Below are 137,761 nucleotides of genomic sequence, written 5' to 3' on the forward strand. Positions count from 1 at the left end.
GGTCAACTACGGATTTGACTAAAAGTTGACCATACATTTCTGTTGACCACCTTGAGCCTAAGTTGGTCGCTCTTGCGGTCTCCAAAGTTGACTTGGAATTGCCAATGAAAGATACTTCTTTTTCAGGGACAAACATCTTAGTTAAAGATCGAGAAAAATACCAATTGAAGTGTAGTAAAGATGAAATTGAGAAAGAACCATCAGACCATAAACCCAACAGAGCTGGATTTCGTAAATAGCGGGGAAAATTAGCTCAACTGTAGAAAGATCTAGGTGGGATTAGAGAAACGAAAAGTGCACCTGTGCAATGCAGTAGTTTCCAATCAATAGGAAAATTACAAAAATGTCCTAGACCTATTGCGTTTGTGCCAATTCGGTCATAAAATTTTCAATTTATCCAATTACGTCGTTCCGACTAATTTCGATCGGAAAACAATGATATGGATGCCGGCGGTGTCACGTAAGACCGCCGACATCGATGCGGATAATTTTTATGATTTTTATTTTTTTAGCACTTTCTGATTTTTTTTAATTTTAATTTTATTCTATTTTTCTTTCTTTCTTTCTTTCCTTCTTTCTTTTTGGACCCCACAAATTTACGTGGCGAACTATTCTGAGTAAGTGTTGCTTGCACGGGGGTCAAAGGTATGGATTCAGCTCTTTAATAGAAAATGTGGGGGTGTACTATGGACCTCTAGATAGTAAGATATGCATCTCACTTTATGAGGGAAGATTGACTTGACTTAAATTATGACTTCAATCATGAAAGAATTTGAGGGATGACCGTATTAAAGGGATGAATTTCTATGGACCTTTAGATAGTAAGATGTGCATCTCAATTTATGAAGGAAGATTGACTTAAATTGTGCCTTCAATCATGGGAGAATTTGAGGGACGACCGTATTAAAGGGATGAATCGGTTCAATCAACCGGGAAAGTCGTAATCCTATATTAGAAAAAGGAACAAAAGTGAGAAAGAAGAAGCCGGTCTTTATGTCATCTTGCAAGCATCTACAGCCCCACTCCAAATAATTATCCGTGCTCCTTGTCGTCACAATCTCACTCGGTCAATTGAGCACCTTTATGTCTGCTAGATGTCGGATAATTTTTAAATCTTCACCAACTTTATTTGGTATAAGATCACATTCTTCAGATGCCACAGCATATTCTCAAATGTTGTTGGGACAACTAAATTTGGAGGAGTCTATTGGACGTACTTGTCTTTGGGTTTCAATAATTGAAGATGGGACATGATTTTTTTTTTTTTTTTGGGTGGAGTGAAGGGATGTGCATATTAGCAAGATGAGACATTCAGCTGAGCAAAGGCATAAGAAACCCTAGGAACTTCTAGTCTCTCCATCCTTTTTTTTTTTTTTTAATAATTATGAGCACAAAGACTACTACTTAAAGACGTCTGAAGCACGCTGTAAGTTCTACGAATCGAGAAAGTGTAGGCTTTGGAAGTGAAATCCGTCATTGCATAAACAATATTGTTTCGAGGGGTAATGTGCATTGGAAGTTTTAAACCTTGTTACGAAAGGGCAATTGAGTCCTAAAACTTTCAAAAAGTGCAGCGAAGTCCTAAAACTTGTTAAATTGAAGCAATTAAATCCTAAAATTTGTTATATTGGAGCAATCGAATCCTCAAACTTGATAGCATTTTTCGTTTGTCAAGTGACGAAGTTAATGGAAGGACTTTGTTGCACCAACTTAATAAGTTTTACGATTTGTTTGCACTTTTTGAAAGTTTTAGGACTCAATTATACTTTCATGACTAGTTTTAGGACATGATTATACTATTTGAAAGTTTTCGGACTCGATTGCACTTTCGCAACAAGTTTCAGGACTTTTAGTACACTTATCCTTATTTTTACTTTGATCAAAGATGATTTTTCAGAATCTATCCTTGCAGAGAAAAAGAAGCCCGGTTTTATTCGTGTGAATATCGTCATTTTTTAATTTCCAGTGAAAGTGAAAAGAGTGCTCTGTTTTTTCCTGAAATTGTGCTGGGTTCAAGAATAGAAAAAGTCTTCAACGTGAATAAAAGTTAAGACACGAGTTTGGTCATTTTTCAAAGTTAAGAAACAACCTTTCGTGTAATGTCTGCTTGTAATTCTTGCTGTTATGGAAACCAAAGAAACTTTTGTTTTCGAACTTGGAAACATATTTTAGCATAGGACTCTAGTTTTCATTTGGCAAAAGGACACTATAAGTGCCAAAAATTGTGTATGGCATTCACTGTGCCAAAATTTTCCATCGGATCACTTAAGCGCCAAATCGTAGAAATTACTTAAGTACCAACGACGAAAGATTCCCCCCAAGGAATTAATTTTAAAATTCTTAATTTTATGTGGCAATTTTTTTTTTAAAAAAAATCAATCCACATGGACTTCTAAACTTAAAAAAAAGCTATATTTTTTTAAAAAAATTAAGTTAAATTTAAAAAATAAGCTAAAAATTTGAAAAATAAAAAAAAATGCCGGTGATGGTGGAGCGGCGGTGGTGGTCACCAAGCCCGTACCGGTGGCCGGTGACCCTCGCCGACCTCATGTGAGGGTTGCAGGGCTCACCTAGATTGGGTGAGACATGTAGGCTAGATTCTCTAGAGACCCCTACCAATCTCGTCTATTTTTTTAACTTTTAATTTTTTTTATTGCATTCTGGATTCTCCAGCGAGATACGTAGGCTTAGGTTATTAAAAAAAAAAAAAGCCACGTAGGATTTTTGGCCAAGTAGACCGGAGTTGGCAGTCAAATAATCGTTTAAAAAAAATTGATACTTAAGCATCCGAAAAATATTTTTAGCATTAAAGTGAGCGCCGTACATAAATGTTGGCACTTATAGTGTCTTTTTGCCATTTTCATTTTAAATCGATGTTCTCATACTAGAGAAATTCCATTTGAAGCAGGGTGGGCCTCCAATCCAGCCCATGGGCCACATCCTCAGCCCAAGATGAACCCACTCGTAAGCTCATCCTGCATATTGGGTAAAGCCCAAGACGAAGAACTAACCTACAATCTCCAACCACAAGCGTTAAACAAGGAGAACATAAAGCTGAAAAAAAAAAAAAATCAGTGTAATTTTCTTGTTTCCATTTCATTGCCCATAGGATAGAGTAGATTATCAATCTTACCCTCGACTCTCAAGTCCAAGTTGATTAGTTTAAAAGGAAATGTTTAGTCTCCAATGAAACTTTGTGTGAGTTTAGGAGATTATTGCATGGATATTGAGGTTTTGAGCTCCATTGCGTTTCATGCAAAAGATTTACGTGTTTTTCAAGTGTAATCTTCGTAAAAATGTCGTGCTTTATCATAGTTCGTGAGAGTAATGACACCTTTAACATCTTAGACCTGTCGCGACCTAAAAATTAGACTTTTAGGTTAATGGATTATTAGGTTAATTAGATGAATTAACTAACCTAATACGGACTCTCCCAAGCCCTACCAATTCGCAACTTAGGTTTGATTTTTAATTTAGGAGCCGCCACTAATCTTTTTTGGTAGGTAGATTAGATACCTAAATAAAGTACGGGAGAATACTTTATTTTTTGCTAACCGGAGGTTTAAGGTTCGGGGATTTGATTATGTTAATTTTTAATTAACACCCTTTCGATACCAAATTTCATGAAAATGCCTTTTCTTGATTGATGATTTGTGATTTTGATTTCCTTTTTTTTATATTTTCGGATTTTTGAATTGAAACAGATGAATTTGAACAAAATTAAACAAAAATGCCCATAATATACCTTTAAATCCGATTTTCCGATAAATCTTCTCATTCCCGAAGATCCGGGCCGGAGCGAGATTTTATCCGCTACATCCTCGAAGATTCGAGCCGGTATGCGGATAATATATAGAAATACAACGTCCCTTCTCGCCAAAGGGCGGAATACGAATTTCTATATTTAAATCACCATCCCATTCCACGAGATCGTGGCTAAGGCGTGTGATTTAATTTTCCGACGGGACTAGGCACCGGGGAGCATACATTATAGGCAGTTTTGTTTAAAGATATGCAAATATTTATTGAATTTTTTCAAATCCTTAAGAGATTCTGAAATTTTCAAGGAGATAAGCTCCTATCCACAAAAGATTTCATATCTTTTAAAAATTGGAAAGATTATCTTCTGAAATTTTTCAAAGTATATCGGATAATTTCCCGAATTTTAAAGATGCGCTCAATATCTAAAAAAATTAGATTGAATCTTGAGTTATTTGAATATTTTGAAAATATATCAACATTCTACAAGATATGATTGCCTCAAAATCCAGTGTGATCTTATCCCTAAATGCTCTAATTTTCGAATTTTCCAAGGATCATCGGATTATACAGAAATGCTCAAGATAAAGATCATGGTTCGGATCCTTCGAAAATCCGAACCGCAAGATAATTGAAATCCAGAAATATATATCAACCGAAGATAACATGCTCAATATATTCTCAATTTCGAAAAAAAAAAAAGTTAAGTGATTAGATTCACCAAATAAACAAATCAAACAACCAATCTTCAGCACATCAACGGATCAAGCAAAAAGTCGCATATGATCAGAAAATCAAGTGCCAAAAATTAATTTCAGCAAACAAACGACACGAGGGACGGCCAAATCGGACGCTAAACGGCAGCGAACCTCAACCCTAAACAGCGGCTGATTTTAACCATGAATAGTAACAAGTTTCTACATTTAACAGTTGTAGTTTTCGCCATTAAACTGCAGCAAGTTCCAGTACTTAACAACATGCAAAAACATCCTAAACAGCAGGAATTCCTCCCTAAAACAGTAGCCAAAAAGTGCTAAAACAATGGTGATTTCAACATGGAAACAACAATGATTTCAGCAAGAAAATTGCAGCAAAACAGCATGCCAATAAAGCGAATAGCAACATTGAACAGAGGCAAAAACAGCAGCAATTTTGTATCGTTAATGGTAGTAAAAATCAAACATCAAACCATGGCGAATTTAGCATTAAACAGCATTAAACAGCGATGGTTTTTAGTGTGAAACAGCAGCAAAAACAAGATAAAAACATGCTTGAATCAAGGCTGAAAGTATACGAAGATTACCTTAGTTCGCGAGACAAAACTCGGACCAATTCGATGCAAAAACACCTATGGACAGCAGCTTCGATTGCGCCTTGTTCTCCTCTTCTTGCGCTTGCCCTTTCTCAGCCGTGTGTGCCTTTTTTTGGTCTCCCTCAATCTCACGTGAATTTCAATTTTCTGAATCCAAAAGTCCCCCCTAACCCTAGGCATAAATATGTATTTATAGAGAAAACTAGGGCTTTGAGTTGTAGGGTTTAAACCGTCGGATCAAAAGCTCCAATTAGATATCAATCGTTAGATTGAAAATTCTGATCTTGAGGAATCCTATTGGACTTAGACTCTTACAATTTTCGGCCAAATGAATGAGGAGGGAGAAATGGGCTATTTTTCAATGTTTTATGGGCTTGTTTTGTGATTCCGGACTCACCTAGACCTTAACTAATAAAATGGGTAATTAATTAAGGCCTTTTTGCAATTTTAAGATCTCAAACGGGCTGTTTTGAATCCAAAATCATAGTAAAAAAATTCCGCACCCTCCCTAATGACTTTCGGATCGATTTTAACTCGGTCGTCCGTTGGAATCATGCTCAATTGACTCATCTCCGGACTTACCCGACATGACGAAAATTGAATATGCAATGCATGAAAATTTATTTTTTGTGAGAATTATGAATAACTCTCATTTTTATGAATGATTTTCTAAAAATCAAAATTTAGGTGTCAACAAGACCTTGTTTGGTTTGCTGCGAAGTTGGATTACTTGATGAATGAGAATCGAATTCCTGGACTTTTCACGTTTGGAAAGAAACCAAAATTTGAAAATATGGAATTGGAGTACCTAACTCCATATATTATTAGGATTTCAAAAGAACCTAATGCAAGGTCGCCCTATTATAAGCATCTCATCTCTCTCTCAAGTTTGAGGAAATTCATGGAGTCGATGAGCCCCATTGCCGCGGCCGTGGAGGTTGCCGACCTTGCTTCACCATACATCTAAGTTGTGCGGGGTGGGAGACCTCCATCGAAGAGTATCCATGGTCGTGAGTAGAGAGAGAGAGAGAGAGAGAGAGAGAGAGAGAGAGAGAGAGATGCCGGATTAGTCGAGCAGGTGAGGAGGTCAGTATTTTGTCCGGAGATGGAGGCAAGAGGATGAGGGCTTGTGGCGGCAATGTTTGGGCTAGCGCCGGTGACTTGTGCAAAAGCTTTCCCTCCTTCGCACTTTCTTGAAATAAGAATCTACTTACAAGTTCCTTTTCGCAAGAAGCAAAGGAGGCTTTGGGGTATTCTACATTCTAGGGTCGATTGGGCAAATTTAGTCATAATTTTTCTTTTAAATTGATATTAATTTAGTCCATCCGATCATTTTAAATTAAAAATCGTTGATGTGGATGTTGGGCGTTCTACGTGGCACGACCGGCAATAATATGGACTTTTTTAAAAATATTTTTGAATTTTGTTTTTCCCTTTTCGGCCATTGGCCATGGCCGGTGAGGTTGGCCATCCTGGGCTGCGCCTAGGTGAAGGCACGGCCCGGCGAGCCTCGCCTAGCCTTGACGAAGCAAAGAAAAACGATATTGACTCGGTTTTGTGCGGACGGACTGCTCAACACGGATGACCCTTGCCTAGGGTGGAGCGAGGTCCTAAGGCCTCGCCTTCGCCCTCGTCCAAGAGGTGCTTGATGAGGCTGCCTTGGCCTAGCCGAGGGTTGGTCTCCCTAGATCCGGCGAGGGGGGTCTCGTCGGCGCTCGCCCTTGCTCAAGCGCCACTCGGCAAGGCCAACCCTCGCCGACCATGGCTTGTGTCCAGCCGACTATCAGCGAAAAGAAAATGGAAAGGAAAAAAAGTAAGAAAATTTAAAAAATAATAAAAATTATCTATATCGGCGTTGATCATGCTATGTAGGAAAGCCGACGTCCACATCGGTGATTTCTAGCTTAAATGGACGAATACCAATATAAAAGGTTTAGGGTTAAATCGATCAAACTGAAAGGTTTAGGATTAAATTGGTACAAATTCAATAATTTCATAACTTTTTTTGTGCCTTTACGTATGTCATATGGTGCCTCTTGTCGCGACCTAAAAATCAGATTTTTAGGCTAATGGATTATCAGGTTAATTTTGATGACTAACCTAATACGGAATCTCTCAAGCCCTACCAAATCGTAACTTTGGTTAATTAGAATGATTTAGGATTCGGAGTCGCCACTAACCATTTTGGCTAGATTGATTAGAAACCTAAATAAAAATAGCGGGAGGACTATTCTTATTTCTACGAACCGGAGGCTGAGGATTCGGGGACTTGGTTACATTACCTAATTAAAGCTAATGCCCTTTCGGTACCTTAAATTTATGAAAATCCTAGATTTGACAACTTGATTGCGTTCACTTCAAAATTTAGAAGATGGAGTTCTTTTTGGGGTTCGCTTATTTTAGATGCATGGACAATATGAATAAGTGCAATAACATGGGACGCAAGGATTTTACCGAAATGATGTAATGATATGCTCATGCGAAAATGCAATGCAAAAGTGTGATGTACAAATACGTGACATGGCAAGATATGATATACAAACAACTATATGTAGGCGCAAATCATGACATGACAAGTAGCATAGCATACAATGGACAATGACGTGATAAAATGCATGCAAAGAACCATATAAAATAGTTAAAATATGCAATGAATTGCCTAAACGTGCGACGATCACATAACATGTAGAAATTACGCCGAACAATGCAAATTCAAATTTAATTAACCTAAACATGTAATCTAAATTGACTATCCTATGATGCATGATCCTAAAACATGATTTCTACATGACGTGCAATGAGGGCATAATTGCATAAAAGGATATGACGTAGCGACACGTGAAACCGAATCATGCTATATAGCAAACAAATGTGCGAAAACATGCTATATGAAGATGACATGCAAACGTGGATATGCTATAATATGATGACATGCGACATGGTATAATATGACGAGCGAATATAAGATAGTACAAAATATGCAAAAGATATGCATGGAAGAATACGACATATACAACGAAATATATTTTTTGTATTTTTTTTGTGAATGAGATGAGATATGCATGAAATCAAAGATATGCATGGCATTTTCAAAATTTGGAATGCAAAATGCGATACTCGAAAATATGTAATGAATATGCAAGATATGCAGACATGATAATTCGAACCATACATAAGGATTTGCCGAATTTTTTGAGATTTTTTTTATCCTCTTTTAGATGCGATTTTCGACCGGATTAGAAATATCCTGATTCGATTCTCTTGATTTAAATCTTCAAGATAAACTTAATGAGACAAAGTTTTAAAGAAACCTCATCTTCCTAAAGATTTAATCAAACATGGTTTCTAAGAAACCATATCTCACTAAATTTTTTTAGGATTTTTTTTAAAGTTTATCAGGAAATTTAAATCAAACCGGATATCAATCGAGTACGGAATATCAACCCAATTAAATAGTCCAAGATAGTGATCAACATCAAATCAAAACCCTATCCTTTTGCAATTTTTTTCGAAAAAAAGGATATTTATAAATCTAAATTCGGCTTCTTGAAGATAGCAAATCGGATCTAAACGGTAATAGATCAGATTAACTAAATTCCCATCTTTACTAAGTTGGAGGGTCGTATCCGAAAGGCGACGGATAAGTTTATCCAACTTAACATAGATGTTGCCTATTAGGGAATAAAATTCCCTAATTTAGATTTAGATTTTTTTTAATTCTGAAAATATATCCAATGAATCCAATTAAACCCGATTTTCAAAATCCATGATAAAAATTAGGGTTTTGATATGCAAAACTTGCTCCTTGAATTTTTCCCAAAATTTTCAATGTTCATCGTCGAAGAACGGAAAGCAAACAGTAACTAATTCATGCAAAACAACGACAACAACAATCCAAAGACTTACCTTTAAGCTCGCGAGACATTCTATATGTGTTAACAGCGTAAATAACACAAAACATCTTGATTTGGGCCAAAATAGCATGTGGACAATGCAGAAACAGCATTGGTACGGCAGCAAAACAGCAGATAAAGCACTCTAAAACATGCTTAAATTAACCCTAAAAGTGCAAGAGTATTACCTTGAATTGCTCATAAAAATCTGCACGCACAAGCTGCAAATTCGCCTGAAAATCACCTCCAAACAGTGCTGTCTCAAGTGCTGATTTGCAGCAGAATTGACCTCTGGACAGCAGAACAAGTTGGACCAATTTGGAGCAGAAACGGCACTGGGCAGCAACCAAACTCAAGCAACGAATAACAAACAATTAGGTGCCAAATTGCCACACATGAAGACCCTGGACCGCAGCTGAAGAGAAGACCAAACAGCAGTGAGAATAAGTGTGAACAGCGACTGGACTGAGGGTGCAACAGCGGCAATCGAGCAAGCTTCGGACTGAGCGGTGGTAGTTGGAAGCGGATGCAACGTTGAAGCTAGTGTCAAATTGGGCAAAGACGATGTCGGATCCGGATCCAGGTTCAGCAAGGAGTCGTCAACTCATGTCAAGCTTTGTGGACGGTTGAGCTACGGGAGGAATTATGTGTTATTAGAAAACCCAAGTCACTCTCTTTGCTCTCTAATCTTTACGTGAACAAGGAACTCTGACTTTCTGAATGTGTTAAATGCCTGGAAAAACCCCCTTAACCCTAGGCATAGAGATGTATTTATAGAGAAAACTAGGGTTTTGAGTTGTAGGGTTTATTTAAACCGTTAGATCAAAAGCTCCAATTAGATATCGATCGTTAGATCGAAAATTCTGATCTTGAGGAGTCCTATCGGACTTAGACTCTTATAATTTTCGGCCAAATGAATGAAGAGGGCGAAATGGGCTACCTTTCAATGTTTTATGGGCTCGTTTTGTGATTCCAGACTCACTTGGACCTTAACTAATAAAATGGGTAATTAATTAAGGTCTTTTTGCAATTTTAAGAGCTCAAACGGCCGCTTTGAGTATAAAATTATAGTAAAAAATTCTGCACCCTCTCTAGTGACTTTCGAGTCGATTTTAACTCGGTTGTCCGTTGGAATCATGCTCAATTGACTCATCTCCGGCCCTAGCCGACATGACGTACACTTGACCGATGAAAATTAAATATGCAATGCATGAAAATTTATGAGAATTATGAATAACTCTCATTTTATGCTTATATGAATGATTTTTTAAAAATCAAAATTTAGGTGTCAACACCTCCGACCGAAAATGAGTGGGGTTCGATTACTTCCAAAAAAAGTTAGTACCTCCATAATAATCTTGCTATGCCACATTGTTTAATTAAGTCTACACAGATGTATCTATCAAATGATTTTCTAATCTCAGTATTACTCAATACAAAATCAAGATGTTGCCATACAACCGCATCATCGGTGAAGCTATTGACTAGACCGTACCATCTAGAATGTCTAGTTCGTATCCTGAGATTCATGAGATGAATGAATATAACGATGCATGATGAAGACAAGTTCGGCTGCGATGCATGTCCTGAAACTGTGTATGGTGCATGGAAATTTAAATCAATTTGGCAAACGTGCTGCGTAAGCACTTTGATGATGAATGCATGCACGTATGTCGGGGGCTTAACATCGGATAGTAGCGATCACATGGAAGAGAAGCTGGACATGAGGTAGCTGGCGACGACGCAGCATTCAACGATTGCATCGGCCAATGACTTCCACGCAATTTTTCTTTTTAGGGGTGGGCAGTTTTAGAATCGATGCAAGTCTCGTCTGAAATTTATCTTTCGGACCCGATACTTTAATGTTTAGAGCTTGAAACTTACCTTGCATATCCTGAACCCGCAACCTAACATATTATAAGTTTCGTGGTCGGTTTCAGAATTTATTTAGGTTATACTTGCATTCTTAATTGAACGATCGTAGTGAATTATCAGCCGACCACCATTTGTTGCTACAATCCATTGGCCACAACTCATATTTAGACACACGAAGAATATAAAATATTAATTAAGTAAAAGTGTCCATAAGAGATATTGCCGGAAATAAAAGCTAAGATTATTGATTTCAAATTACGCACTCATCATCGATTACTATAGAATACCACAATATCGTACGAAGATATAGAATAAGAAAAACAGAAAGACTCGTTCTAGGTTTTAGAATTTAGAACTTGAAATCTACATGTCCGAATTTGTTCTCTAGTTTTTGAAATCCGAAGCCTACTATGCATACTTTAAAACATGAAATCGGATCAATTCACACCGGTCCAATTCTCCGGTTTGCGATTCTACCTTGCATCCATGCTGATCCATTCTTTTTGGGTAAATTGGACAAATGATTTCCATCTGTTTCATGCTCAGGATCAGGTGCGAAGTTTGCTCATCACCTCGCATGTGCATGCAAGCGTCGTTGGCAAACCGACAAGGTTTTATGCAATTATTTCGTCAGCAAGATTTGACTTTCTCGACCTTCCTCGACCCCACGTCATCTGTCGACTGTCGGCAACATACACGGTTTTAGATATCGTATGCTGTAGCAGTTCTAACGGAGTCGTCCCTGGAGCTTAAACACACCTAGTAAATTAGTGAAACTTCTGTGAAATTACCTTCATCTGAGTGCCCTAATCATAATTTAAAGACTTTCGATCGTCAACGGAAGCTATTAGACTAAGCCAAAGTAATGAGGTGTCTGCTCAAGCATATGAATTGGCCGACACAGCATCCGAGGAACATGTGAAACGAGAGGTCATTTTCTCTGTTGCCGACACAATTCATTGGCCTCTTTACCCCACTCTCTCCCCTCCTCTCAATGAAGTGGAGAAAGGACAGATTAAGATTTTTTTCTCAATTTGGCCAGTGGGATGAATCTAATTATTTCTGTTGTATCCGTATTTGTATTCGAGTTCTTGCACATGCAGCACATGGCGTTGCTCGATGCTCTAGCCATGGAAAATGCATTGAAGGTGGTACTGGATTAAGAATGTCAAGATTAGAAACAACGGAAGTACATAATCCATTTGTGATTTGAGGGTTGGACATGGCATTCAATGATGCTGTCGAGGCAATTAATATTAGAGTTCCCCATCCAGAAAATTTAATCTTGCTTGGTACCTTTATTTGGTCCTCAAGTAATTTATGATGTAGGAATCAAGTACAGCTAGAAATACAAGAATGTACCATTTACAAGATATTATAAAAACTTTCAACGCCGGATTATTCTTGTCATTAAACGACGATCATGCTCATAGTAATGGTCCGATCTAACAATCACGAAAAAGTGCTAACTATAACATCGCTTCACGTATTGAATTAACACAATCGCACACTTGCCAATGATGCCATCAACTCAAAACCGTTCCATCAGCGATAGCCTTGTGAAATCTCAAACTTTTCTTTTCTGACTGTGATCTTCGAACATTTGCAGCCTACAAAAAGTTACATCAGACACCCAATTTTGCTTAGAGAATAATCTCAATCAAATCTTGCCGCGCTTGCCGTGGGGGGCAGGGATAAAGCGAGGCTAAATCAATGATGATATCAACTCACCAAACTAGAAGGATCTATCTTGGAGAGCTTCCATGCCCTTGATGGACGAACCTTAAAGCGTACGATCACATGGTCGAAAGGGATGATGCGTCCGAGCGAAGCAGCTTCTGCTAGCTTCCAATGTCCGCAGTCTCTTTCGACATTCAAGAACCACCTAATTTTTGTGGCCCTTAATGAACAGAGATTTGCCCCCATCGCATGTGTCCCTTCTCTTCCTATCCGTAAAGGGTCTTCGTGGCAAGCTTTTTTGCTCTTTCAATTTCGTCCCCGTCAACTCAGTTCATCATCGACGCGACTGTACATTTTTAATTTTTTTCGCGTAAATGTTCTCTTCAGACAAGATGCCATGATTGTGTGATGAGTGTCTTTTGAAGGGTATTTTTTTTTTCAGAGTACAGTCAATCCTCTAATAACTACAAATGCGTACTCGACATGCATTCATAGGATGACCCACGCGAATTAGATTTTTCCGCAGTTTGTGTAGACATTGATTCGAAATTCATTTCGACACTTCCTACCTTGATTTTTCATTGATAAAAAAAAAAATACTCGGGTAACCCCTTTTCACTCCGTTTTCAAAGTTGAGTACATGTTAAATATGTGTAATCTCAATTTAGGGCCGCGGTCCTGTTATTTCAGGCACATCGTGTAATTGTCGGTATTTATATATCTTTTTTCCGACCTAGGATGGAGAAGACAGCTAAATTTCTACATTGGAAAGAGGCACGAAATATCTTGTCGACGAGTAAAATTAGGTTCATGGGACGAACTTCTTTCTTCCATTAATTATTCGAGGTGCTTGATATATTTTCACATCATGTATTTTGGGAGGTATGTATATCTCCACCCCGTCCTGACCATAAGGAATACGCGAGTTCTTATAATAGGAATTTTACAAGTTGGGAATGAAAATAAATGATGAATCAAAAGAAGAATTAGGTGTGAGAGTTTATTTTAGAAGGTCGGTTCGGGAAAGAGCGAGCAAATGAAAAGTCCATGTATAATTGTATATTGCCCGAAATGACTTAGCATACAAAAAAAAAAAAAAAGCTTGGCTACCTTTTTGTCATGTCGGCAGTTCGTCGGAAAATTGACAGGAATGTAGCCAAACTACATCGGTTGCGTAAAAACTTCAAACTTTAGCATATTAAGTGATCGAAATCGTAATTAGATGATCCGATAGAATGCCTCACTACACTCGAGAGTGATTGCAAATTGCAATTTAGCTAAAAACAAATAGGAATCTAGGGGCAAAAGTTTAGCATTTTTCACCATGCCCACGCTAATGAATTTCAAGAAATCCTACTACACGATCAAAATCGGTCGAAAAATCATCGAACAGCACGGGCTTTTTCCCTAATAAGCACGAAGCATTTATGGCCCAGCTGCTATAGATGGAGGATGTACCCAAGACGAGGCATGTCCTCTCGTAGAAAAACCCTAGAATCCTCTGGCCATACTATAATCCTCCTGTTCCACCAGATCAGCTCTTCCTATTTTGCCTTAAAAGCTACATATAACCATAAAAAATCACATCCAAGATTACCATATTAACACTAATCCCTCTCCTCTTATATCACTTGCTCCTAGAAGCATTTACAGTTGAACGTACCAAACTCACTCTCAAGTCACTCTCAAGGAGAGATGTGAAGAGAGCGCCAATGCAAAGACAAAAGCTCCTCCTCCTATTCCACCTCCTTTGCATAGCACCGACCGCCAATGCCGCCACCGCCGAGATGGCCGCCGCCCGTCGGCTGTTCAGAGAAGCCCCCAAGTTCTACAACTCCCCCGATTGCCCCTCCGTCGCTTCCGCCGACATCTGCTCCCCCGGCGCCATCCATGTAGCCATGACCCTTGACGCTGCCTACCTCCGCGGCTCCATGGCTGCGATCCTCTCCGCCCTCCAGCACTCCTCGTGCCCCGAGAACATCTGCTTCCACTTTGCCGTGGCCGCCTCGGTTGCCGCTGCCGACCGCGGCCGCCTCCACCGCGCCGTCGCCTCCTCCTTCCCTTACCTCCGCTTCGGCGTCTACGCCTTCGACGATGCCGCCGTCACCGGCCTAATCTCCACCTCCGTCCGCTCCGCCCTCGATCGCCCGCTCAACTACGCCCGCAACTACCTTGCGGACCTCCTCCCGCCGTGCGTGCGCAAGGTGGTCTACTTGGACTCCGACCTAGTCCTCGTGGATGACGTGGCGAAGCTCGCCGCCACCCTGCTTGATGGCGACAACATCCTCGCTGCGCCGGAATATTGCAACGCCAACTTCACCTCCTACTTCACTCCCACCTTCTGGGCAAACCCTAGCCTGTCCCTCACGTTTGAAGGAAGGAGAGCCTGCTACTTCAACACCGGGGTCATGGTGATTGACCTAAAGAAATGGCGTGAAGGTGACTACACAACCAAGATTGTGGAGTGGATGGAGCTTCAAAAGAGGATGAGAATATACGAGCTGGGGTCGTTGCCGCCGTTCTTGCTCGTCTTTGCCGGTCGCATTGCCCCGGTTGATCACCGGTGGAACCAACATGGGCTCGGGGGGGACAATTTCAGAGGGCTGTGCCGGGGCTTGCACCCCGGCCCGGTGAGCCTCCTCCACTGGAGCGGGAAGGGCAAGCCGTGGGTTCGGCTTGACGCGAACCGGCCATGCCCGTTGGACGCGTTGTGGGCTCCCTACGATCTGCTCCAGGCGCGGTTCGCGATCGAGTCTTAGGAACGGTACAAAGAGAGGGAGTTCTCTTCTCTTCTTTGTTCCTCCAATGGACCAGTTAGTTTTCTCCTAATCTCGTTCTCTTCTTCGTCCGAATTGTCATTCCTTTTTCTCTATTATTTTCTGAGATTTTCCTCTTTTTTGGCTCACAATTTGGAGAAGCGAAGATCTGAAAGAGCCAGGCAGATCTTGCGCTTCTCTTAATTTGATGAGATGGAGTTTGTATTTGTACATCATATAGAAACTCGAAGATGACCAATACAACATGTGACATGGTAGGTTAAAACTCATGAAGATCGTCTGTCCATTTGTTTCGATAGCTGCTGCCCCCCATGATCTCAATTCCGTAGGTGGGTATCAATTGCCCGAGCCGACATGATATTCCACCTATTTATAAGTGCATCTTTCAAGAAAAATTTGTTTCCTCCTTTGGCTATTACATGAATTGGCAACCCCGTGCTCTTATGGGACAATTCAAAAGCGAAATACTCACCATTCACGCAACTCGAGAAAGAGAAAGAGATCTAAGCCTTTCTTCCATTGTTCGAAGTTTGGATTTGGGTTCTTTACACTTGATTTTTTTTTTTTTATATTGGTCAAATGCGCTGCCGTTTCTAGAAAAATAAGTTTGCTGCCGACTTAATTTCCGTCTTTCCAATGAGATCTCGCCGTAATTTATGGCTCCCTGTCGAACATGTGCAGGGCCGGAGTTTCCTCAATTATGGTGAAGATTTTCCTCAAATAGTATCAATTGCTTATGTTTTTAAAACGAAAGTTATCAACAACGAATTCGATGATTAATGTGCAGTAGCGGTGAATTACATGGCCAGATCATTGAGTTTGTATCAAATAATTACATCGTTGCTACTTGCTAAGTAACATGTGTGAGAAACCAGCGAACCTCTCTAAAAATTCTTATTGAGAATTGCTTTTCTGTTACACCGTTGAAACCTTGAAATATCGAGTTAGGAATCAAATGCCACGAAGAAAGGATGGACTATCGGTCAAACATGTTGTAACATACCATGATAGCTCTAGGTATTATTACCTTGTTAGGCCAATTTGAAATAGTAACGAGCCCCGCTTTCGCGTAGCAAGACTTTAGGACATCTTGTATTGTCAATTTGGCAGTTGATACGCATAAGTCAAGACGCGTCTTGCCTAACTAATTAGCAAAATTCGCCATCAATTTATAGCGTCTCGTTTTCAGGATGTTGGGGCCACACATAACAGATTACATTCTAGGGTGATCGATTCTTTGTTGACGTTGTCTTGCGACGATTGACCAATTTCCTCCTCCAAATTGACGGGATGTGACTTACAAGTGAAATTGTTAGAAGAGCAAGAACGAAAAGGCAAAAAGTGGGAAAAAAAAGGGAAAAAGAAAAAGCAATTGGGTCCAAAGTCTCCGTGGTCACGTAATGGCATCAAAAGTCGAAAATTAGAATGCCATGATCCTTCCTCCTGTTGATTTCCTAGGGTCAAGGAAAGCGGCGTGCCGAGATTGAAGGCTCGACAAAATGATTAGGAGTTCAAAATAAAGTAATTAATCTAGGTCCGACACCTTCTTGCCAAAGCATAAAGCAGAAAAAAGATTGTATATCGATTTTACACTTGGATCATTCTTGGGTTTTCACATCCGGTTGGTAACGATTTGCAAATATCGGCGAAATTAAGCTAATCAAAGCCATTCTTCTTTGGGATTTGATAAGCTGAGTGTAACAATATAACGGTATAATTTCAACTGTAAGTGTTATGAATAATGAAAAATATATAGGAATCATGGCGGAACCTATTTTTGATCTTACGCCTAGCATTCCACCGTTATGCTATTATACTGTTATGTTAGCGGGACCTTTCTCCTTTTAAAGATCATTGCAATACCTCAAAAATGTAAGAAAATAATTTTTGTTTTGTATTAGATTAACTTGATTCATCAGATTAGTATATCATAGAGCCATATATGGAGCTCACATACTTTGCTAGTGTTGATACAGGTGATGCGTGCGTGAGTGAGCGTTCCCGCATCGCTAGGTTTGAGAACGTGACAACTTGCGCTGGGTCATTATATTTGTACCGAGTATACTGGTCGTAGTTTCTTTCGATGGAAATGGGTAAAACCCATGATAAGATGTAGTAGATTTCATTTAGTCATTTTCTTACCATAAGGTCGCCGCCATGGGCAATAGCACCAATTGTCGATATGACCTTTCATTCATCGAATTTCGAGAATCGTCATCGATTAGTTTTCTTTCATTAGGGTTAATTCGCGGATCATCATCGTACAGTCTCGCGGTAAGTGGTCGGCTTTTCATATTCTCTCTTGCGGATGCTGCCTTAAGCCGAAATTAGCTGGGTTAATTAGTGCCCATCTTCACGATCACAAGAAACATATCTTTTCTTCCCAAGAACTGTCCAGTGGCATTAACAACTCGGATCCGGCTCCAGTTAGACGAAAGACCAAAAAGAATACTTGAGCACCGACAATCAAAGCAAGGTTTTACTTAATTAATATTTAATTTACGAGCTCGTTTTCATATTGTATGTAACTAGGAGTCTAGGAATGCAGCTCACGGGAGATTTTTTTTTTGTTTTTTGATACGTCAGAGTCAGAGATTTGCTGGGATCTGATGCTTCTAGTGCCTTGGAAATATCAATCTATGTCCGTTTAAGTTAAAGCTCACGCATGATAAGTCAATCTTGGAGAAATCGAAAGCTTTTAAGGTTAACACAAACTTTGACAAAAAAAAAAAAAAAGGTTAAGACAAACACACTCTCTCTATCTTTTGACCACAAAAAAAAAAAAAAAAAAACCTCACTCTCTCTCCCTCTCCCTCTCTAATTACTATCCGCAATGTATCTCGTGCCTTAGAATATTAGATGTCCCCTTTGGATATATATTAAGGTCAACTTATCAAGAAGATTTCAACAGTGCCGCTAATCTTAGTAGTAACTCTGACCCGAATCATTAATGATAACTGGCCCACCTTCTATACACAATTAATTTGCGGGGAAATTCTAAATAAAGATCCGGAATGCTATCATTTTCTTCAAATTAGAGTCCGAAATTGATCTTGTTTCAAATAAAGTGAAGTGACATAACTTGTTTGAAACAATGGCTAGAAGTGGCCAAGGATCCGGCCTCAAGAGCATTTTTGTCATTCATTTATTTATTTTCCTTTTTCTTTTTTTTCAATATTAATAATAATAAAAGTAAAAAATAATAATAATAATACAGGCGGGCTGCCGCCCCACTGCCTATGGGGGCGTCGTTAAGGCCTATTGGCCCTCACCAAAATAGGTAGAGGGCCACGAGTGCAACGGCAATAGGTGGGAAAACTGCCTGTAGTTTTTTTACTTTTATCTTTTTTAATTTTTAAAAAACATAAAAAGGAAAATAAACAAATAAATAAATAGGACAAAAATGCCCTTGAGCTCATACCCTTTTTGGAGCCTACATGGACACTTCAAGCCTTTATTTGAAACAAGTTATGCCATTTCTAGCCCTTATTTGAAATAATATTCAATTTAGTCCCTTATTTGAGAAAATGAGGGTACTTCAAGCCATTATTTGAATTTTTTTCCTTAATTTGCATACTCGAGCAATAGGATATAAAAATAGTCAATTTTAATATATCATTATACAATTAGAAATCAAATTTTCTTTCAAAATCATTTATTTTGTGAAACCTTTCGCATATATCTTGAAACTAAAAATCCTCCATCATAGGTAGAGAAGAAACCACGAGCGTGTATCCGAATCCAACAGTAAGATCAAGCACAAAAGCCCAGAAGATTTATGCACGTGCTTTCATGTTAAACAGATGATGCCATGAAAAACGAGAGAAGGATACCTGAAGTGTCATAACATTTGTACGGTGCTCACTTGAGTGCCATAATTTTTTTTTTTTTGCTCATTTAAGTGCCACGTCGGAGAAAAATCATTCAATTGTGTGCCATTTCCGGTAAATTGTTGTACATGAATTTTTTATTTAATTTTCTAGTGACACATGCATTTTTTTTTCCATTTTTTGTATTTATTTTGAATTTTTTTTCTTTTGCTCCTTTCTTTGTTTATTTTCCCTTGGTTGGCGAGAGTCACTGGTGACCCTCGTTAGCCACAAAACTCTTGCCCAAGGGTGAGGGCAGTCCTGATGTTGCCGGCTACGGACGAGAGCCTTTGCGGCCCCGCTGGACATGTCGCACCCTCGCCCGAGGTTGGCGGGGCCTCAAAGCCTTCGATTGCCGGTGAAGGCCGCCTTGTCCATGGTTGGCATGACCACAAAGGCTCTTGTTGGTCATGGAAGTGGTGGTCAAGTGAGGGTTTCATGGCTGGCGAGGGTTGCCAATAACCCTCGCTGGCCAAGGTAAAAAAACAAAGCAAAAATCAAAAGAAACATAAAAATCCAACATTAAAAAAATATTTAAAAAATTCCAAAAAAGTGTCCGACAATGCCATGTTAGATTTCTTGGCGTCTGTGTTGGATTTCCGGCAAAGAAAATCACCAATGGCACTCAAGCGATAGATTTTAAAATTTATGGTACTAGAGTGAGCAAAAAAAATTATGACACTCAAGTGAGAGTGAAACTTTGAGACGAGATGAACGAGTTTCAAATTAAGAATTTAAGATTTTTTGTCTTTTAAGAAATTATAAATTAAATAACATAAAATATTATCGATCTGGTCCGAATAGGCGAATTGGTGGTTCCACACTTGGATTCGCGATTGGACCAGTACCCACAGATTTCAATTTATTGGAATCGGGAATTGTACCGTTTCTCTTAGGAACCACCGGTTCCGGGCCAATCCAGTTCCTTTGCACACCTCTTGATTGATGGTTAGGAAGTTGGGAAGACGTGTGAGACTTTCCAACGCGGGGAAATCAGAACGTATTTGATACGTGTTATTGAATTCATGCACACGACAGTGACTGGACGTGATCTTCTCGCATTCTTGGAATTGTCCACCACTGACATCCCGCGAGGACAGGTGCTTCGAACTTCATCTTTATCAATTCCTTCCGAGTCCAGTCTTGTTAGAGGCCTCCACTGATGGGCTTGCCAAGCTCTCTCAAACCAAAACTTAAATAAGTCCAAAGAGCGAAAGGACAGGACGAATGGAAACAAAAAAGAGAGAGAAGGGAAGTAACAATAAGTGCATTGGCTATCTGCATATGAGCAGTAAAATGATTCGATCTGTTATTTGAGACCATGAATCACCTTCAAAATAGATCCAGTGAGGTTGAGCCTCGCCAAAGCCAGGCGAGGCCGACACTGGTTAGATCCCCGCGAGGGTGACCTAGCCTGAGGCCGCTGAGGGTGGCGAGGGCGACCCTCAACAGAATTTTCCTTTGGGTGGTCACCAGCCATGGCTAAAGCCCAGCGACCGGCGGTGGAAGAAGGAAAAAATGAAAAGAAAAAGAAAAGAAAAACATTAATAAAAAATTTCAAAAAAATCATAAGAATATTATAAAAAATTGTCCATGTCGGTAATTGACATCCAAAATTAGTCCTTTAGAATTAATTTGGCAAAACGTGAGAATATTTAGGACTGAATTGGAACAATTAAAATCTTTATGACTGAATTGAGAAAAGTGCCATAGATTTAGGATTTTTTAGACAATTTCTCCACGATGGCTAGCAAACAATCGATCAAACAAATGAAAAATAAAGAGATATTGAGTAGGTTCCCGATCCCGCACTCTGAAACCGGATTGTTTTGTGAAAAATGTTATGTGCTATTTTCAGTAGATTATGTCAAGTAAATTCTTACTAGCCGGGTGGTCTCATACGCATAATTCCATCTCGAGGTCACGACTTTCAGTCCTCAAATCGGTGTGAAAACCAAGATTAGAAATGCTAGGGTTTTAGAACAAAGAATTGCACCGAGTCTACCCTAAACCGGCCTAGCACCGGGCCAACCGAGTTGGTTCTAGCCCATCCTCCAGTTGAATCGGATCTGACGCACGCCCCTACTATCAGGGAAAAAGACGATACATAGGTTTATTTCATCTCGGAATCGAATACCTACAACATCTAGTGAATATTTCCTAGTAAGTTAGAGGTAGGTTGTGTTAGGAAGAGTGGGTGATTGGTTTGAGTTTCACCATGTTGTCATTTCTTCATTGGAGTATTTCTACCTTCTTCTAGGGTTCATGGTTGGAGGAGTTGCTTCATCAGAGCAATCAAAGGAAGCCTTGCCTCACCATACCTAACAGATAAAAAAGGAAAAGACTTAAAGCTTGAAAATGCAAAAGCATAAGGAATACGCACTTTGCTTTGGAAGAAGAGTGGAGTAGTGGGGAGGGCGAGTCCGCGTTAGGCAAAAGGATTCACTTCCACTACACGACAATGCATAAACAAACCCTTATCTTGGAAGAAGCCTTTTCAGACCCATTTCTCGGAAAGCTTCGATACTTTGATTCTGTCGTGATCTGAACGATGAAGTGTTTTGCTGCGGTGTCATTGACCGGATCCTTCAACGATTCGATCGGAGGTAAAACGTGTTTCGCTGCCATTCATTCTTGAATGGAGGAAAAAGCCTTTCTTCCTCGCCACATATGATTGTATCGGAGTAGATCCTCGTATTGTGAGGATACCAATCTCAGCAAAAATAGTCTAAGAAGTCATAGATCTACTGTACAACGGTTAGTTTAGCCATCAACTTTTTAATTGTACCAATTTAATCTTAAAATTTTTAACGATTTGTCGGTTTAGTCTCAAATCTTTTGACTATTAGCCAATGTGATCCTCACGGCCAATTATATAGATGATAGATATATGATTAAATTGGCAAATCTTCAAAATGTTTGGATATAATTTGGCACAATTAAAAGATTTAAGATTAAATTGGTAAATTGTTGAAAGGTTTAGGATTAAATTAGCACGATTGAAAAGTTGAGGACTCGAGTGGCCGTAGTATAATAGGTTTAGGACTTTCTAGAAAAGTATCCCATCAATCTAAAAAAAAAGTTATTTGGAATGTTAAAAGTGATGATATTAGTTGATCATCGACGGCTTTTCTCATGTATTGAAGGAGTAATGGCATTAGACCAATCATCCATGGCCGTTCAGCGGAATATTGCGACTTGCGAATACTCATCTTTTCACGCGACGATTATGTCAATCACAACCAAAGAAGTCGCATATTGAGAGCACAAAAAACTTGACCAATAAGAATATTAGAATCCCTATTTTAGAATATACGTATAAATTATCAAACTTTTCACACATTGTTCGTAAGTCATTTTCGCTCGACGGGGTTGGCCATACTAAGTAGGATTATGTGAAGGATGAACTCATCTCAAATTAATTTTTTTTTTACAGAACCGAAAATATAGGAGTAACTAGGTAAAATCACCAAAGAGGCCTGGACAATTTTGCAATAATTTAAGATTGAGACCGCAGTGTACAATGTACGTGCAACCATTTGTTTTCGTTTGATGCCAAACCGAAAAGCGACAACTTCATAATCCAAGACCCGTGGAGGATGGAAATTTCGGTGAAGTTGCTCGCAAGGTCGGCTTGATTGCTACTTGGGACAATATAATTCCAATCTTCGCATTTTGAAACGAAGAATATTCCTAGGTAGAGTTAGGTCGGCTTTTGGGTTTTTCATTTTATTTACTGTGGACCGCCGACGAATCAATCAGAAAATTCCAATCGATCCAATTTTCACTACAACCATAAGTGATGGGGATTATGAACCACGCGTGACTTATAAGATAATGCAGCAGACGGCAATTAAAACGAAAGATTGAATAAATTGAACCTATTTCAAATACCATAATAAAGAATTGACAAAAAGAAAAAGTTAAATTAATATGTATATGTTATGATTCGGTGCACCATCACAACAAAATAAAGCTTAGCGAGAAAGAGAAAATCGAGACACGAGATCTTGTTATGGGTCATCCTTAACTAGGGCTACGTCCAGCATCCCATACATCTCGTTACATCACTCAATTACAAGCGAAAATGAATATATATAACAGTAGTTATTCATGGATCCAAACTCAAAGTACCAATGAAAAAATATGAGCAGAACCTACGTGCTTTCCTATCGTTAGGGAGTATGAATCACACTCAAATAATATTTAAGGTGTTCGTTTTTCTCATAGGTATATTTGTCGGTTTTTGAGATCGAGAACTTCATTACTTAATTTGTCTTCAAGTTGTCGTTTTTAAATTCAATCGGCACTCATTTATTGGGAGCACAAATAAAATGGAATGTGACAGTATTTTGCAGGCTTTTTTAGGAGCACTAGCAGAGCTGAAGTTGAACCGTTAAAATATTGAGACTGTATCTCGTGGTTGAGATCGTGAAGACAGCAGATGTGCGCATTATTCAAGACATCGGATCAACGTCACTAGTCCTATCCCCAACACCAAAACCAATACCCACCCCTTTAGATTGTTGAGTTTAATTAAGCAACCTAGAGGGGGGAATAAGTTAGAGAAAATTGTTCAAATTTTTTTTAAATATGTTACACTTTTATCAATTCACTTTTAGACCTTTTAATTTTATCAGTTGAGCCTTAAATCTTTTCATATTTTGTTAATTGAGTCTATCCGATAAATTTTGACTACAAATCATTAACGTAAATGCCGGCCATCTTACGTGGCACGAACAACACTGAATTCTTTTTTCATGATCATCACCGTAATATCCCGAAATAGGTTTTGCTGCCGCTGTCACAATATTCGATTGCTCTGACAAAAGTTGTTTGTTCTCTGATGATTTCCAATTCTCCTGCTACGCTATTCCAACTGCGACTACATCAAACGCTCGAACATCCTCGATGGACGTCATCCCAGCATCATCAGTGACTTGATATTCTCATGCTTGATATCTACATTATCATAAGCTGATTATCATAGTCATTTGGTGTTGTTTACAAACAGGCCGTACAAGGACAATTTTGCAATCTTTTCCAATGAGGACACATCATTGATATCACCGCAGTTCTTAAGAGATCATCACGAACATGTGCATTATTATAGTAGATATTATCCTGAGGATAGTTTTGGAATCATCAAATTCATAGGGATGTTTATCCAGCATAGATACGGGACGCGGATATGCTATCTCATGCTATAGTCTCGTCCGTAATCTCCAAGAACGGGATGCTAACATGCGAACATCCAATTTGTGCTGATCCACATTGGATTAATGCTCTCAATCACCCCTTCTCTCTACCCTTACCCCTCGTCAGTCTCTAACTCACCGCCATGGCCTTGGCCGACCTTATATAGTTGTCGGCCTTGCCTCTACCCCGCCACTATCGCCGCCCCCAAGAGAGCTTTCTCTCTATCCAGCTCTCTCTCTCTCTCTCTCCAAGCTCGACGCCAACGTCGACGTCGAGCTTGTGGTAGATTGCGAAGCTCCATGCCTCATCGAGCTTCCACAAGCTATTTGGAGGCCGACACCTCCGGATCTTTGGGCTTGCCCTCCATATCCATATACGGGGATGTCAAAAAAGCCCATGCCAGACGAGCCGGCTAGGTGCGACTCGGCCCGAAAATTCACTTAATTTTCGGGCCTTTTCGGGCGGGGTTTGCTATTTGGGCCGGGTCGGGCCGCCCGATCGCCTGACTTTTTTTAACACCAATATTTTTTTAATTTAATTTAATTTATTTTTTCTTTTCTTTCATTTGATGGGTTTGTTAATTGATTTTAATTCCAAAAAAAGAAGAAAAAAAGAATCGGACTAGAATCCGACCCGATCCGGCCCGGGTCGGGCCTGGTTGAGCTCGGTACCATTTTGTTTCGGGCCAAGCCGAGACTCGGCTCATTGACACCCCTATCCATATAGGTGTTAGCCTTTCAAATTTGAAGGTAGCGGCTCCTCCATGACCGCGAGACTCGATGAGTTTGTGATGGCCAAGGAGGAGCCGTTGAGATCGGCTGTTGAGGGAGAGAGAGAGAGAGAGAGAGAGAGAGAGAGAGAGAGAGAGAGAGAGAGAGAGAGAGCATAATCAAATTAGAGTAAGGGATGTGGGGGAGAAGGTAAAGCAGATACGACCTTAGTTGGCAAGGTTGGCTTGACAAGGAGCTATGTCGAGCTCGAACGCAGTGGTGACGAGCTTGTCGGTGGTGATATCGACGAATGTTATTAATGGATTTAGCTAATTATGGGAGAATTACCAAAAAAATCCTAAACCTATGGAAATTGTGTCAATTCAATCATAATTTTTTTTTTTACCAATTGAGTTCTAAACCTTTTTCAATCTTACCAATTTAGTCCATTTGGCAAGCCGACTTTGGCATGAATAATTTTTAATAATATTTTAATATATATTTAAAATTTTTGGCTTTCATTTTCTAATAATTATTTTCTATTTTTTCCTTTTTCTTTTTGTTAGAATCGGCGGGTCGCCGGTCATTGGACAAGGGCCGCAAGTCCTTGCCGGCCATGGCGAGGGTTGCGGCCCTCACCTGCCTCACCAAGCGAGGGCTCGCGGCCCTCACTCATATGTAGGCGAGGGTCGCAAGCCCTCACCCAATGGTAGGCGGCCTCCTGTTGACCCTAGTCACAAGAAAAGAAAAAAATACAGAAAAATTTTATTGAAAAAATAAAAGGAAAATAATTAATTTCTTTTAGAACTATTAAAATTTTATTAGAAATTATCAACGTCTAAGTGGGCTAGCCAAATGAATTGAATTGACATAATTACAATAGATTTAAAACTTTTTTGATAATTTTCCCACTAATTATAGGTTTTGAAAGTTGTTTTTTTTTTTTGTCGAATCGGTTTTGCAAGAACCTTTTTTTTTTTTTTCGGTCAATGATTTTGCAAATTGCTTTTTTTGGTCGAAATGGTTTTGCATGTTCAAAGGGCGACGATTGTATGCGATTCAAGGATTTAAGTCTAGGCAAAAAAATTTCCCTAAAGGACGGAGACGACAAAAAGAGGGTCAGGTCACAATTACCCACTTTATCAAATCATGACATATTATTTATTGCGGCTTCTTGAAACTTTTTTAAATACCGTTGGCGCATGCTTGATCTGTTCTCAATTTTTGTACGATGCGATAATGCTGGGAGGATAATCGAACCTAAGGAAAAAAAAAATGAAAGTAATGTACCAGGTGACCTGCGCCTATCAAAGAAATTTTCAGTACATTTTCCTCGTACCGTGTCGGGGCCCCCACGAAGTTGCCATGCAATTTCCTCCTGCCAAATCTAATTTTCTGATGCCAAACCACTCCCTTTATCTTCTCCCTCTCGCTCTCTGCAACTTCGCAGCAACTTCATATCCTGCCAGCTTTGCGCCAAACCTTTCCCACAACTGCACGACTCTTCTTTCTTCCAGGGATAAAGAAGAGTCTCCCGTTGGGCCAGCTCGTTCATGGCGAACGGCGGATCGGCACCGTCGCCAAAACCCTTCAAGTGGCTCAACAAGAGCCTCAGGCTAACCTTCCCGCGGCGGAGTTCTCACTCCAAGTCGTCTTCCTCCAACTTGAGCACTCCGTCTTCCCCGACCTCCACCCTCCCGGTTCCGAACCTCGAACGCGCCACCTCCACCGACAGAGAGCACGAGCTCCGGGAGGTGTTCCGCCGCTTCGACGCCGACGGGGACGGCAAAATCTCCGCCCTCGAGCTCCGGGCGTACTTTGCGTCCATTGGCGAGTACATGTCGCACGAGGAGGCCCGGAGCGTAGTGGGCGAGCTCGACACCGACGGCGACTGCCTGATCGACTTCGGCGACTTCCTGAAGCTGATGAAGATGGACAGCGGTGGCGACGACAGCGACCTGCGGCGAGCCTTCGAGATGTTCGAGGACGAGAAGGGGTCGGGGAGCATCACCCCGAAAGGGCTGCAGGCGATGCTGCGCCGTCTAGGGGACGCGAAGTCGTACGAGGAGTGCGAGGACATGATTAGGGTTTACGACATTGATGGGAACGGAGTTCTTGATTTCCAGGAGTTCCATCAGATGATGGCTTAGCTTCGGAGGGAAAGTAACATGATGAAGCGTGGTCTTGTCCTTGAAATGAAAGCAAAAGCATGAAAAGAGAAGAAAAGAGAGAGGAGAGAAGGGAATTGCATGGAATAAGAAGAGCACGAGGAGTCAAATTTAGGTCGCACACATTGCTCGAGTCGGCCAAAGCCTACATGATGTTTATGCTTGCAAGCACTATGTAGAATGTGCTTTTATAAGGCAATATCTACGTATGTCCATGTTTGTCTTTCTGAATTTGTCGCTTTCAAAATTTAATTTTTCGGTTGATCTATCAGTAATATGAGCTGAACCGCTTACCAACATTCATCATCTAATCATTGATTCCTCCCTTGTTTGTTCTGATATTTCGCCAATAAAATCAAAAGGAAATTTAAGCACCGAGAGTAAATAACGTATCTCGACGCTAGCTTTATATATTCAACCTCCCGCTGAATTAAGCACACAAAGTAAAAAGACTCTTGAAACTTGCTTGCTATCTGGTGTGAAATGCGATCCGATCTATATGCCTATCTCTTGCATATATCAACCTGCGTATTGAAGTAGTAGTATCGGATTCATTGTTCCTAAACTTTCGAGAGTATATACACACAACATATATTTATGTTGTTAATTTTTATTATGCATCTAATTGAACCTACTATTTCATAGACTTTGATCCCACTACATTTTTTGAACTGTAAATTATGTCCTAATGTATTTGTAAAAGCCCAACTTACAAAAAAGGTCCACATTATAGCCAATTTCGCGGTTTAGATGCTTAAATTGAAATGCTGCCAACAGTTCTAAATCTCTCTCTCTCTCTCTCTCTCTCTCTCTCTCTCTCTCTCACAGAGGCCAGATTTTAACCCCAACCTAAAGCGTGGAAATATTTATATAAGAAGGCAAATAGGGGCGGAAAAATTTGAACTCGGGATCTCTTGCTCTAACACTATAAATAAATTTATGGGACTGCTGCCAATTATTTTGAAAATTTAAGCTGGTATGTAAATGCGTAATTTTATATTCATATATTCTAGCATCTTCCCCTATTCAGGCGTTACGGTGATGCACGACGTGGTTGACCAAGGGCGAATTCTCTCGGCCAGTATTTCCTACGTACGTAAATAATCAGTGGGCCGAGTTACCAGTCACCAATTGGCACATGGAGAAACGGGGGTACATCCCCGGGAACTGTCTCTTGGTAAACCAGTTTAGCGTTCTTAATAATGTCTACCGTATGGCAAACCGTTTTGAAAGAATTCCTCACGAAAGTAGAAAGGCACCAAAGAGTTCTCAAGGCACCAAAGGGCAAATCAATCTCGCCAGCTGCATTCTCTCCCGTGCCACCTTTACCCAAGGTTTTCTCCGGCAAAACCATGACCTTGCTTGGGAACTTCTTGCCCTGCCCTCGCCAAAAAGATAATGGATAAATGTATTAAAAGTTCTGAGACATTTCAAAAAAAATACAATTGAGTCTTAATTTTTTTTTTTAAAAAAATGCAATAAGTCTTTAAACATATAACGAACTTGCAATTGAGTATCAAAATTTCAGGAAAGGGTAATCAAATCCTAAAATTTATCAAATTTATCCAATCAAATCTTTCCGTTGATTACATTTTTCGAAAATTTTCGGATTTAATTATATATTTTTAAAATTTTTAAAATTTAATTACACCTTCATAATAAATTTTAGGACAAAACTCAATTGCGTTCTGGTTTTAAGTTCGAGGGCTGATATCCCAAAATACAAAGGAAAAAGTTTCTGGACAGCTGGTTCTTGACCAAACAAAGCGAAGATTTCTCCAAAAACCGGGGGTTTCCAACAAATGGCACGCAACATGAGGACAGAGAAACCGACGAAATTGACTGCCATCACATCAAGCCGGCGTGAGAAAATATTGCGTACAGACTTGGGAAAGCTGACGTGGTCCAAAAGACCATTTATTTTCGAGATGTGTTCAATGTGGGATCCACCTCTTCTCCCTGCTCAGCTCTCCCCTTTGCGCTCTTTCGCCCTCTCTCTCCCCTTCTGCCGAAGCTCTGAGGAAGAAGAAGAAGAAGAAGAACTCTAGCTCTATGGCCATGGCGACCGGGGGCCATCTTCTCCGTTCCCCGGCCGCGAAACTCGAACCTAAGGCTCGCGGCCGCCATGGCCAGGGACGGGGAAGTCATCGGTGACGCTGAGTTGTTCGATGGGGTCCACCTCTTCTCTCTGCTCATCTCTCTCCCCTCTGCTCTCTCTCCTCCCGCCGAAGCTCCGTCTGATGAGCAGAGCAAAGAAGCAGCATCATCCCCCGCCCCCACGACAAGTCCCTAATCTACGTCGACGGTGAGACGCTCATACAAGACCGATGTCTTCTCGGTCCCCGACCGCGGAGCTCAAGCCCACGACTCGCAGCTGCCATGGCCATTGACGTCTTCTCTGTCCTGGGCGCGAAGCTTGAGCCCATGGAGCTTGCTGCTGCCATGGCTGTGGAGCTCGAGGTCTGTGGCCATGGCGGCGAGAGGGTCGTCCATGGCCGGCAAAAAGAAGAGACGAAAACAGGGCGGGGAGAGGGAAACGAAGAAGAGAGAAAAATTTTGACAAGTGGGCCACTATGGACACGTGTCGCATAATGAATGGACGTCTGTAAAAATGCCGTGGCACCCGGTCTGTACGTAATATTTTCGCGGGAGGAGAAACCGACAGAAACTGATTGGACCAATACACTACATGCTCCCACTAAAGTCTCTCTGCATGTATTTACTCAACACGTGCGTATATCCATTTGCTTTTTGTACATGGATTAACATTAACAAGCGTGCGTGCGCGCCAAGAGCATTTGTTAAACAAGCGTCTCGAGGCACCCGTTAACATAACCGTTTACTATTTATATTACAAGTTTTGATAAGACAAAAAGAAAAGCGACCTGTTTATGCGCACATAAACAAGATGCACGCGGTAGCAAACATGTACTCCTCGTCAAATAACAAGTTTATTGTGTGACGTTCGAGATCTCATTAATGTCATGTGTTTAATAGGGTCTACGTAAAGAGGGAGGCATTGTCGATGGACTACATCGCAATCCGACAACACAACAGTCATTTGTACGTGAAGCTTTATGTTTGTGCTAGGCATGTTGTCTTATTTTTTGACGTGGTACGTAAGGTTCGTCGGAATTGACCATGTCGTATTATTGTATACCGCAATTATATGGTGATGATCCGTGACGGTTGAATGGTCAGATAAATGCAAAAGTAGAATAGCACGCGCATGAATTAGGCATACTTCCACGGAGAGATTGGTGAAGTCCGTTCGAATGTATGGAAATTACCGTACAATCGGTCATTACTTATTCGGCTTTACCAAAGTCTAGATACAAGAAGACAAACCGGGGCTCATCGCCGTAATTGCTAAATACGAGAATTGATCTCTGGGAGATTAATGTAATCACGGCAAATACCAGAGACCGCAGACCCGGACAATTCTAAAAGGAGGACAAGATTTTCGTCCGTTCTTGATGGAAGAAAATGTTCGATCCCGTCTTTGATGGGTGGATCGCAAGTTGCGAACATCACTCGTATGCCAATTTAACCGACATTAAATACGGGCGATGGTCGTATTTTAAAATCAACCCATCGCATGCATGATCGAAGGAAACTTTCTCCCTCCCTAGAACTGGAAATCGAGCCATCTACACGTGCCTGGACTCAACGGGTACGAGGCTGAGGATGTAGTGTAGCCTTGAGATAGCCGGATCTCTGCGCTCGTGAAGAAGAAGAAAAGTTGATGGAGATAGAAGCTCAGAAGCCCATAAGGCCTAGCCCAAATTATTGGAAAACCAGAGCATGGGAAGATTCAGTCCGTACAATGTCCACCCATATGTCGCTCGCTCTTGATTTACTTGGGCTTTTGCTACTATACTTGGACTTATTTGAAGCTCCAGAGGTCCGTAAGGCCTAGCCCAAAACCTTGCTTTGTAGAGCGCCTTGAAGATATAGCTCGGCCATTTCATTTGGCGTCAGAGCTTTGCTTTCACAAGTTTCCCAAACTCTACTTTCGATCACTTTCCGCTTGCTCTCTCTCCGGTGACATTTGTTGCGCAGAACAAGCGATCGAACAATAAAATAGACAGAACAAGAAAATAAATTGGACACCGGATGTATGTGGTTCGGTCGTAGAGACCTATGTCCACAGGGAGAGCAGCAACGAATTCCATTATAGATTAAGCGATACACGGAGATTACGTAACTACACTCGAGTCACTCAAACACTCTCGGTGTTTCCCAAGCCCCAATTACATTCAAGAACGCACACAGTGTTTAGCCTCCAATTCCTAACGAAAGAATCTCTCAATCTCGTAAGGAATTAACACAAATATAACCTTAAGATTTAATCGGCTTCGACACTTGAATTCTTGATGTAATTCTACGAACAAAACTCATCGAGAAAAAACCCTTTTCAAGCACTCATGTAGTGCTTCAATAACTCTCCTGAATCAACACACACACACACACACACACACACACACACATATATATATATATATATATATATATGCAAAACCGTGTCAACCTTTTGCCGACCCAAACAAGGAGTCAATTCCCTTGTTTTATTTCCTTGCTTCTCTGACACGCAAGTCCAAGTCAACTCCATAGCTGGATATTCAAATCAGCCCCTCTCCATCGTGTAGTAGATTTCCTTTTATATTATTTATTTTCTTTCTTTGGCTGATAACTCTTGCGTGTGTAACTGACTTCCGTATCCCTTTATCTTTTCTCTTCGGTTGATCGAGTCCAAGTCTGCATTGAACTTTTATGTTTCTTGAGCAAAGACACCAACGCACAATCAACTTTAATTCGTAAGTTGATTACGTATATATTTTCCTTCGCTCGATCTCGGATGTCCGCAAAATATTCGATTCGGAATCTTCACAATTTTCGCTTCGGGCTTAAACTCGAGACATATTATAACAACATTGATGAAAGCCGATATATAAAGTTGAAGTGAAGTTTCTCTTTGACTCTCCAGTGAAAGATTTGACAGGAAAGTTCTGGTGATCAGCGAAGTGGACTTGGAATGAAGGTGAAAGTAAAAGTGGGTGTTTCGACCGGGAAAAAGTTTCGAGAGTTCAGTGATGGAAAAGTTTAGTGACCTCAAAAGTGAGGAGGATATGCAATAGGCAAGAGAGATGGTGAGAGCGGGCTGTAAAGGTTTTGCAGGATAATTTGATTCATTCGCTTGTTGGTTCTTGATTTGTTTTGTGTTGAAAGTTTGATTTCAAAGGGAAACATAAGCAAGAAAGTTACTTTAGGAGTTCGAGATCGAGAGGCATCTGTATGGACTCGTCGAACGGCCTCGCCAACAACGATGTCGCTTCGTCATGTCATCGCTTTTCCACAACCTCTTTCTCTCACCCAGTTGAACATCATCCACATGTAACTTTAACTAATAACACACGCATAGAGAGGGAGAATAGATTTAAATTGGGTTTATATATATATATATATATATATATATATATATATATATATATATATATATATATATATATCATTTTTGTCAATTCTATTTATGAAAAAGATGCTAAGGTGTCTCGCCCACTAGAAGGAAACTAATTCGGAGGCAATTAGTGCTAGTAACTAAAAGAATGTGACAGAAAGAAAAGCAACGACATGAGTGAGAGAGAGAGTTGAAAAGAGTATTCATCACTTCTTTCTCTCGTTCAAAATCGTACATGGGACTTTCATCCCACACTCCTAAGTGATAAACTGCGTTCAACAATGTGTTGTACTACTTCAACAAGTCTATGCATAAGATATCCGACATATGATGTCCATATAGCAATATCCACAGTTCCTTTGCATGCTCTGTATTAAAAAAAAAAGACATATTACGTTACAGGTGAGTTTTCGTGGCACCATTACTAAGTCCTCTATGATTTGGGGATTTAACGGGTCTTTTGATAGAGATGAAAACTTGATTTTCGTATGCATTGACATTTTTTTTTTGTCATTCTAGCTATTGACATGTGTAAGGATGAAGAAAATTATAGATAGAATTAGATGTAGGGGTGTGCATGGTCCAGGCCGGTCCGATCCCAAGATGGAATCGGGGACCGGACCATAATCCCGGTCCCCATATTTTCGGGACCAAGGACCGAACCGGGACCGGCGGTCCCGGTCCGGGCCGGTCCCCGTCCGGTCTTAGTCCCGCCCAAAGAGGACCGCTAACTATTAAAAATCTAGTCAACTTAATAAACTATGTCATGGTAACAATATAGCGACTCACTATGACTTTTATGATCAACGAACTTGATCAAAATGTTCGAATTCAATACAAAATCCAGCCATTACATGATAAAAACATCACCAACCGCACTCAAAAAAGCCTGCAGAGAGAAAAGATGACAAAAAATAAGATGGAAAATAAGACTAAAAAGAGAGTCTTGAGGAGGAGAGTGCGACCATGCAAGGTTGGGAAAAAAATGGGCAGTGGACTTTTAGTATTCTGTTTTGTTTTCAATTTTTTTTTTTGCAATTGTATATATTTATATATAAATAAATATATATTATTGGTGGTCCGTCCTGGTCCCAATATAAGAAACCCGATGATCGGACCACCTAGTCACCGGTTCCATTTATTGGGACCGAGGACCAGACCATCCACCTCAAGGACCGGACCAATCCGGCCGGTCCGGTCCAGTTTGCACACCCCTAATTAGATGCACAAGTAAGACAAAATTAAGTAAGACTTTTGAAATGAAAAATTATCTCCCTAAAAACTCAGGGGAATTGCTCAAGCTTATTCCTCCCCTACGTGACCATCTACTGGTGAGGGAGCACTCCACGCATAATTAACGACTTAGGATTCCAGAATTTTGTCTAAATATTGTCAACTAAGAGGGTACGAGGTAGCTAGATAGCTCTAGAATGATTGATTAGGCAAATTTTCATCTTTCCTAGTTACCACCGTGGTCCAAACGCATGCCCATGTCCATTCATCTAGATGCATACCGATGCGCAAGTCCGTTCTTTCCGGCTACTAGTACTGTCGTTTGAGAGCATTCCAGTGGTCACTCGAGTCAAGTCACAAAAATTTTATGCAAAGTACAACGCGGAAGAGAAGACGTTGTCGTTATGTGCTAAAGTCAATTTCGTGGAGCGATAATCACGATCAGCTTCTCCCGTTAAGTACTCATAATTCGAGAGTGATCGACAAGTAATGATGCTCCATCCCTGGAGTCAAAGTCAAGCAATGCACCTTTGCCTGGAAAGCGACTGGCCAGTGCTAGTCGGTCTGTCCCATTGGAGGAAAATTTCTCAAACTTTGACCAAACCGATTTATGGGTCGGGAAATGGCTTAGAAACCGGAAAAATTGTGCCAAAAACCCTAAACCTTTTGCACTTTTATCAATTCAGTTCTAAACTTTTTAATTTTGACAATTATATCCTACATCTTTTCATGTTTCGTCAATTCTGATCGGAAATCGCCGACGTGGATGTTGACCGTCCTATGTGGTACGGTCGACACCGACGTGGACAAACTTTTGGCTAGATCGATTTAATTGAGAAAACGTAAAAAAAGGTTTAAGATTCAATTGACAAAACTAAAAAGGTTTAGGATTGAATTGACAAAAGTATAATATGTTTAAGTCTTTTTGGACAATTTTCCTATACAGCACATGTAAATGTTCTTCACTGGGAAACGAAAATAGACAAGAACAAAGATTGAACGTGAGAGCCCATAGTGTGCGATTTTTAGTTCTTCGTCCAATTTCAAATTCTCTTCTTATGTGCTAGGGAGGCTTTATTGTGTGCGGCGACGGTACGGATGTGGGTGCGGTATCTGTCGCAACCTATTCGATCAAGTCGGTTTCATATCGCAACGTTAATTCAACGGTCACAAGGAACAAAGTGTAGGAAAACAAAAAATATGTGTTGACACCTAAATTTTGGCCATCCTGTTTAGTCATTAACTTTTGCATAAAAAATCAAGAGTTACTTTTAGTTCTCATGAAAAAAAAAAATTTAATTATTCATATTTAATTTTGTCGTTTAGGCGTTGCATTTTGCATTTAATTGAACCGAAAATAGAAACGGACATGGCCCCATACGTTTTGCATATTCATCGGGTTGACGATTGATGGGCTTAGAATTCGATTAATTGGAATAAGCCCATAATTCATTTAGGTGGCTTAAATCAAACGTGGAAGTTGAATTTGCGAAGCCTTGAGTTTGTTGACCAAGATCCGAGGGAATCAGCATAGCCCCACGATATTCGTGCATGACCGTTTACTTGGGGGAGCAAAGCGGGAAAATAAAAAAAATTGATTGAGATGTTTGGGGGATCTTATTCGCACAATCACATGAAAAGAGGAGGAGAATATGCGGTTCCGTTCGAAATCCACGTGAGATAAAAGAGACGAAAAAGAAAAGGGCTAGAGAGAAAAAGAAGAAAGAAGAGAGGATAGGGTCGGGTTTCACACCCAAGCACTCAAGTCCAACGCATGTGTCCTGCAACGTTGGCCTTACTCCAGATTGCCACCGACGCTCGCAATCCGATCCGGTGGTCACGACATTGAGGAAACGAAGCCGGTGTTTGACAGTCGTCAAGAGTTGTAGACCCGATTCGTTGCCCCTTCGCCCGACGATCGCGAAGTCATCATTCCGCTGCGGATCGAATCAAGTTCATCCGCAGTAGAGTCGTTCCCCAAGCTAGCGGCATATTCGAAGCGTCATCTGTGAATCGAGTGCAAAAATCAAATTCCGATAGCGAATTTTTGAATTTAGGTATATCTCTTGATTTGATATTCCGAAGATTATATTGCTCGTTTTTGCTTGATTTAGTGCTTCGATTGCATGTTATTTGAACGATGCCGTATTTTGCACCACAAGTATGTTATCCAATTAGAGCATCTAAAAATTGGCAGCATATCTTTAATTCAGAAATTGTGTGCTCGAAAATGTAAGAATTGCATATCTCGAAGGTTGGTTTGCAAGATTCAAAATTCGGTTGCCTTGATTGGAAGATTTGCATGTTAAATTTAGCAACCAAGAATTTTGAATAAAGTGATTTGATTGAGATATTTCTGAAATCTTGATGATAATCTGGTTAATTCAAGAAAAATCTTTTGAACATATCCAAGATACTCAAGATATCAAAAATCTTTCAAAATGTGATCGATTAGGAAAATCTCCTAATCCGCAACTTGCCACACGAGCAAGGATTTGAATTCAACCATTAACCGTAAGATTACGGATTAAAGATTGGGTTCAAACATTCGCAAAATATTTTCAAAAATCGGTTGAGATATCCACTTGATTTGATTGGCATAACATCTTTAGAATGAATATTCTCTTGCATGATCTTTTAAAATTTTAAAAGATATTGCATTGCATTTTAGATAAAAATTGCATTAAAATCATGTAGATATTCTCACGTTTTATTAATTTTAGAATGAGTGAATTTTGATTTGCATTCTAGGATAGAATCAGCATATTTAAGTAGATTTTCATGTCTAAAATAATTTATCTTTAATATGTTAGGGATTACGCAAACCCGAACCTTAAAATATGAAAGATAATTATCTTTAGCCATATTTTTATTTAGGGTCATTCATTAATCCGAAAATACAAAATTAAAACAAGCTTGCCATGTCATTTGCATGCTAGGTTTAGATCATATAGAATTTGCATGTTTAGGTCTTCAATTAATTCGTAAGTCATGTAGTCAATTTAATTAGACCGTAACATCATTTGTACATTAGTTTCATTTAATTGCACGGTATTTAGGTTAGTCATGTAGTTAAATTAATTTCATATGCATGCTTAGAATTTCCTTGCATTTAATTTAATTCATTTTCATCTTAGATTAAATTCATGCATTGCATATTGGTTAATCTTTATCCCATTAAAAAGCAAAAATTCAAAAGTGAGAACAATTTGTCTTGGCGTATGCTTTCTGGAATTACCTTGACTTCTGGATGTTCAATTAATTGATTGTACAATCGCGTGATAACCTTTGTTAGTGACTTAGGTTAAAATCAATTAATGTTGCTTGACAAAAATTTTTCATGAAATAAAATGGTACCGAAAGGGCATTAGAGTAATCTAGCGTAATCAAGTCTCCGGACTTAGAATCTACGGTTCATAGAAGTAATTTAGTTCTCCCGCTAATTTACTTAGGTTTTTAATCGACCTACCAAAAACGATTAGTGGCGACTCCAATTCAAATATATTTGCATGTTAAGTTGCGATTTTGTATGGACTTGGGAGAGTCCGAATTAGGTTGGTTGAATAATTGACCCGATAATCCATTAGCCTAGAAACCTGATTTTTAGGTCGCGATAGTATGTAGGGACCGTTTCTACGGTTGAATATGCAGGATGGCAAGTGTCAAACCCTCGACCTTAAGGAGAAATGTATAGGTTGAGATCATATGGGTCATTCTGATTTTACGCTATTAAGGTATCACCAATTGTATCACAATGGATTGCCAAGAGACAGTGAGAAAATGGGAAGATAAATACAAAGCGAGAGAGAAATCTCTCTCCTTCTGTGGACGATCACTCTATCTCCTCCTTTCCACCCTCTAATAGATCCATCTGTTCATCCCTAAGCTTGGAGAATCTCGGATTGTGGTCAATAAGAGGTGGTGTCTCCTCCATCAATCTTTCCCCTCCTCCGTCGTGGCCTCGGCAGTCGAGGGAGCGGGAAGGTCGCTCGTCGCGACGATATCGGTTGTGTTGTCATGGCTGAAGGTGACCGGGGTGGAGGAAATGATGGTTGTGCTTGGCAGAGTCAAAAGAGTGGATGGAGAGCCTGCGTGGAGAGTGAGCTACGTTGTTTTTGGATAACAAATAGACACGTTGACGTGCATCCAACCCGTGATGATAGATGATGCAAGAGGTGGCGAGAGCATGCCTCTCCATCCGAAGAGATTTTTGCAAATATCAAAATAAGGGGATGTCAAGAGTCTGTTCGAAAAGGATTACACTGAGTAATCATATAAGGTGATAATCATGCGCGAGTGGGTACTGATTTATGAATCACTCAACATGGCATGTCTCATCTGATGTTGGATTTTTGAGATGCCACAAATACTACCAATCAAAGAATGGACGTCATCATCGATGTTGACTCATATCGCCTAGCAATCGCTCATCCCAGTGATCTCTCCTCATCCTAGTTGGGTCAAGTATGAGTCTCAAACCATGCACCTACTAGAGTGGTTTTGCTATAATATCGTCCATAAAGATCAGGCCTATTTTATATGGGCCAACTAGGCCTTCAAAATGAGTATTCTAAGTAATCACACAAGATGATGACCATTTAGAGGTGAGTGTTGAAGTACGACTATTTAAAAGGGTCTCCTTCCATCCTACGTGAAACTTAGGAAGTCGATCTACAACTTTTTAAGTACAAAATACAACCAAATCGTTCCACCTCCTGTTCAACCTCTCCGCTTCCAACGTAAAACCTCCAAAATGTTCAAGCCAGGATGTCTATGGAAATTTCATGGGCCGAGTTGAAAGTCAAACACCAACCTCCAAATCATTTCATTTCGAGTCACGGTCAATAAGCTCATAGGCTACAGGCTCAAGTGACTACTAGAGCTACATACATGCCCATTGTGCGTGAACTAATGCCTGACCAATAGTGGCAACTGACATGACATCTCAAAAATAATAATGAAAAACAAAAAACATCAAAGATTATCTGATTTGATCCGAATGTCGATATCTATATTCACGGGGAGAGCCAATAAGAATAATTTACTATAAATAGATAACCCGATTTACAATTGTTCAATATGCTCGTGTTTTCCTGTACCTAAATTATATTCAAACTCAAAGTATTTGCAAATAAATAATTTAATTGGATATATAAACTAAACTCACGAAGCAAATCATCTTGTACTCGGATTCCTTCTAGCGATCAAGCGGACGTCACCGTCTGTCCGTCCTCTTCCGCGAAGATTAGTGTGCGGCTACCTCACTTTTCTTTTTCCTGTGGCGCGGCTTCTGCTCCACGAAAGAGGAACCCTTCACGTGCTCTTGTACGGCCATTAGGAATGGAGGAGGACCCACGAGATTCTCTTTTATTTGCTTAGTGCAGCTACTGAAGTCAAAGAAGTCTCTCTTTTTTTTTTTCCTTGTTTTGTTGACCCACCAATCACAATGTAGACGTGCACTGTATGGGGTTCAAAAAGAAAAATGAATCCCTCCAAAAAATAAAACCGTTCTTATATTCAAGGAAAGAATTTCCAAATTTAAATAGTAAAGCGAATTTCTTGAGATCCTTCGCATCGAAGTTAAACTCGAGACACATTTAACATATATTCCTAGGACGAATTCAAAGTCCGATGATGATGGATCTGGTGAATGAATCCATTAAAGCAAACACTAAATTGACTAAAAGTCAACAAAGCGAACAAAGCAAATCGTCCTGTCGAGATTCTTGCCTCCCCTTGAGCAGTGCGTGACCTTCCTGGAAATTGCCCTTCCCCTACCATAGTACCATATTCATTTTGCACATTATTTAAACCCATAAACCCTAGAATGAGAAGTATTCACCTCTTCTTCTCCTTCATAAACCAACCAATATTCCACCACAAAAAAAAACAAACAAACAAACAAACATCAAAGCCAAACCTAAGTTCATCTCAACAATGGAGTCGAGCTTCCTCTCTCTCTCCTTAGTAATTGCTCTGGCCATCTTGCGTTTCTCACCTTTCGCCCGCGCGCAGCAACCTTACATCGGCAAGAACACCACGGTCTGTTCCAAGACCAACGACTCCTCCTCTCCCGCTCTGGGCTACGCATGCAATGGCCTGCACAAGACTTGCCGAGCCTACCTCATTTACCGTTCCACTCCGCCCTACAACACCGTCCCCTCGATTGCCCGGCTCCTGGCCTCCGACCCGTCTCGGCTCTCCGCCTTAAACTCGGTCGCTCCGAACGCAACGTTCGCGGCTAACAAGATGGTCATAGTCCCCGTGAATTGCTCCCGCTCGGGTCGGTACTATCAGGCGAATGCCTCGTACACGATCAGGCACGGAGACAATTATTACGTGATCGTCAATAGCACTTACCAAGGCCTCACGACGTGCCGCGCCATCAAGAGTCAAAACGTCATCGAAACCGTGGACTTATACAGCGGAGAGCTCACCATTCCGATCCGATGTGCTTGTCCCACCAAGAACCAAACCAACCTCGGGATTAAGTATCTGTTGAGCTATGTCGTCGCCGAGGGCAACTCGGTTTCGAGAATTAGCGCGCGTTTTGGTGCTAGCGTCGCGAGGACGCTGGAAGCAAACGGCCTTTCCGAGCAATACTCCACTATCTATCCCTTCACCACTCTGCTAGTTCCCCTTCGAAACCCGCCTTTGAGTAATCAAACAATAATACCTCCCCCGCCACCAGGCCAACTCACGCCGCCTCCGCCGTCACAATTGCCGACTCCACCTGCTTCGTCGTCGAGAAACAAATGGGTATATGCAATTGCTGGTTTTCTCGTCGGAGCTGCTTGTACATTGGTGATCGGGCGTGGCATTATTTTCGGTATGTCTTTTCGCCACAGAAATGTGCAGCATACAGCGAGTATCGTTCCCAATGACCCTGAGACGCGCGCGAAACCGATCGCGGAGGTAGATGGAGACTCTCAAGGACTGATGCAGACCATATATGGCATAGCTCAGGCCATCAAAGTGTACAGTTTCGAAGAACTGCTACTAGCAACAAATGACTTTAGTCCTAGCTATCGGATCAAAGGGTGTGTCCATCGGGGGGAGATCGACGGTTGCTCTGTCGCAATCAAGAAAGTGAATGGCGATGCGATAAAGGAAATCAACATCCTCAAGAAGATCAACCATTTCAACATCGTTCGCCTTTCAGGGATTTGCTTCAACGATGGGGACTGGTACTTCGTCTATGACTTTGCTGCTCACGGTTCCTTAAGTGACTGGATTTACAACACACTAGGTGATGGTAAAACTGTCCTGAGTTGGACTCAAAGAGTTCAAATTGCACTTGATATGGCCACTGGCCTGAACTATCTCCACGGCTTCACGAGCCCTCCTCACATTCACAAGAACGTCACGAGCGGCAACGTCCTCCTTGACGGCAATTTCCGGGCCAAGATAACGAATTTGGGCATGGCAAGGTCAGCAGAAGGCGAAGAGGGCCGGTTTGCCTTGACGAGCCACATCGTCGGGACGAGAGGCTATATGGCCCCGGAGTACTTGGAGAACGGTCTGGTCTCCACCGCGCTCGACGTTTACGCCTTCGGGGTCCTCGCGATGGAGATGATCACGGGGAAAGAGGCGGAGTCCTTGACCAGAGAGGAGAGCTCGAATCTATTCGATGCCATGGACGCGGTTGACCGAGAGGACAGCATGACCGAAAGGTTGGTAGACTTGATCGATCCTTCCTTGGGAGGACGTTATCCTTTGGATCTCGCCGCTTTCATGATTGGGATCATCCGATGTTGCCTGAAGAAGAACGCGGCTGATCGTCCCGACATGGACGAGATCGTGCGGTGTCTATCTGGATTGTTGGCATCCACAATCAACTGGGAATCTTCCCATAATGTGGTTTGATAAAAAGGAAAAGGTTTCATGTATCCATGCATGGCCATTCCATTTTCTTAATTACGTCCAGATGTTGATGATATCTATATATCTGAGTTAAAGCATAAACCCGTCTCATTTTTAAATTTCCCCAGCTACTTTTATCTAATTTCTCTTCCTAACTTACGTTTGTCTCACTTTCATCTTCCTCATCTTACCCTTGCAACATAAATGAATAGATAAGGAGGCAATAGATGCCGAGGGTAAAACATGTAACCACTCAGATTAATCAATCCCCACATTTTAGTTCCCTTGACCTTAAGCCAAAACAAGGGAACTTTCTATTGAGATACATGTACGAGTCGTGTTTGAAAAGTTTTGCACCAACGAATTGGTATGATGTGAAGTAGTCAATATACCAATATTAGTACATAATTTATTAGATTAAATTTTTCAATAAAAATGAGTCCAACTATCTATCTACACACGCGCGTGCATGCGTGCGTGCGTGTGTTTACGGGGTTCGAATTTGGGCTCATTCTCTATTATCAGGTTACTTTTACGCGCTCTAACACTACATTGAACACGACAAGTTTGAAGGGAGAGGATTCAATGATAAAAATAACAAAACAAACAAACAGTTTAGTGTCGCCTAAATAGCACAATTAACGCCTAACTAAATAGATATACCAAACTGATCCAAGGGGTATAGCAGGTGCTAGCCCATCTCTACATTTATAAAAATCTAGTTTGATGCAATTTTATGCTAAAAAAGCTTAAGCGTTCGAGTTATAGGCCCACTGAAGAATTAGCTAGCATATACCACGTTAATTATGTTGGAGTGTGGTTCGTGCTCCTCATAGATAGGAAAGCACGGGGGTCCCATTGAACAAATGGGGGTTTGAAGGAGCTGTTCCAACGGGGCCTCAAGGGGACAGCGCCCCCTGGACACCATATGGTTGTCATAGTTTCAGTCAATAATTTTTCATTGGTAGTTTTGGCTTGGGCTCATGAATAGTTACTGCCATATATTATCGCTTCCTCTTGTAATTGAGGAGTGTAACTAGAGGTGTGACGTGCTAATTATAGTGAAAAATACCGCTAAACGTAATCTTAGTTTAAAGGTGAAACATGATAAAACCTTGTGTCTTTATTTCTCTTTTTCGCTTTTACATTTTACTTCGTTGTGATTGTGCGCTAGATCCTAACAAATTGTCCTACATGATACTCTATTTTCACTAATAAAAGGAAGGCGAAGAATTAGAGCCTCACTTGTATCACACATTGCTGACCTTTCGCAGGGATTCTCCTTCAACAAGGCAATCAAACAATCTCATTACATAAGATCATAATTGCAAAGTTGATGGTACGAGTCCTAATTAGAAAAGGGTCATCGAGGTAGTCATAATCGTCCCCTTTTTTTTTTTGCATTTTTAATCTCAGGACTGAGTATGCGTTTCAAAGCTTCCAAGCTCCAAGGTCATAAACTCCCATCTTACGCGGAATAGCTTTGAATTTTATGTTCAATTCAACATTCTATTTGAGCCCTTCTGATAAAAAAAATAAAAAGAAAAATGTGACGCATATTGAATGCCCACATGTAGCAGGGACATGCTTTTTTCAACCAAGTGTTTACGAGGTTAGCTTTAGTATTCCTTGCGACAAGTGCACGTCCCTTTTGGTGCCAAAGTCACCGACAATGTAATTTCTCTTCTTGACTCGAAACTCCATACTTCAGACAGCTAGTTCTCTTCCATGAAGATCGGGCAACATTGTCTTGATCTTACAAAATGTCAAGTGGCCCATTTAATCTTTCTCTCTCGTGAAAGCCCTGAAGTTCGTGTCTTTCTCAAGCTAGGATAAACCCTAAATGGCATTCCTCTCTTTCTTCTCAGTGAATATTGAATAATAGTGTATGATTTTATAAGTTTAATATAGAATGAAAGAAGATGAAAAGTAATGGTAATAGAAGGTGGCTGATTTTGGAACGAAAGAAGGCCAATGGAAATCTAATGGAAGTTGCATCAACATGGCAGGACTAAACAATAAAGAAGAAGAGCCCCCCAAATTTTCTATTGAAAAGATCTTAGGGCAATGGAGAAACATGCGAACCTTCCCCGGTACAATGATTCAATCATTTGTCACGCCCAAGACCAATTCAAGAATCAAATATTTTTCTCCAACAGGTGTCCTAAATGGAAATAAGTCACGCATTGGTCCTCATAATGTAGTTTTCCAACCGTAAAATCTATCTTAAACCAACAACTTCCCGGAAGAGAACATGGTTTCAGCAAGCAACACCATCTTCACCAAAATCTTATCCACCATGTGAATCTTCCCAATTGTCTTCCGGGCATTTTCCTCGAAAACGCCTTCGATCACGAAATTTGACCCATAGCTTTGCTTGCGATAGCGTCCCTAATTTTGAACATGCCTTCGATGCCGTTCTAGATGGCGCGAGCAACGCTATAGCAGATAATTTTAATATTATTAACTTTTTTTTTTTAATTTTAGTGATTTTTTGTTTATTTTTTCCTTTCTCTTTTCTTTTCCTTCTCTTTACTTGTTTTTTTGGGAGCAAAGGACCGGCGACCTTTGTCAGCACTGGGTAAGGGCATTGTGGCCCTTGCTAGCCAAAGCAAGGCACGCGGTCCCTCACCTAGATTTGGCAAGTGCCACGACACCCTCGCTCAATCTGGGCCTAGCGAGGGCATCGTAGTCTAGGCAAGCGCAGCGATGCCCTCGTCCGGACCTGGGGACTTTGGCCGGCCCTTAGCCAAAAAAAAAGTAAAGAGAAGGAAAAGAAAATAGAAAAGAAAAAAGCACAAATATTTGAAATATTATTAAAATACCATTAAAAATGTCCACGTTAGTGTTAGCCTCTCTACATAGGACGATTATAGTTTATGTGGGCAAGTTTCGATCAAAATTGTTTGGATGGACTAAATTAACGCAATTGCAATAAGTTCGGGACTTTTTTGGTAATTTTCTCGTTTCAAGACTCTAGATAATATGTTCTTGTTTGGTTTTAGGTAGAGATGGCAAAATGGGTTTAAAATTCATATTTTAATAAATTGATTAGTCTTGAGAGTTTGGAAAGATTGCTCTCACGAAATGCAGCCCGAGCAGCTGACGATGTAATTGAAACTTTCTGGCACTAATTATCATTTGTTTCACGAAAGATAAATAACTTGAAAAATATGTTCCTAAATATTAATCGACAAAACATATTTTTATTACCGACAACAATTTATGCTTATAAAAAAAATTCTTTAATTCTCTTTTATAAGCTATGCAAACAACCATTTATCAAAAAATGTTTTTCAAATCACTCATTTTTCGAGAAACGAACGTACCCTAAGTATTAAAAAGGACATAGTATAATGCAATTTCATTTGTTACCACTATCCGTTGTCAAGAAGATCATGATTTAGCCCATTTAAATAACGAGCGGTGTTTTAAATCACGACATGACATCTTGTGGACAACAAAATTTACTGAAAAATTACTAAAAAAAATCCTAAACCTATTGCAATTATATCAATTCAATCCTAAACCTTTTGTAATTGTGTCAATTCAGTCCATTTGGCCTAGGCTGACGTGGAAAATTTAATGTTTTAATATGCTCGAATTTTTTTAATAATTTTTTCTGTCTTTTTTTCTGGTTTTTTTTTTTGGGGTTTGGGCCTGCAGCTGGCCCTCGCCGGCCACCGGACGAGGGCCACGACGCTCACCCAAATCTAAATTGTCATATTTGCAAAATGTTTATGACTCTTTTGATAATTCTCCCTGAAATTTTCGTGGATCCGCGGAATTTGTGAATATATTTTTTGTTATGAAAGTAAATCGAGCTTTTTCATATAAATGTTTTCCTTGGGAAAGAAATATTTGCAAATTTTGCCAAAAGCACAAAGTGAACATTGAATATACTTTCAACGTATTCAACGGTTCCTTTTGTCATATATCGACATGGATAACAAAATATCCATCAATTCTTGCCAAGATGAAGAGGTGACCCATCAAGAAGAGGGAGAATCTGCATCACAACGGTTATTGAAATATGTGAAATTGGAAGATCTGAAGAAACCATCCTTTTCAATAGAGAGGAGCAAAAAATTCTCCACCCGTTCATTCGAAGAGGGGCCTCTTTATTTAGCTATTGATCTTAATTTCGTCGAGTTATACGTCATTTATGAGATTTAAATTGCACATAGACATGTGTAATCCGATGATATATGTTGTTTGGGCTGTGTTTTCTTGTAATTAAATGATGAAGTCCTAAAAAAAGCACTAGCAAATGAGTGAAAACAACGAGATCAAGAGCGGTTTCTGGGTCAGCCCCGGAAGAAGAAGGCTTCTCCAATGGTCCGATGTCGGCGAACCATGCATTAGCCGAAGCAACCAAGCTCATAAGCATCATTAATTATCCTAGTTGGTAACGAGGCAGCAGTATATCTGGCGGACAATATCGTTCGGTGCGCATCAGATAAGTGTTTTGGCCGTGTTCTTGAATAGACGATCCGCAGTATAGTGGTTTAATAGATGAGCAAAAGACTCAACCTTATGACTAATTCAAGACGTGTATGTTTTGATTGATCGTATCTTAATGGTACATCTTACAAACACAGAAGAGGAGAAAGCACCAGTCATACATAACCTTTCATTGAAGAAAACGCAAGCTGAAATAGATTCACAGAACATCCGCTTTAGGCTATGAAAAAGAGAAATATGTACATTCATGAACTTATATAGTTCATCGGATTGCGATCCTGAATCAACGAGCTTTGATCGGACTGATGATCCGAACGACCTCTTCGTCTTCCAACCTAGGAGAAGCCCAAGACCCTACCAAGTTCTCGGCACACGAGTGAGTGAGCACAGAGAGGTTGAACACGATCTCGGCCATGCTCGGCCTCGAACACGGCCTCTCCACCGTACATGTCCTGGCCAGACAAGCCAAGCTCAGCGCACCCTCCATGGGGAAAGACCCCTCCATGTTCGGATCCATCCACTTCCTGAGCCTCTCCTCCCTCTTCGCTCTATCACCATCATCAACGTCCAAAACCTCCCTTATCTCTCTCCACAACATCCCGATCTCACCGCTGTCCTTCATTCCCATCGCCTTCTTCCCCGAGAGCAGCTCAAGCAGCACGACCCCGAACGCGAAGGTGTCCGCCTTTAGCTCCGCCGAGCTCGTGGCCGGCTTTGCCATTGAGAAGTTGGATATTTTGGCCTTGAACGTCGAATCCAGGAGTACGTTGCTCGCCCTGATGTCCCCGTGGACGATGTTCGGCTGGGCGTGCTCGTGCAGGTATTGCAGGCCGTTTGCAACGTCCAGGGCAATACGGAGCCGCTGGATCCACATGAGGACTACTGACCCTGATGACGACGTGCATTTCTGGTGCAGCCACTTGCTGAGTGGCCCGTTGTGGACATACTCATACACCAAGAAGCAAGGACCATCAATGTCGGATGCAACACCCATTAGTTTAACCAGATTGGCGTGATAAACCCTCTGCAGAATTTTCACTTCTTCTGAAGATTCGTCCTTGACTTTTTTAATTGCTAGAATTTCGCCATCGATGTTGGCCCGGAAGACCGATTTCCCGATCTTCCAATGTTCGCTGAGGTCCGCTGTCGCCTCCATGATCGCTCTCACATCGTACATTATTGGCTTGCCCAAATAGCCCGAAACACCTGGGAGCAACTTATCCTGCGGGGCCTTTTGCTCGAAACTCTTGGACCTAGCGAACTCCTTCGCTTGAATCAGATCGGAGGTCTCTAGCCACGAGCCGTTTCGATCTAGGGCCTTCTCTTTCTTGGGCTTGCTATGCGTACAGACCAGAGAGATCCCCAAGAGGAAAACCAGAACAGTGCAGACCGAACTGGTCACGATCACGAGAAGCCATCGATGGTTTGTGCGACGTTTGCTAGGGATGGAGCTGTAATTCTGTGAGAGAATCGGCAATTGTGAGACCGGGATCAAGACCGGATGGTCTATAACCGAGGTGAAATTGTTCTGGTTGTTCTCTGCTACGATACCACCTGGGGTTGCATTGAACTTACTAGCCACGGTTGAGACTTGGTCATCAGTCTGCCACACATAGGTGATGAACAAATTGAGTCCTGCCTCCGATTGCGCTTTCGAAGGGCACCTGCAAAACAAAGGGAACGCGACCCGCGTCCCGATGTTGAGCAGGCTGGGGTTCAGGGAAGGGTTCGCGTCCTCCACGGTCGGCCAATTGGTGAGATTCTCAAATGCGTGGATCGAAACCAAGTAGTAGCTGTCGCCTTTCTTGATTTCGTACGTGACGTTGGAGAAATAGCTAGTCCCGTTGCAGCCGCACTTGATCGGTACTAGCAAGAGCTGTCCTTCGACCAACACATCATCCTCCGACGTGAGGTTACTCGCTTGGATGATCGATAGACGGCTCACGCCGAAAAGGTCCGAGATGTTCCCCACGTCCATGAAATCCGGCGGCTGGGCAAAGTATGCGACGTATGTGTCGCACGATTGCATCGAGTCCGAGAAACAAGAGAAATTCGCCCCTTTACCGGGCGATTGAGCTAGGATTTGGGTACAAGAGAAGAAGAGGAAGAGAAGAAAAGGTAGAGCTTTGGACGAGAAAAGGAAGGATGCCATTGTTAGGAGCTCCCCCAAAGCACTACAATCTGCGCTGATCAAGATTAAAGAAGCTCTGCTGACATCAAGAGAGCAAAAAATGAATGAGAAAAGCTAGAGATTGTCGTTAATGTGGAGCTCTCAACTGAGAATACAATGTAGTCGGTATTGCAATAGAATCTAAATTGTCTTGTTCAATTTGTCTTTGGCTATTCGACCCCAAAAAAAAAAAAAAAAAATTGTCTTTGGCTCTGATTTGAGCTCCTGTTCCTAGTAGACTATGACTAGTTGTCCAAAATATTCATATAATCTAGTCCCAAAATGCCAAGTGTCTCTAAATTAAGGAAAAATAGAATACATAAATAGGCCAAATTCTCAAAAAAATCCCAACTTTAGGTTCAATTCCAAATCTGCCTGAACTTTCCTTTGTCCAAAAAATAATCCCAAATTTTAATTCCAATCCCAAACCTACCCCGAACTTTTTTGTCCGAGAAAAAATCACCAGTTTTTACTCTAATCTCAATCTGCTGCACTAGCCCTCTGTCAAAAAATCGCCGTTAATCGTCCCTAATTATCATATCCGAGAACAGTTTCATTTTGAAGAATTTCTTTATTGGGCTGGATTTAATATCCATGTGGAAATGCCACGTCGATCCGTACCTATCGCCCGACTACTTTGCTAATGTGGATTTTTTATCAACGTGAAAATGCTACGTCAAGTTGGAACTAGACCACAAGGTAGATTTGAAAATACATTGAAAATTTATGGTCTTTTTTTTAAGACAAGACAAAATTCGGGACAGATTTGGGACTGCACCTAAAGTTTGGGGCTTTCTCGGAAACAAAAAAAAAGGTCGGTGCAGATTTGCGACTGAATCTAAAGTTATGGATTTTTTCTGAAATAAGGGGAAAAAAAAAAAAGAGGTCGGAATAGATTTGGGATTGGACCTGAAGTTGAGGATTTTTTAGGGAATTAGGTCTACATAAACCCGGGAGGCAGGAAAAATTTTGTTTCCTGGTTGGTCTCTTTCTGAAAGTATCTTTGATGGGGAATCAAAAGTAGTATAATGCAGGATACCAAGTTGATACGGCAAGGAGCCAGAGATAAAATAGAAAATTTTAGGAGTAAAAGTCAGCGATCCAATGATCTAATTTTTTTTTTTTTTTTGGTTATTATTGGAAACCACATAATGGAAACAAAGATTAAAAAAAAAATGTTTGAGTTTGAATTTAGAAAAAGGAGGAGCCGTTCGAAGTGGCTGAGAAATGGACTCATTCAATGTCTGTTCTCTCGTTGTGTCTGCGGTGGATGAGAAGGTTCCTTTCAGTGGCAACATCTACTTGTATTTTCATAAACACATCGTTACATTTATTTACATTTTTAATTGTTGATGTAGATGTTCATCTATTTGTTTATGTTATTGGCTTGTAGCAATGGCCCAATCGGCCTAATTTGGTTCTTTTCTGCTCTGGACAAACTTGAAGGATGACAATGGGAGACAATCTTATACAATTTGAATGAAAGGCCTCTAAGACTTGGACTATTTGGAAGCGCATTCAGATGACAATACCCGTCTAAGCACCACGTCGTGAATCATGAGAAATATCAAGGAAGACATAAAAAAGAAAAAAAGGAAAATGGGAAAAGATCCCATACTAGTTGTCCTCAATGATTGACATTAACTTGTCACGAGTGTATCAAACCCGGTACGGAATTGAACCCATCGACGGGTCACGTGATATTCCTATCGCATCGTTTGTCCCATTACGAATAATATCAAAAGTGAAACCGCAGGACGTTGGCATCCAGAAGATTTTGCAGGATCGACTTATTGTGAGATGCCTATGTTATTAATTGATAAAATGAAATCATTGAAGAAGTTGTACATTTTTACGTGTGTGTGAAAAGAGAAAAATATTTCAAGGTTTGATTTTTTTTTTACGGCTGTTCAAAAGATAGAAAATACATAAAATCTAAAACTTAAATATGTGAATTTACAATATGATTATTAATCTACACATTTATTCATTGATATAATATTTATAAAATCTCTATATGTACAAGTACTTTTACTTTATAAGGGATGATTACACAAATTATCCCTTAACTTTGATCACATGTGCAATGCGGTCCCTGAACCTTAGCCACATGCGTATGTGATCTCTGCACTTTTAATTTGTTGAATGTGGTTCCTAAATTTCATTTCAACGTGTAATGTGATTCCTAAACTAAATATCCAGTCTTATCCTTGCATTAATTCAAGCTCAGGGATATAATGAAAAATTTTCATATAATTGAGGAACTAAATTAAATGTCTATCAAAAGTTATCAAAAGTTCATGGATCATATTGAACAATTTAAAAGTTCGTGGATCACATTGCACATTAAGCCAAAGTTCAGGGACCATAATGAACAAATTAAAAGTACAGAAAACACATCATATTTTTCACTAAAGTTTACAGACTATTTATGTCATTTTTTTTTTTTGAATCTATAGATGTTTAGTCGACATAGAGTATGTTGTTGTACTTAAAAGTTCATGGACCACATTGTACATTAGGCCAAAGTTCATGGATCATAATGAACAAATTAAAAGTACAGAAAACACATCATATTTTTCACTAAAGTTTACAGACTATTTATGTCATTTTTTCAATCTATGGATGTTTAGTCAACATAGAGTATGTTGTTGTATTTCTATTCCAAGAACTTGGACAGAGAGGCCATTTGAAAAGCTTGGCCCAGACCACTTATTGTTGATTAGCCCAAACTGGCCCACGGTCACCCTGCCCCTACAATTTATTCAAGTTATTACACGATGGACATTGTGATTCAACTTTCTATTTGTCAAGCAAAACAAGCTCTCGGAGCTTAGATTTTCTTTACACTCTGTTTTTTTTTTTTGGCTTAGAGGCGACTGTTAGGTGATATTCGGAGTCAGTTTTTGAGTATCTCGACCAGCCACTTCCCAAGGCAATCTTCAGGGCTCACCAACATGTCGGTATGGTGTGTTAGAATTTTACTCATGTAGTACTGCAGTACTGTCAATGAGGCTTAAGTGCAAGAATAACAAAAAAAAAAAAAAAAAGTGTCAACTCTTTTACCATTGTATTCAGAATTTTACTAATGTAGTACTGCAGTACTATCAATGAGACTTAAGCACAAGAATCACAGCAAAAAAGAAAAAAAATGTGTCGACTCTTTTACCATCGGAGAATCTTGTTGGTTTGTAGAGCTTAAACATTCAAAGCCACCTTGGACCTTGATTTTGATAATAGTCGTGATAATGAGGTTCGGTGCGATTCACATGCATCAATATGTTTCCTATCTCCAATTCATCGGGATTTTTGTCTACTTGATTCGGTTTGGTCCCATTTTATGAAAGAAGCTGACACATGCTACTGTAAGTAACTTTAGAAGCGATGTGTAATTCGAAAAGCATATAACTTCTATTTTACATCATAACCTACGTAAAAAAAAAAGAAGAAGACAATTTATTTGGATGGTTTTTCAGTCACCATTTCGTGATGTGTCGTAATTTAGCCTTCCCTCAATAATTTTGACTAGTGATTTTTCAAGTTTCAGGATTAGGGTTTCATAGGTCTCCCCCTACCCTGGAACATTAGTTGGTGGGAACGAATGCTAAAAGACAAAGCGTGGATGCTTGCTTGCAACTTAACCAAACCCCATCGGTTAAAGATTTTCTAATCGGAGCTTAAATCCAAGTCCAATGAAGAAATCAGATTGGTCTTTAGCGAACTTTTGTCGTGCTGCCGCTTGCATTGAGAACCGAAAGTCGTGCATGGTTTGTTGCGTGCCTTGTAAATTAAGAATGATAATAATAACTATGGTGTGAAGACAAAAGTCGAGACATTATAATATATATGCACTCCACAGTGACCCCGAGGACCAGGACAAGAGAAGAGGCGCAAGGGCCAAGGATTCTTTGGGACAGAACAGAAAAGAGACTTTGGATTCATGGGCACTTTATGCCAGAATGTCTGTCAGACCGTCAACTTTCAGAGATATCTTATCTTTTCAGGTCCTGTCCGGTTGCTTTCTTGAGGGTTCTTTTCCTTTCTGTTCAAATTTCAAAGAGAAGCAAAAGTATTACCACGAGATTTTCTCCATCAACAAGATTATTACTATGGTTGGGCAACAATTCTTGATGCTAGCCAGGAAAAATTAGGTCAAGAGTTAGTACATATAGGGCTCATGTCACTAAAAATCTTGGATTAGTACATCCGTGTTATATTTAACTAACATCATTTTTTATGATGTAAAAACCTTGAAATCACATGCCCGCATTATATTTACTCTTAACTAATTTTAGCACAACAAAAAACTCAAAATTAGTATGCACGTGACGTATCTTGCCCTTCACTAGCTTCCGTCCGCTATCCCCATTAAATTTGTCGGCATATAAAAACACGTGGCAAACAGCACAAATGATCGGCATGCAAAGTGGATTCAACATGAAAATACAGTATAAATTGGTTTCCTAAATGACGTGGAGGAGCCAGATTTGAAGAAACGGAGTGAGATTGGGAAACACGCTAATTTAGCCCCAAGAGCTCCCTCATGTTTTGATAATTTGGTAAAATCCTTAATTTTGCACAAATTTTTCCTAAAGATTTTGATATATTTGTAACGAGAGTACCAGTTTGAGAGTTTTATGATGCGAAAATTAGTTTGTGATAGATATAACACGTACCAGTTTGGGACTTTTGGAAATATCAACCCTTATATGTATAAAAATCTTTTTATTTTTCGGCCGGATGCATCGATGTTATTTCCTAATATTGATACTGTTGATTACATGATAAAAAAATAAGGGTCAAAAGTAAACTTACCCCGATTGAGCTATTGACTCAATTTTCTTTGTAACGAACACTAAACAAGTACTAATTTACTTGTTCTTTTCTCAATAGTAGTGACTCCATAACTTCTCACATTGGTAACTAAACAGCCCATAGGTAAACAAGACTCGTGTTAAAAACCTGACAGATAAATCTTATCGCTTTTTTTAACGTACTAAATATATCTTTGTCGATTAAATGGCAAGAGGTTGAGAATCCAAACCTTGAAACCAACACGAGGTTTAAGAAAAACAATTAATTAACATTCTCTAATCTTCCTCAGTACATATTGCTCTTCTAAATATAAAATGTGGATTATTTTCACCCAAAACAGCTGGTGGAGGGAAAATTCAAACACAAGCAACTTTAAGCATGGCACGAGTGTCTTTATACGTAGTTATTAAGGATCAAGACTATTCATGGAAAGTATTTAATATTAAAAAAAAATAAAGAAGCACAAATTAATTATCAAACAATGTGTTAATTTTTATTTTTATTTTTGGTCTAAGCAATGTGTCAAAATTTAGTCAAGTGGAAAACTGCTGATACAATACAAAAGAGGAAATAAAAGGAAATCTTCCGGACAAGACATCCTCGTTATGAAAGGAAGGAAATCTCCTTTAACGACGAGCTCCTGGAGGCTGGAGCGCCCTATATATTCGGACACTGCTCCACGCACAGCTCCCAACAAAATCAAATATCGAGAATCACTCTCTCTCTTCCGTTCATCAAGAGCAGAAGATCGATCGACGAACGGAGGGAAACTAAAGTCGCCGGTGTTGGGAGAGGATGATGATGAACACGAACTGCATCGACTGCATAGACGTGCAGAACCCGCTGAAGATAAGCAAGGCCCTGGTCAAGCACCGCCAGTGGGCCGAGTCCGACGCCAGGTTCTTGAGGATGATCAGCGCGAGCGCGAGGGACGGTGCCGTCGGCGGCGGCCGCGACCCCTTCGTCGACGGGTACGTGTGCCGGCAGAGGTTTCTGAGGAGCTACAAGTTTAGCCAGAAGGAGGAGACGGTGGCTCAGAGAACCAAGAAGTGGTTGAGGGGGGCGAAGCAGAGCGCTGCCGCGCAGTCCACGTCGAAGGAGGAGGGCAAGAACGAGAACAAGGGCAAGAAGAAGAATAAGAAGAAGAAGAGCATTGGCGACGGTTCTTGCTCGTTTCTTGAGGCTGTCTTCAACTTTCTGTTCCTGTGCGTCGCCAAAGTGGACGTCGACGATGTGGTTCTTCGGACTCGGCCGGCCAAGGCTTGAGAAGGATCTCTCCTTTCTCAGTTGGAGATTGAAGCGTTTTCGTTCTTTTTCCTTTTTCTGATCAGATTGCGGAGTATTAAGATCAATGTATTTGAAATAATTCTACTGCTTCTGTGAACGCTACGACAAACCAAAGCGCTCTTGCTAATTGGATCTTCTTGTTTCCCTTTCCTAATAATTTGCGACGGAAAATAATGTCGGTCCCTGCAATGCATGTGCTAAATCTCTGATTTTCTTTTGCGGTTGAATTCAATTTGGTGGCCTTAAGTCTCCGGTATGATACCTGTTAGGAATATATTGAAGATGTGAAGTCCAGATTTAGTTCTTGATCAACTTATTACCCTTTATGTTCATGAAACCAACAACATTGGAGGATTTGATTACGTGACAGTTACATTCAAAAGGACTAAGAACGTATCTAAATTTTGCTTTGCGACTATTATTAGATCCTCTAATATAGTATTAAGAAAATTGTATGGCAATTACACTCTGAACGAATTATAGATAGACCTAAATTCACGAATTGCTTATTCAATGGTGATTGTGGATTTTCTTTTGCGATACTCGAAGTCGTCTTGATGAAAGTCCTATCCTCAGTAGGAATGCCAAAATTGCACAAAAGGGAGAGGACATCATAGGAAGAGGAGAGGTCGGTTCTTATGATTACCCCACATACGATAAACCGTTTGCCGGTCAGATTGGTGCTATACTCCTGTTCTAAGCCAAAACAGAGTTTCCTCTGTATCTACAACTAACTGCAGCATGAAAACCAAGGACAGCTTTCTAGTACGGAGTTGTCGCAGTTTTAGTCCCTAATTATAGGAGAAGAGGATGTGTAGCCAAAGCAAAACTTCCTCCATAGTTATTTCAGTAGTCAGAATTAACCTTGTCATTCAAATGCACATGTGAGTTATACATTCCTGCCAGTCTACTAAAATGAAACCTTTTCCCCTTACGGCTACAGCCTACATCAAGAGAGTTTTTCCTAAAATCCGGCATTACATAATACATTGCAAACATTCACAAAGGTTCTCTTTTTCTTTTGTTGAAGAAAGAATACCAACTGAGCTATCAAGCGAAATGTATATGAGTTAGATACAATTCTTCCTTCCAGGATGTGATCTCCCCATTGGATATTCATGTGGAGCCTGAAGGAGGTGGAGAGAACCGACTTTCTCTGCTAGTATTTTTGGGAACTACCGCGTGCATTATCTCCTTCTGTTGCATTCTCCAGTCTCTGCTCGTTTGGCTCAATGCTCGAGATACAGCTACGATCTGTGAAAGTTGACAGCATCCTTAGAGGGAAGTTTTGATGACGTTCATGCTTTGGTTCTGTGACTCCTTTTGCAACATTTAGAATCTGAAGTAGTTCCTACGTGCGTCTGATTCTAACTCAGTAGGTAGGAGGTAAGTCAAATCCTAATATCAAAAAATTTGGAAGAAAACCATTATTTTGCTTATATGGAAGGGGATGTACACTCAATTTCTGATTTTGGTTTTTGCTTCAACTTTGCTTTTCATCTAACAGCAACTTTATTCATTCCTCCTGTCTCTCCAAATGCAAACGGCCGAAGTAGTTTCTATGTTTGGCAAGAAAACTTGCATTCTTTGTCTTTAAGGCATTGGTCTTTCATTAATTTGCAAGCTTGTAGTTGTTACCATCTAAACAATGGACCTTTTTCGACCATAAAAACAAAAACAATGGACCTCTCAATGGTGGTCGGGGTTGCTCAAGTCATCATAAACAACAACATTGATATTGAAAATAGGTCGCTAGATCTGTTGCAAAACTAGTGCGCCGGTTCGCCTCTTAGGACCGTTGTGCTTTCCGAAAGCAGGAGAGGAACAGATGACATTGAAGAGTGGAGAAATGCACTGGATGAATTACAAGAAGCAAGGTTTAGTGCAGATCACGTTGGAAGAGGAGGTATTCGGAGTTTTGGAATTCGGTTACGCCCAATTGAAAGAGTCAGACTTGCAACGGTGTTTCCAACATTGCGCGCTGTATCCAGAGGATTACGAGATTTCAACAGGGCACCTGATTGGTGACTTCCTTCATCTGAATCGTCGTAGCAACTAGCAAGAAAAGTCCGCAAGCAGAGTACCACAAGAGTCAGAGTACTCTAAAACTCCATGGTCAAGACAAGAATTTGATGATTTCACTAGGTTGGGCGAGCAGCTACATAGTTTTTGTATCGGCCAATGCAGCTTTCTTTGATAGATATGGTCACTTTAACTCACGCCATTCCATTTCCAGGCGTAGTTCTGGAGAAGTACGTGTCGATTCATGTTGCATTGCAATGCATGAATCTGAAAAATGCGACCATTTCCACATCCTTGATGCAGTACAAGGATGCTAGAGTTACTTAGCAGATTACATGGAGGATCCGCAAATTGTCATTCTATAGACTACTCTTTGATATCATATTCGCCGCGACTTTTTCCTGGATTTTTCAATTAAAAGCCACTGACTCAAAGATTCAAACTTTGGAACAAGACAGGCACAATAACTGGCTCATACCAAAAGGCAAATGCTTCAGAAACAACAGCATGTCAACAGACACTACCAGATTTTGACCCCCCCCAAAAAAAAAAAAAAATCCTCGCCGACGATTTCTTTCATCAGTCAACGCAGCTTTCTGTGATGGAGATGGTCACTGTAACTCACAGTTTCACTCCCTCTCCTCCCCAGTGGCTGGGACTCATCTCGAAAGCCTCCAAAGAACCGATCATCTCCCGCGTCAAGGTGGGAGTGATTTCCCTGTCCGCCACAATCGCACTCGCCACGGGATCGAACTCCCTGGGCAGGCCGTCCAGTAATTTCCAGAACGCATCTTCCTCGCGCACAACCCCGCCGTAATGTCTAATCCTGCTCACCTGCAACCTCAGCCTCGAGTAGTATTTCCTGACAAGTCTCGGACTCCTCCTTCCTAAGGTCACGGTCGAACTCTCCCTGGTGGAACCGGAGCTTGGTCAAGCGCGCCTCTTCGGGTCCTCGGAACTCCTCCTGCAAGATTTCCCACGCCTGCTTCGCGCTGGTCGCGTCGCAGATCCTCGGGAAGATATCGTCGGTGACTGCTTGTTGGATGGTGAAGAGGGCTCTCGGGTCCCGTCGCAATTCTTCCTCCAGTGAAGACTTACGTACTCCACACTCGACGGTTTCCCATAAGCCTTGAGACTTGAAGTAGGTCGTCATCTTGATGCGCCACAAGTGGTAGTTCTCGCCGTTGAAAACCGGCACGGGGAGAGCTTGATGCTTCATTTTCTCGTCGAGCGAAACCGTGAGAGGCTGAGAGCTTTTGAAGTCTCTGGGGGGTTTTTATACGAGGATGTGAGCCATCGGGAATGACGAGGTTGTCAGGAGATTTTAAACGGCGCCCAGCGCGCGTCATAATGTTGGGGGCGTTTTCGCACGACGACTCCGTCCCACGCGCTACCGCATTCTCGCCTGAAGTTACGTTTTCGATGGAAAATTACCTCTCCTTATTTATGAACTGCGTACTTATCCTTTCTGGAGAAATGGTTCATCGGTACGAAAAATAGGAAGCTGCTAGCTTGACGGTCCGATAGATCTGTATTTATTTTTGATCTCATGATATTTCAATTAATAAGTGTTTTATGCAAAACAAATGGTGACGATGTGTGATTGTACTGTCAGATTGTCAAGGAAGCATTCTCCATGGCAAAACCCCTCGTTAACCCGAATCATTCGTAACTTAAACCCATAAATACTTCGTTTTTATATTAAAAAAATACCGCCAAAATTTCTAAAAGATTCCCAGAAGCAGACAATATTGCCATTATACACTATTCTAGAGAATTCCTCATAATGTCATTGATCGGTAGGGAGGTGCCCTCTCGTTAGTCGATAGAGAGGTGCAATCTTCACCATTAGATCGAGGATAAATCAACGGTATAATTGAGGGAGTATATATACACGTGCGGCCGAGAAACACTAATTCACGTTTGTTTACATTCATCGTCAATTGGTAGTTCACTTGCTTTCCTCAACACTGGTTTTCTCATGCACATTCCGAATATGGTGATGAATATAGTGCTCGATGGCTAATACAGATCACCTAGAAAACGATGCTGTAGTTAATTAAATCATGTAAAGTGGGTCAACGTCAAAAGTAAAAACTATCTGATCAATATATATTGACTCGCCTTTCTTCGTAATAAATACAAAGAATTACTAATTGTTTTGTTCTATTCTATGAAGGGATTCAATAACTTCATTACTGATTGTTTTGTTCTATTCTATGTAGGGATTCTATAACTTCTCGTGTGGGTTGGCGCACAAGGAAAACAAGACTCGATGTTAATTGCATGATAACTAAATCAAATCGCTAAATGCTTCTCAATTGGTTTGTTAATTGAATTCCTTTCATTTGAAAGTAGAGGCGATTGGTTCTTTAGAACTGGAAATTGCCCAAGGACCGGTTCCAAAAAATAAGATACGAACCGGTCCCACCAAGTTTCACGTGATCAGTGGCATGTTTTCCAGCAAGATACGAACCGGTCCAAGCAAGTTTTTTTTTTTTTTTTTTCCAGCAAAAAAGAATGTCCCTTTTCCTATCCAACATTATCCTATCCAGAAAAAAATGTCCGAATTCTTGTGGTGGAAATTCGTCCTGGGGACGGCTAAAGGAACTACGTCTCAGGAACCGCTAAAGGCACTTCGTCCTAAGTCATCTTTTATTTAATGTGAGAGTTAGCTACATTGCTCAACAAGTTAGAAGAGAACTAGGTTTTTGGTAAAAGATAATTTCTGCAATGGTAGAATTTATAAATGGAACAACAGGCCTATAACCTTTGATATAATATTTTTTAATTGCCATGTTCTTTGTGAAAAATAAATAAATTCAAACATGTGCAAAGAATAGTTCACTTTCCTCTTGCATATAAATATCACTTGAGGATGAACTTATTCGTTTTTCTATGTTTTTTTACCACAATAACCTCTCGGATGAAGTAAAAAAACAAAAAAATAAAAATAAAAATTGGGAGAATGCATGGTTGATGAAGTTAAAAAACATTTAGTGCAAGTTATTTTAATAGAAAAAAATGAGTAAGTCCATTTTCAAGTAACACGTAACAATTATACAGATGCAAAGATTAGCAACTCCATTCTCGACGATAGTCCCATGAGGCATGCGATATGAAGTACGTCTTCATCTTGATGGTCGAGAACTCATAGTTCTTGCCATTGGAGACCGGCACAGCAAGGGCTTGATGCTTTGCCATGTGAGACGATGGAAAGCTTGCTAGGGTTAGGGTTAAGCAGCGGTGGCGAGTGCAAAATATATTTCTCCTAGTTGTGGTTTTACCGGTGATTAAGCACGTGATAATTTCCATTTGGAGGATACATATGCTCATTTGTTAGTACATTATGATTATACAATCGATCATCCAAATTACTTGCGTAACTCTTATCAATCAATGTAGCTGAACATCACGAAGCTTTGTGTCTCGGGAAAAATACTAAAAAGTTCGTGCAATTTCCATTTGGAGGATACATATATTCATTGCTAGTGTATTAGACAATCGATCACGCAATTTACTTGTGTAACTCTTATCAATCAATGTAGATGAATATCATGGAGGCTTGTCTCTTGGGAAAAGTATCAAAAAAGTCATAAACATATTACATTGATACCAATTCAGTCATAGATATTATTCACATTGGTACAAATCGAGTCCATTCGACCAAATTAAGCCAGAAACTAACGACGTGGATGTTGGCATTCTTATATAACATGACCGGCGCCGACGTAGATAATTTAATTTTCTTTTTAATTTTCCCTGTCAAAACATTGCCAAGTTTGGAAAATCCTAGGGAAGATTTCGTCATTTAATGTGTTAGAGTAATTAAATATTAAATCACGCATTCATTTAACAACTTAAGCTTTGAGAATGGTAGGTAGTGCCCAAAAAATCTCATATGGAATGAGAGTAAGAGTTCCCGAGATCAAATATTTCCAAGTTCCTATTTGCCTCTCAATGAAACATTTCCATGCTAAATATCAGGCAAAAAAATCAAACTAAGCTTTTAGAATAGTTGGTAATAGTCCCATAAAATCTCACATAACCCTTGTTGAATGGTGAAGAGAGCTCTCGCATCCCTTGCCATATCTCTTCCTTTGGCATGGAGCGATCCTTCTTGGTACGGGTTTTTATTCTCGACGATCCCCCGTGAATCTTGAGACTCGAAAGCAGCCTTCGTCTTGATCCTCCAGAAAATCATAATTCTTGCCATCAAATACCAGCACAGGGAGAGTTTGATTCTTCGTTTTGTTCCGCCGAAAAGTGTTGACGAAATACCTTTGGAGGTATGGATCGATGAGTAGATCGACAAATGGGGTAAAAGCTCTCTGTTGATTCTCAAACAAAAAACACGATCGACCAGAAAATTCAAAGTATTGAATGATCATGTCAAGCCATGTAAAGATACTAAATATGCAAAGATGGACAGGAAGATTGTACAAGTCTTCGATTGGCTATCCTCCCCACAGAGCATAATTCGAATATTTAAACTTATTGCACTTTTACCGATTCAGTCATAAATTTTTGAATTTTTTCAATTGAGTCCTAAATTTTTCACGTTTTGTTAATTGAGTTTATTCGACCAATTTTAGCCAGAAATCATCGTCTTATGTGGTACAGTTGACGTTGATGTGGACAATTAACCATAATATTTTCTTATTTTTATTATTTTTTCTTTTCTTTGTTTTTTTAACTATGGCTGGAAAGGATCGTGAGCACCTTGCCTGTGGCCGGCGACCCTCGGCTAGACCAAGCGAGGGTCGCTCGTAGTTAAAAAAAAAAAAGAGTAAATTTTATTAAAGAATTTGAAAAATCTTAAAATATAAATGAAAATTATTCATGTAAAAAGTAAGAAAGGTTAGCAAAATTAAAAAAAATTAGCACTAAATTAGCAAAAATACAATAAATTTAAAGATTTTTTGGACAATTTTACCCTCCGCGTGATTCCTACAATTCAACCGTCTCACTCTGCTAATGACAAAATCACTCGTGGCCATTTGTCGCTTCAGTCGACCTCTATCCGTCAACATCTTCTACGCTTGGCTTTGTTCACTTACATCATTTGTCCCGTTAAAATCAATTTCTTTTTTCTTTTTATCAATTAATTGAATTTTCCAACGAAGGGCTCTCAACACTTAGCCAATTCTTTTCTCTATTGCACATATGGCATACGACACGACATATGACACAGAAAAGGTACAAAATTTTCCATCCACACACGACATAAGTGACAGAATTTTGAAGGATTAACACAGCAATCTTTTAATGAAATGCAACTATCCTCACGACATAAAAAATGCCCTTTTTCTAAGTATCATGGCACAAGTAAAAAGGCGCAAGAAACAGCAACTTCTTCCCGATTCAAAACAGGCATTACGTCAACATATGAAGAAAACTATATTTGGCCTGACAGGAAGAAAAAAAAGAAGTTGCCGTCTACAACTATACCAGCACAACCTAATAACCGACAACCTGGCCCTATCAGAAAATTGCAGACTCTGCGGATCCGACTCTTAGTTATCTTCTTTCCGAGACAAAACTTCGTTATGCCAGTGACACGGCGAGGACACGGCGTCAATATAGACGACCGCAGCAGTTGGATGCCTCACAGTGGCAAGGGGCACCCTCTCCAGGAATAACTTCATAACGATAGTCGTAGGTTAATTCCTCACCTGAAGCTATCTGCTCATTGAAAAAGAAGATGAAAAAGCCAACGTTCAGTACATCAGACCTTGAGAACGTAAGCGAAAAAAAAAAAAGGATAGGAATTATAACAAAGAGAATCCCCACTTCAAGAAAGACTCTGTGGCATGCAAAACAAACCAATTCTGACGATGACAGCCAATCCACCGCTAGGAATTAAATGGGGGCAAAAGTACCAAAAAAGTCCCAAACCTATGGCATTAGTACCAATTCAGTCCTAAACATCTCATTTGGACCAATTTAGTTATAAACATTTTGCATTGGTACCAATTCTTTCTACCGGGCTAATTTTGATCGAAAATCGCTGACGTAGACACTGGTCATCTTACGTGGCATGGCCCGCGCTGACGTGGACATGTTTTGATAATTTTTGTAGTAAAATACATTTTTTGTTATTTTTTTTCTTTTCTTTTTTCACTTAGGCTTTGGCCAACAAAGGTCGCCGGCAACCCTCGCCGGCCACCGGTCGAGGGCCAGCCAACCCTAGCGAGGGCCGCGTCCCTTGCCGGACCTGCGCAAGCTCTCGCCTAGCGACTCCGCAGCCACGGGCAAGGTGGCCCTCGCCTAGATCTAGCAAGGGCCAGCTAGCCTCGCCGGTGGTTGTCAAGGGCTTGTTGGCCCTTGTCAAGAACCGGCGAGGGCTGGTTAGCCCTCACTCGACAACCCTCAACAAACAAAGCCAAAGTGAAAAAAATAATAATTAAGAAAATAAAATTTTAAAGAAATTAAAAAATGTTCCCGTCAACGTTGGCCACGCCACATAGGATGATCGGCGTCTACGTCGGCGATATGCGGCCAAAATTCGTTGGATGGACTAAATTGGTATAATTGCAAAAAGGTTTAGGACTAAATTGGTCCAATTGAAAAATTTAGAACTGAATTGGTACCAATGTAATATGTTTAGGACTTTTTTGTTACTGTTCCCGATTAAAAGGTAGAGTCTAGAACACCCCCTTGAAATGTGGTTCTTTTTGTCATCAAATTGGTTAAGCAAGTATGCAGGTACAGTATGAGAACATAATGGCACCTTGGCAAATCATAATTGCAGACAAAGCTAAAACATCTGAAAAAAGAGGATCCCAAAGAGCACTTACGTCTTGGCTTGCGTAAAAACCGATATGTGCACGATGGCTTTCCATGCTTTCCACGAGAACTCGATGATTCGATAGATTAGGCGAACAGCTACAAAATCAACATGTTAATCAATAAAGCTGCATGTGACAGGAGATGGTCACTGAAATTGTGGTCTTCTGACTTGTCTATATAGTTCTTAAGAAGTGCATGTTCCCTTCTTATCTGCATTATCTCAAAGCCAGATAGCCGAATCTCGAAAACCTATCTCCTTCCATTTGTTTGAGGCAACCTAGAGAAATACTAGGAAGTGCAAATGATTGGCAAGAGGACATCTAGGTTGTCTTATTCTTTCCCTTTGCCTTATGGCTTCCACACTTTCATTAGTATATTCACATGTCACTTTAGGGCAAGATATTCACAGATTTATATCAGTAAATGATTGCATATGATAACACGTCATTATTGACTAAAATTACATAAGATAATTAGAAGAGTCAATTGCATAACACGTGTGCCCTACCTGTGATTAATGAAACGAGAAACATTTCCATACTTTGTCGCATCAATCACATACTTGACCTCTTCTTCGATTAATCTGCTCGTATCATTTATATGGGAATTGATGTCATAGAGAAAACTGCCACCTTCTTTGCCATTATACCTGAAGCACAATAATTCCGAGCTGATACACATATTGTACAACCCAACATGAACCATCAAAACTGGATAGGCCTGGAAGAAGGTACCTCTTGCGCCGATTATCAGCCTCTAAGTCGTCTAAAACCTCCCCAATATACTCGCACACAAATGTTCCTCGCGAGATTGCTTCACCTGCCCGGATTGCCCAACCCTGCGAATATGACATAATCAGCAAACCGATAGACTCCTCAGGGCAAGAACATTAATGACTACCTTTTTGTCTGTTCTGAAGACTTCCAATTTTACCCAAACTCCTCTCTGCAAAACTCTATTGTGACAAGTCTTGCTGCAGTGGCACATGCGATTGCACTCATATACAAGGTAGCCCTCCTGCAGAAGTTTGCCATATGTATGACGGGGGGCTCAAAGTCAATGGATTACCAAGCTATACAAATCACCAGACTCTAACTATGAGTTACAAGGAGATTAAGAGCGAAAAAAGCAAGGCTCCATTGCAACTGCAATCCTGATTTATCGAATATGTAACGATGTCAACCATTCTTTCAATTTTTGCACCTCCCAACCTGTAAAGTCTTGCTCAGAAAGAGTCAATGTGTTTTGTCATATTAAAAATGCCACTGGAGCTTTTATTAGACACGGTGTCTTTAACAATAGATGAGTTGAAAGTATTTTCTGAAACTTAGTTGAATTGAAATGGAAGTGAAAGTGAAGTAGCTTCAATTTGCTGCAAGTGAATACTGTGATGTACTGTAGCTTCAATTTGCTGCTAGTGAATACTGTGACGTACTTTCTTCATTAACAATGAAGGGAACTATTTTGATTTTGTTGTCTTTTTTTTTTTTTTATTATTGCCAATCTTAGCCGTAACTTTTTGCCGAAAAAATTTATGCGTGCATTATTTATGTACAATGCAGGCAAATAGGGCACATTAAACTGACAGAAACAATATCTTACAGGGGAACTTCCAATAATCAAAAGGTTAGGCCTGACTGCAAAATTTGAAAGGATAAAGGAAACATAGGTGGGACATTGGAGTAAAACCAAAAAAGTGAACAACGAGAACGAAGAATGGAAACTTCAAAGTTCGATACTTGACAGAAACTCTATAACACCAATCTCTAATTCTAATGTACAGTGTATCAAGAGAGGGTTATGAAAGAAGTTACTTAAGCATTAAGTCAATTTGCAGGAAACAAATTCTGACTAAGGATTAGATATGCAACTTTTCGCATGCAGCACATGTTACAGCTAGCATACATGAGTCTAGTTAAGCATTTCCAAATGCCAAACAATCAGCAACTTCATTAAAAAGCAAATTCCTTTTATTGCAGCACAGCACCTTCAAATATTTCTACGAGTGATTAGACCCAAGCACAAGTAACAAAAGACCTAGTAGATTGTTAACCTCAACAGTACCTCCAGTATGATGCGACCAAACTCATCATAGGGGAATCTTCCACGCATGGACCTTCCATAAATATCTTTTGCATCTTCATTGTCATTATTGAAAAGGTATACGTGATCACATGCTTCTTGTCTGCATGAAAAATCCTTGCAAGTACACCCAAATTGCAGACTCTGCAAATTCAGAAAAGAAGAAAAAGGAAAAGTTCAATCTAAGAGCAATGGGCTCACAAAAGGACATTGAATTCTTACGAGCTCATTCTTGATCAGTACATACCACCTTTTTGTAACACCCAAAAAACGTACCTCTGTTTCAAAGGCAGCAGATTGGTCAACTACTGGCTTCGTAACGTAAGTAAAGCTCTCCCAAGGCATGGAACATATGGTATTTTGGCCTTCAGTTCCAACAACATGAAGAGAATCCAGAAGCCATTCATCCACCACACAAGCTATTGGAACTGATTCACGCCCAAAGCTTATGTCTTCACACAAGACAATGGCATTTTGCAGTGTCCTAGATTTTAATTGTTGCGACTCAATAACACAGTGGCTCTCATCCACTTCCCACTCATCATCCAGATGCTCTGCTAAATGGCGAGAACTATGATCGACATTACCCTTTGAAAGAGGGATCAATGAAGACAATACATGGGGACCATCCTCTGGTTTACATCCATTAGGACAAACAAAATCATCTAAGTGCCAGCTAACATGAATATTGTTCTCACTGCATAGTTTGGCTGCCTTCAAGTAAAAGCGTTCGGGCAATACTCCATACATCCGCTCGAATGAGGCTTTAATGCCATACTTGCAGCAAGCAGAGCGAGCAATAGATAAAACCTCCAAGTTGTTGGGCCGACATTTGGTTTTCTGAATATGAGAGAACAGTATTTGTGCAATTCTTGAGCATTCGGATTCCGCCAACCTCGTATATCTGGCTACTTCTGTTACATGAGGCTGCAAATTTGTTACCATGGAGCTAAGTGATTTTGATGCCTGGATACGCTTTTTCAAGCTAGCCCTATTTCTGATCCTATAGGACGCCGCTCCCAAAGCTTTCTTAAATCTTGGGCGACTAAGTCTCCCCGATTTCATCTGATAAGCATAGTAACGTACACCTTTCTTTGAAGGCCGAGAACTGGCTAAACTTGGCCCCATATGAGCAGCTTGATGATGACGGCCAAGATCTGGAAGTAAGTTAAATTTGAGCCCGCAGAACCTGCAAACGAACTTTCGCACACCACTTGCTTTTACAGTGTTATTGTCTGTAGAGGCTAAGTGTGCAGGCTCGGGTTTCGAAGGTATATCCTCCACTGCTGAAGGATTAGGTTGTTGAGCAACCTTCGACAATCTGAATTCCGAAGGGTGGACAGAGAGGACATGTGACCATAGCTCCTCCGTGTTTCCAAAATGGCTTCCACAAGGAATACACTGAAGAAGCTTGCACTGCTCCACAAATTGCACATGGTGTCTCTCCTGCACATGGGTTTCTAAAACCTTCTTGTTGGTATAAGAATCAAGGCAAATGGCACAAGCATAGCCTCTAAACAGCCACTGCGCTTCCTTCTTATGTCTGTCCATCCAATGGCTACCAAGGACTTGATCACTGACAAATTCTTCCGAGCAAATCTTGCACTTGATCGCTTTTTCATCGTCGTTGCTACCGCCATCCACCAATGGTAACATAGACTCTTCTTCCATTTCTGGCAGAATATCTTGTCCATCTTCAGTGGCACCACAGCCCCAAATTCTCGTTAGTCTCTCTTTTTCAGAGCAGACCAACTTCATGAGAAACTCCCCGACACGAAGATTTTTGGAAGCTTCAGATAGGGCCCACTGGAATTGCACTTCCATGGGAACTGGGTTCCGAAGAGACAAAATGCTTTTAAACAGCCTAAAGAATAGCTCACACGCCTTATGCAAATGGATCTTTTGTTCCTCAGAGGAGCAATCCCCCAAAAGCTCTAAAAACACTTCTTTCGAAATTATCCTACTCTTACCATTCCTGGCTCGTTTAAGCCAGCTCGGAAGGTGCTTGTCACAGTACAACGAATAACGACTTGGATTATCCATGCATTGCTCATTCTTATCGGGCGAGGACAAGCCTATACAGCAGGGCCCTGCCTCCATGCCGTTAAAATTTCTACCAGAATGCTCCGGCATCTCACCTAAGCCTTTCCCCGTTGACAGTGCAACTGCGACAGGTTCAGCTCGGACCAGACTTTGAACTCTCCCCACTTCCACACCTCTAGAATAAACATTTTCTGACCTCCAGACACTCTCTTCATGCTTTCTCTTGTGTGAATTTTCTAATGGAACTGAGCTCTTAGTACGGTCAGTTTGAGGCCTGTGCTTCTTACAGAATGTGGAGCCTGGGAGAGAACGGTGCTTGCATTTTGTGCCTAGAACTGTGGTACCTTGACAGGGCGGTGTTTCAACAGGAGGTGTCCTTTCTGCTCTAGCAGAACTGCCCAAAAACCGAGAGGCCAAATGCACACAGCAGTAAACATCACCTTCGTTGGCTGACCTAACACATTGCCTTCCTTTAGATTCAATAAAAGCTTCACACTGACGACTCTTACCACCAGTAAATAAGGCCTTTTTACTGGACATTTCGTTTACAGGTGTCATCTCCACAGCTTTTGTGAGATTCAATCCGATATCATTGGCTTGGATTGAGTCACCAGGTTTGCCCTCCACAACAATTTTGTCCCATTCAGCCACATTACCATGTGAAGCAATCGCTTCGCCACCTACACCTAGAGGTTCATGTTGATGAGGTTCAGACATTAAAGCAGCACCATTTACAGTGTCTCGAGAGTTGAAAAATTCAGAATCAATCTCAACAGTTGCAGCCTCATGGGATCCTTTGCTTTCTATCTGAGAAGCATGCGCATCTGCACGACGAATTTCAAGTTTGGGCCTCTTCCTATTCATCTGGAGATTGGGGACTATTGGATCGCCATTGACTCGGTTGTCAATGTTTGCACTTGTAAATTCAGGATGGGACATTGAGAACAATTTCGTAACGTCATGCTTCCAGGTTCTCCACTGAGAATTCAGCAGGGGCTGCATTGGAGCCTCCAAGGAGTTTACCTCCTTCCACAAGACAGAATCAAACAATTCCTGTAACATACAACAACATTAGTCCAAGTTCATGAGCAAATAATCTATTGACATAACATTTGAAAGAGAAATATTTGTGTCTCCATCTTGGTACATTAAGGTGTTAGGTAATAGTACAGACTGGGTAAACCCATGTTCACATTCTGTTCAAGTGCAGACTGCTGAATCATTCCATCAAAAATTCACTAAATAGGGTTGGATGAAGTGCGGTGTCATTTCAAATAATGTCAAACGAATCAATCATGAATGCTCTAACATGCTGCAACGTATGCTTGCAAAAGGCCAGATGCCATTCCGCTCGGGGCTTGATCTTCTTTCACTAGCATAGGAAGCACAGGATCCCGTACTAGTAAAGGGAAAATGGAAGTGCGCTCCTGCACACCAGCGGAAAAGGCCCTTTCCCCTTTCTCTAATAATAAGGTAAGCTTCATAGCTTCAACCTGTACTAAGGACTTCGGTTTCCCTTAGTATAGGTTGACTTTCTGGATACGGGGATCTTCATAGTAGGCTGGACCAACATATAAAAGGACAAAGTAATTGAACTGAAAATTGTTGTAATGGGACACTTGGTGTCATTTCAGGCAAATCATGAGATGCACTTAAAGACAGTGCAGAAGCTTTTTATAGAAATGGCGGATCTTATTACTACAGAATCCACTTGAACAATCATGGTGGGGAACTCAATGGAGTCAGTTGTAGTGATCCCTCCATCCCTCCCTCCACACATACAAACATTCATGATCCATAACAGATAAAAGATAAGGCAACTTGTCAGGCATCAAGTAAAGAGAAATATAAGGAAAAGCAATTGGATGATTGGTAAACTTCCGCTCAAAATGAATCTCAAACGAGTACTTGACATTTCATCCGAGCACGACAAGGAACATAGATGAAGCATAAAAATTACCTCTGTCAACATTTCAATGGTTTCGGCACTGTCTGCCTTCTGACACCTCTGTGCCCAACTAGTAAATGCATGCTGTAACCATTCAGAACTTATGTAGCTCTGCAATATCATCTGCAGCATAAAGTAGCATTAGTTCACAAACCGCGACTTACAAAGAACCAGTACATCTTGATATTTCAATCATAAAAACTAATTCTGATAACAAATCTAGGCCTCATATGTTTACATTCATATTAAATTTCATATCTCCCACGTTGGACTTGCATTTCGAACATCTGCATTTCCAAGCTTCTATGCAATTGGAGTTAACTCTCTACCCTAATCTGCGTCCTCTATGAGGAAATCTTTTTGGAGTCTGTACCAGGCCAACCATGTAACAACTACAAAGTAACCTAGGGACCCAATATAAAGCACATTAACAAGCTAAAAAATTATCTGAAAAAGCATAAATCAAAGTGCAAAGTGCATGTTCTGAAGGTTTTCAGAAGATAAGGGGGCCCCTACAGAAAATATCAACATAAATTGCCCTTATCTAGATAAACGCTATTAATGGTCCTCCTATTCAACCAACATTTTAGCTAACAATTAGCAAATATTCCTTCCTTTGAGTTTAGCTGAGGAGCATCATGACACCTATTAGATCAAGCTAAGTTTCCTACATGCCTATCGTTCTCGCATAAAGTTTCTTTTCTTTTTTTTGGAAAAAACATGAATAGAAAATTAAATGAATGACACTATCAAGTAAGACTCGTAACATACAGATGTCCGTAAGTAGCACGTAAATTCAACTGTGTATGTCTGTCTGTACAGCAAAAAAGAATGCCACTAACAAAAACTTAGTAAATTCCAAGACCACTCTGAATCATGATCAGAAAAGAAAGTTACAGTGTGCAACTTCAAGAGCATCCTTCCAAGATCAGTGTAACCAGTGCAGTGAGATGCTTCCCTAGCAAACTCCTTCCAGACAAGTACATCCTTTGCAGCCTCTATCAAGGCCTAAATGAGTTTGAAGTTTGAATACTGATTAACAATATGTATGTGTAATATAACATGGAGAAATCAAACAAATATCACCATTCCCATAGTAAGAAGTCGGAATAGAACTTCGTTACCTCTATGTGCAACTGATCGACAATATTTAACATGCCAACAGCTAGCTTCCGCATAATAAACCTGCGTGCAACAGTCAAATCTTTGACCGTTTTTATTCCAGCTTTATGTGTCCTATGAGCAATGGGCTCTGGAAATTCGGAAATAGGACGAACGAGAAGCATATCCGCCCATGAATAGTTTCTTGTGTGTGGGAAAAATATGACAAAGTACTTCTTCCTCTCACGAGTTGGCTTTGCTTTCAAAGTTGATAATGGCCAGTCAGCCCTTTCACATCTTATTCCTGCTTGCCACTTCCCTCTCCACTATACTTAGAGAAACACAGAAAGGAAGAAAGACAGAAGAAAAAAATCAGGGCTCATCTTGTTAACAGTAAACCATAAAACCGTCTAACTTGTAAAACTAACACTCTCTTCTTCTCTGCCCCCCACCATACCCTGAAACTGTGACCTTGAGGACAGACCGTTTTAAGTTCCACCGAAAGGCACAAGGAAGGATGCTTGCTACTGTTTGGAAGTCAGTAAGTGCTACAAGAGGCCTCTCATTTTACATAGTTTCATTGCATCGTGAGACATATCCATGCGGTATCCAGTTGACATGAGGTTAATGGTTGAAAGGGGTCACAAAAGGACTAGCTACTGAACAAATAAGCTAGCAACCAGATGGAGTTAATCCAATGAGCTGTTTCTCTAGGCTGACCCAGCAAATCTCACCAAATATTTAACTGCTATAAAATCTCAAAGCCAGTGAAACCAAACTATAAAAAATGTACAGTGAGATTGTGCAATAAAATATGCGAACACAACTGCCAAAATTTAGGGTCAATCGAGAAATATGAATTCTTATAGATCCAAAAAAGCCACCAATAAAATTGCTAGAAAGTAAACCTGAAGAGACCAAAATTTGGTAAGACGAAAATCAAATCAACAGAGAACTTCTGGTAAACTTGGCAGTCGACGGTCAGCACATAACCGCATGTCAATGGACTTTACTGTAAGGCCAAACTCAGGAATGCTTGAAAGTACATAGAAACTACTTAACTGGCTCATCCGAAAATCTTGATTTACGTCCAATGCCTCTTTAGTAAAGGTTTAAGTCATTATTGTAGAGGAATTTCAAAATAGAAGAAAAGGAAAACTCCAGCCATTGAGAAAAGTAATCTGACTATTACCTTCACCCATAATGCTAAAGATTCATCTCCTTCTAGCCACTTAGGCTCAGAAACCGATGAATCTCCATCCCTGTTATTGCTTGGCAGTTCACTTTCGATAGTATCCACAATTATTTGAGAATTCTCTAAGGCCAATAAAGATTCAGTGCAATAGCTCTGTTCATTTACGTTACTTTCTTCAAAATCAAGAGAACCACTAGATGCTTTTGGGTCATCCATGGAGCAATCAGACTGTGAAGCTCCACCCAACTGGTCCTCGAGATCACATGTATGGTGGACTCCTCCTTCACCACCAACTTGTACATCATTTCCTTTCCCATCCACAGTAAAGAATACAGCATCTACTCTGCTATCCGAAGCTTGAACTCGTTTCTCAGATTCAAGGTGGACAGATTCTCCATCATGGACAGCATCTGTCCCCAAAATCTGTTGAGAGCAATCTGTTTTTCCAGCATGTTGTAAATTTGCACAAGGGAGCCACTCCATAATCCACGATGAATGTAGTGTAACACTCGAATGCTATCAACCTACAGGTCCCTAAAGTAAGCCAGCTTCTAGGAAACAGGAGAGAATATTTTCCCGGCTAAAGGATGCTGTTCAACATCATCAAACATTTTATTCCGGGCTAAAGGATGCCGTTCGAAATCATCAAACGTTTTCCCTGAGCATAAGCCAACGCCATCATCCCCATATACAAGTAAGAGGAACAGAAATTCTTCAGAACAGCTGAAAAGCCAGTCAACTTATTGCACAAAGCCAGGTATCTTCTGCAGATTCAACACAACCGCTTTAACAAACTGATGAAAAAGATTTTCACAGAAAATCAGGAACCTAAACTATCGATAAGGATTATATCACAGTACAGACAGCATTCCAAGCTAAATCAACAAACCAAGGACATTATGCTTATCCTTTTCATGCCAATTTTTCTAAAGTGAAAACTGAAACAATAAACATCATGCTTAGAGCACTGACACGTTTTTAGACAGATTGCAATGCACAGAATAAGTTGAAGAATTTAAAACATAAAAACAAAAGAAAACACTTGAATTTGCCACTTCATGAGGGATTTCATCTGAACAACCCATTTCCTAGAATCATTGACACGCAAAGAACTAATTGTATAGTCCTATAATGGAGTTAGAATGGCAGTTACTTTCTTTTCAGACCAAAAATCACAGAGAGGTTCTCTGCCCCTAATGCAACAAACAAGCCGGAAATTTCGGGTTGAACCCCCTCAATCAATATGCCTTACCAGAAGAGTTCCGTTATGACATAATAAAGTTCCACGATATTCAACTGGAACTACCACCAGGTCTCAAAATCAGTTGCTTCATAACAAAGAGGAATGAAAGAATCCACACGTCTGTCCATGTACCGAATAATCACTAGATGGTCTAAAGTGTTCGCTTTTGACACTTCTAAAAAATCTATTAGAAAATACTCAATCAAAACTGATGCCTCCTCCTGATGTAGGGTACACAAAACCTAATGCAAGATCATGCAATCTTAAATTTTTAACTCTGCTTTTAATTTTTACAATGCAGTTTAGTTGTTAGAATGGGCAACAACGGGAAGCCAACTCTTTTACCAATCACTTACAAGATAAAATGATCAACTCTTTTCCTCCAAGCATACCATTTGAAATCATCAACAACGTCGCCGAAATCTTATCAAAATGCCATAAATGTTCATCAAACAGAGTACTACACATTACTGGAATTGGCAGATTACCGTCATTTTAGAAGCGGTTGGCTAGTTTCGTTAGTCATAAATCACTTACCATCAAGACTTACCAAAGGAAATAAAGAAAATCTAGTAAACTGGACAACCCTATATTACAGAAGAATATTTCTCTCAACTTAACACCACAAAGGAAAATCAAATCGAAGCATAAAACTCCATAGAATTGCCTTATTGGCAGTCAAAAATAACTCCATTTGAGTGATTGCCAGCTATAAACTCTGAACTCAACATCAAAATTGAACCTTCATGAAAAAGCGTTACAGTTCCTGCAACTTCACTAATACCCAGGCGACACAACTGGAGTTATCAACGTCCCAAGTCACATCCTCATGTAACATCACAGACAAAACCGTTACATAAGTTCCCCCGAAAGAAAAAAGAAAAAAGAAAAAAGAAAAGGCAAAACGGAAATACAAAATCAAAACTTGGGCAACATGCAGAAATCGTAATCGAACCAATGTGATAGCCTCTGGTTGGAGAAATTAGCGGATAACCCTTGATCAGAAGAAAGAACAATCGCTGTTCGAAACCCTAAACATCAGGCAAAAAGTTAATTAAGGATGAAATCGCTCGAAAGGGTACAGTGTATCTGCATCTGCGAGTCGATCGTCAACAGTAATAACATGCTTCAAGTTCATCCTACCAAGACGGTCCACATCCCTCGAAAAAAAACCCAAACTTTTGAAGAACCCATCAACCAAAACTAGGAATTAAGGCCCTGAATTCACGAATTGGACATAAAATTGCGCACTTCGGCTTATTTTTTCGTACTTCTTAGCGCATGCAACAATTGGGGTGGGGTGCAGGTGCAGGTGCAGGTGCAGCTAGAGCTAGGTCACACACCACGATGAAGTTACAGAGACACAAGGGGATGGCACGAGGAAGGCCCTAAATTGAGATTACATGCCACAAATAATAACAGACATGAACGAATGTAATGTGGTTTTTATGTGGCTGCAACGTTGATGGTGTCTGTTTACCTCTAAGGAAAGGGGAGATTTGGGGGGGTTTCCACGAAGACCACCACCATTTGCCATTGTTGATGTTGTTTGTCTAAGACCCAAGACAAAAAAAAAAGGGGGGGTTAGGCAAAATCGTCGGGCTCTTTCAGTTCCTTCTTTAGACAGAGAAAGAGGGGGGGCAAACAAAAAAACATCAAATGTGTCTGTCTGCGTATACCTGCTGCAAACCACTCTAATCGTGCGATACTATCACCCTCAATCGAGCACTAAAGGGTTAGCAATGGTGACTGAATAGAAACGGAGGGAACATATAAAAGTGGGTGGGGGTGTGTGTGTCGTGATTGTGAATTTTGCTGGGATACTGGGCATGATGTACCTGTGCCTGTACCCGTACCGAGCCTTAGGGCTTAGGTCATTAAAGAAAAGGGCTATCTTTGGAATACCCAAAAAGAGATTTAAAAAAAAATTAAAGTGAGGGTGAAAAAAAAAAAAAAGGAAGGAGATTTATTGCTGAAAATCTCAAAAAAGTGATGAGATCTAATAAGGCAGAGCTGGTCAAAAGAGGATCCTAGTGAAAATTTGAGATTTTTTTTAATAATGGGAGGAAGTTGCAGGGTCTGGTCCTCCTCACTGCTGCTGCTGCTGCTGCTGCTGGTCGCTCGTGCTCAATCTAATCTCTTCTCATCTGATCTTTTTCCCTTCTTTTGACGTAAGAGACGGAGACTTTGGGCCTGGAATTATAACAATAATCACAAGTTTTCCACGTGTCATCATGGGCTCGAGGGGGAGATTCAAGATCAAGACCGCAGAACGCTCGCTGGTTCCTGTGGGCGGCGCGATGGATTTTCAGGTTCCCCCCTTCAAGATGGGCCGGTCAACCAGCCCATGTAGAATTTTGATTCGGGCTCAATGGGCCCGAGTTTCGATTTTTTGGGCGGACCTTCAGTTTTGCCACCGGTGCACAGTTCCTGATGCTGCCGCTGCCGCCGCCGCCGCCGCAGCAGCGAGACTTTTATGTTTTTTTGAAAACTCTTACGACATTTGAAAGATGGAGGTGTGGATCATGATGGGTTTGTTTTTGTTTTTGTCTAGGGTGTAATCATCAGGTTTATGACAAGACAACCTCAATTTAGTGTCGCCGGTGCTTATTTTGAAAGCATCTTGAGGTCACTTTTCGCTCCCCAACGTCTCTGGGCATGCTTTCCTCCCCCGGAGGATTTGACGACTGATAGGTAAAAAGTAAAAGGCTCATGATTATAACAGTCAAACTCATGATTGTTTATGTAGATTTGCTTTACTTGGAGAATGGTTCTTTTGAAAGGTAATGTTGGCCAAAAAAAGGTGTTTCCCCACGAGCCAATTTCGTGTCAAAGTAATCGCATTGCCTTCACGGCTAAGACGGCCTGTAATAACTCCAAGAAAACCGTCTCCAACCAACTCGAAAGTGTCGCAATTTGTAAATCCGCGTAACCAAACACTTGAGCGACAATATTTCACTACATGATTACAACACAAGCACGGTCATAGTCTATATTGAAATATCGCAAAGTGAGCGGCAGACTGCAATTGCTAGATGAATAATATGAGATCGGTTTACAACCTATGAAGGTTTGAGAGCATCACTCATTAATTACTTTGCAAGATGGTTAGAAATTTGAAGTCGCATCTCAATTGATCTCTTTCTCTTAGTTTTCGCACAATCTAAATCCGGTGACCCACAAAATTTGAATTTTTTTTTTTTACTTCGAACACCTTAAAATGTTAATGTTGTTGCATAAATCGGTAAATGATTTTTTACGATGGGTTAAATTTCGAAAAATAGTTTAAACTTTGATAGGGAAGGCCAAATGGTTTTTCTTTTTTAAATTTTTGCTAAATGTTAACAATGTGCCCAAAGTTTAGTTGGATGAGTAAGCTCGAGATATTAGACTTCTAGAATTTATTTGATAAAATTAAAAAATAAGTGTTGGATGTGGATAAGGTGATATATCATTCTCTAAGATCTAGGAAGAGTGGCCGACCTAATTAATATGCTCTTAGGAGACCCCAGCCAACTCAATCAATCTCTAGGTCCCTAGCGAACGAGTCATTCATTTTTGTTTGATCAACCAATGGCTATAATGACCTTAAATGTAAGTTTTGAATTTCATGTTTTGATAATCTTTAATGTTGCAAATATAAATAAAAGTTATTTGATAATAATTGAAAATTGATGGCTCAACAGTATTGACTTGTTACCCCATAAAACAAAATTATTGTTATTAGTAGCTTCGCAATTAGCAAGATTCCCATTTTCATCAATTGCCTTTTTTCCGTTAAAAGAATCCAGTCCCTTAATTTTTCACTTATGAGGGTTTTCTTTTTAAGCCTAAGGCTCCATTTGTTTCGCAAAAATGAACGATTTGAAACGTATATTTTTTTAAATAATCATTTTATCTCGCGAAATAATTATCCAATGAAAAATATTCTATTTATAGACAAGAATATATGTCTAATATTTTCGTAGATGATAAAAAATATTTTTCATTCATTTTTGGAAGTGATATAAGCAATCATTTTTAAAAAAAAAAAAAATAAACGGCGCCTAAGTTAATTAAGTAGGGGTGTGCAAAGAAATCACGAACCACCCGTACATCCCGGAATCGGTGGTTCCTCAGTATTTTTTTTTTTTTTTTATCAGAGTTCCTCGGTTGACTTGAGAGTATATGCCAGTTAGGGGAAAAAATCAAGGGTCTATCACGATCTATTTTATTTTAAAATTTTCAATGTCTTTCCAAAATTTGCTGCTATCACAAATCTACTGTTATTTCATGCAAAACGCCCCCAAAATTGTTGGAAACATATCTAGTGAAAATCATTAACAATTTTTTCCTAAATTCAAAGATTTAGATAATATTTTTGAATATCTTTGAATTAACGAAGCTGTGAATTTTGATTTCGTGTTTCCCAACTTTTGATGACAAGACCTCATTCCCTTGCTTGCCTCGATCATATATACAGTTGAATTGTCCAAATTGAATTGGCGGTCTCCATGGCCAAAGCAGTGGACCCGAGAGTGGGGACAAAGACAAGAAAACATGGGACTGACCAAGGAAAAGGATGAGATTCCCTTTTTGCCTGATATGATTGGCAGGAACTCACTTGTCCTCATGTCTTGGGACTGGTCGGCCTTTCTCTCCGGTTATTCCACAGCTACGTAATCTCTTGAATCATATTACAGAAAATCACATTTTTGGTTCATGTAATTTGGAGTTTTCGCTTTTGATCCTTATACTTTTGTTATAATTACAGTCCTCATATTTTTCTCCTACGACAATATCCGTTAAATATACGGTCAAAACATGCCGAAAATCGTCGAATCGCCACCGGCGATTAACAAATGATGTATCTGAGTGACGATCTCTAAAAGTACATTTTAAGTCCTTGTACTTTTCGAAGCGTTCAAATATAGCCCATGTATTTTGTTTTTGCAACAATACTAATCACCGTACCATATTGATAAGAATTTAAGTACAGTTGATTCATGATCTCATTCTTAATCGGACTCAAATGAGATAGGGTATTATTGAGTCCTTAAAGTTATTATGATGGCTTTATAAGTACTAATGAAAGAAAATTCTATCAAAGCCATTTAACATTCAAGGGTTGATATTAAATAGGAGAGATCTTCGACCAAAAAAAACAAAAAATCGGAGAAATCCCCATAAACTGTCTAAAGTGTTTGGTTATTAGATAGGGAGTGAAAGTTGTGTTTAAAATATTTAAAAGTTACCATGCTTTCTAGAAGTAGTCCTAACTGAATACATCCATACAGATTTGAGCTAAAAATAAAAACTGTTGTTGTTTAATCTAGTGAAATTAATCTTGTCACTTATAAAAGTTGGAACCACCAATTAATATATAGTTTGCCATAAATTTTGCATCGAAATGTGACGAAAGTAATTAAGTCTTCAGTGAATAATAGGATTAGTTTTGTCACTAAAACAAAGCATAGGACTTAAATTGATTGTTCTTAAAAGTACGTGGATCAAAAGTGTAATTTATTTTAGCAGCTTGGACACAGAGTCACCACGGATGTGAGTAGCTTGGTGCTGACTCAGCAATTTTCGGCGAATTTTGAGTGGAAATTTTGACACAATGACCTATATTGTCTCCATGTAATAGTACGAATACTAAAATTATAACTAAAGTATAAGGATCAAAACTGAAGTATCCCAAAACAGAAGGGAGCACAACGTAATTTCTCCAATATTTATATCCCAACAATAACTTATAATCTCCCTTTATCTCTTCTGGTTTTTTTTTTTCAGTAAATGCACATTATTTTCAGTGGATTTTGGTTTTTATTGAACCATGACAAATGACAAGGTGCACTCCCTAGAGGACTCGAGCTTGGCATCCACATTGCACGAGCGGACACTCGGGGAGAAGTCCTCAAGGCCAGCCGGACCAAATCTGACCCGACCCGATCCGATCCTTAAACTTTCGGAGCTATCGGTTGTGTCGTTCGAGACAGCAACGGAGTTTTGGTGGATGGTTTTGCGCAAACGGTATGGACGATCTCAGCTGAACAGGCGGAAGCTTTCAGCTTTTGTGGAAATCCTGAGATTCCTTGTTCTGACCGCACGAATGGAAGAAAACCTCTTACTTGAGTCTAACTATGCGATTCTAATAAGGAGTCTTCAAGGTACGAATCAATTCACGTGGAAAGCGGGTACCCTTATCACTTAAGCCAAAGACTAAATTATGGGCTTCCAGAATTTGACTTTGGCCTATTGTTGTAGAGACACAAATAAGGTAGCGGATTGGATTACAAAATCTCATCGAAGTGGATCCTTATCTCACAATTGGTTGTCGAATCCTCCCATGCCCTATGGGCTTTACTATGTTTGGAATCTCGTTTTATGTATTCTAACTTGTTGAGTTAATAATGCAAATCGTATTTTTTGGGGAAAAAAGAAAAAGTATGTTTCCTCGTCGATGATGGACTAGAGTTCTGGTGTCCGAGGCTGTCTATGGGTTTCACCTCCATCGGTCGTCATCTATAGCCGTGTCCTAGCCATGTTATCATATAAAAATGGCCTTACATTATCAAATTGGGACGTAGCAAATCCACAATTTCATGGTAGATCAGGATAATCAGATAGGGAAAAACCTCTCGTCCTACCTATTTTAAATTAATACGTATAAAAAGGGCCTTACATTATCAAATTGAGACTTATCGAATCTACGGGATAATTGTCGAAAAAGTCTTAAACACATTGTACGACGGCCAATTCAGTCTTACATTTTTTTATGGTGCTAGTTTAGTTATAAACATTTTGACGATTTTCCAATTTAGTCTTTCCCGCTAATTCTAACAGAAAATCGCTAACATGGATGTCGGCCGTCCTACTTAGCATGGACAATTTTTACAACTTTTTTTTTTCTGAATTTTGATTGAATTTTTTATTTTATCTTTTCCTTTTTATTCCTTTTTCCTTGTAATTAATACCATTGACCAACATCCGACAACCCCCGCAGCCACTAGGCGAGGCCGCAACGCTATCACCTAGAGGCCCAAGAGGGTAGGCAATCTTCACTAGTCGTCCGCCCCGGCCAATAGAGGAAAATGGGAAAAAATAAAAATAAAGGTGAAGAAAATAAATATAAAAAATAATTTTTTTAGAAAATCCAAAAAAAAAAAGTTTGGAAAAATTGTCCACGTCAATGCCGTTCGTGCCACGTAGGATAGTGGGCATCCACGTCAGCAATTTCTAACCAATATTGACTGAAATAACTAAATTAGCAAATCATTACAAGATTTAATATTAAATTTGCACAATTGAAAGGTTTATGACTGAATTGACCGTTGTACAATAGGTTTAGATCTTTTTTGAATCTACAATTCCATGGTATATTCCAAAGTGGATAACACATATTTGAAAAGGACTGAGATCCTCCAAAATTAGAAGGTGAGTGCGCCACGTGTGATTACTCTTTTGAGATGTTGACATATGACCATCCCGGAATTGTCACGAGCCCAAACCACTATGACTTCTAACTTATATGCAATGTGCATAAAAATATAAAGAGAGACATAGAGATGGGCAAGGATGTGACGATGATGGAAGTGCATAAGTTCCTTCAAGAGGTGGGATAAATTGGTTGGGGTGACCTCTAGGATTTATATTCTATGCAAAAAAAATCAACATAATAAAACTTGTAGGAAATGGGGCAGTATATTCCAAAGTGGACAACAGATATCCGAAAAGGATTGAGATGTTCTAAAATTAGAAGGTGAGTGCGTCAGGTGCGATTACTCTTTTGAGATATTGACATATGACGAAATTGTCACCAACCTCTAACTTAAAAGTAATGTGCATAAAAATGTAAAGAGAGACATAGAGATGGGGGAGGACTTGACGATGATGAAAGTGCATAAGTTCCTTAAGAGGCGGGATAAATTGGTTGGGGGGAGTTATATTCTATCCCAAAATCAACATAATAAAACTTGTAGAAAATGGGGGTAAAGAAAAACTCCTTTTTACCCCTTCATTTCACCCTTTCTCCGAGCTCTTCTTGTTGCTATTGAACAAAAGAAATGACATCTAATCAAATGTTGAGAAGGGTTCTTCCCTTTATTGGCTTTCATGAATATCTAGGCTCACTAGAACGACATCCAAACTAATGGTGAGAAATCCCTTCTTCAATAAGTTTCATATTACTAAATCACTTGTGCAATTTGCCTTCCTTTATCAAATTCCATTGGAACTTTGTTTTTTGCTGTATCTCCTAAAAATGGTGCTGTTAACGACTTGATCAGAGGATCCCAACAGAAGATTTTCCCGATATATTATAACTCAGTCGAAGAAGGAAAAGGCAACAAGAAAGTCTTACCAACTTTCAGTTGAGCACCAATATTCAACTCTTTCTTGAGCGTTCATGTTCTGCAAATGGAAGTTTCATCCTCCCTCGCCAAACAACATCGTGGAGATCAAAAACATGTCAGCAACCCTTCAAATCCATGGCATCTTTTGAAGGAAACAATATTCGTCTTTCTTTCTTTTTTTCCCCCTTTTTAGCTAAATGAAGGAAACCGTGCATATTTCAAAATTAAGTCAACACTCCCCAGCATTGAATGAGACCAAGAAATTGGGTGCCTAAAACCAGGTTTGTCCCTAGAAAAACTTGTTGCAGTTCAATTAAGCATTTTTAATTGCGTGGTACTCCTTGTATACTGGGCCTTCTTGATGAGCATTTTCATTTAATGAGAAATCATTGCTAAAGAATGTCATTCAATGAAGCTTCCCCCCATTTCATGGATCTATGAAGCATGTCTGTCATAAAGCATTTTAAAAATGGGTTCTTTCATTAAGTAAGCAGTATTTTAAAAAGTAAATTTTTGGTGCCTTCTTAAGGTTGATGCATTGAGAAGATTGGCTCTCTCTGCTTGAGGTGAACGTTGGAAGGTGTTCGTTTGAATTGTTTAATCATTGGGACTGGCGATTTCTGCTCCAGGGTTGAGGAGATTTTTGGAAATGGTCCTGTTGGCACTGTTTTCTGGACTTGAAGAGAATCTGATTGCCACATGATTGTTCAAATAATTTGGACAAAAGCACAACGCAAGATTTGACTTTACAGTTTAATTTAAGGCACAATGAAGGTGATTACTCTGGCATTACTTGGCTTCGTGTTTCTACTTAATTGCGAACTGTCTTTGATCAAGAGAAGGCGGATAATTCTTGCTAGATTAGAGAGATTCGCAGAAAAATTTCTTATCACTAAACACCATTTGCAGCAGCAGTGCGCAAACTAGATTGCTCGAACAGATCTTAACCATTTATGCACTTCGCCAATGTCACTACTACGGACTTACCATCTTCCAGTTCTGATTCAGACAACTCGAGTAGATCTTTTTTGTTTTTTTGTAATAAAAATGAAATGAAAGTGAAGACCTAGCCATCTTGAGTTTAGCATGAACAAAAATCTTCTACAAGAATGCTGAAGGGCTGTCCTGCTGAGCACTCCTTTCTCATCCTTTGGAGGTTATGCTTGCGATTGAGGTGTTCATATACTAATCAAGAAAAAGAGAAAGAAAATAGAAAAGAGATAAAAGGCTGTTGCAGTGGTCCTGCATCCAAGAAAGAAAAGTTTCTCCGCAATCTCAACGCAAAAGGTTCCCACTAAACGAATCACATACTGAAAAGATTCCATTAAACAAATTTTCAATCTCTCTCTCTCTCTGGTCATCCTCTGCATTAGAAGGTGTCTTCCTTTTTCTTTTTCTTTTTTTTTTTTGGGGGGGAGGTGTGTGTGTGTGTGTGTGTGTGTGTTACAGAAGATGTGATAATGGCGACAAAAGAGAGACCTGCCAAGGCAGCTTCTACGAGCCATCACCAACCCCTTTTCCCCCTTCCTCATCGATAGTGGAGAAAAGGGCAATTCGCCTTTTGGTTTCATTTTTAAAAAACCGATGGGGCTTGATTCTATGACAAACGTTAGTCCTTCGGCGCTTCACGACAATGGTGTTCCTGTCTCGTTTCGGTGTCGTCTTGCGATCTCTGTGCCAACAGAGTGAAGTTCGGAGATTAGACGAACGAAACCGCACAAAACGAAAGCTCATAACCCCTTTCCTCAATCGTCCCAGGCTTTCGTTCCTTTTGAGGTGCATGCATGCACTCGTGATGTGATTCAGCATAATGTGAGGTTTACGATTCAAGGGTCAGCTCCTTTTTTTTTCCTGAGCATTCCTTGCTTTCTTTGTTTTGTTGCCCTCCGCATTCTTCTCGGACTGGACAACCTTTCCAGTCTTTCCCGAACATTTCTTTCTCAATCATGGCGCAATCATACTTAAATCTGAGAAAAAGCGAAAGGGAGTTTTCAGATACCTGCGTAAGCTAAAAAATCATAACGTTGCTTGTGGAAAGATGGTAAAAATGATCATGCTCTTTTAAACCAAATGAGCAATGAATCACAGTTTGACATACATGATTTGGTGGGTCGTTTCCCATCTATTATTACACAAGTATTGCTTGCTTTTCAGTCTCTGGTGATGACAGAAGGCTTTCATCTTCATCTGACGATGCTTCGCAAAGAACATAAGTAGGGATAGAAATGTCTAAAACATTAGTAGCTAGAGACATCATTATCATATAAGAGCTCAATATATAAAGACAGACTAGGTAACCAATTCTATATACAGGAACAACAACACAAGTGTAGAGGGAAGGTGACCAACTCCCCTTTGGATCCAAACCAAGACAAAGGATTTTCCAAGCTGGTTTCTGTTATTAAGACGTTGATTGGTGCTGTTCGGCAGTTGACCATCCATGGCTCGTAAATGACAGAGGGGCATGTTTAAATACCTTAACACTCTCCTTTTCGCGTAGGCCGATTGGGTGATGGAGATCTTAAACTTGGAATTTAACAACAAAGACGATAAAGTGAAGGATTGTTGAAATTCATGGGATATAAAATGTGAAGAACTGACCTCAAGATAAAATTTTTGGACGAACATGCGATTGTTTAAGTTATCGAATGTGAAGCGGAACATATGTAATGTCGTAATACTATGGATATGATATGGCAAAGTGTTGCACAATGACGTTGATATCTATTGTTGGGTTAAAATTGTCGATTTGGGGACACCGCGACCGTGATAGGCCTGCTACTAGCTTGGCTCTGAGAAAGTGGAAACACTATCCTTTTCGCAATTTACGGACTTGGACCCAAACTGGCCTGCTCAGTTTCATCCCAGAAGCTATGCTGACAACTGACTTCTTTCATTTTTTAAATTTCATTATTTGTTTAATATAAAAACAATGATCCCCAGTCAATACCCACGAAGCTCTTGTATTTCCTTTGTTGGCTGTAATGGCTCATATTCAACCCATTAGAGAGAGAGAGAGAGAGAGAGAGAGAGAGAGAGAGAGCCGAAGGTTGAAGCTCTGTTAAGTGTTAGCTGAAAAGGAACTCCTTTTCTTTTTTATTTTCTCGGGTTCTTGCTTGTGATGATCGTTTTGTGGGTTCCTCTTGGAAGCTCTGGTTTTGTTGCAACACAAGAAGACAACTGATTGTTTTGGAGTCTAACGAGATGTGTTCAGACAGCATTTGAGTGTTCTTTGGAGAGGTTGCTCTGGTTCGGCTCTCGCCAAGACCCCCCATGTCTGTCCTCTCTTTGCATCGACTGAATGTGCTGAAAGTTAGCGTGTTTTTTTTTTCTTTCTTCTTGTCTCACTACTCTGCTTCTGCAACCTCTGTTTTTCACCCCCCTTCTTTTTGTCTTTGAAGATGGCTTTTGAGCGTGCTTTAGTGAAGCAACTCTTGTTTTGTGGATGATTCCTCTCACTTGGGAGTCGAAAGAATTTGGACTGCTGTATAATTAGTGAGTTTGGCGCTGAGGATGACTTCGGTACACAAGCGTTCAAATAGGTAACCATTCATTTAGTTTTTTCTTTGCTTTTCCAATTTGTAGTCTGTTGGCCTATTCCCTTTCTGATTTTTCTTATGTTGGTTGGTGGGTTTCATCAACTGAATTATCTTCTGAGATAGCTTGATATTGAAAGACAAGTTGGTCATGTCGAAGTGCTCTGTACCACCCGATGATGGTGAAATCAAGAACGATGATAAAAACACTTACCTTAAAGAAGATTAAGGACTATTTTGATTGGCAGCAGCATGTTTAGTAATGTCTTAGCTTTCTGCTTTAGCTTCCTTCAGTCTACGAGTATCAATTCTTTGGGCTTTTGATGCTCTGCAATGACAGCTTTCCTGGCAAGAAAAGACACGAGGAGGATAGTTCTGATGTTTCAGCTGAAGGTTCACACCGTGTAAAGCTGGTAAATTGTTCATTCCTGTTCTCTTTCTTTTGGTTGATGTAGTTTCTTACCTTGTCTATGTCCTGCTGAACAATCATGCTATAACTTTACTTCAATTGCCGAGTGTGTTGTGTACTGTTTTCGCAATGATATGCTCGATCTATTAGCCCTTGTAAGTTGAAACTCTCTGTAACAGGACGTGGGTTACATGACGGACACGATCGAAAGCAAGGCGAAGCCTTCAACCACCGGCATTAAAGTCCATAGTGCTCTAAAGCGAGAGGTCGGAACCAGAAATTGCATTGCTGTGGCTGCTCAAGCTGTGACATTTCGTTCTCCTGTTACTTACTACTCCTTCACCTGTCTTTCATGCAGATTTTGCAGCTTGAGAAAAGACTAAAGGACCAGCTCAACGAGCGCCATGCTCTGGAGAAGGCACTCGGTTTGAAGAGTTCATCCTCCCATGGCGATCCAAGTCACGACGCCTCGATGCCTAAGGTAATCATTTCTAGCTTTCTTATGCATTAACTTTTTTGCTTATGTTATTGATTGTCATCACGCAAGACTATTGCAGACTTGGTTTGACAAATCTTGACCTTGTTGAGCAAGTTTGGTTTTCTGGGCATAATTATCTGATATTTGGTTCTTGTTTGAGGTCCAGCCAGTGGCGGAATTGATTAAGGAAATAGCGATTCTAGAGTATGAAGTGATGTACTTGGAACAATACCTCCTCTCCTTGTACCGAAAGGCTTTCAATCAACAGATCCCTCCCTTGCCTCCTTCTAATAAGGAGAAAAGGATAGAATCGCCACTAGAAACCCCGAGAGGGAGTGTCCTAGAACTTCCTAGGCATAATAGTGTCGCACTGCAAGGAAAGAACGCGGTGGTCCAATCTGGTCGCGAGTCGCTCACTAGGCCGTCAAAGGATTATGAAGAGAAACCATTTGATTCCATGCACCGTTGTCGCTCCTCGCTCTTAGAGCGGTTGGTGCGAACCTCTCCTCAGGCAGAGTCCGCGGCTAAAGCTCTACGTCCCTGTCAGTCTCAACCGGTTTCAATGATGGAGGCAAGTTTCAAAGCATCTCTGTTTTTGTACAGTTGATTAAGCTCCTTTTAGACTAACTTTACCTCTTTGTTTTACTAGAAAACCACTGTGCTTGAAATGCTTTTGCTCCAAAACATTTTCTGTGTTCTGACTTTGATAATATTGTCAGCAGTATGCTCAGAATACTCCCCTCAGGGTAGTTAGTTTGGCAGAACATCTCGGTGCCAGGATTTCCGACCATGTTCCAGAAACACTGAACAAGCTCTCCGAGGATATGGTCAAGTGCATGTCAGGCATCTATTGCAAACTCGCAGACTCGCCCCTAACGCATAACAGCCTCTCATCTCCTGGCTCATCGTTGTCGTTGGCGAGCGCTTTCTCTCCGCGAGATCAGTTGGAATCATGGAGTCCCGGGTTCGGGAACAGCTCTTCCTTCGATGTGTGCTTAGATAATCCTTTCCATGTGGACGGACTCAAGGATTTTAGCGGACCGTATAGCACTATGATCGAAGTGGCATGGCTGCATCGGGATAGCCAGAAATTGGGGGACATTGAAGACTCTCTGCGGAATTTTAGGTCAGCTTCTTGACAAGTAGGTTTCATGTTGCCGGCAAAGTGTTCTCTGCCATACAACATTCTCTAACGAAACCGACTGATGTTTGTTACATCTTTTGTCCTGCAAAACACATCCTAGAATAAATTCAATAGTAATTCTTACTAACCGCTCTGAAATGTGGAGAAAGTTAATTACTTCGCCCGTAGATTCGATGCCCGCAGCAAAATTAAGATAAAAGCTTTTGGTTCTGTTATGGAAAGATGACTACTTTGCCCATAGATTCGACACCGGCAGGAAAATTGCAATAAAAGATTTTGGTTCTGTTTTGTTCTTGTGCCGTCGCTGAGCCAAATACTTCACCAGGTCGCTCATTTCTCGCTTAGAAGAAGTAGATCCAAGGAAGCTGAAGCACGAGGAGAAACTAGCTTTCTGGATCAACATCCACAATGCATTGGTGATGCATGTAAGGAGTTGTCATTTGTACTACTGGTACTTCCAGCTTTTGTTTCTCCTGTATGATCTGTGTGTTGTAAGCAGCTCTTGTCTCTGAAAAACAGGCTTTTCTGGCTTATGGGATCCCCCAAAACAACGGAAAGAGAATCTTGCTACTTTTGAAGGTATACCTCATTCGGTCTTTAGACTGTGTCTTCAAGATGCAGAATTTACCAAAAGTTTGTCCTAATGCAGGCAGCCTACAACGTCGGTGGGCACACCATCAGCGCTGGCACAATACAGAGCTCGATCCTCGGATGCCGGTTGTCTCGACCTGGACAGGTAAATCTGAGAGACCCTTCATCTATTGTAGGATATATCAAGCTCTTTTGTCTTTTCGTAGTTCTGTAGTAGAGGGGGATTCTCTAATGTTAACATTTATGGCGGATCTGATACGAGTTCCCATTTTTGCGCAGTGGCTCCGGTTATTACTGTCTATGAGGTCCAAGTTCAAAACCGGTGACCCAAGACAAGCGTATGCAGTCAAGCAATCCGAACCCCTTTTGCATTTTGCACTCTGTTGCGGAAGTCACTCCGATCCTGCCGTATTTATCTCTCTTGCCATCGTCTTGATTACATTTGCACATGCTGCAGTAGAGTGCAGATTCTTGTCTATCCTTAAACATCATTTCTGAATCATTTGTGGTGTTTAACTTCATAGGTCCGATTGTACACTCCCAAAAGAGTGTTTCAAGAGTTGGAAACTGCGAAAGATGAGTACATACGTGCGACTTTCGGGGTGCGCAAGGACCAGAAGATCCTCTTACCGAAGGTCGTGGAGTCGTTCGCGAAGGACTCGGGGTTGAGCCCTGCTGGAGTTGTGGAAATGATTCAGCTGTCTTTGCCCGAGTCATTCCGGAAAACCTTCAAGAGGTGTCAGCTCAGCAAATCGCGCAAGAACGTCGAGTGGATTCCTCACAATTTTGGTTTCCGGTATCTGATAACGAAGGAGCTGGTGAAGTGATTGGGCTTTGCTCGGAATGAACATGACCAATGTGATTTGATCATTTGAGTCTCTTGTTTTTTCCAAAGTGAAATGAACTTTGTTGCTTTGTACAGTCTATGATGCAGGACATGACAAGATCAAACAGAAATCTTCTGCATTTTGTTTCTTGGAATGCAATCTGCCGTAATGCCGACTTCTATAATGCCCCAAAAAGATTGAGGGGCATATTGCGAAAATTTTTGAAACACCAAGAGGCTATTAGGAACCATGTAATAAATTCCAATGGCGAAGAATAATTCTCTCCCAATTTTGGACAATTTTCCCTTCATGGGGCAACCAACTACTAAGAATTTGGCCGAGTCATCATCTAATGTTACGACTCCCTTCATTTGTTCGCGAAAAACGAATGATTTTGATGAACCGGCCCTGTAAGCGTTTACTCGAGGGGGAATTCTGAGCATTCCTTGCTTTACTAGGGAGAGAGAAGGTGGTTAGAAAAACTCATTAGATGCCAGAGGTATTTTTTTGTCCAAGTGTATTTTGTCCAGAGATAGGGGAGCATTCCGACATCAATTTACTCCTCTTTAGAGGGGAAAGGCTCCCTTCCCTTGGATTGGGCCCCGGGGATCCCAGTGAGGGAACCCTAACAGGGACAAAATGACTCGTATTTTATCCTATGGTGAATGAAATTAAGTTGTCCCTACCAGTCTCACTCTAAAATAGGTTCAAAGATCCAACTTGCCTTTTTATGCATTGGGCTAGTCAGTGCTGGGAAAGCAAAGACGAGAATGTCTGTTCTATAACGAGAAGGTTGCTTGATGAGTTTATGTGAACTAGCTTGAGATGAAAGTCAGCATCTTATAAAAATGACAGACTTATAACGATTACAAAAATGAACAAACGAAAACATTTTCATCTTCCACAAAAATATCTAAACATATCTTATCACCGACAATAAAAATATTTCAATTCACTAATTTTTCAAGCAACATAAGCAACACTTTCTAAGAAATATTCTTTAAAACAAACAAAACTACAATAGATTTCAAAATGTCATGGTGGATATCGCAAAAATTGAAATTTTGGGGCGCAAATTGCCGCCATCACCAAATACCTAGGGGCATGACATAATTATCCCAAAAGAGTGCACATTAAATTTTTCTGTCATCCATTTTGCAAGCTATTGCGAAGATATCTTACAAAAACCACTGATACACAAAAGGCTCCAACACTAATGCCTTGTGGCCTATACTACCATCCTCCAAGTTCTAGTCTTATCATCAGTAACAAAAAGAACTCGAACTGGCGCAATGACTAGCAAATCTCAACATTATTCGAACACGATCAAAATTAAGAGAAAGCAACCGACTGCTCGTGAGGTTGATCGTGATCATCCGTATGCCAATGTCCATCGCCATTCCTTGGCGACTCCTCTTGAGTTACTTGATCACTCGCTTGACCTTCCTCAGCCGGCTTCTCTTTGCCCGATGTACCATACATCTGCCTTCTGTATTCCCTACGAGCTGCCCTCTCTTCGAGCTTCAGTTGTTTAAAACTTTGTTCGAACTTGGCTTCGTCCTCGGGAGAAAAGAAAACCACCTCCATTTTCCCAAGCTCTTCATAAAGCTTCTCAATCTTTGATTTCCAATACAGACCCATTTCTGTGTCCATCTTGTGATAAGGTGTCTTCAGCAGATACTCATCGATCCCACCTGCCTTATCGATGCAACGGAGAGCATGGGTCGTCACTTTGACACGAATATGGCGGTCGAGAATGTAGCTGAACAGACGCTTCTCCTGCACATTCGGCTTCCAGCTCCTCCTTGTCCTGGAAAAACCGTCACGGAGAAGCTCTAATCAGAAAAATACAACTTTTTCACTTCAATTCAACTCCACAGAGATCGCTATATTTGAAATTTATAAAACTCAAGTCTCGGTTCTTCTATTAGAAGGGATCGACAGGATCAATGAATCGTTACCAAAGTTTCAATGCGCAACACTTAATAGGATGTCAACATCTACAACCTCAAAGTTAAAACAACAACTTATATTGATGCTAGTTGTCCCCCAAAGTCATCATCACGGATTCGGTTGGGGCAACTCCATATTGTTTATGTGAATATCTGATAATCTTTATGGCTTTCCCTTGAGTGGAGTGGCAAAGCAGTACAAGTTAACTCCATATAGATGGGATTGCGGTGCCCTATCTAAGGTGATATGGACTAAAATAAACTAAATCTCTGACGGCTTAAACCCTTCACTGATATTGAGGGGAGAAAACAGTTATTGAGGAGATAAACAAATGCACTGTCCTACTATCTCCAGACAGAGTTATCGTGTACGATAATGTCACGGAAGTACTACCTCAAATAAAAAGGAAAAAGACCTTAGTGATTCTGAATTGAGCAGCAAAAAACATATCAGTCAACCGCCAATCTTTATTTCGGCCAAAAAGATTGAGAATACAAGTTAGCAGAAACCGATCAGGATATCTGCAAGAGCCAGCTGTTAAAAAGAACAGATCTAACAAGAATTTGACAAGGAAAAATGGAGGTAGACGAAGCCCAACAGATTTATGCGACAGTGTAATATAATGACATCTCCTTCACCATCAAAGAGCGAGCTCATAGTGTTAACATCTACATCCTCAAAAGGGAAAAGAAAAACAAGAGAGTCCTAGACCAACAACATTATATTGATCTAGTCATCATTAAAGTCATCGTCACGGATTTGGTTGTAGCAACTCGATATTCTTTACCTGATAACCTTTATGGCTTTCCCTTGAGTGGAGTGGCAAAGTTTAGTACAAGTTAACACCATATAGATGGGATTGCGGTGCCCTCTCTAAGGTTGACATGGATTAAAATAAACTAAACCTCCGACAGCTTAGACCCTTCGCTGATAATGAGGGGAGAAAACAGTTATTGTAGGGATAAACAAAATTTACTGTCCTACTAGCTCCGGACAGAGTTATCGTGTCCAATAATAATCACAGAAGTACTACCTCGAGCAAAAAAGAAAAAGACCTTAGTGATTCTGAATTGAGCAGCAAATAACATCACAGTCAACCGCTAATCTTTATTTTGGCCAAAAAGAGTGAGAATACTATTAGCAGAAACCAATCAGGATATCTGCAAGAGCCAGCTGTTACCAAGAACCGATCTAAAAAGAAGTTGACAAGGAAAAATGGAGGTAGACGAAGCCCAAGGATTCATGTGACAGTGTAAGCTAATTACATCTCCTTCACCATCAAAGAGCGAGCTCATGGTGTTTGCACATTACATGTTGAAATGACAAAAGCAAGAGTAATTTGACAAAGAACAACAGAGATTGTTGGTAATTCATATGCTTAAGCAGAAAGAGCAAACAAAAACAAAATATCAGAGCCACGAACTTGGATCATTAACATTAATCATCTCAGATCTCTCATTAATAAAACTACAGCTGACCGAACTATTAGAATGCCTATGAGTTTAGTGTTAGTCAATTCAGATCTCTCCACCCACATTGAAAGAAAGGGACACATTATTTTTCATATCCACAGTCCTGTCCAACTAAATGCCCATGCTTTAACACGGCAGTGGATGTGACCACATAGCAATTCATCACAAACTACAGAAGATGGAACCATGACGACGCTCGTGAGTTCAAATAACACATCGTGTGGTTGGAAATGAATACGACCGACTCCATAGCCCAAATAAGAAACGCCAGCCATATCTAAGCTTAATGCAATCACATCACAAGCTAAATTGAGCCGGTAGAGTTCAACCGATGCAAAGCCACAGTTGAATCTAAACTAACAAGCATCTGCGACCGCAACACATAGCGAGACTCGATTCCGAGCATACCCATTTCAGAAAACAGACGACTGACTAAAACGAACGAGCGAGGGAGGAGGGACAGAGCTTACTTGTTGCCGCCGTCCTCGCTGACTTGGTTGCCGAAGCGGATGTGGCGGCCGGCGAAGAGGCCGCGTTGGGCGCGACCCATGACGACTTTCGAATTGGGAATGCACTTCTCCAGGGTTTCTTTGACACCGGGCGCGAGGTTCTTCTCTCCCACGCGCTTCAGCACCTTCTTCATCATCTCCTTCCCCCTGAACGCCATCTCTCTCTCTCTCTCTCTCTCTCTCTCTCTGTGGACGCGCGAGTTCGAGGAGAGTAGCTTCACAGGAACGAAGAACCTAACGATGCGGAACAGGGTTTACCACCAGAGATCGCCCAATGGGGAGAATTTGAGAGGCCGACATAGCCATGGGCGGACCAAGCGATCTGCCAAATGAGGACGTTGGGGGAAGGGAATCCAGTCTTCCTATGGGCCACCAAGCCAGAGTGGGCTTTTTCACTTCTTGGCCCAAGTAAGACTTTATGGGCCTATCTCTATCGCCAGTGATATCAGGAGCCCAGGAGCCCATCAAGTATAATCGTCCTTCGCTTTATAAATAAATCATTGCAAAACGAATTTAGCAAGCAAAACAAAATTGAAAGTACCATTTCTTTATAAATCCATGGTTAATCAATATATTGAAAATCGGAATATATCTTGCGAGGTGTACTTACCGATTGGGATTTGCGATATAACAAAAATAAATGGGAAATAATATCTAGTAACGTATAGGAATCATCGTATGTACTCGAAAATTAGAAGTCTTTTCTCATGTATCATAATTCGTACTAAAGATGTTCACCTTGGAATTGTGCGCAAAAAATGGTGAACGGTAACGCCGCCCGCAAAGATTGGTCACCATATAAAGATAGCCCGAATGAAAATCTCTAGTTGATTTTTCCTTTAACCTTTACAAATTTATGTAACGAGCCATATGTTATAACGACAGAAAAATTAAGAAATAATATCACGAGCTGCGTCCGAGGAAAGATTATTTAAGATACAGCTAATATCTCTAGAAATATCCAACGGAGTATATTTATTGTCGCATATCTTTAGTTCCAACTCGAATTATACACGACATTGGCAACATTATATTTCATCATCCAAACGGTTAAAAAGAATTTCCCTATTATGAATGTCATACGGAAAGCATTTTTTTCAGCAACTTTTTTTATTCTTTTGACGATCATATCTCTCCATGCAATGCTTCCCAGCATTCACATGTTTGCTTTGCCGCCGAAACACTCTCGACTTCATATATCATTAGCAGCAACCGACAGCATCGACGCTTATTAGGCCGCTCGAGATCCTTTAATGGCGGTGAAACTTAGTCTGCGATGGCCATGGATGACGAAGAAGAGGCCGAAGAAGGAAACACAACAGTCGCCTCCGGCTGTCCCGAGCCGCCAAAGCTCGACAGGTCGGCCAAAGTTGCTTTTTTATTTTTATTTTTCATGCCTTTTGTTTAGGTACAAGTCGCTTCAACCGGAGCGGCCATCAATACTCCGGTCGCTTCGGCCCCCTGAGCGGTCCAAGCGCAATTGGTCGGCCGACGTCGCCTTTTTTTCCCGCCCTCTTTTTAGGTATAAGTAGGTAAAATCTCACGGACTAACTCACTACGCAGGATCTCGTCAGATGTCCTCGTCAGTCTGGTCCGTCTCGAGCAGTCATCTACGCCGGCCAGGAGATCTTCATCCATCCTCGTCCGTCTCGTCTATCACGAGCAGTCATCTACGCCAGCCAGGAGATCTTCATCCATCCTCGTCCATCTCGTCCGTCTCGAGCAGTCATCTACGCCAGCCAGGAGATCTAGGCCGGCCAGGAGATCGCCGCTCGTCCTCGTCCATCTCGTCCGTCTCGAGCAGTCATCTACGCCAGCCAGGAGATCTACGCCGGCCAGGAGATCGTCATCCGTCTTCGTCCATCTCGCGCAGTCATCAACGCCAGCCAGGGTCAGCAAGAACTCCAACCGCTCCAGCCCCGGTTCCGGCCCCGGCTCCGTCTCCGGTTCCGGCCCCGGCTCCGTCTCCGGCCCCGGCTCCAGCCGGACCAAGCGCAACAGGTCAGCCAAAGTCGCTTGTTTTAAGCCTTTTAAGGTATAAGTAGGTAAAGTCTCATGGATTGACTCATGACGCAGGAGATCAGCCTTTGCCGGCGGCGAAAACTAGGGTTCAGTTCGAATATTTTCCGCCGCCCGTGGAGCATTACCGTAAACCGATGCTTCCTAAGCCGTTTGATAAATTCGGTGGTTGCGTTGTGATGTGAGTGTAAATGTATATGATCGTGGTAATAACTCATCAATTTCTGGAAACGCAGTCGCCGAGTTTGAATTTTCATCCGATTTGACAATAATAAAAAGACTATTCTCTTATGTTACTTTCTCTTTCTACATAATCTTCTTCGATATCTTTTTCTTGATTTGAGGGAAGTGATCTAAGATTCGTTTGATTTCGTACATCTGGTAATGTGTTTTTCGAGAAACCGAAAGGGTGATCCTTAGCAAATTCTTACCCGTGCCACAATGAACTCTAATTTTTATATGACCAGTTTGAATCAACACATTGAGTCTTTCAGTTGGATCAAAAATGATCTGATCTATATTGATTCATTTTATTCATATTGACCCTATTTTCTGTAACACATGACGATTCATACCCGGCCCGACCCATAGTTCTAAAATCCATCCATACTTGACCCTATGTATGAAAATATGTGCCCATTCATGTAGCCAACTTTAAGCTGTTCATGCCTATGTGTTACTTAGATAAAATTTTATATAGCATTAAAAAAGTAAAATATGAAAATGTAAGTAAACAAAATGAAATATGTAAAAATAAAAATCAAAAACTCAAAATGGAGAATCGAATATTCTGTAAACCCTGCACTTTTGCTACACGAATTATGTATAACTTTTTTTAAAAATTATGATTTTCAAGTATATATTGGTTGGGGGGGATGTTTGCGGCATTGGAAGGTGAGCTCTGGGGAGCGATGGATCCGCGGCCGTGGCCGGGGCTCGAGCCGAAGGGAGACGATCGATGATGACCGAGGGTTAAAAAAACGATTTAAATGGAATTCATCGCACGTACCCGAAACCACATTACTCCTTATGCGTAGAAGTCATCGCATGTACTCGAAAATAAGAATTCGTACCTAAAAAGTAAAAATATTCATATCTTCGAATTTCGCTAATTCTTTTAAAATGTTTACAACCCAAACTACTAATCTTAGATAGTTTACCGAATCTTTCGCTTCATGATTCATGGATCCAAGCTTTCCATTCACAAAGCACTATGATTCAAATCGAAATTCGATGAATAGTAATTTCTTCTTTTGTTTCCGCAAGTCAACCATTTCAAGAGAGCAACTCCTCTTGAGTAGGCAGTACCAAGATTCGTCTTATCCATGATTCATTATTTGCTATCTTGACCTCGGAAAGAAGATATTTATTTGTTTGTCCTTTAACCTTCACAAATTTATGTGACCAGCCATAGGTTATACGGACAGAAGGATGAGAAAGAACAGGAAATAATATCACGAGCTGCATCTAATGCAAGAGAATAAGGCTAATAACTTTAGAAATATTCACCACAATATATTCACCGTCGCATATATTTAATTCCAACTCGAATATACGCAACATAGGCAACAATATATTTCATCATCCGAACGCTTGAGAACAATTTCCATAGGAAGGTTATGCAGAACGCATTATTTTCTGCAACTTTTTATTCTTTTCGCGATCATATCTCTCCATGCAATGCTTCACCGAATTGCTTTGCCACCAAAAACATATATATTAACAGCAATCAACAGCATTGACGCTCATTAGGCCTCTCGAGATCCTTTAATGGCGCCCAGTGAAAAGAGAAGATCGAAATTTAGTCAGCTATGGAAGAAGAGCAAGACGTCGAAGAAGGAAACACAGTCACCTCCGGCTGCCCCGAGCGGCCAAATCTCAACAGGTCGATCGGCCGAAGTCGGCTTTTTTTTTTTTTTTTTCCCATGCCTTTTGTTTAGGTACAAGTCGCTTCGGCCCGGAACGGTCCAAGTGCAATTGGTCGGCCAAAGTCGCCTTTTATCCCGCCTTTTTTTAGGTATAACTAGGTGAAATCTCATGGATTGACTCACGATGCAGGATCTCGTCATTCGTCCTCGTCCAGCTCAAGCAGTCATCTACGCCGGACAGGGCCGGCAGAAACTCCAGTGAAGTTTGATTATTTTCTGCCGCCCGTGGAGTATTACCAAAGACCGGAGCTTCCTGAGCAGTTTGATAAATTCGCTCATTGTGTTAGTGAGGAAAATCCTCACGGTTGCGTAGTAATGTGAGCATAAATCTATATGATCGCCATAATAACTCAGTGAAGTTTTTGATACCTTCTATTGCTTTTTTTTTAATTCCATGTTTTTTTTTTATGTATGAACTCGCATAATCTTTTTTAGTATCTTTTTCTTGATTTCCTTGCATAATCTTTTTCAATATCTTGAGATAATTGATCCAATATTCGCTTGATTTTGTGCATCTAAGCGCGTCATAAAATTGTATGTCATGCTTTGATTTACATGTTGGACAAGTATTCCTGCACCGTTCTTACCAACTGTTATAGCGTTTTTATTAGAGAAATTCTTACACATGTCAGAATAAACTCTAGTTTTTACAAGACCGGTTTATCAAATCAACACATAATGTCGTTCAACCGGCGTCTCGTGTGAAATCTAGTGCGCTTTCGATGGAGGTTCACACCCCCGTGCTAATTCAAGAACCGTCTAAACCGACTTGCCTGTTCGTTACAATCCAACTGAACTGCTGTCTAAAAATGTTAAATTTGTCCAAGGAATGAAGCTAACAGAGAACAAAACATTCAATTCAAAATGCTCATTCCTAAGAAGAAAACCATACCAAACACCAGGAATGGAGATAAGTGCAGGAATAGCAATTCCATTTATTTCCCATTTCCTTCCCCACAAAAAAAAAAAATGGCCTGAAGTTATTGCCATTCTCGCATGTCGGGGCTGCACTTTTGCTCTAATCTGTGATGGCATATGCAGAGAATCGAGAAGAAAACACAAACATTCCCACTCCGAATCATCAAGCAAGCAGTAAAACCAGACACAGATGACATGTTCATAAAACAGAAGCATAGCGGTTGTGTCAGATTCACATATTTCAGCACCTGATGCGTCAGCCAGGGATAACTGTAAATACTTCATGTCTCGTCATCCACACGTTTTTGCTTTCCGAAACTACGATGAGCAGACATGAAAAAACAAGAACGAGACCTAAACAAGACAAGACATCGTTCGACTCGTCGAGCCGGGGATATACAGAAAAGGCCTCAAACCGTCCTAGTTCAGAAATCTAAACACCAAAAGCCAAGCCCATAAAAACTTTGCCTTCAGGATTTTATTCCAATTTGTCATCACTGGCTAAAATTTAAAAGCCCAAAAAGAAGAAGAAGCTAATTAGATCACAAAACTATCAGAGAAGAGAGGCATCAGGTCTTCCTATTCAAAGTGTTGGATCATTATACTCAAAAAGCACAGCGTGGGTAGTCAACTACTGGAAAAAAAGCTCGTCACTTGCCCTCTTCAAGCACAGAGATCCTCCCACTTCACCAATCAAAACCATCCTTGGAAAAGTTCTCTTCTTATCGACAATGTGATTAACATCTGCATTGTTAGACGAAATTTGGGTGACACAGACTACAGAGAAAACGAGAGCAGATGGGAAAAACAGTGGTTTCGGGTTCGCATCAATGGAAGGCCAGTGACCATTAGGGCACTGCATATTCAGGGATGGGTGTTCTAGGGTTTGCAATTGCTTTTGATTTGGACAAGGATGCCATTCTCTCTCTCTCTCTCTCTCGCCCGCTCGCTCGTCTGGCGGTGGAATGAGGACGGTCCAATACAACCCGGCGAATACAAGACAGAAGTTGGGGCCACGGGCCGCGGGCCATGGGCCGTGGCCCGAAACTTCATCGTTCAATACTTTATCAATTTTGATTTTGATTTTCATTTTTTTTATCAGGATTTTTATATGGGAAAATTCCAAATAATAACCTGAAATATATTCATTTTCTCAAATAAAGATCCAAGGTAAAACTTATTTCAAATAAGGGCCAAAATTTCATTCATTTTCTTAAATAAAGGCATGAGTGAACTTTATGTCAAATATGGATCCGAAGTGAATTTTGTGTCAAATAAGGATCTGAAGCAAACTTTATGTCAAATAAGGGCTTGGCCTAAGGGTATTTATGTCATTTAACCTTTTATTTTTTTTCCTTTTTTTGTCTTTCTAAAATTAAAAAAGAAATTTAAAAAATTGAGAAAAAAGAAACAAAAATAGGTCCCTCTCGCCTGTGGTACCCGACGCCTTGGCAAGGGCGAGGGAGGGCAGGTGGAGACTCCATAACCATTTTAGGCACTTATTTAAAATCGTTATGCCATTTCATATCCTTATTTAAAATAAAGTTCACTTCATGCATTTATTTGATGAAATAAAAGCACTTTCGACCCTTATTTGGAATTTTCATTTTTGATTTTGATTAGATCAATTAAGTATTTCGACTCTTCAAATTTAACTAAACGGGAGGCCTCCGTCCAATGAATTGACGCATTTTGCAATTTTGCTTGTGGCCTGCTTTTCTCGACAAATGTTAAAGCATCATTAATAACGTGGCAATCTCATATTTGACTATATATGGACTAGACGTTGCATTCTCATATTAGAAGTCAATAACACATTGGAGTTATCAATCTGATTTAAATTGAGAATTTTTGCAAACCAATACCTCAATAGGTTCAAAATTTCTCCTATTCACTTTTACCCTATTCTAGTTCTTCATTTTAGGGATAAGTACATTATATCGTTCTTGATATTATCAGTCACTAAAGAAATTAAAATAGGGATCCTCTTATATCCCAAAACATGGGAAATACAAAGTATTTACAAATGCAAAATGTCCCATGCGAATTTCCCAAACTACCCCTACTCAGGAATTGCGCTCAAAATCGCCACGCTATTCCTCCTCCCCCTACGGCCACCGCCACCCCGTCGTTTCACCGACCCACCGTTACCACTGCCACCGCAACCGCCCACCTCCGCCGGGTACCTCCCCTCCTCGCCGGAGGAGGCCGCCGGCACCCTCCCGCATTTCCGTCCGCGGCCCTTCCCCTTCATCGCCAAGCTGGCCTTGACGGCCAACGCGGCCATCTCCTTCGCCTCCAGCGGCCGCTTCAACCTGCTCAGCGGGAGGGCGAAGTAGAGCTTCCCGGCCCAGAGCTCCTCGTCGCCGTCGAGGGCGGAGACGGGGCCGTCGAAGCCCATGTCGTCGGAGTTGCAGATGAAGCACGCGGGGTCGCAGCAGCTCTGCAGCACGCGCGAGACCCGAACAGGGTGAGCGAACTCCTGGAGGCGGCCGTCGTGGAGAATCAGCTTCGCGGTGTCCGCGACGACACTCGCGGACTCACTCGAGTGGCAAATGCCCATTGCTTCTCTAGTTTCTTACTTGTTTAAAAAAAAAATTACTATATTTTGTCTCTCGCGTAAGTCCAGCGTTTGAAAGAGACGATGCGGGTCGAGCTCGAGGGTATGCGAAGCTAAGCGGAGGACAAAGACTGGAGCTTTTTGACGGAGTATATATACAGAAGGGGAGGGGTGATACTGCAGTATGCAGAGTTTCGCGTTGCGAATCGAGCATCGATTTTCTTGTGTAATAATTACATTGTTTGTTGGTTTGCAAGAGACAAAGAGGGAAAGAAGGGTCTTGTCTTTTTCAGTCGGGGAGATCGAGGGAGGAAAGAGAAGAGAGAGGCCAGCCTGGAGATGGTACGTGACAGGTTGTGGAGCGTGGGACTGGGACTGGATGTTCCATCAATAGCCCTGCATCCGATCCGTACTCACATGCCGAGGAGCTCTTGGCGGTGCGGAGTGGAAGGAGGAGGTGGTGGCAAAAGCGTAATTGCGGGTGGGGATCGTGGGGGGAACCAGACGAGACAATAGAAAAAAAAACGTGGCAGCGAGGGAGGGGGTGGGAGGCGGGCGCGTGGTACACGTGGGGGGCGGGAAGTGAGTGAGTGGGACAAGGATCCTCGGGAATCGAAACGAAACCCCCGACCCACCCAATCCGACACCGTATGGGATCGGACGGGGATGATGATCTTGTCCTGCCGGTCTGCCTGTTCCACCAAATCCGACACCGTATGGAAGGACACCGTATCGGGTCGGATGTGTGGGTGTCGGTTCTTTGAATGGCGGCTCCAAAGATCCCCCCCACGCACCGCACCGCACCGAATCGAAACTTTCGTTTCTTCCTTTGCGGGCGTTGGTGTGAAGTTGGTATGGGTTTGGTTCAGGAACGCAGGACAGGGACAAGCCGACCGACGTGAAGATTGTGTTTGGCTTCTGTGCGCTTGGAGTGGGAGGCACGGGATGGGATGGGATGCGACCGCTCCTCCCCCACACGAATAATGCGGTGAGGCGATCGATGGGAGAATGGGTGATGTCGAGTCAAAATCAATCAATACTTTCTTGGCATAAAGTGTGGTTCATGCAACGTACAAAGCGCACTGCGGTGCGGTGCGGTGGCGGTGGTGGTGGTGGAGGAAAGGATGGTTGGTGGGCACCATCAACAACGCCCCTTATCGACCAACGGGAATGCGAGAGTAGATTGAAATTTTGTTGGACTAAGTTTAGCACATCCCCTTAATTAAAGGAACCCTCGCGCGGGCCGATTGGTCAAAATGATGGCGATCAATCCGTGCTACTAAAACTCGGACCCAAAGAAGCAATTTTACTTCACAATTAGGTGTAAGTTTTGTGGAAAAAAACAAGTTTCCTAACATGTTATCACAGACATTGATCGTTCCTCTCGGTTTATGTTTTCTTCTAAGTTTTCTAATAACTCGTTGATGACGTCTTGCACGTGTACAAGACTGGCTTACACGTGATTGAGCGAAGCTTTTAATAACCCGAGGGTTACCTAGTACAATGGTGAGCACTTTTTAAGAAATATCTCAAAAGTTCCTTTGACATCAAAAGAGGGAAAAGTATTCAAAAAGTTTTAAACTTTTTTTTTGTGCCATTTTTTTGTCGAAATTCTTTTTGTGTCAATTTAATTTAGGAGTGTGCATGGTTTGAGCCGGTCGAGTCCTGGTATGAAACCGATGACCGGATCAATAGTCCTGGTCCCCAAATTTTCGGGATGGAGGACCGGACTAGGACCGGACCGAACTAGGATAGGACCGGACTAGGACCGGACCGGACTATGGGTCCCCAAATTTTTGGGATGAAGGACCGGACCGGGACGGGACCGGCTCGGCCTGGGACCAACGGTCCGGTCCGGTCCCAATAGGACCGTTAATATCGGTTTCTTATGGAAATCTAAGCCTTAGTTCCAAATTAACAACTTCCAATTTCAACTATTCAACCGAATAAAATATACACATAACCATTGTACAACCATCGCATGAGTACTTATAGATGCAAACTAATGAGAAAAGACTAAATTAGGAAGAAAAATACTTAAAACACCGAAATGGGATTGTGCTCCTACATCATTCTCCTTGAGTTGGAAAGAATCAAGCTCAAAGTAGGATTACACTTGTACTTCACTGAATCCAAGTGTAAACAAAATAATAGGTTTGCATAATATAGTCAAGATAAAACACAGATTGATTTTAGACAAAACACGATCGGAGATCGTATATCAACAAACACGATCGGAGGCTGGGTTGCGAAGGCGAGACGTGAATGTTGAGCGAGAGGAGAGGAATGAGTGTCAAGTAGAAGATGGGAAAATCAAGTTAACCAGTTCTTCAAAAATTTCTATTTTTTTCCTAATTATGCGTGTATATATTCTGAGCGGTCCGATCCGGTCTAGTCCCATCCACCATGGACCAAGGACCGGACCACCCGGTCACCGATCCCATTTATTGGGACCAGGGACCGGATCACCCCCCTCAAGGATTGGACCAACCCGACCAATCCAATCGGGGGCCGTCCAGGTTGCTCATTCCTAATTCAGTCCTAAATTTTTTGTATTAATTGACATAGACGTTGATTATCCAACGTGGCACGACTGACGCCGACGTAGATATTTTATAGATATTTTAAAAAAAAATATCTACATCAACGCCAACCGTTTGCAAAAAAATGTCTACGTCGGTGCCAATCGTGTCACGTTGGATAATCGATGTCCACGTTAGTTATTTATGTTAAAATTGATCGGATAGACTCAATTGATACAAATGTAAAAAATTTAGGACTGAATTGACACCAATCCAAGTTTTAGATGGAATTGGCACTACTAAAAGGTTTATGATCGAATTGGCACAAATGTAAAAAGGTTGAGAACTGAATTGATATTAATGCAATATGTTTGTGACTTTTTTTAAGCTTTTCCCTTAAAAAAGCAGCAGAAGTATGGTGTAGAGTCTCTTTGCTTGCTTCACTGCAGTTCACTCTTTGCATTCCTTTGTTTCTTTTTCCTCTCTGGTTTAACGAAAGAACTTTAAGTTTAACCATAGATATGCCGAACAGCGATCGGAACCTGAAGCTGTATTGAGGTGGACTTAATCGAAGCAATTAATTCAAAACACGAATTCGCATCATGGAGATTTTGCAATCCTTTCTTTCAGAAACTTCTTGATACAATAAAAGAATGGGGAGATCACTGTACATCCTCTGCCTCCCAAAATGCACCAGAGAGGTTGCATGGGCAGCCCTCAAATTTCAAATGATCAGTCAATTGGTCGAGCACCAAGTACAAGCTGATTGACATTTCACCTCTCTTGTCATCTACCATGAATTCGTAGACGTTACCGTCAATCTCGATGAAGCTAACAGCCCTGCATTTAGCAATACCGCTTTCGTTCATTATCTTCCTTACCTTCCTCGCATCATCCCATCTTCTGGCTTCAGCATAAAGGTTTGACAGAAGCACGCAGAGCCCCGAACTATGAGGTAAGAGCTCCAACAGCTGCTTCAGAATGAATTTCCCCATTTCCCAGTAGTGGTGAGTCCTGCATGCGGCTAACAGCGCACCCCATATCACGATGTCTGGTCTCATCGGCATTTTTCTGATCAGACCGTGCGCTTCTTCTAAGAGACCTCCACGCCCAAGTAGATCGATTAGGCAAGCATAATGCTCTATTTCAGGTGATATGCCATAAGTAGAACTCATCCTTCGAAAGTAATATCTTCCCATTTCGATGAGACCACTATGGCTGCAAGCAGAGAGAAGTCCTGTGAAGGTAATCTCGTTGGGGAAGATTCTGGAAGCTTCCATGTCCTCAAAGAGCTTTATCGCTTCAACCCCGCATCCATGCAATGCGAGAGCCCCGATTGCTACATTCCATGACACCAAGTTCCTTGGCTTCATCTTTTTAAAGATGTCAACAGCAATTTGAACTGCACCGCATTTTCCAAACATGGTCATCAAGGCATTATAAAGGGTAACGCTGGGTCTAACACCAGATTTGGATATGTGAATGTATATTTCTTCTCCCGTGGCTGCATCACCAATGTGACTACATGCTGAAAGAACTGCAATAAGCGTCGTTTCATCTGGGGCGACTCTTGAGTCACACATCCTGCGGAAGAGGTTCAAAGCTTCCTTGGATCGACCAGATTGAATGTAAGATGAGATTAGCGAGTTCCAAGAGACCACATTCTTCTTTGGCATCTGATCAAAACATTGTTGGGCCAACGCAAGGGAACCGTGGTTTGCATAGGCATTCACCATGGTTGTCCAGGAAACAACATCCTTGTTGGGTATTTTGCTGAAAACTGCTTCAGCTGAACGCAAATCCCCGCACTTTGCATACATGTCCACTAGAGAATTGCTCACGATGATATCAACTTTAACACTGGTAACCTCGATGTAGAGATGCACATACTTTCCCAAATCTAACTGACCAGTTTGCGAAGAAACTATAATTAGATTAGCCAGTGTAAACTCGTCTATCTGCAACCCCAATTTCCTCATCTCTTCAAACAATCTAAAAGCTTCCATGGAGCAACCAATCTTAGAATATCCACCAATCATCAAGTTCCAAGAAACTAATGTCCTGTCAGCTAATTCATCGAACAGCTTCCTGGCATCTCCTACCAATCCACAAGATACGTACACCGTGATCAGAGCATTCTGCACACAAACCTGAAACCCAAATCCCAACTTAACAGCCTGACTGTGAACAAGAACCGAAACCCAGTACAACGATTCACCGGCACAAGCCTTAAGAACAAAAGGAAGGGTGAATTCGTTCGGCGAAATGCCCGAACCAGTCATTTGGCGGTACAAAAGAACGGCCTCCAAAGGGTCGTCACTGTTCGAGTAACCCCTTATCAAACTGTTATACATGAACCTATTGGGTTCTCGCATTTTGTCAAATAGGTACCGAGCGTACGCAAGATCACCAGCATCGTCAACGGCGCAGAAGGAAATCAGCTTCCCGTGCAAGAGAATTTCATCGGCCAGGCCCCGAAAAATTATCTGGGCATGGATCGCCTTGAGCTCTCTCATTGAAGAGCATCTTTCAAGGAGATTGTGGAGAGCTTCGTGCGCGAAGGACTTGAAAAAGCCGAGATTGCTGTGTATCGCGCGGCGACGGAAGAGGGAGTGCTTAAGGCGGGAACAACCGACGGTCACACGTTGGAGAGCGAGGAACATGAATTGGGCATTGGGTCGGGCAATGGCACGGAAGTAGCTCAATCTTGCGCGGTCGGTGTCTTAGCATTAGCTGACAGTCGCCATCGTCAGGCATGCAAAAAGAATTGGAAGGGGGACGAGCTGGTAACGACATGAATACCCCAACTTCGTTTCGTGTCATCGAAATTCTAAACTATGCCATTATGAGTCTATGACACAAACATTTCAAACTTTTTATATATGATAAAACAATTCGAAAATTATACCAACGACAAATATACTCCGATTATAACTGAAATAGAGAATATATTTGTCACAAATCCATAATGTTGATTTTTTCGTGATGTAAAAAAAATTGAGGGCTTTTGTGTAACATCGGCATAGTTTAGGATTTTTTGCGAGATGAAAAAGGTTTGGATAATTGTTAGGTTTTTCTTTTGTGGTATTTGTGGTATTTGTCCGAACAAATATCGTCAAATAGATTGCATAAAGCAGACCGGGCCCACGCGGGCTTGGCCGGGCCAAGTTGGACCGGGCTTGCCCAGGCCCGCCCGTCTCTCCTTTCAGGCCGATCGGGCATGGGCGTTATCCTGCGTGTCCCCCCAAAAGCCCATGTTCACCTCTAATTTTCACCATAGGAATGTTCTTTAGCCTGCTTCGCTTTCTATTCCTTCTTTCTTTGGATCCGTCTTAAGAGCAAGTTTCTCGCATACTTTTGGCATCTGATTTTCAGTTTGCCAATTCGACTGGATCGAACCTGTTGTTCTCGAGCCTCTTTGTTTAGGAGCGATCACGACCTCGGAAGGCAATGTCGCAGTCCCTAGAAGCCTTCTCCACGAGACCGTATTGCGCGAGTCTGAATAGGACTCCGAGAGCGTCGAAGTCGATTAACGGGGTCTAAAGAACTCGAGCCTTAGGTTTTGAAGAAGGTGATTACGACGAATCAAAACCGCCGCACTTGACATGCTCTGGTGTTTGATAATCGAATGAAAGACCAGAATTTAGTTGATCAAAGTTTCAATATGCAGCATACCCTTGCACAGCCAAAAGGAAACATTTAAGCTACAGGTACAGCTACTACGAATTATAAACAGGGGAAAGAAATCCTAGTCTCCTAGAAGCTCACTACAAGGTACCTCTTCCAACTTTCAAGTTTCTTCGACGATGGTACTCAGCTGTCTTTCACGTTTGGTGCCGTCGCCGGGGACGATGACGGGGGCGGGTTGCCTGCCTTCGAAGCACCCTCGCAGTATCAAGGGGCCGAGCTCCTCGCCGCCTTCGCTCCAATCGGCTCGGGACGTCAACTCCCTGAGTTGGGTCCGCGTCATTCGCACCTGAACTCGGACGCCGCGGCTCGGTGGCGCTCGAGGGTGCACCTGCGCTTTCTTCCCCAGCCAGTTCCCCATCTATCTCCTCTCTCTCTCTCTCTCTCTCTCTCTCTCTCTCTCACTACCTGTGGCAGCGTTGTCGTCGTAGGAACGCGGTCGAAGACCAAAGATTCTGTTTTGGACGTCACGAGGTGCCTGTGGATGTATTTGACTTGACCACGGGTCGTGCTCCGTTATGCACTTGTGTGCGGGGTTTTAGCAGGACGAGTTCTTCTCCTCTTCTTTGATTTAACCACTAGATTAGCACTTAGCAGGATAATTACGATGGGCGCGAACGAAAAAGGAGGAAATGAAATCGTCCTTGTCCTCTTGGCCGGAAATCGAGATCGTCCATTTTTGTATATCCATGTAGCCTTAGATGACACCTCCCAAGATCAGGTCGTCTCTTTCCCCTCTTTGGTCAAACGATAGACGACCCAAATTCAAAGTAGTCAGAAATGGGCCCAGGCGCTTTTAAATAAATTTTTTTAATTTCTTTTTCTTTTTTTTTTCTTTTTAATTGAGGATTGCCGACTCACTCTTGCTAGCCATGCTCTTGCCAACCACAGGCGAGGGTCGGCAACCCTCGCACAGACCCAAGAGGGCTGCAACGCCCTCACCTTACTCAGATATGGTGAGGGCATTGTGGCCCCCACGTGGGGCCGATAAGGTCTACTAAGGACCATAGCAAGCCATCAATTAAAACATAAAGTAAAAAAATAAAATAAAATTTAAAAATTATTTATGTTAGTGCCGGTCGTACTATATATAAATGTGATAAACACGTGGATCTGATGAATATGGTTCAACTCATATTGACTTATTTAACCCCGTTTTGACTCATTTTCGTACATATAAATCTAACAACCAATACCTAAGTCATACCCGACTTAACCCGTATTACTTAAACACTTCTATATTTAACTAAATCATGAAATATTTATATCTTATAAAGAACAATGATATTGCTAAAATATTTTCATACAATACAATTCTAATGATTATTTTATAATTTATTTAATTTTAATTTTATTCGTATTCTTCTTTTCTTTTTTTTTTTTTTTTTCTTTTTCCAAAATCCAAGCAGCCGAAGATGGTAACTAGCAGCAGCGATCGTCAGCGACGAGCGAAGGTGGATTGTGGCGAACGGCGACGACAGGCAACGTTCTACTTCTTCGAACAGTTTATTTATTTTTTAACTTTACCATTAGTTTTTCTTTCTTTTACTTATAAAAAAACATAAACTAATAAATTTTACAAGCTAAGTAAATTGTAAATGAGTTAGCTTTATCGAACTAAATAGTGCAAATAGATCCAAAGACAAACTAATTTATAACCCACATACAATTTGACTTAAAATTTATATCAATTAACAACTCACTTATTAAAACTTAACTAACCCATATTTGATCAATTTTCTTAAATATGAAATTTTCAACCCATATTGACAAGGGGTCCACGTAACCAAAATTAGCTAGATGAACGCAATTGCCATAAATACAAAATGTTTTAAGATTAAATTGGCATAATTAAAAAATTTAAGGCTGAATTGATAAAAATGTAATAGATTTAAATTTATTTTTTTTACACTTTTCCGCATTAAAAGGTGGTTCTGAAGATCTTTATCAACAGCTACTACTCCCGAAGTTGTCGCCATTTCTCTATGGACTGATTCTTCAATTCTTCTTCGTTTTCTAGTCCCTTCTGCGTCCAGAATGGGTTCACTCCGCAGACTGCAAATTATTCTTGTGGTCTTCGAACTGTGAAACACCAACACAAACACGAGTCTCATCTGAGGTGTCGCTTCCGAACCAAGCTCATTCAATCCATGGGGGTCGCTCAACCTTGGCCATATATGACCGAGAGGTGCTCATTCGGTGAGTAGGTCCCATGCTGAAGCTGTAAAGTTAACCTAAAACAGGGCAGCTCAAGATGCATCGATGATTCAACGGGACATAACATATGTAAGTAGAGAAATGAGAAAGGAAACAGAGCAAGGGCTGAATTGAGAAGAATTGAGAAGAAACGTCGAATGTTCCGCCCTAAAATTTTTCAATTGAGAAGAAACGTCAAATGTTCCGCCCTCCAATTTTTCAAGCAAGCAAACAGAAGTATAGTGGTTGTGTCAGATTTACATATTTCAGCACCTGATACATCAGCCAGGGATAACTGTAATTTTTATGTCTCATCATCCACAACTTTTTGCTTTCTGAAACAAAGATGAACAGACGACCAAAAAAAAACAAAAGACCAAACAAAACAAGACAATTGTTTGACTCTTATTCCACCATTTGCATGGCACCGATCAATACCATCTATTGATTGAGAAATGGAGGAAACAGATACACACGTGTGAGCAAGAACGCACAGTTATACACAGAAAAAGCCTCAGACCGTCCTAGTTCAGAAATTTCAACACCAAAAGCCAAGCCCATAAAAACTTGCCTTCAGGATTTTATTAAAGTTCGTCATCACTGGCTTCTGTTTAAATCGATAACGAAAAACAAAACTAATATGATGAGAAAAACATCAGAGAAGAGAAGCATCAGATCTTCCTATTCAAAGTGTTGAATCATTATACTCAAAAGCAGAGCATGAGTACTCAATCACTAGAAAAAGCTCGTCATTTGCCCTCTTCAAAGACAGATCCTCCCACTGCACAAATTAAAACCATCCACAAGCAAGCAGGCATATAAACACATTACCTGATAAAAAGTATCTGCATTATCAACAAAGGAGAGAAGATGGTAAAGAAAGTGGTTTTGAATTCGCATCAATGCACGATGCTAGGGTACTCCATTTATAGGGATGGTGTTTAGGTACAGCACTCGGATGAAAACCAAAGCAGGCTCACAATTTCAATTCAACTCTCTCATAAACAAAACAAAAATCATTTCCAAATAAAATACAAAACAAACCAAAGTGAATCATAGCAGTTTGCTCATTGTCCCAAGTGAAGAAAGCAAAACCAATCCAACAAACCTAGTTCGAAAATTCGGTCAGGTTTCTAACCATAACAGAAGTGTTTGAGCTTGTGACAGAAGAGAGAGAGAGAGAGAGAGAGAGAGAGAGAGCAGCTCAAAAGTGCTTGAAACACAATCATTGGTGCTCCTCAAAGCAGTATTGAGAGAGTGAGATGGTTTATCATCATGGCCGCATCATCCTTCTCTCTCAACAAAACCTGAAGAACAATCAACAAGAGCATTGCAGAAACTGGAACAAAAACAGAGCAACAGCAGCAACAGATAGATTGAAAAAACAAAGCTTTTTTCTTGATTGAGGCAGGCATTCAGTATGAGTAGGAGGTTAGAAAATCATCAAATATTCATCAGATGATTTTTCTTGTCATCATCACTATGCCCAGCTCTCATCATTTTTCACCCACATCCACATTCCACACCCAAGACTTCTCCAAAAAAAAAATAATAATAATAAAGAAATAAACAAAGCAACTGCGATTTGATTGAATCGAGTGAGTTTCTCTCAGACAAATGCCTCTTTGTCGTCACGATTTTAAAAGAATGGATTCAATCGGACTCGTCATCATAAATTTGTTCATCACCGAGAAACTCCCAACTTGAAATCCAAAACAACCACCTTAAAAAAATCGACCTTGACACGAACAAGAATACCCCCATAATTGAACAATGACGAACAACATGCATCAGAAGGCCAAGCTCGACTATGGACAAACCAGAGCAATCATAATTCCACCCTAAAAGCTACTTCGATTCTCTATGTTTTAATAATCAATCTGCAACCTAACCAAGGGGGGCATTGAGTACCTGACTGAGAGTCGCGAGGAGCTCAATGCTCGGCGATGGGGGGGAGGATCATGACGCCGTCGGATTTTTATAGAGTCACGAGGCATGGGACTCTAGGGTTAGGGTTTTCGTCGTCGCTTCGCCTCGCCTCGCAAACTTCAAGAGGCCGAAGCGTAAGGGCGAAAAAGGCGCGGAACGGCGTTGTTATCAAGGCCTTTTGGCCCAATGGGCCCTATTAGGCCCACCAGGCTGGAAACTCAATTGGCGCGGGCTTCGACAAGCGCTTTCCCGTTTGGGCTCGAGCCCGCCCACTTAGGGAAGCCGGGCCAGCCCGACTCCCATCAATTTTATTTTTAAGAAGAAAATGTGATGCTTTTTGGTTGGGGTGCTTCGAAAAATGCAAGACACATGAAATTTAAAGGCCTAGCAATAAGGAAAACTAAGGAAAATTTTTCAGTACGCCCTCTCCCGACCAAAGTAACTCGCTATACACATACCATCACGGAGAACTTATTGGATTCAGTTCAAGAACATGTTATCAAGAATAGAGCGAGGCTAGAGTCAGTAAGGCTAGCATAAAAAACTTATTCACTGAGGCTATATTTGATAGTTAGGATAAAAGTCGGGATAAGATAAAATTTATCATATCCTGTGTTTAGTTTCTATCCATGACAGGATAAAGTGGGATATAACGGGGACATAGTCCGGATAAAATTATCCCATGGGGGGATGTGAGATAAAAGTGAATAAGATTTCTTCGATTCATGATATAAAAATTATTTTTTTCTGAATAACAAAATTTTTAAATAATAAAATTAATTAATAATAAAATTTAAATTATATTGGAATTCAAATGTTAAAAATAAACTCAAAATAACAAAACATAAATAATTTTCGTTGTAATTTATTCTAATTTTATTTATGTATTTAAGTTCTTTTCGCTTTTTAATATATAGTTTATACATACCTAGTATCGATATCATTATATATTTTACGTATATTAGTATAGTTTATCATTTAATAAAATTTTTAATTGAGTAGTGATGGAAGGGAATAAAAATAATGAGAAAAAGAGATATAAAATTAAAAAAAATAAGTAAAAAAGTTAGCAGAAGGACCCAAATTTTAAGTGAACATATTCAAACTTGAAAACGATCTTCTTAATTTTTGAATAATGACGGGCAATGAAATCTCTAAAAAAAATAACATCTCCATCTCATTCTCCTTTGTATATATGGTTCATGTTGAAGTTTTAAAACTGTTTTGTAGATTTTTAGTTCACAACAAAACTTAACGAAAACTATGAGATAGTCAAAACTTCTTCTCCTTTTTAGTTTTTTGGTTCATGTTAAAAATCTATGAAAAAAGAAAGAGAGTTTAAACACCTTCTCCTCCGTAACTTTGTGGTTCATGTTAAAATTTAAGGAAAGTAGCGAGAGATGCAAAAATTTTCGTAATAGCAGATAAATGATTTCATTTTCTCTCTCTTACTAGGTTTGGCAGTGGATTACGAGAAATTTTTGTCTGCCTTTGTGCATTTTCAAATTCATTTACATTGATATGATGTAAGTGCCAAACAATGAACATAATAGGATATAAACAATATATTCGGCTTTATACGGCAAATCACCAAAAAGTGGGTAGAATATAGCAGAATCCCTGGATTTCATATCCTATCATATCCAATCATATCTTAGCTAGAAATTCAGACAACCAAATGCAACTTAAGTGATTTCGGGGGGGCAAAACATCATTTCGAAATTACATTGCCGGAAAAATGGAGGCCAATTGCTATGGTAGTCTAAACTATAATCCGTGCCTGCATAAGAAGGTTTAGAATTTTAGAGGAGCTGAGAATTGTTTGTTTTGGACCTTAATCGGAGCTAAAATATTTTCCTACCTTTGTTACCCTTCAATTTGAACTCAAATGGGAAACCCGGGAATGTTTTCCAACTCAAGCCACACGTTGACTTATTCATTCAATGAAGAAGAGGCTCTCAGTACCCAAAATGACATGACACTTATTCAAAAATTCCATGTTGGATCCACTACGTAGACGAGTTGCTTGCCACATATGTTTCCACGTCAACAATTGAAATAGATATTGAGTTGATGTAGAAAGCTAACTGAGGGCAGGCTTGTCCAAGCGTTCCGGCTTTCTTATGATAAGAAAATTAGTTGAAGGTAAATGTGTCCTAATTTAGGAATTTTCGCTTCAAAAAGAAAAAGAAAAAGAAAAAGGGGTCTTTATGCCGAGTCCCGTGTCTCGACCTTTTTAAACAATCCATCGAGAGGGTGATGTGTAAGGTTATGGTAAGACGAAACTCAAAGAAAAAAAACAAGAATTACTGCGAAGAGTCCTGAGCAATATGGCCAGACATGGATGAAACCAAGGTCGCATCATCCATCTGGTCCACCTCCCATGTTTCTGTCCCATGGAAACGTTCCTTTCCCCTCCATGTTCAGTTTGCAATCATGAGGAGGCAAGAAAGAATTCAAGAAGATCAAGATGAGAACCCAGCTTGACCACTCTCGTCGATCTCGCTTCACCTGACCACGTCCTCAAATCTCGCATCGCTTGCATGGCGACAAAGGAGCGGAAAACCTCGGCACTAATCATCGTTCTCGATCTCCTCCTCCTCCTCCTCCGTCTTCTTCCTTTGTCCTCGTCTTCTTCCCTAGCCCCACTCAAACGCTTCAGGGGGGGGACCAGAACAAAAAAGTAATGCAAAGCAGCGCCACTCGAAGAATCCACGTCCCTAAAGCTTGAATTTCTCTCCACTTTCGTGCCCAACAAAGCGAGAAAGAGCTTGAAAGTGACAATTACCATCTGCTCCACTCGGGAAAAAGGGGAAATTTCATGTTTTTTTTTCTTCCTTTTTTGGCGGAATTTGTCGATAAAGAGCGGATTTACTTGTGAATTAGGCGCATGGCATATGTATACAAGTTTGTCTCCCTAAGTATGGAGGAGAATCTCAAAAATGTCGTTGGTAGCCAGCGATGTTCTTCCAAGCAACACCCTGAAGCCGAGACATCCAATGGGAGCAAGGGCGATGAGGATTCGGAAGTAGATGGTCCGAGAAAATTCATGTGTTGATTAAACATCCAAAATTCCTCTCGATTTTATGGTAAATGTCTACAAGACGATCATATCGAACGATAACTATTCTATGTTGGTCTTTAAACGTACGAACCCTCTTTCTATTCGTATTACAGGAGCATCGTAAATAACCAAAAAAATATCATTTACAAGAGCGAATGCCCCCGCGTTAGGTCCGCGGTTGGGTCCGATCAATGCTAATCCCGTATCACCGGTACAGGAACTAGAACTCCCTTTTCGAGTGGAACTCGATCACCGTAGTTTACCCATAACGGAGATGGAAAAGTCGCTACGAGCAGCCACACACAAAGAATGCCACCCCCACGAACAACTCCCCACTTGTCCTACCCTTATTCGACGACCCTACTGGTCGGAGCTAGGATTGCAACTATTAGCATCACTAACATATATTATCATAAAACCGAATTATTATTGTGAAACATTATTTGGCCCCGAATAATGTCCTAATTTTCAAATCACAAATTATGTCAATCGCAATCACGATTCCCGCATTCACACGATTATCCGACAATTTTCCCAGAACCCCTCAAAAAACGTGCCCTCCCCAAAGTTGCCACAATTCAAAGAAAGTGACCGGCGAGCCCCATTGTTCATCCTTTTGCTCCACTTTTGATGCCCCCCCAACATAATTCTTCGTGTTCTTCGACTACCGAGCGTGGTCTTGGATGTCAACCCAATTCGCCATCGCCTCAAAAGACGCATTGAATATTTTGGCGCTTCCTCCGAATCATCATTACACCATCATCCTAAAAAAAAAAAATTTGTTTTCAAAGAGTAAGATAGGAGCGAGCTATTCACTTTGGTTCGACCAATTTCGTTTCGAGCGAGGTCAAACCTCGATGTCAGCAAAAGACGAACGGAGACTTCCCTCGTGTTGGAGTTGGACGAATTGGGATTTTGATCGGTCGAATGAAAAGGGAGCTGTTTTAGCCTCTAGGTCTTACAAAACGGCGCCGGCCGTGTCCGCTACGTGCTAAGTAGAAGAATGTTTCGACTTTTTTTATATAAAAAAAAATGAACACTTCAAGACTGGAGTAGACCTAGGTAGGGTCGAGTTGAATTTGGTCGGTCATAAATAATCCGATCCAAATAGACCAATTTAGTTCGTTTATGATCCATTTATTATAATGCAAATCTAGTATGACCCACATCCAATACATAGCTGACACATACTCGATACATACTAGACCCAACCGAGATTCCTAAAGTATTTTCAAATTTGATCCGATTTAGAAAAACTCATATTCAAACTAAGGTGAAAGTAGAGAATAAGTAGATTGAAGAGAGTCATAGAAGTTGGTTAGGTTTAAGTTAATCGCAAACTCATTTACTACCTGTTTAACATTATTATTATGTTTAAACCTATTCATTGAATATAATTAACTCATATAACAATTTGGTCATTTATATATGAGTTAAGAAATGAATTTATGACTCATAAGTCTAGAAGGGAGTAAAGGTTCAATTTTTTTTTTTCTTTTTTGAGGTAATACCGGGTGAAAGCTGATTCAGGAACGAAGTAAACTATTTGATAGGATCAGGGACGGTAAATATTGCACGAGTCGAAAAGATCCAATTTTTTCATTTGCCCAATTTTGGCAATGAATCATAGTCTCAAGGGTGCTTTTAAGCCATTGTTCTAAGTTTTTATGGCAGTACTCTTTGCGCTTGCCCCGACATAGGCGAAACCTGCACATATCCAAACTTCCAATTTCTCGTTTGCTCCTAGAGTTATGTGGCATTCTGGAAAGAACAAATTGATATCCAATTTCTACGGTAACAAATCGGGTTTTAATGCTCACATGTGCGTGCTACAATTTTCCGTGCCTCGAAGATGCACCAATCACGATGATCGGACTATTACGGTGGTCGGGGAGGTAGTTGCGTAGACGAGGTCTGTTAGCGGCGATGCCGGTGCCTTCCCTTCCTCGTATCGACCACCGCTGGCTCGTGCGAGTCGCACACCTGGGTCTTGAACTTGCACCCGAACTTCCTCGTCAATGACCCTCTCCACCCTCCATCGGCACGGCCGCCATTGCCATCGTCGCTGCCGTCCTGATCGATCTTCTCGATAGCCTTCCTCATCGTCGAGCACTCCCTCTCCAGCTGGTGGACTCTCGTCCGCATGCTGTCCATGTCCAGCCTCAGCACCTGGTTCTCCCTCACCGCCGCCCTCCACGTCGCGCTCACGCTCCCCTGCCCCGCCGTTACCGCCACCGCCCTCTCTCCTACCGGGTCCTCCTGCTCCGCCACCTCCGCGTCCTCTTCCTCGCCTTCGTCGCTGTCTTCTTCATCACCGAGTCTCAATGCTGACTGCCGGCCCGGCTCCAGCACCGCCCCCGTCTCCGCCGCGAGCAGCGTCCCGGCGATCGCGTGGCGGAGCTGGAGCTGTTCGAAGAACAGAACCTGCTCAAGGACGACCGAATTGAGTACCGGCTCCATTCAAATGATTCATAGAATCTAATTGTCGATGATCGAGAAATGGACAGATTAATGACGCATTAGACGCCATTAATGGCCGGCCTACCTGCACCACCACGCGCAGTGGCAACCGCTCGTTCTGGGCGGCGTGTGTGCACGCCTCGAGCGTTAGCTTCTGGCAATCTATCAGCCCGCAGATCTTCTCTCGCTCCGCCTCCGATATCCATGGATGCGCCTGAACACAACAAAGCCCCGTTCAACATGTTCCTACTTCAATGGCGAAATTGAACTCGCAGTACCTTGAGGTAAACGTCGACGGCGCGGTAAAGGCCGTCGTCAAAGAGCCTGGCCTGCTCGGGAAGCGAGATCGCGAAGCTGTAAAACTTCTCTGGCTTCAGGTTCGCATCAGAGGCGATCTCCGAGAGGTAACCGTCGATCAGCTTCCCGACCAGCATCAGAGCCGGCGACCTCTCGGGGCGGCCGTCGACTCCGGCGGCGTCCAGGAAGTGGCCGAGGATCCTCTCGACGCAGTCCACGTCGTAGAGAGTCTCGTTGAGGTAGGAATAGCTCGGGATCAGGAGGTCGTCGAGGGTCGCTTCCTCGAGCTGTAAGCCGACCTTCCTCTGGAGCGACGCGCGGCAATCCTGCGACGCGTTCAGGATGATCGACGTACGCAGGAGGCCGAAGAGAAATCTCGTCGTCGCCGCCGCGGAAGACCGCGAGGCCGTCTTCTCCGGCGGCAGGTTCGTGATTATCGTCTCCAGAAGCTCTCTCTGTTCGCTCTCCGAAGGTACCGAAGAAGAGGACGACGGCAATGGCGGCTTCCTGCTGGATCGCGAGACGCCTGGGATGTATCGCTTCGCGTAGTGCATCAAGCAGGTCTCGACGATTTCGGAGCTCAAATCGGCCTCTCTCATGGCGGAGATCAAGAGCTTGAACAGAGCCAAGCTCAACAGTGACAAATCCTCGAGCCACGAGTCCACATTGTTCCCTCTCGTCTCTCTCTTCCTCCGATTGTTCGTGTCGATCCCGTTCCAAAGTGCCTGATTCGCTAAAACCCGGCCCAGATTGGCTCCGTCGCCGACAGGCCAGCCGAATAGCGACGGATCGGCGGAGGAAGCCTTGGCGACTATGGCTTCCACGCATCGCTGGGGAATTCCCAGCGATTCCGCTAGCGGTGTCACTCGCTCGCACGACCTCAAGGCCCGAATCGAGTCCTTCAAGCTCTTGGGCACGGACTGAGACAAGAACCTCTCGGTCTTGGAGATGAGGTTGTCCTCGGAGTATTCCTCGGTCATCTCGAGGAACTCGCCGGCGCAGCGGAGGGGCGCGACGTTGAGGGCGGAGAGGTCGATCTTGACGCCGTAGCAGAACTTGGCCGCCATCTCGAACGTCTCGGACCCGCCGGGGAAGTCCTGGAGCGTTACGTGGCAGTGCACTTCCTCTATCTCGTCTCCATCGCCTTCCCCGTCGTAGCCTCCTTCATGGCGGCCCGAGGCAGCAGGGGCTTGGGTTGCGGTGGGGGTGGTGGTCGGGTTTGTCTCTTGCTCCGTAATCAACTGGTGGAGCCTTCTGCTTTTGGACATGAGTGGGAACTGAAAATGAAACAGACGTTTCGCATTAGCGTTTCAGCACTGAAAATGATGAGAACAATGGAGGTTTCACGCGAGGCCGCGAGTCTCAGAAGACGGTGAGCGACCTTGTGGAGATGGAACGTCATGTCATCTACTTCGACTACAATGTCGCTAGGCAACCCAGTCGTGCAAAACCTGCGACCGAAAAAAAAACCCCAGATAGTCGGTGCTATTTTCCCGGAAAATGGAAGAGAAAATCTGCAGGAAGACGAAGGGGGCGTGTATCAGGGTACCATGCTTGGCCTTTGGAGCCGGTCTTCTCAGCAGCCATTTTCTTGTTCTTTTATTTTTTCTCGGGAAAATCTCAATCCGCACTTGAGGTGCTGCTGCTTTTCACAGATCCATTAGCATCGGCGACTCACTTGGTAGCATCTGAAATGAATCTCTAACGGCGAAGCCCACAAAAATCGAAGCTTTGGCGTGAAATCTCTTCTCTCTCCCTTCTTGCTTTCTGGGGGGTGGTCGTGAAAAAAACAGAGCAGAGAAAAACAAAAAAAAAAACAGAGCAGAGAAAAAACAGGGGCAGGGGAGATAGAGAGAGAAAGTGGAATCCAGGAGCACGGAAAGGGACAAGCAGGGGATTTAAAAACAGATTTCTATTTCATTTTTCCTAAAAAGGGGATCCAAGTGATGATTTTCTTTTTGAAAAAAAAATTCTTTTTGCTTTTGGGGGAAAAACAAGAGTCAGAGGCAGAATCTCACCCACTCCCCCCACTTCCCCACTTCTTCTTCTTCTTCTTCTTCTGTAACGTCAAAGCCGGGAAGAGAAACAGGGGAAAGAAGAGAGAGAACGAGAAGTGGCACTAACCATCATCATTATCCATCAGCTTAGAGACACCTTAGCCACATAAAATGTCGTAAATTACGAAAAAAATTTGTTAAAAATTATATTAATTGCATCACATTTATTTTAATTTTTTTTTTAAAATCGTCGATGGTGGAAAAAAAATCGCGATAAAATAAACAAGAACTACTGATATTCAATTGTACGAATCGGGGAGCTAAGACATGTGTTATTACTTAGAGGTGAGCAAATCGGACCGCCCGAACCGGGACCGCCCGGACCGGACCGGGACCGGTGTTCCGGTTCCCGGTTCTAGAGGGAGCAGTCCAGTTCCCGGTTCTAGGGTCCGCCAGATCTGGACCGCCCGGACCGGACCGATCGAAATTTTTTTTTTATATTTTGATCAAGAAAACTCCATGCGCATAGAGTTTTCTCGATCTTGCCTTTTTAGTTCCCAAACAAAATCCTCATCTCGATCTTGCCTCGGTCGGTTCCTGGGCCGTTTTTTACCCAAAGGGAGATCATTTTTGCTTGAATTCCATATGCATTTTGGAAACAATCTTGCAAAAAGTTCTCAACTTTATCTTAAAAGACCCATTTTAGGAAATGAACTTGAAATTTTTTAATGTCCAGTCTCTATATTTTCTAGATCGGGACCATCCGGGAATGGTACAATTTTTTTTTTTTTGGCACGTGTTCAATCTAATGGAACCGCCCGGGAACCGGACCGGACCGGTGGTCCGGTTCCCGATTCTGGAAAATTGAGAACCGGAACCACCGGTCCGGTTCTTGATTCTTGAGGAGAATTGAACCGGATCGGGAACCGGTCATTCCTATTATTACTTGTTGCCTTAGAAAATAGATACACTAAGTCATTTTTTTTTTATTCAGGCCAATGCTTGGCTACACTAATCTAGACATTGACTTCCAACTCACCTTGTTTATCCAGGTGATTTAGTGCACTTGCTTTTCTCAAGGCCACATGTCCCTCTCCTACATGTTTTGCCTGATATGAAAAGAAAAAAAAAACAAAAAAGATTTTATTACACAATTGTTTCCCTATATTTCTCGCGTCTATGAAAGCTTTTCTTTTTCCTTTTTAAGGAGGTCCTTATTGCCAACAGGCGTGTGACCCTGCTAATAAAGGGATTAGAGTAGGGTTTGACTTTCGTACTTTGTAAAGAGACAAAAGTCAAAGAGACGAGAGTTAAAGGTATAATTGAAAAGAAAAAAAAAAAAAAGAGATCCTTATTTCTATTAAAAGTGATGGGCACCAAACTTTCTTTTTAACCCATGGCAATTGAAAACTTTCGATTCACCATAGGTTCCATTACTTTGTACTACGTAGAGCTCTCCCGTATTCATCCATCCCCTCCTGTTCTTTGTCTAGTTCAAGAGGTTTTCCTACTAATGCAACTCACAGCTCCAAGACTTGGGTCTACTATGATCTAATTATAAGACATCGATTTCGCAGTGATTGTGCATATATTTGATTTGGAATTTATTGAGCCTTGGTCCGACATGTCTTGTCGAGCGTTAAGCAATATGTGGTCCTGTTTCACATGCAAAGTTAAGATTTGGGCTGAGCATGGGTTCAAGGAAGAACTAGGAACGGACCGAACCGGCCATAGGAACCGGTCTCGTTCCCGGTTCCCGATTCCGAAAAAAAGTGGAATCGGTACTGTGCTATTTGGTTTACAGTTCCTAGGTAAAAATCGAACTGAGAATCGGGAACCTTTTTTTATTTACGGATTGTTGTTATTGACAGATGGAGATTTTTATTGTTGCGTTCGTTTTCCATTTGCTTAACTAAAAATAATTGGCTTGTCTTAGTCTCATACTACAAGATCCCTCATGACTTCGATTGGAAGATGGATGACAATTCAGGCATTCGCGTGAAGCCAACATGTCTGCCCCTACTTCGTGCAATTCTTTCTGTTGCATGGAGTTATCTTTTCCTTTCGAAAATGGTCAAGTCTTTTTCAATAAAGAGGGCGACATTGTTGTCGCTACAGCTAGCGAGGGTACAAGACAAGAGGGGTTTTCCCCGAAGGCCGGCTCCCCTTTTCCTCTACGTGGTAGATTCCCGGCCTAAGACGAGGTTTAGACATTGAAGTTGTCACTCTTGGTCGGAGTAATGTGCGTTTTGATTCGTACCATGATCGCCTTAGGGGATGAACAACGCTCTCACAGACACCTCATGACCCCCACACAGCACCATGAAATGAATGAATGCCCTGTGGATCTATTCTGGGTCTCAGAACTTGCCTGATTCTGCTCCAGCAAATGAATTCGAGCTCGAGCTCTCGAGTTTTGAACTGTTCCTGGCGGTTCTAATCCGAACACGAATTGCTCCTCCATTCAATTCCACCTACCAGGACTAGCAACCCTTTATTGCTCCTGCATTTATGGTGGCATTAATGAGGCGGATAAGAGAATCTGAGCAGAACTAGAGTGGCACCCCCACCACTATGTGGTTGGTTGGTGAGTATTAGTAGGCTTGTCAAAGGCTTGGGAGGATAGTAATCCTAAGAGGGTCCTTGGAAAACCATAATTAGCATATGATTTAAGCAGCACGAGCTGTGCTCATACATGGCTATGATAATGACCAGAATGATGATTAGGGTTAAAGGCAAACGGGAGCCCCACTTGATGGAAGCTGAACATGGCCAGATTGCTCGAGTGCAATTTGGATGCCAAGGAAAGATAGGGATGCGTACGTACTTCACGTGCTTCGGTGGCTAATCATTGCATGAGCTGGACAAAAAAGCAAGAGGGTCAGCCGTAGGGTTTCTTCCTCCCCTTCCAAGAGCAAGAGACATTGGAGACGGGGACAAGGCCAACAGTTCGAAGCCAAGAAAGACCCAGAAACAAGAACATGATCTGCCCCTTAGTAATCCATTCCTCTCTCGAATCCTAGAATCTAAAGTGGGGTTTTAGGGCAACTTTCCGGCGCCTGAATTTCAAAAACCTCTCTCTATCTCCGTGAGTCTGTGTGGTGGGGGGCGGGCTGTCGTGGGTTTATCTTAAGACAGCAGCAAGTGGGTTTTGAAAAAGATTGTTAAAAGAGCACGAGAACCACCCAAGGAAAAAGCACCAGAAACCGATGATTGAGTGGGCGGTTTATGCATATATATTAAGCCTAATTGCACTCAGCACGAGCTTTAACTTTTGAATATTATACATTGCTTACGAAGCAGCACACTGGATTCGAGCATTATTGGTCAATTTACGTCGACCACGCTCGAACCACCCCATCATTGTTCCAATCTCTGTCTACCGACACGCCGGTCTTCTAAGGCAAGCATCGAAAATTAGATGTGCGAGAAAAGAAAAGGACACGATGGTATCCACCACATTCCTTCGTTTCTCTCTCCATTACTTGGTGCTTCTTATTTCATTTGAGCCCCACCCAAGACCTGAGCTACTACGCTGGGACTCGTGGCACCTTGGAGGTCTCTCGTCCTACTTTCCTGCATAAAGTACAGACGACAGGAAATTAGTGAAATGAGACCATTTGCCCTTTATGCAAAGAAAAAGATGGAGATAATGATTGAAAACAACGTGAAATGAAACCTAAAGGATGCCTTTCCTATCAGAGTAAAACACGTTATTCTAAAAGAGGTAAACCGACGTAGAAACTAGTGATCCTAACCAGAATCAATAATAATCACGGCCCCGAGGTGTACCCATCTGGGGTAAACTTCCTCTCTACCTTAGAGAAAGAAAGAAAAATCAACACGGATGCTCCTAATGATCCCGCGCCACGCCCCAAACAAACGTCTAATGAAGAAGCGGACTTCGATTAATTCCGATCTATGTAATTTATGAGAAGCTGTGGTACCGGCGGCAGATGAAGCCGATGCTTGCTCCTCCGACGAGGGCATGACGACGCCAGGCCACGAGTTGCACGTGCAGTGCTTGCCCTTCTCGATGCTCTTATAGAGAGTGGTCAGGTGCTTCCCACACCCACCCCATGTGGTCTTCCCACACTTCTTGCAGTCAACTTTGTAACACATCGTGTACACAAACTTCACAAGACAGCTTCCCGTGTGAAATTTCCAAGTCATTCACTTCCCCAATACCTCTATATAAAGCAAAATACCGCAGCTTGGGAATCATCGGGCGCTCCTGTCTTTACTGAACAGTCAATCTCCTCGTTCATATCTCCCGGTTTTTGTGCGCACAATGCAACCTTGTGACTCGCCCTGCTTTGTCCGTTCGATTAACGTCCTTGTCTGGCCCCTGGGAAGTCACGGATTAGGTTAAGCTCTCTTTAACTTCATCAGGAATGGACAGTAACATATGGTGGCTTGTGGTTGTCGACAAGAGGCAATGTCATTGTATGAACCTCATCAGATCAGCCATTAACCTTATCGTCGTTCTTATTATTTTAAGTTCTCATCTGCGATGTCTGATGAGTGCAACGAGAGGCCAGTGAAGTTCGCAGAAGGGACCTACCCTTTATGTTCTTGACAAGTTTCTGTCTGTTCTTATTTCCTTGGCATAGGACTAGAAGATCCCTCGGTGGACAAACTTACAGACAAAAGGGAATTGCGTGACGTTACATCATTTTCCGTTAGGAATAACAACACAAATGGTCCTAAAACTTTGGCTTAATATGCAATGTGATCCCTAAACTTTCAATTTGTTCAAATATGATCTCTGTACTTTCAGAATATGTTCAATTTAGCCCCAAAACTATATGAAAATATTCGACGTTTGTCCTTCCATTAATTCAAATTCATGGACAAATATTAAACATTTTCTTAAACTTCAGGGACTAAATTAAACGTGTATCAAAAGCTCGGGAATAACATTGAACAAACTAAAACTTCAGAGACTACATTGTGATTGCATTGAACAAATTATAAATTCAAGGACCACATTATATATTGCATCAAAGTTAAGGAACTATTTGTGTCATTTCACTTTCTATTATCATGTGTTTGCTTCGGAAGGATTCACTCACTACATCAAAACAAAAGTACCTCCGCAGCCATTATGCGAAACAACATCTACTTTGTCCTTGTTACTAGCAAGTGCCGGATGCCTTTTCTCATAGTTTGAGAATTCGCACCGCATTGGGCATATTCACTGCCCTCGGAATTTCCGCAGCATCGTAGATGGTACATGCCATAGATGAATTCGAATGTTCTGACTTACAATTGCTTTTTAATTGACTCTAGGAAAACTTTGTGGCCGTCGAAGACGGAGTGTTCAACTTACATGAGAAAAGTTCAACAGCATGATTTGTACGCTACATTTTTTAATCTGTCTCACGGCGGCAAACTACAGACAAGATCAAGTTACATAAAAACTAGATTACCAGACAGGATAATAATCTTAACTCCAATGGAACAAATATCCACCGGTAAAATTCAGACCATTCCCAATTCTCTATCATGCACACGCATCACTCCAGCAAAGGAACCAAACACGGAGAAGACAGACAAAGCACGGCAGATTATTTTGTCTAGCATTCCTAGTAAAGCAAAGGAGAAAACCATCTGGCAGGACACAAGGCTTCAAGCTTCAATAAACAAGACTCAAGACCAACCAAACCCTCTCTTCTGACCAAGCATGCACAGGCCCCTACAGTTATTTGAGCCTATATCTTCGATTCATTAGAAGTCCAACAGGAAAAAGGGTATTGTCCTGCTTAAGAGTTTATTACCAGGGGCTGCTTGAAACGAGACTGGTGGAATCACATGAACAGCCTTAAACTATACTAGACAGTAAATGCTACTCAAATATTTCCAGAAGCGTCATCTGATTATGAAGTTGGGATACTAATTTCACGGCACAATTGCCTTTCCACATGAATTTCCTTCAAAATATCCAAATGACTTTCCAGGATGTGAGCTGTAAAACATTAACAATCCTCTAACAACAGACAGAACCTAGATGCAGTCAATAAAGTATGAAGTACAGCAGTTAACCAAGGTTCGTGATCTAAAATAAGCAATCCGTTATAGAACCTTCAAATATATGCTAGGCTATGCAGGGTTAAGCATGGACTACGTCACACTGGGAATCAAACAACTTCAGGAATCGTTACTATCTCGTTTCTCCTCGGACGAATCAACTGCAGGTTTCTTTGTTGGGCCAGACTGTGCTGTCATTGACACTCTCTTGACGCCTCTTCCAACCACACCAAGATGTGTGACTCCAGCAGCACCATTAGTGTGAGCAGTGGATGCTGTTGGGGAGTCAAAATCTCCATTGCTGTTGATTGTTCCTATACGAGAGGAGCTCATAGCAGCTGAGGAAGCTTTCTTCTCAATCTCTTTTGCCTTGGCAGATGCAATTCCAAGAATTTCAGTGAGAATTGATGTCGGATTTGCAGCGATCTGTTGCAGATCTTCCAACTGCATGTCAAGAAGCATATTTTACACCAGAATACCGGTAAAAAGGAATTTTACAATATGAGATTCCCGAGGAAAAAATAAGCTTGCCTTCTTTTCCAGCTCACTCGAGAGGCCATTTAGTGTTTTGATCTCAGCTTCCTTATCTGCTGAAGCCTTGTCTGAAGGTGAATCACTCGACGATGGGTTGACACCTCCATCAGATGAAGAAACAGCTGATAGTGCTGATTCAGAAGAAATCTTCACTTCATCCATTAGACGATGAACCCGCGATTTGCAGATAGATATAGCCTTCTGGCAATACGGAATGGCTTCACCTGGCTTAGAGCCAATCTCCAAACACAAGCATATCCGAAAGTTTCTAACAACAAAAGGTTAAGAAATTGCAAATAAAGGCTTAATTGCTCAAAGCTGACATTCTGAATTCAGAAATAACTCACAGAACAAGTTCAGAGAATTAATGGTGTGAACATTATGAAAAAATCTTACATGCTTAGCAAGTTAATCTAAAGTAGGATACAGTTCCGCTATCTGTCGACTATCTGGTTCAACCAATTTCTCTAACATGGATAAAGCTTTTTGGTAGTCACTGAGAGAAGTTTCGATGTCCTCTGCATGTTAACCAGAAACGACGAGAATAGTCAACCACCTTGTTCAAATAGACTGCAAATTACGCAATCAATAACAAAACATGACCCACCTCTTTCCAGTGCAACTTCTGCCAGAGCTGACAATATGTCCACCTTCTCAACTGTTTCAACAGAGTGTTTTTCAAGGATCGCCCTTGCGATATCCAGCATTTTCCATGCCAAGTCCAGATCAGACTCATCTTCATCTGCTTCAGCAAGATCCTCGGCATCACAATCCTCATCATCTTCTTCTTCTTGGTCCTTCCCTCCAGAACCTATTACAAGGGCAACATAAATGGTAGGCCTTAACCATATCTTGACATCAGTAGGAAAAGACGAAAGAAATGCTTCTCATTCTGCCTTATCACCCTAAGAAAAGACGCCACTGATAAATATAACAGTGTTCCAGCACACCTCTCTCAAATATCCTGTTCAGTTGACAAACTTCCATCAAATGACTCACATCGGAACAGTATGACATAAAAGCCTGAATAACACCTACTGACTCGCAGTGACGACTGCCTCTCTACTGCTGAGTGGTTGTAGAAAACCACCAATATCATTCAATCAGAGAAAAGGAAGTGGTCTTACCTAATTATTTGGCAAAATAAGGATCGTGCCTAACTCCAGAGGACACAGTCAAGAGCAGATCTAGCAGAAAAGACATGCTTCAAGGCATTTAACCAGAAAACAAAGCACCAGCGTGGCTAACATTAAGATTTTATGCGTCGATTACATGGCTAATGCGGCATCACCGACCAGTTTTTGAGTTTTCGAAAATCTCCGTACTTATTGGCCGGTTTCTCCATGTGACATTGCCATGTGATATGATCGATACACAATATTCTTTTCTTAATGAATGCAAAGTACCAGCAAGGCAAGCCCACAAAGCAGGTATCATTTGCCTCCCGTATTCCAGGAGGCAAGCAAGATCACAATCATCTTTTTCAAGATTTTCTCCTACTAAGCCGACATGATATATGATAGCCTTAAGACATTCCAAACGTCATGAAACCACCTGAAGATTTCTTGGATGAATAAAATATTGTTTCATCCGCGAAGAAGATCAACCACAAATGTCAGATGCTTTTCATGATAGTTATACTACTAGCAAAGGATTAAATTTATCATGCTACAAGTGCATGGACTCAACTAGGCAGCCCGTAATAAGTAACTAGTATTGGAATACTGGTTAACACTACACTGAGCATTGTCTAGCTTGCATTTCGGGCAATGTTGCCTTCTAGTACATGAGCACACTTTTTAAGTTTGAAAGGAAGGCCCACAAGGCTACAACACTTAGCTTTCTACTTGACTTTTTCTGACAAAGTAACCATAAAACACTGCATTTACTTGCTTGAACCACAGATAGTTTCTTATGTGAAGCTCTAAACATTGGTTAGGCATGTAACCAAGAAGCAAGGTAATTTTAATGTTTCATCATTGGGTAGCACAAAAAACCAGGTATCAAAAAGTACTATGACTGATGAACAACCAACTGCCCGAGAGAGCTTATTGAGCTTTCATCAATGGGTGCTGCCGAAGAGATGATGTGCTTTGTGAAACTACCCTTGTTCAAAGAGGCCTAAGGTAAAACATGCAGTTGGAGAGCAACTTTCCATGTCACGTATCATGCACTGTAAATATAAACATAGTTCATCGAGAGAAAAACACATTGCAACAAGAAATACAAAGGAAAATGATGATTCAAAAAAGCAAGACACATGGCACATACCATCATCTGTCGCTCCATCCTGATGATGTGAACTTCCATCCCGATCAATATTACTAGAAACAGATGCTATAGAAGATTCACCGCGTAAAGTATTCCTTTCTCCATCTTTATCAGATACTTGACTTTGGGCGTCCTTTTTGGGTACAGTACCCAATGGATCGGCCTCCTCTTGAGCCTTATATAGAAGTGCACATCCATACTTGTAGTATGAACTGACACACTCCAAGGCGAGTTCTCCATAATGTGCCACCCTAATAATTTTCGTCAAAAGTTAATGACAGTACTCACATGAAGGGAAGAAAAGAAAATGAATCAACAAGCTCCAGGCCCCAAAAACTGAATATACAGTCAGCCTTTGATGCTGAAAGAGAGAATCATTGACAGGTATGCAGTTATCGTGATGAGAGTAACCTACATCACAAGTTTTCAATACATCGAACACTCCACAAGTCACCAAACGTAGGTAGTTGTGCTACACATAACAATTAGGTCTCCCATTCTTTTGTCCCAAGTCCTAATCAAGGCAGAACTCAAACATTATACACAGTACCTTCACATGGCAGAGAGAAATTCTAAAAATAGCCTCCAATCTGGATAGGTCCACATCCATGATTCACAAGACAATACAAGCAGATGTGCAAATCCAAAGAGAGTACGAATGGTGCATACAATCGAATCTGCACTGAATTACTTCCGCGACAAGACAATAAAGGGCGTGCCCTAGTTCAGTTCCTGCCATGGTCCCCGAGAAATCAGTGGTGCGAAGAACATCTACATAAACGTAAGAGTAACAAAAAATGGAAAAAAAAAAAATCAAATAAAAGAGAAGCCTCCACATGTATAGCCTCGATGTCCTGTTTTCAGATATAACCCACTCTAAGCCTTTCGCCACACGTTTCAGAACAGAACATCAATTCGAGCTAACGAGAACAGGCATCAGTGCTCACCTAATTGCCTAAAAGCAGCAGAGCTCGACCAGCAATACAGAGCGAAGGGAACGAAACACAGAAAAGCAAAATGACAAATAAACAAACAACTATCGAGAAACACAACAACCAAAAATGGGGTCCAAAAAAAAAAAAAAAAAAAACCGAACCTGATCTCTAGGGCTCGGCTGAAGCATTCAGTGGCCTCGACATAGTTGCCATCTTTAAGAGCTGTGGAACCGCCCTCCATCAACTCATCCGCGAACCCCAGCGACTTATCTCCGCCGCCGTCGCCGTCCGAGGTCAAAACGGAGCTCTCCGGATGGTTGATGCTGCTGTTGCTGTTGCATGCGGAATCCGCCGCTCCTCCGAGAGGGTTAGACTCGACGGTGGCATCGTTGGAGGCCTGGTGGGACGGCGCGAGGGGCTCTTGAGGCATTGTGGCCAACGCTTCCGATTTGCTAGACGCTGCTCCTTCTTCAGCCATCGCTGATGCGCTCTCGAAGAAGAAGAAGAAGAGAGAGAGGGTTTCAAAATACCATTCAATTTGGGGGTTTCGGGTCTGACTGAGAGCCCTTCAAAAACCCCCTTTCCGGCGCAAACTCGTTAAAAATTGGGAATCATCAATCATGTCTATTTTCCAATAAAACGCGAGGGAAAAAAAAATCGGACCTTCTTGTTGGCCCCGATTTGTTTTTTTTTTTTCCTCATTTTAGTCCTTATGCTCTTACAACTTGCATCAATTTGCCTCAAATCTTTACGGTCTACTCCCTTTTTTTTTGCCGAAATCTGACCCGTCGAAGCACGAGATTAAAGAGGAGGTTCCGATTTAGTTAATTACATAATTAATTGTCTAATTTAGGCAATTTATTTTGTTAGTCAAAATTTGGATTTAATTTCATAATTAATAACGAAATGAACTCGAGGTCCATGATGGAGAAAAGAAATAAAAAAGAAGAAGTACGGGATACACGTGGTCGACGGGCTAAGCCCCGTTTCAAAGATGTGTTTATGATTCCGTCCTCATGAATCGGTGGCGAAGATACTTCATTAGTCGAGACGAGGCTTGACTAGTGACGGGAAGGGAATAAATGCTCGCCCGTGCGTGGTGAGCTGCCGTACGATGGATGCTCATCTCGAGATTTATACTTCGTCTACGTGTATTTTAGTGCTAAACTGAACGTTTGATCCAGCCGTCTATTCTTATTCCTTGCACATGATTATAGTCATTTCTATATAACGTTTGCATCACAATTATCTCAAATGGACGTAAATAATATGTTGATTTCCCTGTTGACAATAATGCGTGATATTGCTCGTTAACTGCTGTCATATTGTTGTGCTCTCGGATCGGGCAACGACTAAATTTCTCACTTTAAATTTAGAGTTTTCATTTACCAAGCTTATCTTAACACCCCCCCTCAAAACCAAAAAAAAATATTTTATAAATTTAGAGTTCGAATTTTACGGACATTTAGATTAGCATTTCCAAAGACCTCTTTAGGAATGCGCAAAAAAAGCTGGGGCGAATATTTTGTAATTAGAGTTTTGATTATGTCGGATCTTGAGGCTAAATTATTTATTCATTAGGAATACATTGTATGGGAAATTCAAGTTGTGTCAATTCTAATAAGGGCTGCGCCACGCAATAGTGACTTGCGATTGTACCTATCAAATGGGGGATCAGATCGGGTCCGATCCGGATGAGTCAAAAATGGTTTGACACAAATCGATCCCTTTAACCCATATTGACATCTTTTCATGTAATATAATTTAGCAACCATGCCCGATCCTGTCTCAACTTATATCAAATCCAATCTGGGCTCCAATTCTTTGCAATTTTTCCCCTTAAATATGGAAAATAGCATACCGAAAAAACCAATTAAAACATAAATTAAACGTGAGAAAAAAATAAAAGAAGCAAATAACAATAGTACTTGGATGAGAAACACCAATTGCAACACCGACCTCATCCTTTTCTAAACGCTTCAGGTTAACCTTCTTTTCATCAATTGCTTCGCTATTGCTAATTGTCCAAGTGACTGAAAAGACTAAAATGTCCGTCTGCTACCGAATGCTACTGTTCAGTAAATTTCTCCAATTGGATAGTCACGGAGTTTAAATAAGTTGATAATTAAATGACAGGAGGTAACTATGGCTATTAAGAAAAGGCCGATTTAAGGAAAAAGGATGGTAGTGAAAATTACACATAAATTCTTCAATTGATAATTCAAAATTCCCCGGCAACTCTTTTTTTTTTTTTTGGTCTGAAAAGAAAACTTCATTGGCTAACTTTAAAGTTCGATTACAAAAGACTAGATTGTCTGCATAGTCAAATTTGCAAAATTTTGGATGATTTTAAAAATGATGTTCCTCCCTATTTTGACTCATCTAAATCATATCGCGACACAACACCTAATTATAAGCCGCATTAGACGCCACATATATTCATGAATGTTCTCGCTCAACCAGCTCTCTTTCATCAACCACGGTTTTTTTTTTTCTCTAGGCATCACGGACTCACCATCGTCTCCTCTGTGGTTGCCATCGTCTCCTCCGCATCTCGCGGCGACCACCGCCGTCCTCTCCCCATCTCATCATTATCTACGTTACCCTCATCCGCAGCCAGATTTGCTTCCACTGTTTGCAGCATGGCCCGGGCCTTGCATCACTCCCCTTCTCTTTGTTGGCTGCCGGATCTCAGAGTTAACGCCACTCTCGATGACCTCACCGAGATCTATCCGTTGCCATCCACTCGGGACGAGATGGGTCGATTGTACAATAAGAGGGACAAATGTTGCCATCTGATTTAATTGATAAAAAAAAAAAGTTATACCGGAAATTATATTGAAGACAAAAAATATATTAAAGTTTGAGAAAAAAGATGAAAAAGTTGTATTGGAACTTTAATGTTATCACTAATAAATTCGGAAAGGTTTCTCGTCGTTGTGCTAAATGAAAGTTAAATTAAAAGACAAAGTTGATAGTTTTAAGTAAATTTTGTTATAAACCCTAATACAAGATTATTATCATGAAAGGCCCTAAATTGTTACACATATGATAAATTTATCTCAAATTATTTTTTTTACCACGAAAAATCTCAAACCGATACACCCGTGACAAAGTTACCCCGAACTAATTTTTTGGTTGTCAAAAATCATAAACCAGTATATCCGTGATAAATTTATCCTAAATTAATTCTTTTGACCATGAAATATCCCAAACTGGTACACTTGTGATAAATTGACCCTCCGTTAAATTGAGTTGATATTACAAAAAATTTCAAATTGATAAACATGTGATAAACAAAGGGTAAAAACTCCAAAATGGTATATCCGTCAACTGTCACATATCATCCAACTCAGTAATTTGTCAGTTAAATTTATTGAAAACTAATGGATAATAAATTTATCACGGGTGTACGGGTTTAGGGTAAATTTGTTACAAGTATATCGGTTAGGGGTTTTTTATGGTAAAAAAATAGTTTGAGATAAATTTATCATAAATATACTATTTTAGAGTTTTTTGTGGTATTAACCTCCTAATATAATATGTTACATACTATTCCTCTTAAAATTTAGCTGAGAAAGCATTTTATTGTCAAAAAATAAACGAAGAAAATCTCTCGCTATCACCATTTTGTGGACGTGCCATCGACATGAATGGAAGAACTTGGGCAATGAACAACCTCCACCACACATTCCTCTCCAATCTCAAGCCGTCGCCAGTTTTTTCCACACCACCCACCAACAAGCTCGAGCAGCATTCCAATGGCTTCCGCGGCGTCTGCTCTCGTCCGGCCGCTCTCGCTCCACCAAGCCCGCGATGAACAGCACTCCCCACACGGCAAATCCTGCCCTCTCCCTACGCCCCTCCTCCGGGCAACGCGCCCCGTCGGTCTCCCCGGCCGGCGTCAGATGGCGTTCCTCCTGACGGCGTCGACAGCACTAACCGCCGCGCGGCCGCGACCCTCAGCGGCGCAGGACATCCCGCTCTTCGGGCTGCGGAAGAAGCTGAGGAAGGCGGAGGAGGAGGCGGAGGAGATCGTGAGGGAGGGCTTCAAGGCGGCGGAGAAGGGGATCGAGACGGCGGAGAAGGGGATCGTGGCGGCAGAGAAGGGGGTCGAGACGGCCGAGAGGGAGATAGAGTCCGCGGTGAGCTTCGGAGGGTTGGCGCAGGCGGGGGTGGTGGCCGCGGCAGAGGTGGTCGGGGTTCTGGTGGCGACATCGGTGGTGAACGGGATTTTGGGGCCAGAGGGACAGAGATCGTAGAGAATTCGAGTGATTGGATTCATAATCGCCTTCTACATTTCAGATTTTGTTGCGTTGGTCTATAATAACGTGGATAACGACTTTGACTTTTGGTTGTGATACAATTATGTGTTATGTCTTAGTTCTTATGATCAAAGTAATGTACATGTGGCTTTGGTAGTGACAAATGGATCGTCTGGCAAGTGACGCTTACTTTGGTACGATAAAAGATTTTTTTCGAATCACTTAAGTATCATTATTTTAAGAAAAATATCCATCGCTTAAGTCTCAATTCCAATTTGAATTGTCGAAATTCCGCGCGCCTAAGTGATTAAGCGAAGCAGCTCCGCACGAGAGTTACTTCTAGATGATTCTAGAAAATTGAGTCGGACGCTTGTAGTGGAATAGCTTTTGCATCAATATGTGCGTATTAGGCACGGAGGGAGAAGACGGACACGCAAAAACCAACTAAGAGAACGCCATTTTGTAGGGACATGAATATGTATCTCTAAAATACACGAAGGGATTGAGCAGAAACTTTGAAAACATCTCGCTGAAAAATCGATTCTCGATATTTTCAAGAAGTTTTCAAAGTAAGCATTGTATGAAATTTTTGCTATATTTGGAGCATGTTTGGCAACATTCTTATTCTGTTTTCCGAAATAGAAAAGATAAAAAACCCTATTTGTACGGAAATGATTTTGATTCTCAAATTCTACTTGTGAGAATAGATTTGGAGTAGAAACAACAATAAAAAAAAAGATTGATTCTTTATTTTAGAATCACTTTTAAGAAACAAGGGGAGAATTACTAAAAAAGTCATAAACTTATCGTAATTATGCCAATTCAATCCATTTGGTTGGACAAGATCGATGTGGCGCCGACAAGAAAAATTTTAGATAAAATTTTAAAATTTTAAAATTTTTTTTATTATTTTCAAAATTTTAATAACTTTTCTCCTGCATTTTTTTTTCTTTTTGGTTTGGGCCGGTGGCATGTCGGTGTTGAACGGTGCTGACATGGTGCCACCGACAATGAGTAGTAAATTTTTATTTTATTTCTACCTTTTCTTCTTTTTATTTTTTATTTGGTTTGGGTTGGCAACCAATTGAAAAATATTAAAATATTATTTAAAATTTGCCACGTCGGCACCGGCGGCGCCACATCGATATCGTCGGGACAAATAGACCGAATTGACACAATTGCGATAGGTTTATGATTTTTTTTTGGTAATTCTTTCCTTGTTTCTCAAAAGTGATTTTGAAACAAAGAATCAAATTTTTTTTTTTTTAGTTCTTGCTTCTACTCCAAATCTATTCCCATATTATTTAAAATTTGCCACGTCGGCGCCAGTGACTCCACATCAGCACCGAATTGCTAGATGGATTGAATTCACACAATTATAAAAAGTTTAGGATTCAATTGCTAAAAAAAGAATTTAAGACTTGATTGACACAATTGTAATTGGTTTATGACTTTTTTGATAATTTTTTTCGAGAAACAAGGCCATAATTTAAGTGCAAATTGCCTATTGAGCTTATGTTCTTTTTTAAGGATCGTACATATGTTTTTATGCTCTACAAAATAAATAGACTAATTATGGAATATGAATGATCTGTATTCATTTTATTAGTGATGCTATATATGTTGATTTTATAGTGACAATACGTAATTATTTGAGTTCACCGACAAAATTGGGAAGAGAAATTATTCCTAATAATAGAAATTTTGTGTAGTTATCACGAGCCTTTCGATTTTCTAAAACTCGTCTAGGAACAGAATTAGAAAAAATCAATTCTGGACAAGATTGATCTTTTGGATCGGAATCGTTGTCAGAACGCGTCCCCAGAGTCCTAATGCCCATAATCTCCTCATGTTTCTTCGCTAATAATGTCCTAAGCTATCAAGGAAGATTCAAGAAAAATACAAAGTGCGTAAAAGTATTTTCTTCGCCTGTATTTGTTCATAAAAATGAATAAAAAAAAATTATTTTTATTTAATAATTATTTCACGAGTATTTTTAAGAAATATTTATTAAATCATTATTTTTAAGACATGGAATACAAAGAGTCAAAACGACATCACATTCGCTCTCTCTGTGTCAAAGCTTTGGTCATAGATAAACCGGTGGCCTCAAGATAGTCACTTGTTTTTCTCATGGCGCTCAATTTTTCTTCCTCATAGTTCCGACTCTCTTTTGCCCCGTCGCTTTGTCGTCTTCTCCAAAACTCTGCTTCACCATGCTCTGACAATATCGCATTTCCCAAATCCAGCAAGCCGAGCCATTGTCGCAGTCAAGATCAAGTTTTTCACTCAAGGAACGACGACCCACTAGCAGCAAAGCTTCCATGTCCCGCGTATCTTCCAATCCGCTCGCTCTCCATCGGTGTTGGCCCTACTTTCGAGCAGCTCCTCAATCCTCGTCGCTCGTCGCGACTCCATCCGCCGTGCGATTTCGCCCCAGGAATCGCGGGCTTCGGATCGTCGCGTGTGAGGCGAATCCTAATCCTACCGAAAGTTCCACGCCGGTACGCTTTTCATTGACTGATTTGCTTCCAATGTTGCGCTCTTACTTTTGTTCTTGCTGCTCATGGAGTCAGTCGAATTTTCCAGTGCCCCGTGCCTTCTAGATTGTACAGGATGTGTGCGGTTTGACGGGATAATTATTTGACGATTGTAATCTCTGCTCAACTTGTCTGATTGGAGCTTCGAGTTTCCCGACAGGGAACTTTGTTGGAAACAGTTTCAACGACAATTCGCATATTTTCGTGCTCTGTGTGAGCGTGTTTAGGTTCTTGGCACTGCCATTGATGGGGATTTGAGCTTGCATTTTCATATCAATATGTGATATCTATTCTGATTCTCGTATAGCCGTTTTGAGCTGTTTTGTTCGGCTGAAATTCTACATCTCTCGTTTATTTGCGCTTTGCAGGAAAAGTTGTTTCTTGAGCCTTCTTCAGAGGATGACAGTACTACTGACCAATCTACAAGTCCCTCTCCAAACGTTGGGCTTCCGGATTTACCCAATAGAACTTTTAATAGGCAAATAGCTGTAGTTTCTGCTCTAGCTGCGGTTGGACTTTTCTTGTCTGGGCGGTTAGATTTTGGCGTTTCTTTGAAAGACCTCACCGCTGCTGCATTGCCTTATGAAGAGGTACTCCTACTCATGCTTGTCTCTTAAAAAAAAGAGGAGGGGAAGCCTAAATCGCTGAATAGATGTTTCTGTATGGACACAGAGGCTTTGCAATGAATCTGCAATGCATTATAAGTTGGAGAATGCGGAATCAAATTTTAGGCTACTTTTCTAAATCTGATTTGTCATCAACTGAGAAACTATTGTTTGCAGTATTGTGCAAGTGCCAATTTGTATTTGTTTCCTATGCTGTAAGAGAACCCAATATACCCATAATTTACTAGTCTGTCAGTTTAAATAACTTGCCTGCCTTTTCTATGGTAAATGATAGAGTTAACTTACTGATTTAATTTCTATTGTAATGTCCTTTCTGCCACTATATTATGTTAATATACGTATGTCTTCAATGTTTGATCCCCTAGGCTCTCGCCAATGGGAGGCCCACCGTGGTGGAGTTCTATGCTGATTGGTGCGAAGTTTGTCGAGAATTAGCTCCCGATATCTACAAAGTCGAGCAGCAGTACAAGTAATTATCTTTACTTTTTTATTTTCGGACTTTATTTTATGGGATGACTTATAAGCACATTATTTGACCCAGATCTTTCTTAGTGGAAAGTGAGAAGGGGAATGTCCTGTAAAGATTGCAATGACTCATCTTTAGCGAAGCATTTTCCATAAATCCAACTCATATCTGTGAAGTTTCTGGCTATTCACATGACAATGTTCTTCATTCAGGGACAGGGTTAATTTCGTTATGCTAAACGTTGACAACACTAAATGGGAACAAGAGCTCGATGAGTTCGGAGTTGAGGGTATCCCACACTTTGCATTTCTTGATAGGGAGGGAAATGAGGAGGGCAATGTGGTGGGCAGGCTTCCCAGGAACTACTTGCTTGAGAATGTGGATGCCCTAGCCCGCGGTGAAGCATCCATACCTCATGCTCGTGTTGTCGGACAATATTCCAGTGCTGAAGCTAGAAAGATACATCAGGTTGTTGATCCGAGGAGTCATGGATAGGATTTAGATTCATTTGGTTGAGCAGCAATGAGTCAAGTTGTCATTATCTTGTTTATAGAAGGTACTGTTCTATTTGAATGGTTTTATCTGCTTCAATTTCATTGCATGGATTGTGTAATCCAGTTGCACGCTCTTTCTGGGCATGATTTTGCTGTTTAGTTACTGATGTATAGAGATGAATCTCCTGTTGCACTTGTAGTCTTCAAGAGCTGTGAGGCAGCTTATTCTTTAGTGATCGATCTTGGTAAGCAGCATGTGGGTTCTATTTAGCAAGTTGATATTGAATAGGTGTTATGTGCAACTCGCAGATGCAATTATCTGTCTAGAAATCCATCATTTGGCTGTGCAGATTCAAGAACAAATATTTTCTCGACCTTTACATCATATTCCTGTCATTGAAAAATGCCCAGTGAGATGTTCAAAAAGGCGAATAAATCTCTTCGAGGGTATGATGAAAAAGCTTTTGGGTTGGTGCAGGGAGATCCTACAAGAGTGCTACAAAGGTGAGTTTGTGCGGGATGAACGAAGCCAGGGGTGGCTGTAGGGATTGTTTCTTTGCTTTAACGTTACTTGAACTTGCATTCATATTCATCTAACCTTTTAAGATTTTAAAATGTTCATTCGTCAAGAAAAATAGATGACTACCGATATTTATGTGTACAAGATCTTTCCAGCTTTCTGTATATGTTTGCAATGAAAACAGCGAACTGATTACAGGATATTCGTGTGATATCTTTTTGATACAAGAGTTCTTTCATGAGACTCGGAGAAAAAAGGTAGCCTCGTGGTCTTTGACTTACAATTCTTAGAAGAAAACTTTGGGTAGGATGTCGACGCAGTCGAGCGAACTGTGGCTGTTGAGCGGAGGCAAGAGTTCTATATCATCCCGTGCATCGATGCCATCTTCTCCTGTTGTTCGACCATAACCATCTGTTATGCGTGAGTGTGAAATATGATTCTGGGTACTGCGTTGAAGATGGATTGAGTCAATGTGCAGCTGGAGACTTCCAAGCTCGTCTCGTTTCTGTTGTTACTGTAATATTCACCGTTTCTGTTGTTACTGTAATATTCACCTTCTGCTGGGGACGGGACGTGGATGTTTCAGTTGCTGGGTCTATCAGTTAAACGAAAAAAAAGTTGGACAAATTACTGATTGCTAGTTAGTTAAAAATTACTTTTTGCTGTGAAATTTAATGTGAAAAGTCAACTAATCATGAGGGATATGAATGATTTGAAAATATTTTCATTATCAATAACATGTATAAATACTTTCGTGGGCGATAAAAATATTTTTTATTAATGCGTTTTGTAAGTGAAATAATTGATATTTTTAAAAAAATATTTTTCAAATCATCTATTTCAAAAAACAAACTCACTCGTCCCAACGGGTATGATTCTTCTAAGGCAATTGCCTAGCAATTTATGGTTCCTTGATGGCAGTCTTGAAAAAGTTCATGGCTCGTGCGCTGATTGCTTCCCATTGGTCATTTGACATTGTAGATCAGGGGTGAGCATAAAAACTGGAATGACTCGGAAACTAGCCACCTGAACCGGTCAGCTCTGGGTGATTCTTGGCTCCTACAAATTGAAAACGGTAAATATCGTTCCGGTTCGCAATTCCTTGTGTGGAACCACTTACTTGGACAACCCGGATCGGATCGGCATATATATATTCTTATTATTACAAACCCAAAAAACCTAATTACTATTCCTATTATCCATTCTTCTCACAAAAATGAACTGACGGAGCTTGTAATGAGAATAACCTTTCAAATCTGATATGAGCTTCCTTTTGTTACCAACATTTGTTAA

General features: G+C 41.0%; 15 protein-coding genes, 2 long non-coding RNA genes and 6 other non-coding genes across 33 annotated transcripts; 8 read left to right on the forward strand and 15 right to left on the reverse strand.

The window, feature by feature from the left end:
• Positions 1 to 13,948: 13,948 nt before the first annotated feature.
• Positions 13,949 to 15,565, forward strand: LOC115740334 (probable galacturonosyltransferase-like 1). The gene has a single exon (XM_030673820.2). It carries the CDS (start codon positions 14,232 to 14,234, stop codon positions 15,276 to 15,278), a length of 1,047 nt encoding a protein of 348 aa, XP_030529680.1. The 5' UTR covers positions 13,949 to 14,231; the 3' UTR covers positions 15,279 to 15,565.
• Positions 15,566 to 26,562: 10,997 nt separating this feature from the next.
• On the forward strand, positions 26,563 to 27,556 carry LOC115740331 (probable calcium-binding protein CML41). The gene is made up of 2 exons (XM_030673817.2): positions 26,563 to 26,767; positions 26,798 to 27,556. The coding sequence occupies exons 1-2, from the start codon at positions 26,628 to 26,630 to the stop codon at positions 27,222 to 27,224; spliced, it is 567 nt and encodes a 188-aa protein (XP_030529677.1). The 5' UTR covers positions 26,563 to 26,627; the 3' UTR covers positions 27,225 to 27,556.
• Positions 27,557 to 39,792: 12,236 nt separating this feature from the next.
• LOC115740271 (lysM domain receptor-like kinase 4) lies at positions 39,793 to 41,893 on the forward strand. Its single transcript, XM_030673756.2, has one exon. It carries the CDS (start codon positions 39,871 to 39,873, stop codon positions 41,797 to 41,799), a length of 1,929 nt encoding a protein of 642 aa, XP_030529616.1. The 5' UTR covers positions 39,793 to 39,870; the 3' UTR covers positions 41,800 to 41,893.
• A 4,521-nt stretch (positions 41,894 to 46,414) lies between these two features.
• On the reverse strand, positions 46,415 to 48,555 carry LOC115740304 (serine/threonine receptor-like kinase NFP). The gene has a single exon (XM_030673782.2). It carries the CDS (start codon positions 48,410 to 48,412, stop codon positions 46,544 to 46,546), a length of 1,869 nt encoding a protein of 622 aa, XP_030529642.1. The 5' UTR covers positions 48,413 to 48,555; the 3' UTR covers positions 46,415 to 46,543.
• A 5,485-nt stretch (positions 48,556 to 54,040) lies between these two features.
• Positions 54,041 to 54,511, forward strand: LOC115740305. The gene has a single exon (XM_030673783.1). The coding sequence runs from the start codon at positions 54,041 to 54,043 to the stop codon at positions 54,509 to 54,511; it is 471 nt and encodes a 156-aa protein (XP_030529643.1).
• Positions 54,512 to 61,871: 7,360 nt separating this feature from the next.
• On the reverse strand, positions 61,872 to 75,026 carry LOC115740138 (histone-lysine N-methyltransferase SUVR5). Of its 7 annotated transcripts, XM_048278562.1 has the most exons (13): positions 74,638 to 75,026; positions 74,439 to 74,511; positions 71,713 to 72,479; positions 70,544 to 70,846; positions 70,317 to 70,427; positions 69,432 to 69,542; positions 65,705 to 68,524; positions 65,411 to 65,572; positions 64,247 to 64,363; positions 64,081 to 64,184; positions 63,855 to 63,995; positions 63,355 to 63,442; positions 61,872 to 62,239 (listed from the first exon to the last, which is right to left on the reverse strand). In XM_048278562.1, exons 3-13 carry the CDS (start codon positions 72,196 to 72,198, stop codon positions 62,132 to 62,134), a joined length of 4,551 nt encoding a protein of 1,516 aa, XP_048134519.1. In that variant the 5' UTR covers positions 72,199 to 72,479; positions 74,439 to 74,511; positions 74,638 to 75,026; the 3' UTR covers positions 61,872 to 62,131. The 7 variants fall into 7 exon arrangements, with proteins under 7 accessions (XP_048134519.1, XP_030529406.1, XP_030529403.1 ...); XM_030673546.2 differs by lacking the exon at positions 74,439 to 74,511; XM_030673543.2 differs by having other exon boundaries at positions 71,713 to 74,511.
• Positions 75,027 to 84,608: 9,582 nt separating this feature from the next.
• Positions 84,609 to 88,422, forward strand: LOC115740177. 2 transcript variants are annotated; one of them, XM_030673615.2, is made up of 11 exons: positions 84,609 to 84,833; positions 85,168 to 85,240; positions 85,416 to 85,502; positions 85,595 to 85,717; positions 85,881 to 86,285; positions 86,434 to 86,840; positions 87,184 to 87,283; positions 87,378 to 87,437; positions 87,508 to 87,594; positions 87,729 to 87,857; positions 87,974 to 88,422. In XM_030673615.2, the coding sequence occupies exons 1-11, from the start codon at positions 84,805 to 84,807 to the stop codon at positions 88,274 to 88,276; spliced, it is 1,803 nt and encodes a 600-aa protein (XP_030529475.1). In that variant the 5' UTR covers positions 84,609 to 84,804; the 3' UTR covers positions 88,277 to 88,422. The 2 variants fall into 2 exon arrangements, with proteins under 2 accessions (XP_030529475.1, XP_030529477.1); XM_030673617.2 differs by having other exon boundaries at positions 86,437 to 86,840.
• Positions 88,423 to 89,414: 992 nt separating this feature from the next.
• LOC115740178 (54S ribosomal protein L24, mitochondrial) lies at positions 89,415 to 92,516 on the reverse strand. The gene is made up of 2 exons (XM_030673619.2): positions 92,172 to 92,516; positions 89,415 to 90,086 (listed from the first exon to the last, which is right to left on the reverse strand). Exons 1-2 carry the CDS (start codon positions 92,366 to 92,368, stop codon positions 89,609 to 89,611), a joined length of 675 nt encoding a protein of 224 aa, XP_030529479.2. The 5' UTR covers positions 92,369 to 92,516; the 3' UTR covers positions 89,415 to 89,608.
• A 970-nt stretch (positions 92,517 to 93,486) lies between these two features.
• On the forward strand, positions 93,487 to 96,366 carry LOC125314428 (serine/arginine repetitive matrix protein 2-like). Its single transcript, XM_048276643.1, has 3 exons — positions 93,487 to 93,569; positions 93,774 to 94,211; positions 96,288 to 96,366. The coding sequence occupies exons 1-3, from the start codon at positions 93,487 to 93,489 to the stop codon at positions 96,364 to 96,366; spliced, it is 600 nt and encodes a 199-aa protein (XP_048132600.1).
• Positions 96,367 to 97,482: 1,116 nt separating this feature from the next.
• Positions 97,483 to 97,577, reverse strand: LOC115740343. The gene has a single exon (XR_004015374.1). It is a non-coding gene; the product is annotated as a small nucleolar RNA snoR20a (small nucleolar RNA).
• Positions 97,578 to 97,641: 64 nt separating this feature from the next.
• LOC115740341 lies at positions 97,642 to 97,720 on the reverse strand. The gene has a single exon (XR_004015372.1). It is a non-coding gene; the product is annotated as a small nucleolar RNA snoR64a (small nucleolar RNA).
• Positions 97,721 to 99,092: 1,372 nt separating this feature from the next.
• Positions 99,093 to 99,786, reverse strand: LOC115740175. Its single transcript, XM_030673612.2, has one exon. The coding sequence runs from the start codon at positions 99,636 to 99,638 to the stop codon at positions 99,138 to 99,140; it is 501 nt and encodes a 166-aa protein (XP_030529472.1). The 5' UTR covers positions 99,639 to 99,786; the 3' UTR covers positions 99,093 to 99,137.
• A 2,814-nt stretch (positions 99,787 to 102,600) lies between these two features.
• On the reverse strand, positions 102,601 to 104,947 carry LOC115740169 (pentatricopeptide repeat-containing protein At2g22410, mitochondrial-like). The gene has a single exon (XM_030673606.2). It carries the CDS (start codon positions 104,818 to 104,820, stop codon positions 102,820 to 102,822), a length of 2,001 nt encoding a protein of 666 aa, XP_030529466.1. The 5' UTR covers positions 104,821 to 104,947; the 3' UTR covers positions 102,601 to 102,819.
• Positions 104,948 to 106,213: 1,266 nt separating this feature from the next.
• On the forward strand, positions 106,214 to 137,182 carry LOC115740174. 2 transcript variants are annotated; one of them, XR_007198331.1, is made up of 4 exons: positions 106,214 to 106,244; positions 131,252 to 131,876; positions 134,438 to 134,440; positions 137,168 to 137,182. XR_007198331.1 is itself a non-coding variant. In XM_048278626.1 (2 exons), the coding sequence occupies exon 2, from the start codon at positions 131,319 to 131,321 to the stop codon at positions 131,817 to 131,819; it is 501 nt and encodes a 166-aa protein (XP_048134583.1). In that variant the 5' UTR covers positions 106,214 to 106,244; positions 131,252 to 131,318; the 3' UTR covers positions 131,820 to 132,001. The 2 variants fall into 2 exon arrangements, 1 of the variants encoding a protein (XP_048134583.1); XM_048278626.1 differs by lacking the exons at positions 134,438 to 134,440; positions 137,168 to 137,182 and having other exon boundaries at positions 131,252 to 132,001.
• Positions 108,238 to 110,136, reverse strand: LOC125314982. Its single transcript, XR_007198333.1, has 2 exons — positions 109,952 to 110,136; positions 108,238 to 108,821 (listed from the first exon to the last, which is right to left on the reverse strand). It is a non-coding gene; the product is annotated as an uncharacterized LOC125314982 (long non-coding RNA).
• Positions 108,285 to 108,366, reverse strand: LOC115740337. The gene has a single exon (XR_004015368.1). It is a non-coding gene; the product is annotated as a small nucleolar RNA R38 (small nucleolar RNA).
• Positions 108,552 to 108,645, reverse strand: LOC115740342. The gene has a single exon (XR_004015373.1). It is a non-coding gene; the product is annotated as a small nucleolar RNA snoR20a (small nucleolar RNA).
• LOC115740340 lies at positions 108,709 to 108,787 on the reverse strand. Its single transcript, XR_004015371.1, has one exon. It is a non-coding gene; the product is annotated as a small nucleolar RNA snoR64a (small nucleolar RNA).
• LOC115740338 lies at positions 109,645 to 109,733 on the reverse strand. The gene has a single exon (XR_004015369.1). It is a non-coding gene; the product is annotated as a small nucleolar RNA SNOR75 (small nucleolar RNA).
• Positions 114,762 to 117,582, reverse strand: LOC115740168 (BTB/POZ domain-containing protein At5g66560). The gene is made up of 5 exons (XM_030673605.2): positions 117,340 to 117,582; positions 117,172 to 117,241; positions 115,772 to 117,067; positions 115,579 to 115,707; positions 114,762 to 115,457 (listed from the first exon to the last, which is right to left on the reverse strand). The coding sequence occupies exons 1-5, from the start codon at positions 117,375 to 117,377 to the stop codon at positions 114,951 to 114,953; spliced, it is 2,040 nt and encodes a 679-aa protein (XP_030529465.1). The 5' UTR covers positions 117,378 to 117,582; the 3' UTR covers positions 114,762 to 114,950.
• LOC115740176 lies at positions 121,054 to 122,126 on the reverse strand. The gene is made up of 2 exons (XR_004015334.2): positions 121,735 to 122,126; positions 121,054 to 121,363 (listed from the first exon to the last, which is right to left on the reverse strand). It is a non-coding gene; the product is annotated as an uncharacterized LOC115740176 (long non-coding RNA).
• On the reverse strand, positions 123,686 to 128,145 carry LOC115740170 (NASP-related protein sim3). The gene is made up of 6 exons (XM_030673607.2): positions 127,719 to 128,145; positions 126,623 to 126,873; positions 124,959 to 125,162; positions 124,779 to 124,869; positions 124,349 to 124,619; positions 123,686 to 124,261 (listed from the first exon to the last, which is right to left on the reverse strand). Exons 1-6 carry the CDS (start codon positions 128,033 to 128,035, stop codon positions 123,938 to 123,940), a joined length of 1,458 nt encoding a protein of 485 aa, XP_030529467.1. The 5' UTR covers positions 128,036 to 128,145; the 3' UTR covers positions 123,686 to 123,937.
• Positions 133,926 to 136,667, forward strand: LOC115740172 (thioredoxin-like protein HCF164, chloroplastic). 3 transcript variants are annotated; one of them, XM_048278604.1, is made up of 5 exons: positions 133,926 to 134,326; positions 134,731 to 134,952; positions 135,354 to 135,457; positions 135,667 to 135,922; positions 136,427 to 136,667. In XM_048278604.1, exons 1-5 carry the CDS (start codon positions 134,147 to 134,149, stop codon positions 136,454 to 136,456), a joined length of 792 nt encoding a protein of 263 aa, XP_048134561.1. In that variant the 5' UTR covers positions 133,926 to 134,146; the 3' UTR covers positions 136,457 to 136,667. The 3 variants fall into 3 exon arrangements, 2 of the variants coding, with proteins under 2 accessions (XP_048134561.1, XP_030529469.1); XR_004015333.2 differs by having other exon boundaries at positions 133,929 to 134,326; positions 135,667 to 136,010; XM_030673609.2 differs by lacking the exon at positions 136,427 to 136,667 and having other exon boundaries at positions 133,929 to 134,326; positions 135,667 to 136,180.
• Positions 137,183 to 137,761: the final 579 nt, after the last annotated feature.

Source organism: Rhodamnia argentea, chromosome 1, assembly GCF_020921035.1.
Source record: "Rhodamnia argentea isolate NSW1041297 chromosome 1, ASM2092103v1, whole genome shotgun sequence".
In the NCBI taxonomy this organism is placed as follows: Eukaryota; Viridiplantae; Streptophyta; class Magnoliopsida; order Myrtales; family Myrtaceae; genus Rhodamnia; species Rhodamnia argentea.

What these genes read in the sequence shown, in the direction of transcription:
- LOC115740334 (XM_030673820.2), top strand. Translation starts at nt 14,232, where the DNA reads ATGCAAAGACAAAAGCTCCTCCTCCTATTCCACCTCCTTTGCATAGCA.
- LOC115740331 (XM_030673817.2), top strand. Translation starts at nt 26,628, where the DNA reads ATGGCGAACGGCGGATCGGCACCGTCGCCAAAACCCTTCAAGTGGCTC. An exon ending in CCGTCTTCCCCGACCTCCAC is followed by an intron (nt 26,768 to 26,797) that starts CCTCCCGGTTCC and finishes CGAACGCGCCAC; the next exon opens with CTCCACCGACAGAGAGCACG.
- LOC115740271 (XM_030673756.2), top strand. Translation starts at nt 39,871, where the DNA reads ATGGAGTCGAGCTTCCTCTCTCTCTCCTTAGTAATTGCTCTGGCCATC.
- LOC115740304 (XM_030673782.2), bottom strand. Translation starts at nt 48,412, where the DNA reads ATGGCATCCTTCCTTTTCTCGTCCAAAGCTCTACCTTTTCTTCTCTTC.
- LOC115740305 (XM_030673783.1), top strand. Translation starts at nt 54,041, where the DNA reads ATGATGATGAACACGAACTGCATCGACTGCATAGACGTGCAGAACCCG.
- LOC115740138 (XM_030673546.2), bottom strand. Translation starts at nt 72,198, where the DNA reads ATGGAGTGGCTCCCTTGTGCAAATTTACAACATGCTGGAAAAACAGAT. An exon ending in TGCTCTTGAAGTTGCACACT is followed by an intron (nt 69,543 to 70,316) that starts GTAACTTTCTTT and finishes TTTATGCTGCAG; the next exon opens with ATGATATTGCAGAGCTACAT. An exon ending in CTGCTGCCTTTGAAACAGAG is followed by an intron (nt 65,573 to 65,704) that starts GTACGTTTTTTG and finishes CTGAATTTGCAG; the next exon opens with AGTCTGCAATTTGGGTGTAC.
- LOC115740177 (XM_030673615.2), top strand. Translation starts at nt 84,805, where the DNA reads ATGACTTCGGTACACAAGCGTTCAAATAG. An exon ending in GACTCTCTGCGGAATTTTAG is followed by an intron (nt 86,841 to 87,183) that starts GTCAGCTTCTTG and finishes ATACTTCACCAG; the next exon opens with GTCGCTCATTTCTCGCTTAG. An exon ending in GGTTGTCTCGACCTGGACAG is followed by an intron (nt 87,595 to 87,728) that starts GTAAATCTGAGA and finishes ATTTTTGCGCAG; the next exon opens with TGGCTCCGGTTATTACTGTC.
- LOC115740178 (XM_030673619.2), bottom strand. Translation starts at nt 92,368, where the DNA reads ATGGCGTTCAGGGGGAAGGAGATGATGAAGAAGGTGCTGAAGCGCGTG. An exon ending in AGCGAGGACGGCGGCAACAA is followed by an intron (nt 90,087 to 92,171) that starts GTAAGCTCTGTC and finishes CGGTTTTTCCAG; the next exon opens with GACAAGGAGGAGCTGGAAGC.
- LOC125314428 (XM_048276643.1), top strand. Translation starts at nt 93,487, where the DNA reads ATGGCCATGGATGACGAAGAAGAGGCCGAAGAAGGAAACACAACAGTC. An exon ending in GAGCCGCCAAAGCTCGACAG is followed by an intron (nt 93,570 to 93,773) that starts GTCGGCCAAAGT and finishes CTCACTACGCAG; the next exon opens with GATCTCGTCAGATGTCCTCG. An exon ending in AGCCGGACCAAGCGCAACAG is followed by an intron (nt 94,212 to 96,287) that starts GTCAGCCAAAGT and finishes CTCACGATGCAG; the next exon opens with GATCTCGTCATTCGTCCTCG.
- LOC115740175 (XM_030673612.2), bottom strand. Translation starts at nt 99,638, where the DNA reads ATGGGCATTTGCCACTCGAGTGAGTCCGCGAGTGTCGTCGCGGACACC.
- LOC115740169 (XM_030673606.2), bottom strand. Translation starts at nt 104,820, where the DNA reads ATGTTCCTCGCTCTCCAACGTGTGACCGTCGGTTGTTCCCGCCTTAAG.
- LOC115740168 (XM_030673605.2), bottom strand. Translation starts at nt 117,377, where the DNA reads ATGGCTGCTGAGAAGACCGGCTCCAAAGGCCAAGCATG. An exon ending in TGACGTTCCATCTCCACAAG is followed by an intron (nt 117,068 to 117,171) that starts GTCGCTCACCGT and finishes TTTCATTTTCAG; the next exon opens with TTCCCACTCATGTCCAAAAG. An exon ending in CCGTCGACGTTTACCTCAAG is followed by an intron (nt 115,708 to 115,771) that starts GTACTGCGAGTT and finishes TGTTGTGTTCAG; the next exon opens with GCGCATCCATGGATATCGGA.
- LOC115740170 (XM_030673607.2), bottom strand. Translation starts at nt 128,035, where the DNA reads ATGGCTGAAGAAGGAGCAGCGTCTAGCAAATCGGAAGCGTTGGCCACA. An exon ending in GGATGGAGCGACAGATGATG is followed by an intron (nt 125,163 to 126,622) that starts GTATGTGCCATG and finishes CCCTTGTAATAG; the next exon opens with GTTCTGGAGGGAAGGACCAA. An exon ending in AGTCGACAGATAGCGGAACT is followed by an intron (nt 124,620 to 124,778) that starts GTATCCTACTTT and finishes TTTTGTTGTTAG; the next exon opens with AAACTTTCGGATATGCTTGT.
- LOC115740174 (XM_048278626.1), top strand. Translation starts at nt 131,319, where the DNA reads ATGGCTTCCGCGGCGTCTGCTCTCGTCCGGCCGCTCTCGCTCCACCAA.
- LOC115740172 (XM_048278604.1), top strand. Translation starts at nt 134,147, where the DNA reads ATGTCCCGCGTATCTTCCAATCCGCTCGCTCTCCATCGGTGTTGGCCC. An exon ending in CTGCATTGCCTTATGAAGAG is followed by an intron (nt 134,953 to 135,353) that starts GTACTCCTACTC and finishes TTGATCCCCTAG; the next exon opens with GCTCTCGCCAATGGGAGGCC. An exon ending in AAAGTCGAGCAGCAGTACAA is followed by an intron (nt 135,458 to 135,666) that starts GTAATTATCTTT and finishes TTCTTCATTCAG; the next exon opens with GGACAGGGTTAATTTCGTTA.